Source organism: Monodon monoceros, unplaced genomic scaffold, assembly GCF_005190385.1.
Source record: "Monodon monoceros isolate NGI ecotype Baffin Bay Population unplaced genomic scaffold, NGI_Narwhal_1 Super_Scaffold_7, whole genome shotgun sequence".
NCBI classification, from domain to species: domain Eukaryota; kingdom Metazoa; phylum Chordata; class Mammalia; order Artiodactyla; family Monodontidae; genus Monodon; species Monodon monoceros.
In genome coordinates, this window is record NW_021703784.1 from 38,683,860 (window position 1) to 38,828,038 (window position 144,179).

Genomic DNA, 144,179 nt, shown 5'->3' on the forward strand with positions numbered 1-144,179 from the left:
ACAATAACCTGGTTCCTCACAGGAGCCACACACCCTTAACAGCTCCACAGGCATGGTTTCCAGGGTGCCCACCAGAGACACTGCCCACTGTTAGAAGTCACGCCATCCTGGGAAATCCAAAGCCGTCCCCATCAGGGATTTATAATTTCTCCAAGTCCAGAACCATTTTACCAATTTGGGATCATTTCTGCCATAAGCAGTGTTGCCTAGTAACACACATGGCATCTTTCCCTATCAAGTTACTAGGAGACTAGAGCGAGAGTTAACCAAAGGTCAAATTCTCATACAGAAAGGAAAATAGGGTTTGTTAACGTCACTCTCTCCTGAAGTAATCAGCAAACAAGTCAAAATACGTACGCTCTATAAACTAAGCTAAGGTCAAACAAAGAAACTCGTAAAATAGCCAATGAATATATACGCAGATCACAAAACTCTTCCAAGCTAATTTATAAATTTTTAGCATACGACATGTACATGAAACACAAAACTCTCCAAATCAAATAATCTACATGAACAAATGTGGAAAAAAATAGCATTATTTCTTTCCACATTTGACAGTACCTCTTTTTTCCTAACTTTGTTTTACAGCAAATATTTAAGAATAAAGCATTTTGGCAACTACCTATATAAAATTGTAATCTTGATGAAGTTTACATATTTCTTTCCAAGAAAAAACACAAAAATTCAGAAGGCTTAAAGGAAAAGACTTATAAATCTAACGAAATTTTAAAATTCTCCTTTTTTAAACAAAAAGAGGAAGAGGGATTTGTAACCACTTTGAAAAGCAAATTGGTAACATTAATCAAAATTTTAAATGTCCTTATCTTTTGACGCAGCAGTTACACTTGGAGGAGTTTATCCTATAGATATGCTTACATATGTACAAATTATTTTGCTGGCGTCCAACTAAAATGGTCAACAATAGAAAGTTGGGGAGCTTTAAGAAAGAGAATTACTTTCAATTTTAAATAGCATAAGATGACCCCACCAGCTATAGAAGATGGGGAAAAGGGCATTCTACACTTCCTTCTACTTCCTCTCCTGTCCTGATTCTATCAAGGCTACATTATCACAAACCTTTCTTCACAGAAGTTTAGAACGTTTACACTGGATTCTATAACCATAATCCCATAGTTGTTTGGTCTTAGTTCTAGATGTAAATAATTCAATGCTGATCAATTTTTTCTTTTCCTCTCCTTTGTGCTAAGTTTTTATTATGGAAAATTTTAAACACACACAAAAGTATAGTATAATGAAAGCCGATGACCCCGTCACCTAGCCTGAACAGTTAAAAACGTACACTAACTTTGTTTCATATATTCAACACTTCCTCTCCCACCACACCCCCAAGGCACCCCAATTATTTCATTATTTCTTTAGGTAGAGGGGGAAGAAAGCCATGATCCACTCCACCAACCTTTTCCAAGAAGTTTCAAGACTGATTTCCTTTGCATTGTATACTCTTTTCCCTTCTCTATTTGATCTTTAAATCATGTTCGTCTACTATCTTTCATTTTTATAAAAAAAGAGAATTAAAACATCCCTATTAAAATATAGTGTTATTATACTACACATTATTATAGTATATATTATTATATTCCCCGACTCCTGAGGGTGGTGATTTCGTTTCCAGTCGTGTTTTGCTCACTGAGAGACCACTGTGGCTAGTTACGTCTGCCTGAAATAAAGCAACTAAAGCTTGAAAAATAAAACATACAGACCCTGATAAACATACTCACTCTCTCAGACTGACCTGGAGGAGGGGACTCAGCTCCATCTTTCTAGTTGTTAATTTTCAAAGAGGCTGAAATGGAAGCCCAAAATGTCTTTCATGGCCACCAGCTAATTATATTAACGTGTTCCTCCCCACTGCCCACAGTTTTACTGATATAATTGACAATGTCATTGTATTCGTTTAAGGTGTACAACATACTGGTTTGATGTTTGTATATATGGCAAAATGATCACCACCATAAGTTTTTTTAGCATCCATCACCTCACACAGTTACCCATTTTCTTTTTCTTGTGATTATAACTTTTAAGATTACTCTTTTATCAACTTTCAAATATACAATAGAGTATTATTAACTATAGGTTCCATGCTGTACATTACTTCCCCAGAACTTAATTTATCTTATAACTGGAATTTTGTACCTTTTGACCACCTTCACCAACTCCCCACCACTGCAACCACCAATCTACTATCTGTATATTAACTTGTGATTTATGAATATAAATCAAGTAGACTGCTCCTCCAGGAATGCTGGGGATAAAAGTCATTAAGGGCATTAAGACACAGGGGTTGTTTTAGGCACACTATGGAAAGGATAGGCTCTAATATAAACGGCCCTCCTCACCTCAAATACCCCAGACTGGCCACAGCCTCTAGGCAAGAACTGAAGCAGATCGGAGTCTGAGGAAGCGTGGCAGCTTTCCGCTCAAAGCTGGGGTTCCTTCTTTACCACAGCTCAAATATGTGACATTTACCTAATAGAGACTATTTTAGACATTCTTACATCTTTTTTTTTTTTGTTTATTTGTTTTTTTTCTGTGTATTTTGGCCGCACCACGCGGCATGTGAGATCTTGGTTCCCCAACCAGGGATAGAATCAACGCCCCCTGCAATGGAAGCGCGGACTCCTAACCACTGGACTGCTAGGGAAGTCCTTACCTTTCATTCTTAAAAACACTCTACAGCTGACATAATTTACTGGAATGTTATGCCACCCTGGCAAATAAAAACCGAAATCTTGATATAATCACTCAGCAAACATCAATACATAAAAAGCAACTTAACATATTAAACAACTTCTTTTTGATACTTACTTGCATATTTGTTCATAGCCTTGTGATGTGATTAAGACTTTCACACTAGATTCATAAACATCATTAATATTTGACCAGTGAGCCTGTATCTGAGGATCTTCAATGCGACTTGCTAAGCTGTCAATGGTTGCAGCAGTTCTTTTAAAGGAAATAAGTTAAAATTTTTATAAAGTTACCATATAAAATAATAAGATGATAAATCACTTATCAGTTTTACGATTATTTGAAAAACAGATGACTACTTTTTGAAAATACCATCATTTGAAAAGCAAAGATTTGAAAGAAAGGTCAGATGTAGCTCTGATGTGCTCGTTCTCAGTTTCACATCACGGCACATTCTCACGCCACGTTGATTTCCTTTTAACTCCATTTGTTTTCTGCCACTCAGAAAATCTTACCAGAACACAAGTGAGAAGTATACTTCCAGGGTACTAACCTCAGCTCTGTAAAGAGTATAAATTACTCACTATACTCCAGGAAAGATAAATATGGTAAGCATAAATGAAAAATAAGACACTTCAAGTGATAAAAGATAAATATGGTTAAGTATAAATGAAAAATAAGATCCATACAGTGATAATTATGTACCAACTGCTATAATAAGTGCTTTCATGAATTATTTTAACCTTACTAACAATAGTAGACACTACTATTATTACCTCCATTTTTCAGAAGGAACAAAAGCAGTTTAGCAATGTTTAGTAACTTGCCCAAAGTTTGTAACTGTTTGGGGCACAAAACCTGGAAGTCTAACTCCAGAGCCAATAATCTTTCCTTTATATTTTATACACACTAATGAAAAGCCACTGCCTAGAACCAAAGCATCAAATATGTAAGTTAACCAAATTACTGAGATCCTCAGTTTCTAAAATTTGATTCTAGCACTTCACTGGAAAGAGAAGGAAAAGCCAGAAGGAAATGGAAGAAATGAGAATAGCCACTGAGGACAAGGGGTTTTTACACCAACAGGCTTGGGCTTTGCTCTTTTATCCTGCTTCTGCTCTAGTACTGGTTTCTTTCAATCCATTTTTAACTTTACCTTCTTTTTCTGTGATTTGTTTCCCTGGCAGTGCTTCAAAAATTTTTACAGCAGATAAATATGTATGTGAGAGTTTTGATCTCAGTATTATATCTATCAACAAACTGGGAATAAAAAAGTATCTAGCAATTGAGACTTGTTAAAAGAAATCATGGATTAGTCACACAATGGGCTATTACATAGCTATTAAAATATCTCTGAAGGCAGGGTATAAAACTTTATGATACCAGATTTATTAAAAAAAGATACACATGCCCTGACACATATACTGTTGACCCATGAACAATGGGTTTGAAATGCACCTGTCCACTTATAAGAGAATTTTTTTCACTAAATAATTACTACAATACTGCACAATCTTTGGTTGGTTGAATTCACGAATGCAAAACCTGGGAAAAGGAGGAACTGCCTATTTGGTGGCCGACTGTAAGTTCAACTCTATAGAGAGGGTGGCACCCCAACCCCCGTGTTGCTCAAGGCTCAAATGTATGTAAAAATATATGAACATGTTAATTGTATGGAATTATACAGATGGGTTGATACATTTGGAACATTATTTCTATATATAAGGGGAGAAAAGGGAATATTTTTAAAACTTTGCTGCTTCCAAGATTACAACTACTATTCAGAAATTTATAAGCGTTCTAAAGATAACTTTTTCCATGCTCTTCATGTATTTCAGGGAATATTTAACTTTATGGTTAATCAGAAATTTGCAAGATTAACAATATACTCAAAATAATAGCTTTTAAAATGGAAAGTAACAACAATAATCTAACATATAATATTCTTACTGCTTATAAGCAACTTCTGTATATACTATTCAATTTGATCCTAAGACCAGACTCCTATACCCCCAGTTGCCAGAGAAATAGAGGGCCACAGATATTAACTAACTTGCCCAAAGTTACTTAGCAAGTCATTGAGCCCTGGCTTAAACGCATCTTTTACCCTAAACGCCTTACTCCTTTCACTGTATCATGCTGTTGTCTCTAACATGTCTTCCTAATTCATTTTACTAAGTTTCCATTCTGAGACCAAAGACTAATATGCTAATAAAACCATGACTGTATTAACAGGAAAAAAACAAAAATCAAAAATAAAATGCCATTCACAAAAACAGTGTGCCCACGCCTGTTGAGTACCACCAAGGCACAATCATGAATGAAGTAAAAACAGACCTCTTCACTAAGCGCCAATAATAAAATAGAAGAGCACCCTTTAGCATTTGGAAGTGAGACATTCATTTAGGTCCAATCATGCAAGTTTTTTTTGTAAATGATGTGTATGGAAGAAAGAAAATGAGCTTTGGGGTTACATAAACGTGGGCATAAATCCTGATTTTGCTAACCTTTTAGCTGTGTAACCTTCAGCATGTTGCACAACTTCTCTAAACCCCAATCTTCTCATCAGTAGAAATGGGTTAACATGATTTGCCCCAGAGCTAAGGATTAAATAAGTCAACATATAGGAAAGTGCCTTCCAAAGTCCTAAAATGTGTGACAACCAAAAAATAGGGAAAGCTTCAAAAAAGGTTTAAATCAGTTCAGGAAGAGCATCCCATGGACGGGTTACTGAAGAAAGTTTGGTGTCCCACGGCAGGTTCCTAGTCAGTTGTCTTTGGAAACATTAGTGCCAGTGTTAGAAACAATATATTAAGTTACATGGGCAATGGCGCTAACTAAGTCTTCCCCAAACTTGACAGGACCATCTATGACCATAAACTCTTCTACCATAGCCACTTCCATCTCCCCGGAAAAAAAATTAAAGCATGCCAAAAATAATGTAACTAATAAAGATAACTAACAAAGGAAAAAGGACTGCAATTTCAAAGAAAAATAGTAACTCTGTCCTTACCTACTCCTCAGAAATATATGCTTTGCTTGTTTAATTATTTTTTCCAGGAGCCCTTCACTTGACTGTATTGAATTAATTTCATTTTTATCAAAAGCTTGAGGACCCGAAAGTCTCATTCTCTTGTGGCCGAAAGGTGCACTTGCTGGATGCGGCATCGTGATGGAACTCAAGGTCTGTTTATGAAACTGTAACAAGAACAGCCATTTTAAACAGCCAATACCCACATATTAACTACACAATGTTCGATCAAAACACGGCTCACATTTTGGAAACATGAAAGCAATGGATCTGAACCACATATAAAGGCGGTCTTGGCACACAGATAAATGTTAACATCTACTAGGCCACATTTAATGTGAGTTTGTAAAGAGAAGGGTCCCTCTCAAGCTGCTGTTTTTATTTTAAAAGTTTTAAAGTAGAAAAACAAATATTCTTTAATAAGTCCCATTGACAGAAAACATGAAATCAATAGATAATTATTCCACCACACCCTAGATTAGAGGTTCCCAAACCTGGCTATAACAGAACCATCTGAGGAACATAAAAAAATACTGATTCTTGCACCACCACAAATGACTGAACCAGATTTTGGGGTGAGGCAGAGAAGGCTGGAATATGTACTTCTATTAAAAGATTTTCAGGGGAGTCTTCTGAAATTATCCTAAACTGTGAACCAGCACTCTGGAAACAGTTCTAGATGATGTGTAAGTAGAATACATCCTGAAATAACTCAAGTAATCCTTTTCACGGGCTCTGGCAAGATATTTTCCCTGATTACCCAATCAGAATACCCTCTAGCATGCATTCCTTACACCTCTCTATAAAACTTGTGGTGTATTTCTGCCACTAGAAGCTATGCTTGGAGATAGAGACTGTATTCTGATTATCTCTGTACTCCCTGAGCCCATAGCAAGGATCTTTCACAGCACAGCTAGTGAATGTCATCGCTATATGAATAATGAGGACTCAGCAGAGGGGAGTGTGTGTACATTCACTGCTGTGGATACTCTTACCACAATGCAAGGAAAAACATTTACTTCATTACCTCTCTAATCAGTAGATGCAAATTATGCTCCAGGACATAAAGATGGTCCTCTGGACTTTGCTTCTCAGTAGCAGATTTTTGGGATTTCTTATCATTTGAAGAATGGCACAAAGAAATAGATAACTGCAAGCCTATTTATAAAAATAAGTAGGACAGATATAAATAACCTATAATATGGAAAGGCACAAACTGTTTTCATGAAGTATAATCACAGCCCATTCCCAAAAGATACATTCTGAACTTTAAGAGGAGGCTTTCGTGATCGACATTTTTACACCAAAATGACTACTCATGAATATAATAAACTACCATATATTTTAACAATTCAAATTCTGTTCACCTACAATGTGGCTGCTGACTTTGAGCTGTGGCTAAAGACAGGTGAACAGAAACTATATGTTGATTTATTTCTTCTAGATGTTAAATTAAAAACGAAACGAAACACAGAGTTAACATCTGGTCTTACTGACTAGAAGACATATCGTTCCCTGTTCCCATGAGAATCAGGATGAAATTTTTCACTCCTAATACCTATTCCCTTGACAAGATCTAAGAAGATGCTCAGAATTTATGTAAAAAACAAGTGCAGCTAATTACAAATTGATCTCTAGGTGTCTAACTGCTTTTGAATAATATTTTAAATTCAATCTCCACAAATTTAGGAATATTATGGATATTTAATTATGCATTTTCTAAACAGAAACACTAATTGGAAAACATACATGCACCCCAATGTTCACAGCAGCATTATTTACAATTGACAAGATATGGAAGCAAAGTAAGTGTCCATCAACAGATGAATGGATAAAGAAAATGTGGTGTATATACAATGGAATACTACTTAGCCATAAAAAAAGAATGAAATTTTGTCCTCTGCAACATGGGTGGAGTTTGAGAGTATTATGTTAAGTGAAATTAGCCACAGAAAGACAAACACTGTATATCACTTATATATGGAATCTAAAAAATAAAACAAACTAGTGAATCTAACAAAAAATAAACAGACACACAGATAGAGAGAACCTAGTGGTTACTAGTGGGGAGGAGGAGGCAGGAGGGGCAATGTAGGGACAGGGGATTAAGAGGTACAAACCACTATGTATAAAATAAATAAGTTACAAGGGTATATTGTACAACACAGGGAATATAGCCAATATTTTATAACAACTATCAATGGAATATAACCTTTAAAAATTGTGAATCACTATGTTGTACACCTGAAACTTATATAATATTATACATTAACTACACCTCAATAAAAAAATAAAAAATAGGGACTTCCCTGGTGGCAAAGACTCCATGGTCCCAATGCCAGGGGCCTGGGTTCGATCCCTGGTCAGGGAACTAGATCCCACATGCATTCCGCAACTAAGAGTTCGCATGCCACAGATAAGCCACAACTGAGTAGCCCGCCTGCTGCAACTAAGACCCAGCGCAAACAACCAAATAAAAAGATAAATAAAATATTTTTTAAAATAAATAATTAAAAAAAAAATTTTTTAAAAAACTAAGCATTTTCTAATTGACATCTCATTTAGACAATAAGACAGGATCCCTGAGAAATCTTCCACAAATGGTGCTGGCATAGACACCTCAAAGCAATTGTTTCTGAATAACAGCCTTGCTAGGACAAACTTTAACATATATTGTTTAAAGCCCAGGAGTGACACTACTGAGGACCCAGAACAGAGTCAGCAGTGCAGACTGTGTTGCATACTTCATTGGCTGTTATTATGGACCTCACACTACCTCTTTGCTCTAACTGTTCCTTCAGCACACCCAAATAGCTACCCACTTTGTCCTGTTCCCCAAACCACAAAGTCCTAATTATAAATCTCAAAAGGGTAGGCTGCACTTACTTGGAAAGGGCTGAGAGATTATCTGGTTTTTCACCACAATGTGAGGGATCTGTGATTTAATTTGAACAGCTTCCCGAGAAAGCTGTGCAAAAATTTCTTTACATAAGAGAACATTTTGTGCTGCTTCTAATTTCGTCTGCCAATGTGGGGAACCTGAAAGACAGGGGACATACGTATATATTAATTAACTAATTATATTAGGTATTAACTAGCTTAAATGATGATTTGGATACATATGACAAAAGTTTAGAAAACAGTGCATTGTGGCATATAAAATATTCTACTTCTTTTACACAGAGAAAACTGGTAAATAAGTTCAATCTTTAAAAAAAGATCACACAGCTATTCACAAATGGTTAATTAACAAATTATACTTACATTTCCAATTGCTCTTATTCCTAAGTACCTATTTTTCCTATCTATGGTTTATCTTCAGTTCATTTGTAAATATAAGCTTAGATAAGACCAGAAGTTAGAGGATAGAACGTAACTATACCTGGTTTGGATTTAGGCAAAGGTCGTTTGAAGAGGTTAACTGTGCCAAGATCACCTATGTCTGGAGCCTGTTTTTGAATTGAAACCTATGTGACGATAATAACATGAAAAAATGTTAGCAAATTAGCTTCTGGAATATTAATAAGAAATTACTTGAAAAATACTTTGACAAATACCTTGATATATGCAGAGCCCTCTAAATCACTAGGAATCTGGACATCAAGGGGACAGTAATCTTCAGGTATTTTCTTGTCCAGATCAATATCTGTATTCTTTATTACTTCAAATGTACCATGATGGGGAAACAGAGATCCTAAAGGCGTATTAAAAATAGTAAAATGAAAACCAGTTAACATGTTAATTTAACACAAATTATTAAGTGTATAATAATATTTCACATACACATCACTGAAGCATAAATTAAGTTCCTATGAAAAACGTGTGTTTTGGGGGAAGGGAGAGGCGTGGTAAACAAAAGGAAGTAAGGAAGCAAGAGAAAAGAGTTATTTACCTTAAAAAAATAACATGCCTTAGTCTAATGGTATCATAATAATATGAACTCTACAGGCCATCCAAACGGTTTTATTCAAATGGAGTTTTGACAAAATGAATATAATTCTAGAAAATACTTCCATAAATTTAAACTTTGGAGATTAAAAACTTCTGGAGCTCAGTCTCTGTAATACGGTTGCAATTAAAGGGTTCTGAATTCAGTAAGAGAAGGACAAAAGGAAAGTGTGTATACCACCGTTTTTTCAACCAATTCCTAGACTTTCATGTGATGTCTTTTTATGTAGTGCATAAGTTTGGGATAGTTGTTTTGGGCTGCTGAATTCCCAGAGGAGTGGGTAGATAAATGTAACTGCTGTTTTATAACAAGGGAAGATGTTCAAGATTTTCTTGCAATTAAAACCAGAATGTAATCAAATCCTTTTATAACACAGGTGACTATCCCATAGAGAGAAATTAGGTAAAGTTCTTGCACATAATTACTTGTTGGGAAGAGCTTACAGTGTTCAAAGCCAGAAAGCACTGCTTCTACAAACTACCTATTAAAATGTAAAAATGTCTTTGTCATCTCGAATTCATCTTTGTGATAGAACTTTACCTTCAGAATTCAAAATTTCCCAATTCACATCAACGTTAAGGCATGTAGGTCCTCTAGTACTTAACTACCTCAATTTACCTTCCTTTAATTTTGGGATAATGATGGCTTGCTCGGACAAATGAATCCTTTTAAAATATCACTCTACTATTGTTACCCCAGTGATCACAGCCAGGGCTCCTTGCTTTTTTATCCCTTGACATTCAAAGTTTTTACCCCACTGAGCTGTGACTCATAAACTTTTACTGTATCCTCTGAATATACTTCAACAGCTTAAAGACAGTACCATAATTACCTCGAAAAACCTGCTATTATATATCATAGCTCAACAACAAAGAATTTATACCACAGCTCAATAACAAAAAAACAAACAACCCAATCCAAAAATGGGCAGAAGACCTAAATAGACATTTCTCCAAAGAAGATATACAGACTGCCAACAAACACACGAAAGAATGCTCAACATCATTAATCATTAGAGAAATGCAAATCAAAACTACAATGAGATATCATCTCACACCAGTCAGAATGGCCATCATCAAAAAATCTAGAAACAATAAATGCTGGAGAGGGTGTGGAGAAAAGGGAACACTCTTGCACTGCTGGTGGGAATGTGAATTGGTTCAGCCACTATGGAGAACAGTATGGAGGCTCCTTAAAAAACTACAAATAGAACTACCATATGACCCAGCAATCCCACTACTGGGCATATACCCTGAGAAAACCAAAATTCAAGAAGAGTCATGTACCAAAATGTTCATTGCAGCTCTATTTACAATAGCCAGGAGATGGAAACAACCTAAGTGCCAATCATCGGATGAATGGATAAAGAAGATGTGGCACATATATACAATGGACTATTACTCAGCCATGAAAAGAAATGAAATTGAGTCATTTGTAGTGAGGTGGATAGACCTAGAGTCTGTCATACAGAGTGAAGTAAGTCAGAAAGAGAAAGACAAATACCGTATGCTAACACATATATATGGAATTTAAGAAAAAAAAATGTCATGAAGAACCTAGGGGTAAGACAGGAATAAAGACACAGACCTACTGGAGAACGGACTTGAGGATATGGGGAGGGGGAAGGGTGAGCTGTGACAGGGCGAGAGAGAGGCATGGACATATATACACTACCAAACGTAAGGTAGATAGCTAGTGGGAAGCAGCCGCATGGCACAAGGCACAAGGATATCGGCTCAGTGCTTTGTGACCGCCTGGAGGGGTGGGATGGGGAGGGTGGGAGGGAGGGAGACACGGGAGGGAAGAGATATGGGAACATGTGCATATGTATAACTGATTCACTTTGTTGTAGAGCAGAGACTAACACACCATTGTAAAGCAATTATACCCCAATAAAGATGTTAAAAAAAAACAACAAAGAATTTATACCAAAAGATGTGAATTCAAGATATTAAACTCTGATATACTTCAACAAAGTATATTCCTTAAGTTAGTGTTGCAACCTTGGCTGAATGGGAAAAGGAAGGCGAAGTGTTTTCACCTGTTTCTCCTCACCCAGGATATGAAAACAGCTTAGCAGACTTTAGGGAGAAAAACAGAATAAGGAAGAATAGAGAAGTTTCTTTTCTCCATTTATGCCCAGTTTTTGAGGGTTACTGGTAAATCTCTGATTGAGGACTCTAACCCTACCTCCTTATTTCTGATTAAAATGTCAATTATGGTTCAGGGTGTATAAGCACATAAACCCTATCTCTGAACTTTCAATTAAATGTACCTAAAATGTTTACAAATTGAATATAAACTATTTGTACACATATTTAGATAGGTTGTGATAAGGGTAATTTTAGCTTTTTCAGGCTTATGGGCACAGAAATTAAAACTTCAAAATGTAACATGTAACTGAGAAATATTATTACAGAAGACTATGTGGGAGTTCCCTGGCAGTCCAGTGGTTAGGACTCGGCACTTTCACTGCCAAGGGCCCAGGTTCAGTCCCTGATCCGGTAACTAAGATCCTGCAAGCCATGCGGTACGGCTCCCCTTCCCACCCAAAAAGGTAACATTACAACCTACCATTTATAGTTTTTGAAAAACTATATTTTAAACAATAATCTATACCTGCACTTCTGTAGCTCAGATCTCCAAGAATTTTATCTCCAACTTTTCTAAGTTTCCAGTGTTGCCTCAGTCTCAAAAGCTCAGAGTTGAAGTCTCTTTGTAGCTTATTTTCTTGGTTTTCAGTGACTGATTTAGTCAGTCTTTCTGCCCCCTTCAGTAGGATTTGTGCTGCTCCTGCAAGTGACTTCTTTTTGGATATCAACTGCAACGTCTGAGGATTCTATCAAAAACAATGCAAAAGTGTAGCTCTGTATTATTTTTTAAATGATTTTTTAAAATGATACACTTTTCTCAACAGTAAAATACCTACTCAAGGGAAAATTTAAAAATTAAAGAAAAGCATGGAGAAGGGAGAAAAGCACATATAATAATGTTTTTTTTAAAAAAATAACCGCAACCTATTTCTTTGGTCAACTCAAATAAAGATTTGTGTTAAACCAAATCACCACAGTGGACTATAAATCAGAACTTAACACTGCATCAACCTGGCCCAGCCTAGGTTAGGTTCCACTCTCTGTACTGCCATTCCTCTCCTATGTATGCCACTCTCGCCCGCCACCCACATGTACACCCTTTCGAGGCACTCAGTACACTTCAGATCAAAGTCCATAACTGGAAAACTGATGAGAAATCAAAATCTATGTATTATATATATCCACAATCACTACCAATTCATGTAGACATACTTCCAAAAAGCCAAGTTTAATAAAAGTTTTCTTGGCTGCTGCACAAGAGTCAAAATAATAGTTTCATAAAAATGTCACAATTTTTTGATCATATTACAGAACCGGATTTTGAGTTTTTGGAGAACTCAAGAGAGTTAATCTTTAAATCTTCATCTGGACTTAATTTTGCATTTAAGGAAAAGGAAACAATGGGCACACAGTCTAAAAGATGGTACTGGGACTTATGAAAACGGCACCATTATTCAATCAAATCCCACAAATACCTGTTTTGGAGGAAGTGCATCCTGAGAGACAGGATCAAGAGTCATAAATTTTTTATCCCTAACAATACTGAGAACATCATAGAGAACACACATCTCTGTCAGGGCACTTCTCAAATTGTTCCTCACTGAATCCCAAGGCCAAAGGGAAGGCTGAAATTTCACCAACCCTAAAAAGAGAAAGAAAAAAAGAGAAATACACAGGTATTAGTTATAGAAAGCTCATTTAGAGGTTGAAAAGTACTAAAAGAAGAAATAATGAATGCTATTTTAAATTGTTCCCTATTTTATCCCATTCTCTCCACCCCTTCTTGAATCTTGGTTAACATTTAAGTTAGTATTCCTACAATGTCAAAACAAGTATGATATCTAATTTCCTAAGTTAACTCTAACATTACAACATGATAGGCTTTCAAACAACCTTTAAAATTTATGCAAGCCTTCTTAATAACCTTTTTTTCTTCCAGCTTTCAAAACCGGAACAAGTAATTGCAGAGAGTTTCCAATACACAGAAAAGTACAAAAATAAAAATGACCTATAATGGCAGCATTCAGATAGTAAACACTATTAACACATCTTCCAACCTCTTAATCACTTTTAAAAATTAAATTTCATGAATACAGGCTCATTGTACAGAGTTCAAACAACAGAGTTATAGAGTAAAAAGTGAAAGTTTCCCTTTATTTCCCACCCCTAATTCTCTCCCCTCCTGACAGGCAGTCACCATTAACAGTTGGGGCGTACCTGTCCAAATGTTCTCCTATGCACTTACATACATATACTCCCATTTTTCTATTGCTTCCTTCTCCCCGCCACCCCACCAAGTTAATATGTCCTAGAGACACTTCCAGATCTACTTCATTCTTTTAACACTGTATGATATTCTGGAACATAGATGTACAGTAAGTTTACTCATTTCTGTTTAATGGTCATGGAGATTGGTTGCAACAACGTAGCAGTGGTAAACATCTTGAACACACATCTGTGTATACGTCAACTTTTTCTGTAGGTTAAATCATTAGCCATGATATTAGTGGTTCAAAAGACATACACACTGGCAGTTCCCTGGTGGCCTAATGGTTCGGATTCCGGCTTTCACTACTGTGGTCCGGGTTCAATCCCTGGTGAGGGAACTGAGATCCCACAAGCCGCGAGGTGTGGCCAAAATAAACAAAAACAAGCAAACAAACAAAAGAGATGAACATTTAAAGATTCTGATACATACTGAACTGCCGAACTGTCACCCAAAAAGGCTCTAAAAATTCACATTCCCAACACGAGATATTAACAATCTTTTTAAATTGCTACTAATCTTATGTATGAAAACAGTATCTTAATGATATTTTCATTTGCTTCTCCCTACTAGTGTGAGATCTGAAGTCTTTCCTCTGTGAGCAAACTGTTTATATCTTTGGCCCATTTTTCCAATGAATTGTCTTTTTCTTTTCAGTTTCAAGGGACTCTTTGAACATAAGGGGTATCAACCACTTGTTTGTCATATGTGTTGCATATACTTTTCCCAGTCTGTCATTTATCTTTTTACTTTGTTTATGGCATATTTTTCCATTATTATTTTAAAATTTTATGTAATTAATATACCTATTATTATACCTATCTTTTCCTTTATAATGTCTGTGTTTCCTATCTTGCTTAAGAAGAGCTCTCCTAATCCTGAAGTTATATGATTATAACTTCTTTCCAATATTTTGTTTTATTCTCTTCACTTGCATTTCAATCCTTGTGGAAATATTTCTATGTGAGGTCTGAGGTAGTATTTACCTTTTATTCCCAAACGGATCCCTAATTGTCCTAACACGACTGGCTTGAAATGCCATCTTTAAATGCCCATTTACATAGGGTTTCTTCACATAACTAATTCAAGAACTGTTAATGTTTTTTTATTCTTGACAATAAGAATACAAAAACCACACATACTTCTTCTATAATTCTCTCCTAGTTTTATTTTCCTTATAATCCATTTACTATAGAGCATCCAGAGTGATCTTTTGTAAACAAAATCATCTGTTCAAACTTTCAGCTGTCGTTCTAATAAAAACCAAGTGCTTATCCTGGCCTACTGGCTCTACATGATTTGGCCTCTGCCTACCTCTTAGATCTTATCACATACTCCAGTCAATACAAATCTCTTTTCAGTAGGTGTTACTATAATCATCCACCTTGCACAGGGAAACAAAGTAACTAGTCCAAGGTCCCATAGCTAATACGTATCACAGCCGAGATGTGAACTACAGGGCTCTGAACCAGGGTGTGCCACATTACAGACGCTCTATTAAAAACGTAAACACTTCACCAGTGGCAGTGTCCCTCAAGCGCTCCCACTCAAGGAAACCTGCAGAAGAATAAGGAGTATTAAGAGTCATGCAGTGCCCTAAATTGTCCAGGTGACGAAGAGCACAATTAATGTTTCGCGTACCTGCGTTCGAAGTACTTCCACGCACAGCACCTCACCTGGCGCAGGAGAGGCAGAGTGACATTACCTGGGCGGGTACCGGGACCCCCAGACCCGCCCAGCAGACTCGAGCAAAAGACACGGGCCTTACCTTCCTCGTCGTCCTGATCCGCGCTGGACCCGGCGCCCGCCCAGTCCTGCGCGTCGCCATCTGCCCCCGCCGCCTCCTCCTCCTCGGAGCCCGAACCCTGGCTGAAGTCGATCCGCTGGGCCAGACGCGCCAGATTCTGGGACATGGACAGCGGCTGCAGGTACGTCTCAGTGCCATCCAGGCCCACCTCCTGGACCTGCTTCTCGCAGGCAGACTCAATGCTGATCCGCACAGCGCGCACCCCAGACATGCTGGCGGCGTTGGCAGGACCCCAGCGCCAGCCGAAAACCGAGGGAGGAAGTATGTGCGCCTCTGTGGGGAGCCGGGAACCCGGGAACCCGGGAACCGCACCTTGGAGGAGCTTTTGGGAAACCAAACGCTGCTCTACAGCCGGAAACAAAGACGAGAGCGCTGAGACTTCCCCAGAATGCACTGCAGGCCCCTTCGCGCTTCCCCCTTCCCCCCTCGTTGGAGTCTCGCGGAAGGAAACCGGCGGACGCGGGAACTCTGCACTTCCGGACGAGCGCTTCCGGTGAATCCCAGTACGTCGTCCGGAGAAGCTTCCTGGTCTGTAAGAGGCGTGGCTGGCGGTGGGAGGGTGGGATTCGGGTGCAGAGAGCTTGGGGAGGCGGGTCTCTGGTGTCTACCTCTGTTTTAAGTGTTGCTTGTTGGAAAGTAATGTTGGATAGAAGGATGAAGACGACCGAAAAGAGGCAGGGAAAAGGAGGTGAATGGGCCCCTGGATCCTAGCTACGAGAGGCCCTCTGAGAATGCTGAGATTTGAGGGCTTACACCTGGGGTAGAAACATGTCTGAAGAGTTAGAAAATAAGGGCGTAGTTTGAGGAAAACAATTAATTGTGCTTATCACTACTTAAAATTATACTGCATAATTAGTTTGTTATCTAAACTCCCGTTAGTGGTAAACTCCATGACGGAGACTATCTCTGACGTGTAATATTTGCATATTTCTTTCATGCCTGAGTTAAAATAATATTTATAAGACTAAGAAACACTGATGTGGGCGTGGGTGTGGTGGGATGAATTGGGAGATTGGGATTGACGTATATATATACACTAATATGTATAAGATAGATAACTAATAAGAACCTGCTGTATAAAAAAAATAAAATTCAGAAAAAATATTTTAAAAAAAAGAAGCACCGTTGAGTCCCTGAGAAAGTATTTCATCAGTAGTAATTACACAGGGGAAGATGAATTCTTTTATGTTACAAAACTCTACTTAAGGAATTATGTATATCATTTATCATGAGTCTCTCCAAGTTTTGTGCTAAGGTATATTTAAGTTTTTCAACTCCTTTTCTAAGGTATTTAGGAAAATACAGTTGTCATGGTGTCAGTCTCTAGCTAAACAATACATGTGGGGTGTTTGTTGGGGGTGTGTGTGAATTTTCGAGGGAGGAAGCTCAACGTTGGCAAGCTCAACAGATCCTGCTGGACAGTCATGTTTGAGAACTACTGTACTTTATGTATAAGTTTGTAAAAGATTTTAATACCTTATTTCAAAATTTGATTAATATTTATCTTGGGCTCTATTTGTGCCAGTCACTGTGCTAAGTGTTTTAAACATATTTCTCCTTTAATCTTTATAAGGGCTCATACTTACGCAGTTTGGCTGGGGCGTCTGCTGTCTCAGCTGGGCTTGACCTGAGGGTCAGCTGATCTAGGCTGGGCTCAGCTGGTTGGTTCTACTTCAAGTTATAGGTCTACAGGCCATTTAGAAGACTGTGCCATGTGTGTCTCATTCTTCTTGTACTAGCAGGCTGGTCAGGGTATGTCCTTCTCATGGAGATGGTAGAGGTACAAGATGTAAACCTTGCCTGCATTACATGTCTAAAATCCACAAGTCCCATGGCCAAACCCAAAAGTCAAGGGTGGGAGAGGGGTTACACTCAGCTTTTTCAGTTGCAGAAACTGCAGAGTTATATAGAAAGGGGTGTGGATGATGGGAGGAGCAGAGCCAACCATCAGTCACATATGGAAAATAATCCAGTTGCATTCCCTTATCTCACATCCTAAATAAAAATAAATTCCAAATGGAGTAAAGATCTAAGTGTAAAAAACAGTGAAGTCGTCTGCAGACTAAGATACACATAAGGTATATACATACCTAAGTCCTGCTTAGAGGGAAGTGTTCTATAAAAAATATTTGTCAGGGGGCTTTCCAGGTGGCGCAGTGGTTGAGAGTCCGTCTGCCAATGCAGGGGACACGGATTCGTGCCCTGCTCTGGGAAGATCCCACATGCCCCGCAGCGGCTGGCCCGTTGGCCATGGCTGCTGAGCCTGTGCGTCCGGAGACTGTGCTCTGCAACGGGAGAGGCCACAACAGTGATAGGCCCGCATACCGCAAAAAAAACTTTGTCAGATTTTGAGGGTTCATGGAACTCAAATCTACGAAAGGGAAGAACTGAACCCCACACCATCTTTCAGGATTGAGGAGGCAGAGATCTGCCAGGCTCTGAATTAAAATCCTGGAAGTAACAGAGTAACAGACTCTAGGTAGAAGTGGCCTGAGTTTTATTTAAAATGCAACCGAGCCCTAACCCAGCTCCTTCTCTGATTACAATGAGCTAATCAGTCTCACACTTCATCTGCCTAGCAAAAGAAAGGTGGAAATCCTCACTGGTGAAAGATACCATCTTAGCAGTAGTAAGGGGTAGGAAAGAGTGACTGATAAAACATAAGCAAAAACAAATAATAGGAACTAATTCATGAATGATCAAAACATTGGTGATGGAAGACAAGGACTTTAACAGATTAGTATGTTAAAAAAAAAAAATAGAGGACTTTTCTGGTAGTCCAGTGGTTAAGACTCCGTGCTTCCAATGCAGGGGGCATGGGTTCAATCCCTGGTCAGGGAAGTTCTGCATGCTGCACGGCCAAAAAAAAAAGGAAAATGGACAAAATGGATGAAAAGATGGGCAGTTTCAACAGAAAAATTTCAGTCTATAAAAAAAAAAGATCAAATGTACATTCTAGACTAAAAACTAGATGCAATTAATAACCCAAGGTTTACTAAGAGATTTGACACAGCACAGAAAAGTATTAGTGAACTCAAAGATTGGACAATGGAAAAGTCCAAAACACAGAACGGAGTGTAAGATAATTTGGGATACACATTCAAAATTCTTACAGACATTAATAAGCTAATAAGGGAATACTGTGAATATCACCCCATTTCCTGCTTCCTCTGGCCACAAATACCAGTTTTTCTTAGTTTTAGTGCCCTACACCCCAGACTGTAATGTAGTTCTTCACAGCTGGGGCCACCCTCCAGATGAAGCACCAAGAGAAAAGAGAGAGAAAAATGGGACCACAAGAAACCCATTTCCTGATTCCTCTGGAATCATTTTTCCTTGGTGTTTTAGGTAACAGCTACCCTGATACCACTGGTACAGCAGTGCAGCTCTGACTGCACTGGGACTAGCCTCTGGGCAGAGCCAAGACATAAAAAAGAAACAAGAAAAAAATGGAGACTTTCACACTGTGGCCTGCTAAGGCTCCCTTTCCTGGTTCTCTGGCCAAAAAGAACTGTCTCTTGGGAGTTTTTGCTGTCCATGCCCATTGCGTAGTTCTGTGACCCAGACTGCCTCGGATAAAAGAGGAAAGAAAAATCAGGAAACTCATCATCAGTATTGTTCATTCTTCAAGTTTTGACTTCCCTCTTCAACCATTCAGTCAAAATGGTTTAATTTTCAACAGTGTTCTGGGAGTTGCTTTTTGTATTTTATCCAAGATTTTGTATTTTGGAATTGTGGAAGAAATAGCCTGTTGTGTTATTCCATCTTGGCCAGTACCGGAAATTCATGTGTTCTTTAGTAAATTTATTTTTGTGTTTGTGATATGAAGTGTCCTCTAATGTACAATACCTTACAGGGTAATACTGATAGGGCTTATCCTTTTTTACTTTAATTATTTGTTCATATGTCAGTCAGTGTCCCCAGCTGACTGGGGTAGGCCTGGTACAATGCTTGGCACATTGATGGTGTTCAGTAAATTGTCCTGGAATGAATGGTAGAACAAGCCACACGGAGGCATCACAGAGAACCTAAAAGGGAAGTTGGGCTTTTAAAACCAAAAGCAAATGAGAGTCTGCTTTTATTTTTTTTAATATTTATTTATTTATTTGGCTGCACCGGGTCTTAGTTGCAGCACATGGGATCTAGTTCCCTGACCAGGGATCAAACCTGGGCCCCCTGCGTTGGGAGTGTGGAGTCTTAACCACTGGACCACCAAGGATGTCCCCCTATCTCATATATTTTAAAATGAACTGGTAGGGCTCTATAAAAGCCCTACTGGGATTAGACTGATGTTGAATTGAATTTATAGGTTTGAGAATTGATACTTCTATGAGATTGCATCTTCCTGGATGTACATGTTTATTTTGATTTATTTGAGTTTTCAACAGTTTTATAATTTTCTCCATAAAGGTTATATATAATTTTTGTTAAATAAAAATACTGCTGTGTACTTTTGGTAACATTGTAATTGGTATCCTTTTCAGATTTCCTTTTTTTTGGTTTTGACCATGTCACTGAGGCCTGCAGTACCGTAGTTCCCCAGTTAGGGATCTAATCCCGGTCCTTGGCCCTGAGAGCACGGAGTCCTAACCACTGGACCGCCAGGGAATTCCTGCCAAATTTACATTTTTAACCTATTTTTTGTTGGTATGCAGAAATACAACTCATTATTGTATATTGATTTTACATTTAGCAATTTTTTCCCCTTGTTGAAGTATAGTTAAAATATTGTGTTAGTTTCACGTGTACAGCAAAGTGGTTCAGTTATATATATATTTTTTTCTCAGATTATTTTCCATTATAGATTACAAGATATTGAATATAGTTCCCTGTGTTTTACAGTAAATCCTTGTTTCTTATCTATTTTACGTATACTAATGTGTATCTGTTAATTCCGCACTCCTAATTTATCCCTCCCCCACCCGCTTCCCCTTTGGTAACCGTAAGTTTCTTTTCTATGTCTGTGAGTCTGTTCCTGTTTTGTATATAGATTCATTTGTATTATTTTTTAGTATGTGTGCTGCCGAAGTGAGCACATTTGTATTTTTTAGATTCCACATTTAAGTGAAATCATATATTTGTCTTTGTCTGACTTACTTAGTATGATATTCTATAGGTCTATCCATGTTGCTATAAATGGCAGTATTTCATTCTTTTTTTATGGCTGAGTAATATTTATATTTAGGAACCTCTTTGAACTCAGTCTGTTAATTTAGCTATAGTCTTTTGGGTTTTCCAAGAAGTCAGTCATGTTTTCTGCTGAAAAAATTATTTTTTCCTTCCCTTTCAGTTGTTATACCTATTCTGTCTGTCTTTTTTTCCTGGTTGAAACTCCAAGTTAATGATATTGGGCATCCTTGTCACATTCCTAAAGTGAATATGGTATTAACATAATTTTGCAAATATCTACCTAGCTAGCTAGCATTTTAAAAATTGCTTCTCACAATATGCACTAGATGTTAGCTTCATGGAGTTCAGGTGATCCTATTTTGTTTACAATGGCCTCTTTGCCATTTTTTGAAAATACCAAGTCCTCTTCTGCCTCTGAGCCTTTAAATCTGCTGGAAAGGATGTTCCTCCAAATAACTCCATAATAATGGCTCACTCTCTCAGTTTTTTCAGGCTTTTGTTCAAATGTCTCTTTATCAGAGGCTTTCCCCCATCTCTCTCTATAAAATGTGTCATATAGAGTCTGAGTCCACCTTTGATGTTTGACTGCTGACAGCTGTTAAGCCTTACCCCACTCCTTCCTCCCCTTCTGCCCCACGTTTGTGCAATAAAGCCTGGCTACTTCTTGCTTTGCCACCTGTGGGAAATTCAAACTGCATGCAGAACCATCACCCTGGCCCAACCCCCTAACCACCATAAAACCCCCAAGCCAGTCTCCTCTCTCTGTTCTCTCAGGCCATTTTTGGACTTGCTTGGGAGCTGCCCTGCTTTCCCCAGAAAGCCTTACTAGGGGAATAATAAAGTCTTTCATACACCCTTGGTATGTGTGTGACTTCATCAGTCTCAACATCTGAGCTGAATTTTGGGTGGGAGTCCACCTTTTCTCAGTGTAGATGCCCACAACAAAATAACATCCTCCTTCACAGTCCATCTTCTGCTTTATTTTTTCTTCATAGCACTAGTACCACCTGACATAATATGTATTTGCCTTCCCCTACTATATAAATGACTGAATGATAGATCCCAGCATCTAGTGAAGTATCTGTCATAATCATTCATTCAACAAATATTTGAGTGCCCACTTTGGCCAGGTTCTCTTAAAGGCAATAGTGCTATAGTGGTGATCAAAGCCCTTGCCATGGAGCTTACATTCCAGAGGGCAGGGTAGGTGTTCATTCAGTATGTATTTGTTAAATGAATCAATACTAATATTATTTTTGTCTGGAGGTAGGATATTAAAAAGAAACACAATATCATATTATGAATGTAAAATTTTTATTCATTTCTTTTGGTATAAACTAGTGAATATTTAGGAATTTATACTCACAGGACATGTTATAGTTAACATCCAAAGACAAAAAATATTTCTTGACAATTTATTATATGCTTAGTACTAAAAAGCTCCTAAATCAGTGTTGGCATTACAATATTAGAGAGTTGTTGTTTTTGGCTCATGATTATTATAAAAAAACACTGAGGAAAACTTCAGTCATTACAATTGGTAAAGGTATAATTTTACATTTCATGAAGGATAGTAGTCATATTTGGCAATAGCCTCATTTATAAATTAAAGTATACTCACTTCGAGGTTGTATTTTGATGCTGTTTCTTTTCACTTCTCACAAATAACCAACAAGGCACAAACTGCTTCCAATTGACAGTCCAAACAAAGGAGGAATCATGGCTAACCGTCTGGTTGCTAATATTTGTTAAAGGCAAATTGCAAACTTCAGAGTATGGTTCAACATCACCAAAAGGAGTAAAGTTGCTCCCTCTGACCACCTTTTTCCATGAAAAAAGTGTACTTTGACTTCTAAAATGGATTTTAAAAATTCAGTAGAAAGGTTTAGCAACTATCAACATTTCCAGCACTGATTTTTCTAATACCCAGAAACATCCACTTAGCAGTTGTAAGACTAACTTGAAAAACTGAATATACAAATGTAAATTATTGCCATTAGCTAGTAGGAATCATCACTTGATTCTTAATCCTGTTTATATTTAATTATAAACATAAGACTGATTTTTTTTTTTTTTTTTTTTTTGCGGTACGCGGGCCTCTCACTGTTGTGGCCTCTCCCGTTGCGGAGCACGGGCTCCGGACGCACAGGCTCAGTGGTCATGGCTCACGGGCCCAGCTGCTCCGCGGCATGTGGGATCTTCCCGGACCAGGGCGCGAACCCGTGTCCCCTGCATCGGCAGGCGGACTCTCAACCACTGTGCCACCAGGGAAGCCCAAGGCTGATTTTTAGAATAAAAAGAATGAAGAACATCTCCATCATGTGTCTTTGTTCCCAATAATCCCTTTCCGATAGATCTGTGAAGTAATACAGAGCACAGTGTCGACATACCTTTCAATTCAAAGGCCAAAAAAAATAGGGCTTATTAAGTAGTGAGATCATTTCTATTAGGCTTTATATTAGTATCAATTAATGAGTTAATCAGTCAAACGAGTAATCAGTTGATTTAATCTCGCCCAAATGAATGGGTCTCTGTTGGTTGATCGATGCGATAGAGAAACTCTGCAGGTAAGAAGTATCCAAGATATTCCACTATATCTGGGGTGGTGTCATAATGGTAGTGTCCACCTTCTCCATGATGACTAAAACAATGAGTGTGCTCCAACCGCAAATCAAACCCCTAGGACAACAGAGAAGCTATCTGTTAGTATTCCAATTATTTTGCATAGAACTGTTTAAGGGGATGGGAGACCTTTTTAATTTATGTTACAATAATTTTTATTTTTTTGGTAGGTAATACAGTCACATGATTCAAAATTCAGAGGGTGCAAAAGCATACATTCAGTAAAATGTATCTTTCCATCTCCTGCCCTCACTTCCTTTCCTAGAAGGCAACCAAAGTAAGCAGCTTCTTCTATATCCTTCCAAAAGGATTATTTTTAATTTATTACTTGTGTGGTAGTACTCTGCACCTACTGTGCTATATGTTGCTCTTCTTCATTTAACAGTATAGCTTTCAGATCTTTGTATATCAGAACATAAAAGAGCTGCCTAATTCTTTTATATCTATGGTATTCTATTGTATGTGCATACCACTTTCCAACTGACATTAGATTATTTACAGTTCTTCTGCTATTACAGCAATGCTGTCATGAATAACCCTTTTAACTAGTCATTTTATGCACATAAGCATATATTTAATGATAAATTCCTAGATATGTAATCACTGGATCAAAAGATATAGTCAGTATTTTGGTAGATATTTGCTTTAAATTAGTCTATATTATTTTTCTAGGGTAGAATATTAGAATATAATGAACAGTATATAAAACAGCAAATAAGATGATAGGAGACCTGAATCCTGTCCTGATTCTACTATTTAATAATGTGACTTTGGGTGTTATTTAAATGCCTGTGCCTTCAATTCTCCAAAGGTAAAATCTGCTCTGCCTAAATCATAGGTGGTCAGATACTTGCTCCCTTACCTTTCAAGACAATTCTACAGACTACTCTAGTTCTTAAATAAGAACACAAAAAGTGCCTAATTCTAAAAGAATATTCTAAAAATCAAGCATTATTGCAATGTAAAAGACAGACATAGACTTACTGGGTCTCTGGAGATAAAAACTGGCAGACAAACCAAAGGAGCCTTCATCTCATAAAAACGTAACCATTTATTCACATCTTCATCAGAGTTCAGTGGGCAGGAAGAAAATTCTGCTGGCTACAATAAAAGGACATTAAACAAGTAAACATCGAATATTATTGAGCTAAAAATTTATATATAATTTCATTCTTAAAACCTTTAAGCCTTCTTATACATTCTATTGTTATTTTTGGCACCAAGAGAAGTTATATACCCTAGTTTTCAAAAGGACCACCAATCAATGTGTACACACTAAAAGATATGAATGAATAAATAAAGGAGTCTCTCAGTTTTCCTATGAGTATATCCTCATCCCAGTCTTAAATGTCATTATTTATACTGGTAAATGAAAAAAAAGGAAGACATTGAAAGTGGGGTAGGAGCATCAAACAGAATAACATACTTAGGAATAAACTTAAGGAGGCAAAAGACCTGTACACTGAAAAGTACAAAGCATTGCTGAAAAGAATTTTAAAAGACTCCAGTAAGTGGAAAGACATCTTGTGTTCATGGATTGGACAACTTAATATTGTTAACATGTCAATACTATCAAAAGCAATCTAAAGATTCACTGCATTCCCTGTCAAAATCCCAATGACGTTTTTGCAGAAATAGAAAAATCCACCCTAAAATTCATACGGAATCTCAAGGGACCCCAAACAGCCAAAACAATCTTGAAAAAGAAGAAGGAAGTTGGAGGTCTCACACTTATTGATATCAGACTTGCTACAAAGCTACAGTAATCGAAATAGTGTGATACTAGCATAACGACAGGCATACAGATCAATGGAATAGAATAGAGATCCCAGAAGTAAACCCTTGCATATATGGTCAAATGGTTTCTGACAAGGATGCCATGACCATTCAATGGAGAAAGGGCTGTCTTTTTAACAAATAGTGCTGGGAAAACTGGATATCCACATGTAAAAAAATAAAGTTAGACCCTTACTTTATATCATATACAAAAATTAACTAAAAATGGATCAGACACCTAAATATAAGAGCTAAAACTGCAAAGACTCTTAGAAGAAAACATAGGAGGGAAGTTTCATGACATTGAATTTGACTTTTTGGATATGACATCAAAAGTACAGGTAATAAAAGGAAAAATAAACAGGTGGGACTACGTCAAACTAAAAAGCTTCTGCACAGCAAAGGAAACAGTCAACAAAATGAAAAAGGCAGCCTATGGAATGAGAGAAAATATTTACAAACCATATATCTGATAAGGGGTTAATATCCAAAATATATAAGGAATTCAATAGCAAAAAAAAAAAAGCCCAATTAAAAAATGATCAAAGGACTGAATTAGACATTTTTCCAAAGAAGACATACAAATGGCCAACAGGTATATGCAAAAGCACTCAACATCACTATTCATTAGGTAAATGTAAATCAAAGCCATGAGATATCACTCACTCTAGTGCAGATGGCTGTTCTCAAAAAGACAAGAGATGAAAAGTGTTGGTGAGGATGTGGAGAAAAGAGAACACTTGTACACCGCTAGTGGGAATGTAAACCGGCATGACCATTACGGAGGTTCCTCAAAAAATTAAAAATAAAACCACCATATGATCCAGCAATTCTGCTGGGTATATATCCAAAGGAAATGAAATCACTACCTTGAAGAGATATCTGCACTCCTATGTTCACTGTGGCATTATTCACGTTAGCCAAGATTGGGAAACAACCTAAGTGTCCATCAACAGATGAATGGATAAAGAAATTGTTATCTGTATCTTTTTAGTTGTGATATGTATATGAAATATTATTCAGGCTTAAAAGAAGGAGGAAATCCTGCCATTTGTAACAATATAGATGAACTTGGAGGACATTATACAACACTAAGTGAAATAAGCTAGTCACAGTCAAATATTGCATGATATCACTTATATGTGGAATCTAAAGAAGTCCAACTTAGAGAAACAGTATAATGGTGGTTGCCAGAGGATGAGGGGGTGGGGGAAATGGGGAAATGTTGATCAAAGGGTACAAACTTCCAGTTATAAGGTGAATAAGTTCTAGAGAGCTAATGCACATCATGGTAACTGTAGTTAATAAAGTATTGTTTACTTGAATTTTAAGAAATCCTATAATCCTTTGGTATTTACAAATAGATTTAGCTATAATTTTGTCGTGAATTGGAAAAGTAGTTTCACAAATGTTGTGTCTTTCTATGCAGAATCAGCTGGCTTGCCATTTAAAATTATCAGGATAAAAAACATCAAAACAATACATTTTCTAATGGCTTCATTGTTAAAACCAAAAGGACATTAAGTTATAACACTTTTACACTTCATTCATTTATTTGTTCACTCACCTACCAAAAATTATTTTAAAAGTCCTAGATGACCTGGCCTGTCTTCATATAGTATTCTGTCATTAATGTCTTATAAACTTATTATAGTTAGCCCATAAGATAATAATTTTCATGAGTTCTTTCCCTAAAACCACAACCATCTTAATAGCAAAGTCTATATAGGGGTTCTAGCAATGAAAATAATCAGTTTCTAAGGCTTATACTCACATCTATCTCAATCTTTAATACAAATTGAGAAGAAAGTTCTAATATATTAATATGAAAAAAGGACTCCAGCTGGACATTATCATACAAGTTGCTTTACAGTATTGTTTGTCATTTAAATTTGAAAGCAATGTTATCACAGTAAAAGGATTTGTTCAGGGTGTCTTTAAAAGTTAAATTCTCAGGTCTTCCCTGGTGGTCCACTGGGTAAGACTCCGTGCTCCCAATGCAGGAGGCCCAAGTTCAATCCCTGGTCAGGGAACTAGATCCTGTATGCATGTTGCAACTAAGAGTTCGCATGCTGCCACTAAGAAGTCCACTAAGAAGCCGGCATACCGCACTAAACGTGCCACAACTAAGACCCAATGCAACCAAAAAATAAGTAAATAAATATTTTTAAAAAAGGTTAAATTCTCAATGTATATTAAAAAAAAATCCTACGATCTTAAGCACATGCACGCGCGCGCGCGCACACACACACACACACACACACACACACACACACAGGCCTTTACCATAATATGAGTCTTCACTTTTCCCTTCTGAATCACGAAAGTACCTCCCATTCCTACAGGCTTATCTCCATAATGTTTTTCAAGAGTCTGTCTCATACAAGTCACAAAGTTAAGTTTTCCAGTTCTTCTTTTGGCTTTCACCTCAATGACCTAGAGAGGACATAAATATACATACCATTGTTCTAAGCTGCAAAATATTATGTAAATAACTACCCAAGTGAAACATTATATAATTCAGTGCCATCAAGCAAATATTCACTCGTTTGCTACGAGCACCCAGATATGAGCAGAAGTGTCTCAATCCTCTAAGTCTTAATAATATATATAGTATTATATATATATATATATATGAATTATGTATCATTTACTCTAATAATGTCGTATCCGTGCTTTCTTGGACTGAGAAAGAGAGTTATAGCTAAATTTTATAAATTTATAGCCAAATTCTACACTGAACTCTAGAGATTCTTATATGTCAAGGTGGTAAAAGACTGAGAATCCTTTGGTTTAAAGGGATTAACTTCTGATAACTGGAGGGAGGAGAAATGATTATGTTTTCTCATTTCCTTTAAAAATCTGGACTTCTGTTACCTCCACTTTATTAGGTATTTTTGCTTCACTATCTCATTTCCCAAAGTGGCTGAAGTAGTTATCTCTACAAGATCTGGGAGTTCTCACAACAGCTAAAACTGAAGTCATCTTTAAAAAAAAATAACAGCTTTATGGGGGATATAATTCACATACCATACAATCCACCTGTTTCAAGTGTACAATTCAATGGGTTTCAGTATATGTATAGAGTTGTGCGACCATCATTACAATTTTGGAACATGAAATCATCCTTTTGTTTTGTACTAACAGGAAGTAAATATGAAGTGAGGCATTAATTCTCCTCACCTCTTCTTTAACTTTTTGCTCCCATCATTTCTATCTCAATCAATGTCTGATCAGTCTGAAATGAGTAAGTTACATATATACTAACTATATAGGTAGACATTATCTACTTCAGCTGCATGGTTCATCTATTTGACTAACTCACTCCCCACAGGAACATCCTATTTTAGTTCCTTGGAAAAAAAGCTATTGCTTACTAAGTATTATTTTTTTTCTTTTTTAAATTTTTGTTTGCGTGTGTCTTTGTTGCTGCGTGCGGGCTTCCTCTAGTTGAGGAGAGCGGAGGCTGCTCTTCGTTGCGGTGCTAGGCCTTCTCGTTGCGATCGCTTCCTTGTTGCAGAGCGTGGGCGGTAGGCGTGCTGGCTTCAGTAGTTGTGGCGCATGGGCTTAGTTCCGTGGCATGTGGGATCTTCCCAGACCAGGGCTCGAACCCATGTCCTCTGCATTGGCAGGTGGGTTCTTAACCACTGCGCCACCAGGGAAGCCCAAAGTATTATTCTTAACCTTAGTTTTAAATGAGACTTTCACTCTGCCGGTAGTACTTTCTGAATCTTTCATAACTGGGTTATTTAAAGAGGTTTGGGACTCAGGTAGCTTTGGATTTTCTTAAGAAAACTACAGTAGTAGCAATAAGCATGCAAATTTTTAGCTATCTGAGAACTCTTGGAGAATACTGCATTTTTAGAACAAAATCACCTTTCCAGGTTGGCCTTCACTGGCAAAAAGATTAGCCAGTAATGCAAACCCAAAATCATGATATTTCTCACTGTATTTCTCAAGTAGGCACCCTCCATCTGCAGAGTTAACATGAGCAAAGTAACTTCCATTCACAGGAGGTTTGTGTTCACTTTCTGTTTGAACAACTGGAATAAACTGAAAGGAAAAGTAAATAAGGTAATTAGTCAAGCCTAGTATCTCTATGCAAAGAGAAGATCTTGAATAATGTAACAAAATATTTTATCCTAGACTTTAAGACATTTTATTTCAAGATCTAATAATAAAACATGAAAAATAAAATATTTAATGTCAGATTCAAAATGTTAAAGATTTACAAATACCAAAGAAACTGAAAAAAAAATTTTAGAAAATGTTTACAGTATTATAGTGTTTCTATAAGATTGTGACATTTGCATCAAAATTTCTCATTTTATTACTTACTTATTTACTTACTTACCTACCTACTTACCTACTTACTTACTTAGTTCCCTGACCAGGGATCGAACCCGGGCCCTTGGCAGTGAAAGTGCCGCGCCACGTCCTAGCCACTGGACCGCCAGAGACGTCCTTAAAATTTCTCACTTAAATTTTAAACTTTTTCTGTCTTGAACACTAGGCAAATTATATTAATGTTTCTGTAAAAGGACTTGTATGATTATTGACTAACAGTCACAGATGTAAGAGGCTGTGAGAGAATGGGCAGACTGAGCAGGTTATTCTCCTGTTCGTGAGATGTGAAGAAACAGTGATGTTTTTATGTTGGAAATGTGTTAACATACATAGTGATAGATATTACCTTTTGTAAACAATAATCATACTACTGGGGTAGGTCCCCGCAATTTGGTCTGAAAGAGGGAGTTGATTAGATCATTAAATATTTCATTCATCTTCTGATTGAAAGCTGCCCTTATACCAGCAAAGATCATAGAGAAGTTAGGAATCCTCTGATGTGTAAGGACTGAAATCTTTCACAGTCCAGAGTCCTCAGCAAATCACAGTAGGACCTTCGATGGACTCCTCAAATACTGAGTGTGTGCCATAAGAAAATCTAAATTAGAGACGAGTGCTCCATTTCAGTTGGACTAATTGGAGCATGTGCTATACTCCAAATTGTATCAAACAGTAACAAATCTGTAGAGAGGTATGACATCAACCACTTACAATTCATTCAGAAGACAAGATTTCTGATAGGGCAGTAAAAGGAAAAAGGCAAACTAAGTGTCAAATCAATAAAGTAAAATAATTATATATATGCTGACCTCAGAATTGAATCCAAGAGTCTGAAATGGGCCTGCTCCTGCTCCGAGAACAAAAGCTCCAGGAAGCTGGATTTCTTTTGCGATTTTATTTAGATCATAAACCTATACAAGAGGAAACGCATATTATTTAAATCTTACTTATATAAATTCCCAGGTTTACTTTTTATTACTACATCCATTAACATTTCCTTGTCAAATTGGTCAATGGACCTTCTAATAATAAAAATAGGAATCAACCCAATTTTCATAATCTTCATGTGAATGTGAAAAGTAAAAGAAACTTACTTTTTTTTTATTTATAAGAGGCAATAAGTAAGGCACACCTCCTACTTCTGCAATTCTAGTTTTCCCACAGATACCTAAAAAAAATAAATAAAACAAGCCATCTTAAAAATAGGCAAACATCTAAATTTAAGTATAAAATGCCAGAAGACACTAATTTATTAAGAGTATATAACTTTTCAGGTTTTACAAATAGCAGGGGTTGGAAAATGTAGTAGCTAGGATCCCTGTCCTATGCTAACTTCCTGTGTTTCTAATACTGTCATAACCAAGCATGACTTGATATAGTTAGTAGCATAAAGGCAATCGAAAGTTGATGATACACAACATTGTAAAGCAACTATACTCCAGTAAAAATTAATAATATAAAAAAAGAAAGTTGATGATAGGGCAAGGGCTAGAACTGGAGCCAATGTTTGGATTGGATGAGGTTTCTAGAATTAGTCTATAATGACTTATTCCTTTAAAAATCTTTCTTTTGGGGGAGGGAGGGTTTTAGCTAAAATTATATTTTAACTTAAAATATTTTGGTAAAATATTACTTCTTTTAAAAATCCATATTGAGAAGTCCTCTTGTTAGAGTTGTTTGTTCCAAGGTTGTTAATAAAAATGACAAGTAATTTTAGGTAACTTCAGATGCTAGGAACTTTCTACTTACAGTTTTAATTAAACGTCACAGGTACAGCTAGACACTGTTTCGGAAAAGGCACATTTTTTTGTTGTTAATGTAAGGTGGAAAATCATTACCTTTTATCTGAGAAAAAGTAGTCTTATAAATTTTATACTAACATCATTCCATAGTAAATGTAGATATAATTGCTCAATTCAGCTATGCAGAGGACACACGTACAGAATTCTGTGAGGTTCCATTTATAATTAGGGATTTTGGAAATGTTTTCCATGGGATCGGCAGAAATTACTTACTTATAAGACTCATAAATGATAGTAACATTAAAGTTTACAGAAGCCATTAGGACTATTTTAGTAGTCCAGGGAAAAGACAAGTAATGAGCTAAAAACAGATGAGGAAATTAAGAAAAAGAACAAAGAAAGAATAGGCAACTACGGTGAAGGAATGAATTGTAATTATTGACCTATAGCTAAGAAAAAGAGAAAGCTAGGTGAGATACACAGATTTTAAAGTTGTTGTATCCAAGCAGAATTAAAACCACAGGAGTAGATGGAAAAGCCAGAGAGATTGGACAGAATGAGAGGATGAGGAAAGAATTCTGGAAAGATCAAAATTTAAGAGCCTGCCAGAAAGAGAAAGGAGCCAGTAAAAATGAGGAAGAAAGAACATCATGGAGGAAGGAAAGGCACCAAGGAAGAAGAGGCAAAGAACCAAGGAGAGAGGAGAACCAAGAGGAGAAATAATATCAGGCAGCAGTGGCCAACCAGTATGAAATGTGTAGAGAGACTGTAAGCAGATAGGGTAGGAGGCCCTGGAGAAAGAGAACTAGGAATGGTTTTCTTGACATAAGAGAACTCATTTTGGCCTAAGCCATTTTGTGATCTAAGCCTGGCCACAATGCTTGCCCTTGAACAGGTCTCAGCAATTAATGATATTAAGGGAACAAAGGAATGCAGGAACAGAAAAAAGGCAGTGAAACAATAGTGCAGTGATAAAGCAGAGTCCTACTTCCTCCTCAAGGGATATAAATAATAATAAATCTTGGAGTTCTGCAGGAACTAAGGCCCCCACCCAGGTGGAAGATGGAATGATGATGTTGACCCTCCAGACTTCAGTCAACTAAAGCTTGGACTCTGTAGACCTTTGCCCCAATTCTATGATGAATTCTCCTCTGCTCAAGCCCCGTCATGAATATGCATGTACTCTTAGCTTAAAACTTCCCAGTTTTGCTGTCGGGAAGACACTGCTTTGGGAAAGATCCCCCAGTGTTCTCCTTACTTGCTGCAAGTGACAATAAGTCCTTCCTTCTCTAGTGCTTTGGTTGTGTCTATTGGCTCAACACCCACCAAGAGATGAACCTGGTTTTCGGGTAAAACGACGAAATAATACTAGTAAACACGCCAAGATCACTAGTAACAAGACCAGTTCATGTAGAAAGTACCTAAATATGTTTATGAAAAATCATATATGTAACATATGCATACATATCTGGCTTCCTTAGTATGTAATTTAAAGACTTACAAATTATTGACAAGAACCTAGAAAACTCTTTTTCAAACCAACCCTTTGGGTGAGAAAATTAAGATTAACTATTTTTCCTTGTACTCTTCTGTGTTTTCTGGTTTTTATTTTAATTATTTAATCAATTATTTATTTTGGGGTAAAATATATTACCCTTATAATCGGAAGAAACATAGCTATAAAAAAGTATTATGATAGGGACTTCCCTGGCAGTCCAGTGGTTAAGACTTTGCCTTCCAATGCAGGGGGTGCGGGTTCAATCCCTGGTGGGGAAGCTAAGAGCCCACATGCCTTGGGGCCAAAAAAACCAAAACATAAAACAAAAAAAAAAGTATTATGATAAATGCTTTTAAGGTGTGAAGAGATATTGCCATCTCATACATAAAACTTCTAGAATTTACAGGTCTACTTAAAATCAAAGACTGTTTGAACTAGAAAGACCCAAAAAGAACATTTAACCCAAGTCCCACTCCCCCCACCCCCATTTTAATGTATCTGAAGCCCAGATACATTAATTGGCTTACCCAGGGTAATGAAACCTTAAGTGGCAGAGAAAGAACTAGAGTCCAGGATTTCTACATAAAACTGCTTTTTAATAAAGATGTCAATTACATAATAAAAGAGTGAGTAAATGTGACTGTTTCTCTCCAAATTCCTCATCACAGTAGGGTATAATAAGAGAATGTTGGACTTTGGAAGCAGACAGATCTGGATTTGAATCCTGATTATGATTCACACTGAGATTACTTAGCCTCTCTTCAGCTTCAGTTTTCTCATCTATAAACTGGGGCTAGTACTTACCTTGCAGTGTTATTATAAAAATTAAGACATCAAATATAGATATCTATCATACTGTCTGACAAATTATATTTACTTAATATTGAAACTGAATGGTACAGATGAACCCGTTTGCAGGGCAGAAATAGAGACACAGATGTAGAGCACAAACGTATGGACACCAAGGAGGGAAAAGTGGTGGTGCGGGGGCAGGGGGGCGGTGGGGGACAGTGGTGGTGGTGGTGGTGGTGGTGTGATGAATTGGGAGATTAGGATTGGCATATATACACTAATATGTATAAAATGGATAACTAATAAGAACCTGCTGTATAAAAAAATAAATAAAATTAAAAAAAAAAAAAGAAACTGAGCAGGACCCTGTGGGGCTCCTGGGCACAAAAGTCTTTTGGTGTCCCCTGTTTTTTTGTTGGTAGGAAATAGGCTTCATTCAGCTTCTGTGACCTTCCCTGAGTTCCAAAGGGCAAGTTCAAACAGTTGCTAATCAGGGAAGGGAGGGGATGAAGAGACAAGGGAGGAGCAGTCAAGAAACAATAGTGTAGCCTTGGGGCAGGGTCCTGGTTCTTCCTCACCAGATATACATAAATATATCTTTGAGCTCTTCTGCAGAACTAAAACCCCCACCACATGGAAGATGTTAACTACTTGATGAAACATTCTTCATTCCAGAGAGAAGGTTACAGTTCAATAACCTAGAGAACCATAGATGGTGGGACCACCTGAGATGATCCTTAGAGAAGGAATGCAGGCCTTGCAAGCACTCTGATCCTTATGAGAAGCCCCTCCCCTTGACTGTAAGACTCCCCACAACCCCCCCACCCCTGAGTTTGGGACAGTTTTGAGGGCATTAGGCCTCTGTGGTCCCCTTTGCCTGGCAAAGCAATAAAAGTATTCTTTTCTACTTCACCCAAAACTCTCGTCTCTGAGATACAATTCGGCAGTGCTGCACAGAGGCTGAGTTTCAGCATCAATATTAATTTCCCTTCTCACTTTAAACACTGGCTGGATAATCACTTGACAAATTTGTTGACGGGATATTAGTATTTAATAGATGATTCAAATAAATACAAGGCTTTTAAGATCCCTTCTGGTCTTGAATGAATCAATGAATGAATGAATAAATAAATAAATAAAAATTACAGTAAGTTTCCATAACAGTCACTTGAATGATTAAAAACAAAACTCTCATGTGATATTCAGGATTCTAGCCTATTGAATATATATTATATAACCTGTGAAAGTTACAAAAGTACATAAAACACCATATTTTTCTACAAGGGTATAAAATGAAATTTGTCCAATATTAGAAAACACAGAAATTAAGCACAATTTAATCTAAAAGTTGGGGAAATATCCTTTGGAGATATTGCTTACCTTTTACGGGAAAGGTAAATGGCTCCTTGGTCAAATTAGGGCAATCAACTACAGAGACCTGGACATCAGCAAAGTTATCCCTTAGCCCCTTCTGCAGAACTAATAAAGACAAGGAAAAGGGTTAAACATTAGGTAGAAATTTGTCATCACATATCAAGTCTTCCCTCAACTGTTTTGTGTGTCATACTTCCAAACTAAACTTGTGTAATTTACTATTTTTTTATTTTTATTTTTTGGATGCGCTACATGGCATGTGGAATCTTAGTTCCCTGACCAGGGACGGAACCTGCGCCCCCTGCAGTGGAAGCATGGAGTCTTAACTGATGGACCGCCAGGGAAGTCCCTAAACTTGTGTAACTTAAAAGGAGGGGGATAAGGGACTTCCTTGATGGTCCAGCAGTTAAGACTCAGCACTTCCACTGCAGGGGGTGCGCCCCACATGCTGTGAAGTGCAGCCAAACAAACAAACAAAAGGAGGGGGAAATGGTCTTATTAATGAATACAATCAGAAACTGGACACATAATCACAAGATACATATATTAAGGTACATAAATACTTCCATAAATAACACTGTAAACTGTAGTGATTAGAAACCACTGAAGATAAACACTGCACTCAGGTAAGGACTACGTTTCTTTTAGGGAGAGGATTCCAAGTATTGAAATGTAAATATTTAAACTGCTAGAAAGTAAGCAATTACATGCAACACCTTCATTAATGCTTACAGAAAAAATGTTGAGCAAAAGAAGTAAGACATGGGGCTTCCCTGGTGGCGCAGTGGTTGAGAGTCCGCCTGCCGATGCAGGGGACACGGGTTCGGGCCCCGGTCTGGGAAGATCCCACATGCCACGGAGCGGCTGGGCCCGTGAGCCATGGCCGCTGAGCCTGCGCGTCCGGAGCCTGTGCTCCGCAACGGGAGAGGCCACAACAGTGAGAGGCACGCGTACAACAACAACAACAACAACAAAAAAAGTAAGACATGAAAGTATGTGTTATATGACTCATGTATTTCAAAGACAGGCAGCTAATCTAGGGTTCTAACAGGTCAGAACAATGGGCACCTCTTGGGCGGCTGGGGGAGGGGAAGGGATCCCACACACGAAGGGGGAAATTGGGGAACCACTGGGAGGGCAGAGGATCAAAAGTGAGCATGGCCAGGTTTCCCCTGCCCACTTGGACCCCCAGGAACCTGTTGAGATCCCAGGCCTGATCCTCTGCCCAGCTAGGCCCCCTCCAGCCGTGTGGATCCTGAGGGAGTGAGAGGGAGGGAAGGGGGAGCAAAAGTAAAGGCTGGACCTATGGGACCGGCACCCCTGAGGGGTGGCCAGCGGAGGGAAGGAGTTACTACGCCCAGTGGGACCCAGTCATGGTTAGGGGTCCAGCAGTGACGGGGGAGACAGTGAGGGAGGGGCACAAACGAACGGAAGGGAACAGGGCCAGTGCTTTCCCTGTCCTCTTAGGCACCAGGGAGCCTGTTGGGCTCCAGGGCCTAATCCTCTGCCCTTGGAGCCTCTCTCCTGCCATGCAGAGCCTGAGCCCCACCCCTACCATGCAGAGCCTAAGCCCCACCCCTACACCCCCACCGTAGACCCCCTCTGAGACCCCCTCCAATGTGTTGGGCCTAAACCCCACCCACACACCCTCACTCAGGGCCCTGCTTCCAAACTCCAGAACTCCACACTCCAGAGGCCCTCCTTTCGACGTGCTGCCTCTCCCCTTCTGCGCAGGTCCTAAGCAGAGGCCCCGCCCCACGCTTGAACATCACCCTGCCTAGGCCCCGCCCCACGCTCAAATGTCACACCCCCACCCGTCTAGGTCCGACCCCACCCAAAACCCCACCTCTGCCTAAGTTCCACCCCCTGCCTAAACTCTACCCCTATAGCCAAGGCTTTTTTAAATTTTTCTTTTCTTTTTTCCTCTTTTAGATTGGGGTTCTGTTTTACCTTGTAGATTCATTGTTGTTGATTCTTTTATATTTTAATTTTTTCCTAATCTTTTATTTTTCTAATTTTATTTTATTCTTTATACTTTGTTAGTGATCTCTCATTTTGGCTTGTTCCCCCCCCACCTTTATTTATTTTTCTTTTTTCTGTTATTTTACTTTGTTGCAGTTGTTTCAATTATTTTATTTTTCTAACATATTTTTTATCTTTCTAATTTTATTTTATTTTTTATTCTTTCATATTGTACTGCTCCATTTTTTCTTTCTTTCTTCCCTTTTATTTTTTTTTAACTGCGCCACAAAGCTTGCAGGATCTTGGTTCCCAGGCTGGAGGTCGGGCCCGAACTCCTTTGGTGGGAGCTCTGAGTCCAAACCGCTGGACTAACACAGAACCTCAGACCCCATGGAATATCAATTGGAGTGACACCTCTGGGAAATCTTCATATCAGCATCAAGACCCAGCTCTATCCAACTGCATGTAAACTCCAGTGCTGGACGTCTCAGGCCAAACAACCAATAAGACAGGAATACAGTACCACCCATCAAAAAAAAAAAAAAAAAAAAGAAACGACAAAAAAATTTGTTACAGACGAAGGAGCAAGACCAAATAAATGAAGATGAAATAGGCAAGCTACCTGAAAAAGAATTCAGAGTAATGATAGTAAAGATGATCCCAAATCTCAGAAACAGAATGGAGAAAATACAAGAAACATTTCACAAGGATCTAGAAGAACTAAAGAGCAAACAAACAGTGATGAACCACACAATAACTGAAATTTAAAATACTCTAGAAGGAATCAATAGCAGAATAACTGAGGCAGAAGAACAGATAAGTGAGCTGGAAGATAAAATGGCAGAAATAATTACCAGGGAGCAGAATAAAGAAAAAAAAATGAAAAGAATTGAGGACAGTCTCAGAGACCTCTGGGACAACATTAAATGCACCAACATTCTACTGATAGGGGTTCCACAAGAAGAAGAGAAAAAGGAAGGGTCTGAGAAAATATTTGAAGAGATTATCACCGAAAACTTCCCTAACATGGGAAAGGAAATAGTGAATCAAGACCAGGAAGAACAGAGGGTACCATACAGGGTAAACCCAAAGAGAAGCACGCTGAGACACATATTAATCAAACTATCAAAAATTAAATACAAAGAAAAAATATTGAAATCAGCAAGGGAAAAGCAACAGATAACATACACAGGAATCCCCATAAGGTTAACAGCTGATTTTTCAGCAGAAACTGCAAGCCAGCAGGGAGTGGCAGGACATATTTAAAGTGATGAGAGGGAAAAACTACAACCAAGATTACTCTACCCAGCAAGGATCTCATTCAGATTTGATGGAGAAATTAAAACCTTTACAGACAAGGAAAAGCTGAGAGAGTTCAGCACCACCGAACCAGCTTTACAACAAATGCTAAAGGAACTTCTCTAGGCAGGAAACACAAGAGAAGGAGAAGACCTACAAAAACAAACCCAAAACAATTCAGAAAATGGTAATAGGAACATACATATTGATAATTACCTTAAATGTAAATGGATTAAATGCTCCAACCAAAAGACATAGAGTGGCTAAATGGATACGAATACAAGACCTGTACATATGCTGTCTACAAGAGACCCACTTCAGACCTAGCGACACATACAGACTGAAAGTGAGGAGATGGAAAAAGATATTCCATACAAATGGAAATCAAAAGAAAGCTGGAGTAGCAATTCTCATATCAGACAAAATAGACTTTAAAATAAAGACTATTACAAGAAAAAAAGAAAGACACATAATGATCAAGGGATCCAACAAGAAGATATAACAATTGTAAATATTTATGCACCCAACATAGGAGCACCTCAATACGTAAGGCAAATACTAACAGCCATAAAAGGGGAAATCGCCAGTAACACAATCACAGTAGGGGACTTTAACACCCCACTTTCACCAATGGACAGATCATCCAAAATAAAAATAAATAAGGAAACACAAGCTTTAAATGACACATTAAACAAGATGGACTTAATTGATATTTATAGGACATTCCATCCAAAAACAACAGAATACACTTTCATCTCAAGTGCCCATGAAACATTCTCCAGTATACACCATATCTTGGGTCACAAATCAAGCCTTGGTAAATTTAAGAAAATTGAAATCATATCAAGTATCTTTTCAAACCACAATGCTATGAGACTAGATACCAATTACAGGAAAAAAACTGTAAAAAATACAAACATGTGGAGGCTAAACAATACACTACCAAATAACCAAGAGATCACTGAAGAAATCAAAGGGGAAATCAAAAAGTACCTAGAAACAAATGATAAAACACAATGATCCAAAACCTATCCAATGCAGCAAAAACAGTTCTAAGAGGGAAGTTTATAGGAATACAATCCTACCTCAGGAAACAAGAAAAATCTCAGATAAACAACCTAACCTTACACCTAAAGCAATAGAGAGAGAAGAACAAAAAACACCCAAAGTTAGCAGAAGGAAAGAAATTATAAAGATCAGATCAGAAATAAATGAAGGAAATGATAGCAAAGGTCAATAAAACTAAAAGCTGGTTCTTTGACAAAATAAATAAAATTGACTCATCAAGAAAAAAAGAGAGAAGACGCAAATCAACAGAATTAGAAATGAAAACGGAGAAGTAACAACTGACACTGCAGAAATACAAAGGATCATAAGAGATTACTACAAGCAACTATATGCCAATAAAATGGACAACCTGGAAGAAATGGACAAATTCTTAGAAAAGCACAACTTTCCAAATATGAACCAGGAAGAAATAGAAAATATAAACAGACCAATCACAAGCATTGAAGTTGAAACTGTGATTAAAAATCTTCCAACAAACAAAAGCCCTGGACCAGATGGCTTCACAGGCAAATTCTATCAAACATTTAGAGAAGAGCTAACACCTATCCTTCTCACTCTTCCAAAATATAGCAGAGGGAGGAACACTCCCAAACTCATTCTACAAGGCCACCATCACCCTGATACCAAAACCAAAGAAAGATGTCACAACAAAAGAAATTACAGGCCAATATCTCTAATGAACATAGATGCAAGAATCCTCAACAAAATACTAGCAAACAGAATCCAACAGCACATTAAAAGGATCATACACCATGATCACGTGGGGTTTATCCCAGGAATGCAAAGATTCTTCAATATACACAAATCAATCAATGTGATATTAACCATATTAACCATATTAACAAATTGAAGGATAAAAACCATATGACCATCTCAATATATGCAGAAAAAGCTTTTGACAAACAACACCCATTTATGCTAAACACTCTCCAGAAAGTAGGCATAGAAGGAACCTATCTCAACATAATAAAGGCCATATATGACAAAGCCACAGCCAACATCGTTCTCAATGGTGAAACCATGGTTTCTGGAAACTGAAGCCATTTCCTCTAAGATCAGGAACAAGACAAGTTTGCCCACTCTCACCAATATTATTCAACATAGTTTTGGAAGTTTTAGCTACAGCAATCAGAGAAGAAAAGAAATAAAAGGAATCCAAATCAGAAAAGAAGAAGTAAAACTGTCACTGTTTGCAGATGACATGATACTATACATAGAGAATCCTAAAGATGCTACCAGAAAACTACTAGAGCTAATCAATGAATTTGGTAAAATAGCAGGGTACAAAATTAATGCACAGAAATCTTTCATTCCTATACACTAATGATGAAAACTCTGAAATAGAAATTAAAGAAACACTCACATTTACCACTGCAACAAAAAGAATAAAATACCTAGGAATAAACCTACCTAAGGAAACAAAAGACCTGTATGCAGAAAACTATAAGACAATGATGAAAGAAATTAAAGATGATACAAACAGATGGAGAGATATACCATGTTCTTGGATTGGAAGAATCAACATTGTGAAAATGACTCTACTACCCAAAGCAATCTACAGATTCAATGCAATCCCTATCAAACTACCAATAGCATTTTTCACAGAAGTAGAACAAAAAAGTTCACAATTTGTATGGAAATATAAAGGACCCTGAATAGCCAAAGCAAGATTGAGAAAGAAAAACAGAGCTGGAGGAATCATGCTCCCTGACTTCAGACTATACTACAAAGCTACAGTAATCAAGACAATATGGTACTGGCACAAAAACAGAAATATACATCAATGGAACCGGATAGAAAGCCCAGCGATAAACCCATGTATATATGGTCACCTTATCTTTGATAAAGGAGGCAAGAGTATACAATGGAGAAAAGACAGTCTCTTCAATAAGTGGTGCTGGGAAAACTGGACAGCTACATGTAAAAGAATGAAATTAGAACACTCCCTAACACCATATACAAAAATAAATTCAAAATGGATTAGAGACCTAAATTAAGGCCAGACAGCATAAAACTCTTAGAGGAAAACTTAGGCAGAACACTGTATGACATAAATTACAGCAAGGTCCCTTTTGACCCACCTCCTAAAGAAATGGAAATAAAAACAAAAATAAACAAATGGGATCTAATGAAAGTTATAAGCTTTTGCACAGCAAACAATAAAAAAAGACGAAAAGAACACTCAGAATCGGAGAAAGTACTTGCAAACGAAGCAGCTGACGAAAGATTAATCTCCAAAATATACAAGCAGCTCATGCAGCTTAATATCAAAGAAACAAACAACCGAATCCAAAAATGGGCAGAAGACCTAAACAGACATTTCTCCAAAGATATACAGATTGCCAACAAATACATGAAAGGATGCTCAACATCACTAATCATTAGAGAAATGTATATCAAAACTACAATCAGGTATCACCTCACACCAGTCAGAATGGCCATCCTCAAAAAATCTACAAACAATAAATGCTGGAGAGGTTGTGGAGAAAAGGAAACCCTCTTGCACTATTGGTGGGAATGTAAATTGGTACAGCCACTATGGAGAACAGTATGGAGGTTCCTTAAAAAACTAAAAATAGAACTACCATATGACTCAGCAATCCTACTACTGGGCATATACAGTGACAAAACTATAATTCAAAAAGAGTCATGTACCACAATGTTCACTGCAGCACTATTTACAATAGCCAGGACATGGAGGCAACTAAGTGTCCATCAACAGATGAATGGATGAAGAAGATGTGACACATATATACAATGGAATATTACTCAGCCATAAAAAGAAATGAAATTGAGTATTTGTAGTGAGGTGGATGGACCTAGAGACTGTCATACAGAGTGAAGTAAGTCAGAAAGAGAAAAACAAATACCATATGCTAACATATATATGGAATCTAAAAAAAAAAAAAAAAAGGTTCTGAAGAACCTAGGGCAGGACAGGAATAAAGACGCAGATGTAGAGAATGGACTTGAGGACATGGGGAGGGGGAAGGGTAAGCTGGGACCAAGTAAAACAGCAGCATTGACATATATACAGGACCAGATGTGAAATAGATAGCTAGTGGGAAGCAGCTGCATGGCACAGGGAGATTAGCTCGGTGTTTTGCGAGCACCTAGAGGGGTGGGATAAGGCAGGTGGGAGGGAGACGCAAGAGGGAGGGGATATGGGGATATAAGTATAGGTATAGGTGATTCACTTTGTTATACAGCAGAAACTAACACAACACTGTAAAGCAATTATACTCCAATGAAGATGTTAAAAAAAAAGTTAATAAAGCAATACTATACAACTCTTTGGGCACCACACATATTTAAATCATGGATTACCATATTCTTCATTCTGTAAAATTCGTATCTCATCAAGAATCTTTGAATCATGAATTTAGATTTTTTTTTGAGGGGCAGAGTTTTGGACTCTCTCAGTAAAAACAGTACAGAACAAATACAGAAAAGGAAAATTAGTTCTGTATCGAAAGTGCTATTGCATAAAGCTTATCTTAGAATGTTTTTATTTAAAAATTTTTTTCCTTAGGATAATTAAAAAAACTCAGTATTGCATTTACCTCCAACAAGCTCCTCTAGACTTGGCACATGAAAAGAATACTCAGCACAAGACATCTTCTTTCTGAAACAGGAAGGGGGCAGGACACAACCTTTAAAAGAATGACATAGCTGTTGGGGGACGCAAAAATTAGTTAGAACCAACTAGGTCCAAGATGGCAGACTTCCAGTAGAACTTGAGCCTCATTATATGCTCATTGTAATGCATTAGCATCTAAATGACACACCCACAGGTGCCATGACCATAAAAGGCCAGAAGTGGGCAGTGGCCCAATTCCTGGAATTCTCTGCCCCTTCCCCCAAATAGCTGGAATAATCCTCCCACTTGTTGGCCTATGAAATTACCCAGTCCATAAAAACTAACTACCCCATATTTCGGGGCCTCTCACCTTCTGAGATGTTCCACACTCTGTGGAGGGTTTCTCCCAAGGCCATCTCACCTTTTGAGATGGACCGCATTCTGTCTATGGAGTGTGTCTCTCTAAAAAAATCCACTTCTTACCTATCACTTTGTCTCTCAATGAATTCTTTCTGTGATGAGACATAAAGAACCTGAGCTTCGTTAAGTCCTGAGTGTGTGATCTCAAAGTACAGATCTCAAAGTACTGAGTTTTGGCTGGGGTCAAGTCTCAGCCCATGGGCTCAAGTCCCAATCTGAGTTTTGAGGTTTCACGAGGATGTACAAAATAAAGCAATTGTAGGCTAATTATTGCAGTGCACCAAGCATGAACAGCTGCTGCTCTGGAAATGAAAGAGTTCAGTTATATAAAGAGGGCTAAAGGGCATTTAGGCGTCCTCACAGAAAGGCAACCATAACTTCTTGTATTTAATATTCCAAGTGAGAAATGTCCAAGTAACCTATTTTAATACTAGTACCTTAAATAGCTGACATTTAAAATAGACAAGAGGAATACCAAACCAAGAGGGCACATGATTCATTTTCTTCAGTCACGTATCTGGATTGAACATGCAGCTTTCTAATGGTTGATTTAAGGAATATAGATCCTGAAGCAAAGGTAGTTATTAAGGTTTATGAATAAGTGTTTAAATGGTTGTAGATAACAGTACAGGATGCTCAGGTACTTCTATAATAGATCATTTATTTGTGTTTTCTATTCTATATTTGACATTTAGGCTAAAAGTTAAACAAGTTTCTTAGACTATCACTTTTACAAGAGAAAATTTAAATTACTAAGAGAAATGGAAACTCCTACAAATTATTAGCTTTTGAAATTCAAATTATTTCATTTACAAATAAACATTTTCTTGGTAAACAGCTTCAATGTCCAATTATTCTGATAACCTAACCAATTATAATTTGATTTTTAAAAAATACAGTAGACATATATGCACAGAGATTAGTATCTTACCTCAAGTGTACAGGTGATGAGGTGTGCAAGCAGAGAGAGTTAAATAAAATGCAGGCAAAAAAACCCAAACAAACGAAAGTAATATGAGGTGGGCGGGGAATCCCACTGGAGGCCAATCACAACAAGGAATAAAGACAAAACTCTTAAGGCTGTTTCTAAGAACACTGTTGGAGTTCTCATTAAAATTGTTAATGAAATACCTCGTTAATGTGAATAATCTCTGATATACCATTACTTAGTAAGTGAAAGATGGTCCTTCAACATCACTTGAAGTACTCTTCCAAAAAAAATTTTTTTTTAATTTTCCAAAGATTCAGTTTTCTTAGAAACTGGATTTCTAATTTTGATGATATCAAATAACACATCCTCCACAAACATACATTTAAGACCCGACATTTCTTTAGTACTTTATCAGATAATACTTTATTACCCTTTATTTACTTAATATGCATAATTTGGTCTCCCAAAGAAAATGTAAAGTGTTGATAATGGGCCCAAAACCCTATATAATCATATTTAGATGATCTCAAATATATTTTATTTTTTTTTGGCCATGCATTGCAGCTTGAAGGATATTAGTTCCCTGACCAGGGATCAAACCCTGGCCCTCGGCAGTGAAAGCGAAGCACGGAGTCCTAACCATTGGACGGCCAGGGAATTCCCGAAAATATATTTTCGAATTGAATAAGCTATAATTGTTTAGGAATGAGCCATTTTAACTTTACTGAAATAATTTCAGATGGACAGAAAATACGTACAAATAATCTCATATATGCTTCACCTAGATTTTCTAAATGTTGACATCTTATATTTTCTTTCTTTCTTTTTCTTCTTTTTTTTTTTTTGGCTGCTCTGCGAGGCATGCAGAATCCTAGTTCCCAGACCAGGAGTGGAACCCGTGCCCCCAGCAGTGGAAGCATGGAGTGTTAACCACTGGACCACAAGGGAAGGCCCATCATCTTATATTTTCTTTATTAGAAACCAGTAAGTACTAATTAAGAACTTGTGAAAATCTCCTCAGTGAATACCATGTTTATTTAAAATGAAGATAATAAAAGCACTCTAGATATTTCTACTTACAGTAGGAATAATAAAGACTCAAGTTTAAATTAAATACAGTCCTAATGATCTCAGGTGGCCTCGGCCTGCAGGGGCTTGAAGCAAGACCTCGTTCCCCAGCGAAGTCAGGCCATGGCAGTGAGAGCACTGAATCCTAGCCCCTACACCACGAGGGCCAGTGGCTAGTGACAAGGCCCCTGGCTTGTCTTATTTGTAAAAGTTAATTTCAACAAAGAGACTGAAAGTAGTGAAACAAGCAAAGTGTTTATTAGGAGGGAAAAAAGTACATGTGAATAGACACACATGGGTGGACTAAGAGAGTTGCGTCTTCGTGGTAGTTTAAATCACTTACATGGGGCATTTCTTGCGGGTTTCCTCTGGCCAATGTCTTGCTTTGCCTGGCTCTGAGGCCGTATTTGGTATAACTCAGGGTTCTCCCCTGTATGTGCGCACATCTCTTAATGCAGAGACCTATGGAAAGGTTGACATCACCTCCTATGGGGTGGTGCCCCCTCCCTTCCCTACACCCCCAGCCTTTCTGTACCTGTATAGTTGGGAAGATCTCCTTGACCTTGAGAATGAGAAATCTGTGGTCTCTTTATCTTTATTCTGGGTGGGACTCAGCTCCTCCCAGCTCCTGGCATTATCTTATCTTGGAGTAGCTGCCCACACAGGACAGATTTCAGCTGCTCAGCCTGCGGGCCATCAACATCTCCTGCATCACTGATTTTACACCCTTTACTCTTTTAAAGGTCAGGTTTTTGTTTTCTTTCCCCACCAAAACAGAAACAAATTCCAACCCTAGGAGGCTACAGCCTGAATAACTGGTTTAGAAATGCAAGCCAAAAGCCCAGAAGGCAGCGTGGTAGTGTGTATAAGTGTGTTTCTGTGTGAGTGAGAAATAGGGAAGAGGAGGTTGGAGTTGGAGTGATGAGAGAAAAGGGTTAGAAAAGTTCTAATACAAACCCAGAGTGGCTCTAGGAGGACAGCTTTGGGCCACATGGAGGCAAACAACATTTACTCTCCAGATTCCACTGCTGGGAGTCAGTGGCCCAGAAGTAGGGTCTAGAGAAGGGAAGAATGGAAGATAGGAGGCAGAAGGTAAATGGAGCTGCAGAGGCAATGCCTAAAGGGGTGGACCAACTATGGCCGATAACTATTGACAAACTGCATTCTGTAAACCAAACAGTATGTTAGACACTTTACAGACATTCCTTCAAAACCTCACACAACGACATATTATCCTACTCATTTTACAAGAGGAAATAGGCCAGAGAGAATATATTATTTACTCCAGATCACTCAGCTATTAAGTGGCAGAAACAGAATTCAAAACCAAATCTAGCCCACTGTAAACCCAGAACTCATCACATTATACCTTGCCATTAACTGGTGAGGGAATGATACAATTCAGCTCACAAGAGCAACCTTCTAGCACTCAGTATACCTGTGGTCATCTGTTTGCTTTGTTTCTGTCCCTTAGACTGTGATCTCTTTGAAGATAGGACTGTATTTCTCATATTTGTCTTCAAGTACCTAGCATACAATGGATACCAGTTCAGCCTTAGTTTTTTTTATTGAACATTTATGATATTCCAGACTCATAAGGCTCTGGGGCACGGCTGGCTCCATGGATGTGCAACTAGTGAAGTTACACAGGACCATGTGCTCAGAATAGCACGTGGTTTATGCTCCATTGCCACCATCTTTAAATTCTTAACTTTAGGGACTTCCCTGGTGGTCCAGTGGTTAAGACTGCACGCTCCCAATGCAGGGGGCCCAGGTTCAATCCCTGGTCAGGGAACTAGATCCCGCACGCCATAACTAAGAGCCTGCATGCCACAGTGAAGACCCCGTATGCCGCAACTAAGACCTGGTGCAGACAAATAAATAAATAAAATAAATATTTAAAAAAATTCTTAACTTTATATTTGAACTTTTAAGATGGATAGGACAATGGAACATGCTTGGAATCAGAGGAGAGAGGGTCTATGTGCATGTCCACCACCACTCCTTGCTTCCCATTCACAAAAAGCGTTTAAGTCCTGTGAGCCTAGAATGCTGGTGGATGCACAGTCTAAGGGAGTTCATCGAGACTCAAATTCCCTGGATTCCATAGTGTCGGTAGAATGTGCACGCATGGAGAAGTAAAATAAATACAGGGGTGCTAGTTTTGTGCAGTATCCAGTGTTCTAGTAAGAACAAAATACATATGCCTACATAGTATGAATTGTGAAATTTCAGTAATTCTGCGTACAAGCTAAATGTTCCTATGTTTGTATTTAAAACTGGTATTGCAGAATATAGAGTGGTAAATCTCATGCTAATGAGTTAAACTCAATTTTTCTTTACTTAGAGTGACAATAAATAGCAAATTAATGCTATTAATTAATAATAGTATAGTTAGTTATTAATTAATAATAAATCAATAAAATAGAATTAATGTCATTAATAATTAATAATAGCAAATTAATGCTATTAATTAAAACATCATGACAAGTGGAAAGAGGTACTACAGAAGAAAGGAGACCGCTTATATTTTAGTACCTTTAATGGCACTTTCCCCCTGCGTTTTGAACAAGGGGCTCTGCATTTTCATTTCGTACTGAGACTCACAAATTACATAGGCAGGCATGTTATGGAACATGGCAGTGAATAAGACATGCAATCCCTGTTCTGGAGCTAACGGTACTTCATAATGCCTAGAAGACTAGACTGTCTGTGCCTGGAATTGTTCAACATTTAGAGCAAAATTGAGTAAAGAGGCTAGATTACCCTCCAGGTCTGTCCAATCCGAAAATGACACTAGCCACAGGTTAAGACTAGACGGCTTTCCTGGTTTTTTCATATGATACAAGAGGTCTGAAAGTGGACAAATCAAGCCAGCTCATTCCTTTTTGTAACTACTGTGGGGGAAAAAAACCCCAAAATACCAAAACTAAACGAGTTTAAACTTTTATCTTAACATTCATTAATCATTCAGGGAACTAAGGGAGAAAACAAACAAAAAAACTCGCCGCTGGTATCTCTTGTGATATATTAACCAACCCCTGGGAGGCTGACACTTAGCTCTGAGTGAAAGAGTAGTTAACAAAAGTGCGAAGGGGAGAGGGGACCTGGATGTACTACGGGGTAACACTGGCTTCCAGTACAAAGGTTACACATTTTGAGTCTCGGTCAAAGCATGATCGTCTTACAAGTTAACGCAGAGGAGATTTCTGAAGGCAAAAGTAGACATAATATGACAAAACACACCTGGCACCGTACACACACGCACACCCCCCCACACACTCGAGATCAGATTTTGGGAAGTCAGAGGACAGCTCAACCAAGGCAAGACCACTGGAAGCAAAGCAGGTGGAGTGCCTGTTTCCTTGCAGTTCACAGTCATTCCGTTCACCTGACCCCACAATTTATTTCTTGTAGTTTGCCGAAACATTCTTGTCTACTCCACTTACCTAATCGGTGAGGGAAGCCTACACCTGAAACCCGATCTTGCCTCAGTCAACTCCGCCTCCTCTGGATCCGGGAGATCAGACCCCGCCCGCTCGAAATCGCTCCTCCTCTCACGGAGATCAAAATGGCGCCCCGCGGGTCGCCACTTCCCACCTCTCACTTTCTTCCTGGAGTCAAATTGTTATCGCGAGACTTCGGTCTCCCTATTAGCTGGGGCACGCAGCCCGCCCATCCTTTTCTCCAGCGCGGTAGTGGAGGTTGGTGGTTCTTAACTTGTTGGAGTGAGGGGGGGTTCCGGAGGTTGCTGAATGCGGACTTCCTAGGGAGGGGTGGCGGGTATCTGGTACGCAGCTGAGGCCCATGCCGAGCCGGCGCTGGTTGGTGCAAGCTGTCTGCCCTCTCGACGGGTAGGAAAGAGGACGGGGGCTTCCGGGCCTTCTGGGCGGGGGAGGGTTTCCTCTTGTAGCTTTTCCCAGGCCCCTGCGTGGCATATCGGGGTCCAGCCGCGAAAGTCAGTACCCGAGGGCGGAGGGCTCGTGGTTTTTGTGGACTTCGGGCCTAGTGGCTTTACTGCGGCCCACAGTACACGCTTATAGTATGGGCGTGGTCCGTTGTCTGGCATGTAGATGTTAAAGTGTGGTACATACAATACACATTTTCTGAATTAATAGGGTTTAAGTGCGAGGTAACCATTGCTGACGCCGTTCTTCTTGTACGAGGTTAGGCGCTTTCTGGAGACGCTCGCCCCAAAATCGCACAAAGTGCTGAAGGGGAATTGTTAGAGCCAGTGAAGGGCACTATTGCCATGTGCTCCTCCTCGCAGAATCTCGGAATAGGAAGCCACACTTACGTAGGAATGCTTTCTAGTTTCCGAAAAAGAGGTTTTGAGTCAACTTTAATTTTGATAATACGCTCTGATTTTTTTTTTTTTTTTAATCTCGGGTATACCATCAGTGCCATTGGATCCACTTGTTCAATTTCTTTTTGGGCAGTTATTTCGTGACTTATTTCTTAAGATTTTGCATTTTAGAAAACTACGATAAAACAACATGAAATTACCAGGAGTCCGTTGGATATTTTGCGAATCTGAGATCTCTGTGACCTTATTGGTTTCCTATGTTCGAAGTATATTGTTCTTGTAGGATTTCTTTTATCGTTGCTTATTTGTCATTGCCAAGAATGCTAAAGACTAAGAACAATATACAAATAGGAAGAATGATGGCATCCCCGATAAGGGAGATGGAAAAGTAAAATTAGACATTATCTTTTTTTAAAATTTTGTCCAAACTATTGTAATGTATCTAAGGAGATTACAACAGTGCTCTTTGTCTTTTTTTTTTTTTTAATTTGTAAGCCTTTCATCGAAAAGTTTGAGAATTCAGAACTTTTGTATTAATACCCATTAACAGCAAATTCCAGACCAGGAGTTTGGATAGAGGTAGTTAAGTCCTCCTGATTATTTTCCCGGGTATACTGAGGCCATACTCCGCCTTCTGGCTTTGTATGCAAAAGATTTTCATACTAGTTCCCAACTGATGTTGAAAAATGGCTTTTTGGCTGTTGTATGGCTAAGGGTAAAATTACATTTTTTAACTGTTGTGGAAAGCTGTGTGATACTTTCGTTGGAAATTACAATACTCTTCTGGAATCTAACATTGGATAGATTAAGGAGGCAAAACTGAAAGAGAACCTGTGAATAAAATCTCTAGATTTTAGGATTGACCTGAAATGACAGTTCCTACATGAAAATATTAAAAGCCTTGTATGTGATTTTGCCTTAATTTATGTGTAATTAATTTACATAATTGTCACAACGACATCAACATTTTCATTACTCTGATACTAGCTGTTTGCATTTATTCAGGGAAACAACATCACATTTACTGAATTTTGTATGGTCAGAAATCTGTTTAAATCAAAGGACAATTGACAACAAATTTGAGAGGGGCTTGGAAAACACATACCAGGAATGGATTCTATCAACTATGCAACGGCATCTGACTCAGCTGTGGAAATTGAGAATCAAAGGTAAGTGCTTTCTTTTTTTTAAATAACAATCACCAGATTTTTCTGGAAAAGAGACTAGATGGTAATTTTACTGTATTTGAATTACCGGGAAAGCATAAATCATTGTAGATAATGAGTGGTGGTAATGGTAATTTTCTTGCATTAGAACAGAAAAGGAAAACCTGGTTTGCACAGGCTTTTGAAGTTTTAACTACTTAGAATCGTGGGACACATCGTTAACTCAGGGAAACAGGAGTATATTCTCCGGGCCAAACTGCTATCTTCCTCATTAAATCATCCTCATTTTATAAGAAGAAAATGGATATCAGTAGGGAATCTTGTTTTAAAATCAACTTGTTCCTATATTCCACATTATCAGGGATGCTGGCTTATGTATATGATGAGAGGTATCTAGTCCTAATTGTTGTTGATCTCACTGGGAAAACAAATGAGCATTTCTAGTATACTGAATACATCTTTCCGCTAGGATACTCTTGTTTTATTTAGAGGAGGTTTTGTCTTAGTTTAGCCCCTAGCAGTGAACAAGCCTGCCTTTGTGGAACTTACATAAAGGAAGATGATTTTTTGGCTAAGTGCTATGGCACATGGCATTATGGGCCACTTGTGGAGAGTGGTAAGAGCTAAGTGATTGGCTAGTACTGAGCCCATCTTTTAAAAAATTACTTTGAACATGTTTTTCTGCTTTGATTTGTAAAAGAAAAGTATATTACTGGTAATAAACAGTAATATGAGGGTACAATTAATCTTTCCCTGTTTTCTAGTGATAACTCTTCCTCTGGTAGCAGCTTATTTAAAACTCAGTGTGTTCCTATCCCACCTAAAAGGAGGCAAAGAAACCCTATTAGAAAATTCGTTCACACACCTGAAAGTACTCAAGCAAGAGATTCATCTAGTGACTCATCTATAGAGCCAAGACCATTGACTTTAAAAGCTATTTTTGAAAGATTCAAAAAAAAGAAACGTAAAAAGAGGAAATACAAGCCAACGGGAAGATCAAGGGGAAGACCAAAAGGAAGGAGAAACACTAGAAGCTCACAAATAAATAAGAAACAATTTAAAGACAAAGGACCTGGCTTCCCATTTTTAGAATCAGAAAATGGAAGAAAACCATTACCTTGGAGAAAAATTTTAACCTTTGAGGTGAGTCTGTATATATGCTGATGCACATAGCTTAAAATGTTTGAAATGAGTTGTTGGTCGCTTTTAGAATTTAGATGTACCTGGATCATACAGTCTTCAACTTTTATAATACTTCTCTATACTGCTGCTTAAATGCCATCCCCCTCCTTCAGCTCAAAGTTCACTTGGACTTCTGGGTGGAATCTTGCACTGGTAACACTGGGTGAATGTACCTGTATATGAAGTGCTCTAAGGCTGATTTTATACCTTGATCTTATCCTGTCAGGGCTGTAAACACCATTCCTAAAACTCAAATGCCCAGTTGTTTTATAGTAACCGAAGTGAAACCCACACCTACCTTTCATGTTCAGTGGCTTTAGGATTTCATTTTGTTCAGATATTTCAATTTCTGACAGAATTACCAGACAAATAACGCCAGTACTTAGCAGTAGACTCTGAAATATTTGAGATAAGTGATTGCATAATTTGTAGTCACTTGTTCTAGAATCTGATTTATTGGAAAGGATTAATACTCATTAACCTCTTTATGTTTTAAGGTGATTAAAATAGTTCTCTGCATTAAAAAATGTCTTAAGTAATGCCCAAACGATACAAGATTTATGCTTGTTTTTCTTGGTACTAACTTTGATAACTTGCTAGGTAGAACAGTGAATTGATACACGTGATCTCCATATAGCAGAGTAGTTAAATCAAGATCACTAAGGACCTTGTTATGGGGATCCTTGTCATTTAGGAACATAGGCATTTGCTGAGTGGAAGAAATTCTTTTTAAGTCCTTGACTTAAAATATGGTGTTTTTGGTACATAGCAAGCAGTGGCAAGAGGATTTTTTAACTACCTTGAAAAACTGAAGTATGAATACCATCTCAAGGAATCCTTGAAACAAATGAATGTTGGTGAAGATTTAGAAAAAGAAGACTTTGATAGTCGTAGATACAGATACTTGGATGATGATGGATCTATCTCTCCTATTGAAGAGTCAGCGTAAGTTCTATCATGGATTGGAATAATTTTGGACATAGGTTTTATAAGATTAAGTGCTTTTAAATTTTAATGTTGCTCCATATGCTATCAATTTGTTTAGACTTTGATTTAATAGTGATGTGAACACAGATAAAATATTAATAGACTTAACTGGTATTGCTGTTTCAGTTGTATGTCATGACAGTATACTACTCATTGGGTTATAAAAGATTTGTCATCTGAGTGATACTTTTTTTTTAACTATTGGAGTATAATTGCTTTACAATGGTATGTTAGTTTCTGCTTTATAACAAAGTTGAATCAGTTATATATATACATTGAGTGATATGCTTTTAATATTGCAGAGCAGAGGAGGAGATTGCAACAAATCTTGAACATGATGAATGTGATATTAAATTGGTGGTAAGTGACAATTTTATCCCACTTCATTTTGGGAGGACAGCTGTTGACAAAGGGAGAATTTTATCCTGTTGTGTTACTATCTGTATTTAAGTTTTGAAAGGTTCAATGCCCTTGGTGCAGGAAATGCAAGAATAAAAATAAGAATTTTATGGATAATTGCTGAGAACATGAATTATCAATACTATATGAGTAAAAACAATACTATTGTAAGTTTTCATGTGTGGTGTTGCTACTAGGATATCAGATGAGAAAAGCAGCAGAAGTTAATTTGGATTTTTAACATCCAGATGTAGTATCCAGGTTATTTTAAGTAACCTAGAGTTTAGTTATATGTAATTACTAACGCGGTAAAGTTTCAGTTATTGCTTAGTATTGTTATTTCTTATGCAGGAGGATAATTATTTCATAATAAGTTCTGAAATACCAAAGAAGAATGTATATTTGGAACAAGAGGAATATACTGAAGAAGCTGCATTGCCTAAAAAGAGAGCATCAAAATCCAAAAAACACTGGACAGAGGACAGAATGGCCTGAAAATAGATAGGATTATGACTACCAGACAAGGTAAACAGAATAGAGAAAAAGGAACTTTATAGAAAGAAAAGATGATGAATGTGAATACATACGCCAGCCTTATGATAAAAAAGAACCTTGTAAGAAAATAAAAAGAATAAATTTATAAAACTCCTGAAGTAGTAATTATAAGAAAAATAATTAAAACAGTGAGATTATGTAGAAAAAACATTGAGGCTGTTACAGCAGATATATCACTTCCCCAAAAAATAAACGACATCCTACTGTTTTTGCATATGGTGGTGTATTTCTGGGTAAGAGAACTTAAAGGTGCCATTTGAGCTTTGAATCAAAGAAATAAGATTGTAATCCTGAAAAAATCTTAGTTGCAATAACCACTAATGATTGACAGCAATAACCACTAATGATATTCTCCTTAGAGTACCTGGCAACTCCATTTTTATTTTTTTCAGAGAAATTTAGTGTGAAATGCCTATTAATGTAATAAGAACTTAATATTTTCCTTTCCTATCTATAATCATTTTCATCACCACTGTATGTTCCAGATTATGCCACTTTATATACTTCATTTTACCATAGCACTTGTGTTTGTTTTTGTTTAATTTGTGGACAAAGACTTCTAGACAGGTGCACAAATAAATCCTCTTTTGCAACCCAGAGCTCATTGTTCAGTATGAGTTTTGATACAGATAAGAAGGAACATGATACCTAAGAGAGTCAAGTGATGGGGGTGTATTGATAAAGATTGCTTCCAGGACTATAGAGCTGATAATTTCCCTCATATCTTAAGCTTTTAAATTATCAGCTGTATTGATTTAGTACTCTAATTTTAACGTTGACATGAAACAAAGATGGCTTCTTTTTTTAGGCTTTTATCTTGATCAGAGTGTCTGGATAATTTAAAAAGGTATGTCTTATGCTTTAGGTGAGTTTGGGTACAATTTGTGTAAATGTGATAAATTGTCAGAATTTAAAACCTCCATAGGTTTCATTATTGAAAGGCATTTTTGCCAATTTTAAATTTCTGTTCATAATGTAATTTCAGAAAATGAATCTCAGGAGTGACATGCTTTATAGTGACATTGTGCCAGTTTCACTTCGCTTGAATGAAAGGGTCCCAGAACTATAAATTAGGCAGTTATAGTCAGAATCTTGGATATTCCTGCTTCAAGCATACACAACATATTTTTAATCTCCCCGCACCCCTATACAATATATATATTTTTTATTTGTACGTGGGCCTCTCACTGTTGTGGCCTCTCTCCCGTTGCAGAGCACAGGCTCCGGACGCGCAGGCTCAGCGGCCATGGTTCACGGGCCCAGCTGCTGGGCGGCATGTGGGATCTTCCCGGACCGGGGCACGAACCCATGTCCCCTGCATCGGCAGGCGGACTCTCAACCACTGCGCCACCAGGGAAGCCCTATACAATATTTTTTAAAAGTTTATTGAAGTATAGTTGATCTACAATATTAGTTTCTGCTGTGCAACAGAGACTCAGTTATACATACATTTCTATTATGATTTATCACAGGATATTGAATATAGTTCCCTGTGCTATGTAGTTAAGACCTTGTTTATCTGTACTTATGTATGTAAGTAGTTTGCATCTGCTAATCCCAGACTCCCAGTCCATCCTTCCCCCACATCCCCCTCCTTGGCAACCACAAGTCTGTTCTCTATGCCTGAGGCTGTTTGTTTCATAGATGTGTTCATTTGTGTGGTTTTAGATTCCACAAAGAAGTGATATCCTATGGTATTTGCATTTCTATTTTTGATTTACTTTGCTTAGTATGATAATCTCTAGGTCCATCCATGTTGCTGCAGATGGCACTATTTCATGCTTTTTTATGGCTGAGTACTAATCCATTGTGTGTGTGTGTACCACATCTTTATCCGAGTAATAATCCACTGTGTGTGTGTACGTGTACGTACGTACCACATCTTTATCCATCTCTTGATGGACATTTAGGTTGCTTCCATGTCCTGGTTACTGTAAACAGCATTGCAATGCATGTATCCTCTCAAACCATGTTTTTCTCTGGATATATGCCCAGGAGTGGGATTGCTAGATCATATGGTAGCTCTATTTTCAGTTTGAGGAACTGCCGTACTGTTCTCCTTACTGGCTGTACCAGTTTACATTCCCACCAACAGTGTAAGGGGGTGTTCCTTTTTCTCCAACACCCTCTCCAGCATGTATTTGTAGACTTTTTGATGATGGCCATTCTTACTGGTGTGAGGTAGTACTTCATTATATTTACATTTCTAATAATCAGTAATGATGAGCATTTTTTCATGTGCCTATGTGTATGCTTTCTTTGGAGAAATGTCTGTTTAGGTCTTCTGCCAATTTTTTGATTGGGTGGTTTTTTTGTTATTGAATTGTACTATCCATTATTTTTATTTTTATTTTTTTAAATTTTCTGGCCATGGTGCTACTCTTTATATACTTAATTATTACATGTGGACTGAACATGTTTACTAAACACGTCGTATGTTTTCAAGTTCTTCCTTCCCTTCAAATTTTGGTTTACCAAAATTTATGTTCTGCTATTAATTCACCCTCACGTGATGTGAAGAATCCCCAAATAACTTTTTTCTTGAAAAACTCATGGCCTAAATGAGATGAAATGTTGCTCCTAAAGATTATTTTATTTAATGTTATACATGTTAATATGCTGAATGATTTAATAATTATAATTTTGATTTAATCTGACCTTTGTTATTTAGATTTGCAAAAGGGATATATTTTTCATACACTTTGTTTGGCCAGTGCATTCTTTTATTTTTGGCTGCACCGAGTGGATTGCAGATCTTAGTTCCCAGACCAGGGATCGAACCCGTGCCACCTGCAGTGGAAGCATTGGAGTCCTAACCGCTGTACGCCAGGGAAGTCCCTACAGTGTTTGTAATGAATGCATAATCTAAAATGAGGTAGAAGATTTAAAAGTATAATGCTAGAAATGACTACACAGGACACAAACTTTCATGAATCTGAATGGTATAAAGTTTAATTAAATACACCCAATTTGTCTTCAACGATTCCCCAATGGTCAGAACATCAGCCACATTAACATTTTTCTGTATTTTTATAATTGATATCAACTAATGAGAAAATGCTTTATATAGTTCTTAAAATAAGGCAAAAATTCAGTTAAAGTAAAAATTTTGCAGTAATCTGGGAATTGCATAGGCAAAATACATTGCAGTAATGAAGTTCTTAAAATCAAGCTTAAATTTATATGTGGAACTCTTCCTTTGTTTGGTTCATGTATAATAGCTAATAAGTACTTTGCATATTTTTACCTGTTAATATAATGCTATCTTTTCTAAGCATTGTAAAAATACCTACCATGTGACGAATTCATAGGATGATTTCCTTAAATTTCTTAAAACATCCTTTGTGGTGTCTGTTACTGCACAGTTTTGAACTCATCTAAGAGACTGGAGCTCTTTCAAATAACTGTTCTCTTGTGGACTTGTTTATATTTTTTAAAAAGCAAGCAGTGGTTGAGGTCTATCCCGATGGGGCTTTTTCTGTAAACCTACATCGTTGGAAACGCCTCATAGATTAACTGTGTGGTTTCCTTTACTCATAGAACTACCTGTTAGATCTGTGGGAAAGAACTACAAGACAGAGCTGCCAAGTAAACTATGAAAAACCTAACGAACTTTTTATCTTAGGTATTGGCATATCCCAATGATCTGTACTGTTCTAGGGCGTGATGGCTTAGGTAAGTTTTAATCAGTGACAGTGTAATTTGTGTGGGGGTAGTGGGGGGACCATTCCAGTTCAGATGATGAATTTAACCGTTCAACTGCTGAATGATACAGACATGAACTAAAACTTAATTCTGATAGAGCTGAGTATGCTTAATATCTAAATATTTTAAGTTATATATTGAGGTTTTAATTTTTAATCACATGAGTAGGGTATCCATCTTTTATTTGATATTTTATTTGCAGGAGTGAATATGATTTGAACCTAATACATTTTTAGAGGTAAGTGGAATATTTAATTTCTATTCAAATTAAGGATTCAGAAGTTCTGAAAAGAATGTAAATTTTGAGTATAGCATTCCATTACTGTTGTGACTGCTAGTTAATTAGGTATAAAACAATTATCAGGATTTTGGCCAAAAATACTGCTGTAATATTTGTGTTTACAGAATTGGAAAAAAATGGAGAGACAGCACTGACACGTAAATATGTATAATCGGATAGTTTCCTATGTAAGTTCTATAGGTATAGAGAGGGTAAAGGTAGCAATGGCTAGGTTTATAGTTTAAAATGGAGTTACTGTAGTTGTCACATTGGAATAACAAACATGTTATAAGAACTTAAATTTTTAGAGATGTGTGAAGATATTTCTCAGATAGTAACATTACAAACTTGAGGTTGAGGGTTTTTTCTGGTTCAGTCACAATTGCACTGCATGGTATCTGCATTCAGCAGTTTGTTCCTGCTGAGTGTTCAAAGGACAGTGCAATATAAATTCAGTATTTGGCATCGTTGGTTTTCTTGGCTTTGTGCATGTTAGACCTGGTATTTCTACTGATACAGTATTCCTATAGTTTTTCATACTGTTCAGTTTGACAGTCTTCAGTAGTAACTAATACTATTTTTCTAGGGTGTCAAATTCAGAACCAGGCAGATCCATCTCCTGACCCTAAACATGTAAGGATTTCTATTTCTGTTGCTTCTAGTAGCTTTCCTTTCATTGATAGCATTGTTAGCATAACAGCAAAACTTCTACACAAGTGCAGAAGCCTTTTGCACAGTGTATATATAAGCTTGAGAGAAATGTTTATAAAGCCTCATACAGTTGAAAATGGGCACTGTTGTTCATGGTGCCCGTAAATTGTTAATGTGGCTACATTGAGAACACAGGTTTTGCTTCCATCACTGTAATTTCATTGCGGTGGTGACAATGAGACCTGCAACATTTTTTTTTTTGGCTAGGCTCATGAGTAAAAATTGGATATAACAAGGCTTTTCAGTATTAGAAAAGATGAAGGGATAAATAGCAACATACTTGCTATATTTAATTTCTAGGGTCCTAAAGTAAATCACTTGAGGAAATTGGATCCGAAAGATTACAGGTATGATTTTAATTTCATTTTTTCCCTTGTATTTAATGAAAAAGACTATGACGTTAAAAAGGCCATTAGTTGTTTTACTATTTACCAGTAACGTATGATGTCATGATGATGGGCAAAATGTTCAACTGCTCTGAATGGGCTGAATGAAAATAGCCTTTCTGAACATCCATCTTACATAAAGCTATGTTTTAAAACATGAAAGCTCTAAGATAAAAGTTGCCTGAAACATGCATGTTTGGAAACAATCAGCTAAATTTAGGTGTGAATGAAAATGGAACCTAATCAGTCCCAGTTGCCATTTACAATCTTTTTCTGTAGGTGGGGAATTTTGAAGTGTGTCCATATTTCATTGGAGATCAAAGAAGCCTAACTAAAAGAATTGTGGTAATTATTTTTATTTTACCACACCAAATTATTTGTCAGGCTTTAATGGTCATTACCAAGGCTTTTAGAATGCAGTTTCTCATTTGCTGTGGACATGACCATAAAAAAAGTTTCCCACTAGGTTTTATTTCTGCTACTTTGTAGCATTCAGCCTGTTGGGAACATTTTATTATTTACTTGTATTTCCATTGCCTAGGTCAGCACTGTTCCAGTATAAATAGAACACAAGCCATTTTTTTCTAATTAGATTTTACAATACTGATACATGGGTAGTGACTATATATTGAACAAGTGTGTGCCTAGATTGCTGGAGTTATTTAATCCTGGGCTTTTAGTTTATTACATTACAGGTTGCCTGGTTACTAAAGGAGGGGAGGCTGGCTTCCATGAGCACCTCTGAAAATGGACCCTTATCTTTATATTTGTTATACAGGGCTGACTCACATGATAACTTCTTTTTGAAAGGTATGTACACATTAAAGAAAATAATTTTATAGGTAATTTTATAGGTCATTTCAAAGAGGGCTGATGGGACCACATCCAGGAGCTCTTTACGCTGTGACCAAAGACTGAGTTCTCCACTGGATATAATAGTAACTTGATAGTGCTATGTTTTCCAGATGGAGATACAAGCTACTCATAACCATGATTAGTGATGTGGGAAAATAAAAATAAATTTAAATATCTTCCAACTTTAACCAATGTCTACTCTCTTCTTTAGGGCTATTTTATCTTGAAGATTTATGAGTTTGGAGGAACTAAGGTGATTGGCAGTGGAAAGAATCAGAACGTGTGAAATTCCTTAAAAATTTATTGACTTAAATAACTGTGTTACACATAATAAAAAAAACCCTTTTTGTGTGGGAAGTCAGCATATATTTTTGGCTCGAAGTTTCTCTAATGTTTTCTGTGGAGGGAATAATAACGTTTATCAGTTGTAGTTCTGATGTGCCTTAGACATGAAAAATTGGGGGGGGGGGGGGGGCAGTGGCTGCTCACCTTATGAAATTCTTTTGCCCTTGCTCTGTTTTGGGCATATGCGTCTTGCTTTGCTTTCTCTTCCTTTTGCTTTTTCACTTCAGGTAACTGATGGTATAATCTGCAAGAAATTTATATGGAATTAAAGACAGACACTTAAGCTATGTGAATTCATATATCTTCATATCCACATATATACCTTAGAGCCCTTTGGTGCATATGGGCTTGTGCAGTCTTTCTGTCTTCAGGAAGAGACACTCTAACCTTGTTCACACCCTTTAGGTGACTGACAAATGAACCTGAGCAGAGAACAAGTCATTTAATATATATGTAATGCCAGATTCTCTTTGAAAACTGATGTGGAGAGTATACCTGTGGGTTTCTCTTTTACTATTTTGGTTTGAGAACTTCCAGAGACACGAATTTTATTCCTTATTTCTTTCTGTCTCTGTGAGGATCTCTCCATAAATGCTTTTTTTCTTTTCATAAATGCTTCTTGTAAGCTCCCTGGAGTAGCTGTAAACTTTGAAAGGGTTTCTGTTTAAAAAAAAAAAAATTGAGGCTATATGTCAGCAATATACAAATGTGTGGGGTTTCTGCTCGAGTAGCGGGAACCCCACTGGCCCCTGGGCTCACTAATCTGATGCTCAGGGCATACATACCTGCACACACAGCTGGTTTCTCCACAGGATGTTCTGATGCAGCTGGACGATCTGAGTTTTGTGTTTCTGATAGAAGAGGCAGAAATTCACTCACCTAATTGTGAGAAAGTCACAGACTTTACCACTTTACCTCTTCACTGTACAGATTCAGCAAAGGTTCTAAACTTTACCCATTCTAAACCCTAGGTCTTTTGGAACTGCCTTTCTAGAAAGTTCAGTTGTCAGCTTGTCCACTGTGAGCACATTCATACACGATTCTAATGTAAGAAATGCCAATGTAGAAAGCTAAGTAAAACTATCCTTTTCTATTCCCTAATCCTCAACTATGGGTTGCTGTATAAAATGAGCGCTATGAAATTTACCTGAAAACAGCTCTTTGCCTCATTTTCTCTCTCTTCTTCTAGAGTTAAATTTGCAAAATCCATTTCAGCAATACTGATATCACTGTTGCTTATCAACGTAAGTTCTGGTTCTTCCATTATACCATGGCCACATTCTGTCTCCTGTACAGTAAAATTAAAAGGGAAACAGTATTCAAAAATCATAGCCTCAGAAACAGTCAGAATGTGAAAAATATGTACATTATGGAAGAAGAACAGGTTCTTCAACGAAAGATAATGGAGAAGACAAACTACTCCGTGGGTTACAGAGCCAAGTGCCTGCTGACTGGGGGCTGTGCAGAACTGCAGTGTGTGTACCCCCCCTACCTGAATGGCTGTTGGGCTGCAGCTGATTGCTGTATTGCTTCTGTTTTATGGTTTAGTTCTTTGGCTGCGAGGCGTGTGGGATCCTAGCTCCCTGACCAGAGATGGAACTCACACCCCCTGCACTGGAAGGCGAAGTCTCAACCACTGGACCACCAGGGAAGTCCCTAGACCACACCTTATTAAGGAAAAACCCTTTCAATACTGAACAAGAATTTACAAAAAAAAAAAAAAAATCCAAAAGCTGCCAAGTAAGCCACCTTATTTTTTGCTTATCTGTGGAGGGACAAATAGTACTAGAAGGTAAACTGAAACCAAGTAGATTAATCCAGTGCAGCACACAATGAAGTTCAACACTTATGTGCTGAAGCATAGGCTGAGCCGCCATTTTTCAGGAAAGCTGGAGAAAAGAAATGCGAACTGGGAAGATCTGTAAAATTCAGAGGAAGGTCAAATTTTAAAAATTTGCTTTCTCATTTCATTGGAGATTTCCAATGATTATGAGATTGACTATATCTCATATAGTAGCTCTGTTGCATCTCTTGCAATTTTGTTTAAAAAGTTTGAAAATGAAACCAAAAGTCACACAACACAGATTTCACTTACCCAGATTGGAATAGAGTTCTGTAATGAAAACGATCCAGAACTTACAAAGAGCTCTGACTGTGCTTGTTGAGTTTGGTTTCCTATGATTGTTGGAGTTTCTGCAGTAGTTGAATCCTCAAGACATTTTTCATTCTGAACAGTGACTGAATATGGTGTCTGAATTGAAGTTCTTACGCATAATTGTGGATTTATATTTAAAATGCCACAGGTTTCTTTATCATCAGTGAGCCCTTGCCCTTGTGACACTGTACCAACTCCTCTTTCCGATAGTTCTTCAAAGCCCAGTCTTTCTTTTATTGAGCACTCACTAGAGGCAGAACCACATGGAGTGCTATGCTGTAGATTTAACTGATGAAATACATTAGCCTCACCAGATGAACTGAAGACTGAACTTTGCAAATTTCCTTCAGAGAGCTGGAAATGAACACTTTTTTGCTTGTTCTGTAATATTTCATTCTGTTCAGAGGAAGAGTATTGATTTTCCACCCCTTGGGAAGAATCTCTTGCTTCAATACTGCTAAAAATACTTGGTAAGTCAGCATGCTGGCTTCCTTCTTGTGAAGAAAATTCTGGCAGAAGTTGTTGAAAACATTGTTCAGACCCTATAAGAAATCAGTTGATCATAATTATATGTTGTAAAAACTTCGATAGAGATACAGTCTCTCATAGTTGCTGAGAACATTGCAAATAATAAAGTCAGGTTACTTAAAATTTTAGGAATGAAAACTGATAGACGTGAATAGAAAGTTAAAGGATGTCACAGCGATTTTCGAATAACTACTGCTCACACCATGTATTTTCTCCTATAATAGTTAACAAAGGAACTATGACTATTAAACACGAGGGCTTTCCCCCCCATAACAGAATACTGACTTTATAACAGAAAGACTTAAACATGCATGTGCATCTCATATATGTTGTGATGTGTGCATATATATAAAATTTGTATAAAAAGTTTTAGAAAGATACTTAAACTGATAACTGTAAGTGTTGAGGTAGGGAAGTTGAGCAAGAGGCAGCACTTTTTATTTTATCAAAATAAAATGCAAACACCATATATTACTTCTGTTATTTAAATAAATATACAGAGAAACTGGTGAGGAGTGGAGACAAACCAAGAGCTACTAGGTACAATTTCCAAGGAAAATTGGTATAAATAAACATGAAAAACTACTGAGCTTTATTTAACTTTTTTGAACTTCTACATACCTTCAGTAACATTTTCTGTAGCAAAACTCTGAGCTTCCTCACGAGCCCAGCTAGGGTCAGGCTGCTGGTTCACGCTGGTGTTAAGAGAAGAATGCAGGCTGGTCCTCAGTGCTGTAAAAGAAGCTGTACTTTTGGGTGACAGACTAGAACGGAGGCTTTCACAGGAGGAATGCGACCTCTGATGGAAGACAACCGGGAAAGGCTGAAATATTAGTATTTACTATGTTGAATCAATCTTTTATGTTTCTTTGATATTATTCTTCCTTAATTACCACTTTACTACCACATAAACCACTTGCTTATTCAAACCCAATTCTTTCACTTTAGTAAATATGAAACAGACTTTTTGTTTAGAAAACAAATTGTGAATTAACAAGACAGTTCAGAATATGTTCAGAATGTATCATTTTCTGATAAGCAGGAACTATGCAGAGCTGCCTGGAAATAGAAAGACCCAGGTTTGAATCTTAGCTCCTTTATTGTATAGGAAGAGACTTTAAATTTTGCAGAATTCTGTTTACCTGACTGTTTAAGACTGAATTCCATTAAAGTAACCCCACCCGAAACCCTGAAGACAAGTTTTTTTTTTTTTTTTTTGCGGGCCTCTCACTGTTGTGGCCTCTCCCGTGGTGGATGGAGCACAGGCTCCGGACACGCAGGCTCAGCGGCCATGGCTCACGGGCCCAGCCACTCCGCGGCACGTGGGATCCTCCGGGACCGGGGCGCGAACCCGTGTCCCCTGCATCGGCAGGTGGACTCTCAACCACTGTGCCAGCAGGGAAGCCCGACAAGTTTTTATGGGTCATCATAGCTGGAGATAAAACTATTGGGACAAAATTCTAACGCACCTGTTTTCAATCTTGGTTCCGCATTATAATCACTGTATCTGACCATTCCTAGGGATTCTAATTGGTCTGAGGTACAGTCTGGGCACTGGTATCTAAAAGCTTACCAGATGATTTTAATTGGCAGCCAAGGCTAAGAAGCATTGTTCTGTTCTAACAGAAGAAAAGACAGTTTTTGGAAATTCACTGCAAAGAAGCATCTACTTTATTATACCTGGTAAAAGTCTTTGCTGTCTTGAGAAATCCCAGAGAAAGATGACGAATCAAAATCTGGATGTGGTTCTAAGGGTTTAAACAGCTGACGATGCAAATTTGGAAAACTGTGCTCCAGTTCTGGAAAGTCGAAGTCAACTGTTGGAATTTTAAGGAAAAAGGACACTTATTTTAAAAATGAAGCCTAGAAAAGTAGTACTAAGAACATACTCATAAAGGTTATTTTAAGATAACTCCAATTCAACAAAATTACTTGCATTTTTTTCATTACCAGCAGGTGCTTTCAAATTAAGTCCTGCCGTTATCTCTCATGTACAAAAGGGGCAGGTGGTGGCAGTGGTTTGACCAGAACCTTTGACAAATGCAAGTTTCCATTTCTACTAGCCTCAAGGTCTTTATGGGGTTAGTTAGGAGTAAGATGCCATCATGGTCACTGCTTTGTTACAGTAAGCTTTGTTATTCTCAATTAGTTCATTTCAGGATCAATGATTTGAAAAAAAGAAGAAAAGCTCACTGTACCGAGTGTTGCCACAGGCCAGACACTGCACTTTATGTGCATTATCCCAAACACCCCTCCTTCCACTGGAGACAAAAGAGTAAGCTGCCTGTGGTTTCACAGTTAGGAAACGGTCAAGAGGTCTGATTTCTGAGTTCTTGTGCTCAGTATTGGCAATACTGAGCTACTGTAGTTAACTTTGCAAAGGTGAAGGAAGATCTGCTCATCTCTTCTACACTGTCTCAGTCAGTCTGTTTCCAAAGCCCCTCTCTCACTAAGTGCCCTCCTCAGCGTTTTCCATGTTATAACTGCTATAGCAAGCCATCAAAACACAAAGCTCAATCACTGCTTTCAACTAAAAAGGATGAAAGGTTAAAAGTTAAAAACACTTAGTTTACATGAAAGTATTTGTTCACAAATAATTTTACCCCGCAAGTCTGTTTTTTCAGTCATCAAAATTGCTTCATTTATGTACTTGTCTATCATCTGCTGAATGTGTGTCTGACCAGATGTCAATGTTTCCAATGCAGGTAAAAGAGGTTTAAGGGCGTCCTGAGGGTCCTGTCTTTGATAAATAACTTGTGTTGAAGGAACTACAGAACTTAAAACATTTGTTTCCTCTTCTTTACTGGTGGGAGATTCTTGTTCCCTCTGGTCCACAAGCTCTGAAAACGACTCTGAAAATTGGGTTTAATGAAAATATTTAGTGTCTGGGTACTTCCTTTGAGACAGATTTTAGCAGAGAGGCATAGCAATACACATCGACAAGGAATCAGTGCAGCCAAGAAATGTGCTCCGTAGATTCCCACCAACATTAGCAGACCCTCCTCAACGTGCTACTGGAGATCGGCAGAGTGTCTCTGCGTCTGCAGCCCCGTGACTTCAATCACGATTAGAATGTCACACTGTCCAATATTCTAAAGGCATGATTACTTTTGAGATTTAAAGAACAATCCCTCTCAGCACCTTGTGAAAAGCAATGTTGGCTCTCACCGCTGTATTGCAGTGCAACTGGTGCTTCTCTTTCAATTTATTTATAAACATTCTGATATTCTTACCTGTAAGACTCAAATCTGTGTTTTCATAACTTAAAAAGCTCCCAGTAGAAACAGTTATTGAAGATAATGGCTCACGATAAATTTCTTGTGTTTCAGCCTAAAAATTAAGGAGAACATTAGGCCACAATGTAGGAAGTAATATCTAGAAAAAACCCAAATCACCAACATTAGCAGTTATTTATTCTGAGCTCAGATCAAGTGTAGAAACCTTCATAGTTATAAAGGTCTGTAGTAAAACCTTTTCATCATTGCTCAGAACTGATCAGCCTTTCACACACACACCCCCAGCCCACTCTCACTCCCACATCAATAAGTCCTCAGTTATCCACTGTCACCTTTACACACACACACACACACAAACACCCCTTATTGTTTTAAATTATTCTTTTGCTTCTCAGAACTATAGAGATCATGCATCAGGTAGACTAAGAGGTCTTCTGATGCTCAGATTTGGCTGTTTTCATCACTGATCCACTCCAGTAAGAGCAGATCTCAGAGAACATGGACTTTAATATTCCACAACTTCTGTAAACTAAAAAGACAATATGAAGCCAAGCAACTCTAACAATGCAGTACACATCAAGACATGACTAACCTTATCATCTGGCTTCACATTTGGACCCAGGTACGTATGGTCTTCTTCCTCCGCAGCGTAACTTAATACTGCATGACTCTCAACCACAGCCTCACTGACCTTGACTAAAATGAGGAAGGAGGGGGAAGGTCTGGATTATGACAAATCAAATTTTTAGCACCAGAGGGCATAATTTCCTGCTTTCCTACAATTTTCTTTCATATTTTGCTTTGTAGAGTTGCCTTATCTTAGACCAAAAAGAAAAAAAAAGAACTCATGTTATTATTCATTAAAAGCATTTAGGACTTTCCTGGTGGCGCAGTGGTTAAGAATCCACCTGCCAATGCAGGGGACATGGGTTCGAGCCCTGGTCCGGGAAGATCCCACATGCCTCAGAGCAACTAAGCCCATGTGCCACAACTACTGAGCCTGCGCTCTAGAGCCCATGAACCACAACTACTGAAGTCCGTGCGCCTAGAGCCCGTGCTCTGCAACAAGAGAAACCACCGTGATGAGAAGCCCGCACACTGCAACGAAGAGTAGCCCCCACTCGCCGCAACTAGAGAAAGCCCGCGCGCAGCAATGAAGACCCAATGCAGCCAAAAATAAACAAATTAACTAACTAAAAAAAAATTTATAGTTAGCACAATATAATTTTTCATGGAAAACTGTAGTTGTCATTATTATTCTATGAATAAAACCCTTTAGAAAAGAGCCAGGATAATGGGAAACGCTTTTGTCATTAATTTTAACTGAAGAAGGAAGAATATTCAATTATAAGTACAGTGTGATCTCAAAGGTGAGACAAATGCACATAAAAAAGACAAAAACACCAAGTGCAACCAGTGGTTGCTTGAGAATGGTAGGACAAGGAGGAACTCTGCTTCTTTATAACTTGCAGTGCTAAAATCACAATGAGCATACACTGCTTTTATTATGAATTATCATTCCTAATTACACTTGACATATTAAAAATACATAAAAATTACACTTTCTGTCTCACTATTAGTAATCTGGGTATTCTGAGTTAGTTTTTCTCTTACTCCCAATAGTCAACATTTGTGAGAAAGCCGGCCAAGGCATATGGTCATCTGTGGCTCTGAAATAGAATAAAATTAAAACGGCTCTGCCAAATATAAACTAAAATTTCTGTCTCATTATCCCCATGATATTATTAAAAGAGATCATGAACATTAAAAGTATGTTTCTTAGATGTTTGTGTAAGAAATATTTTCTAAGAGGTAACCCAGGACACATACACATGCACACATATGTATCTGTATATGTGTGTAGATACATTTATTTATTCATAAAATGATATCTATATTATGGATAATAAAGTAAAAACAGCAAATATCAAATATTATATTTAAATATAATTTGTTTTTAAATACAATTTTTTACCCTCTCCTAGTTCAATTAAAAATATATTACTGCGATACAACTGATTTAACCATTAAACTGTTTTTTTTTTTTTTTTTGCGGTATGCGGGCCTCTCACTGTTGTGGCCTCTCCCATTGTGGAGCACAGGCTCTGGATGCGCAGGCTCAGCGGCCATGGCTCACGGGCCCAGCCGCTCTGCGGCATGTGGGATCTTCCCAGACCGGGGCACGAACCCGTGTCCCCTGCATCGGCAGGTGGACTCTCAACCACTGCGCCACCAGGGAAGCCCTCAACTGTTATTTGGTTGCTTCTTTACACACTAAAATTTTAAGTGAAGAAAGTAAGAGATGGTGAAACTTTATAGTGAGTTTTTATTTTTTCTTAAGCAGCTCATTTCAAAAGCTAGTTGTGAGATGAGAAATTACGGGTTTACCATTTCGTAATCACAGTCCTATAACTGTTATTATCTGTAACAAACCAAAGAAGATTCCCCCAGAGGAGGGTGACCAGGAGGTGACCAGTAGCACTTGGGTAGTGATAAGAATTGAAAAATAAAAATAAGGGAAAGAAGCAAGGTCAGAGTTAAATAAACTTCAGTGAAACTGCAGTTTTGTGAAGGTGTTAAATGAGGGGAGAAAAGTCTGAACATGTCTGAACATAGACAAAACCATGAATACCGTCCAAACCACTAAAACGACCTATCGAAGGGCTTCCCTGGTGGCGCAGTGGTTGAGAGTCCGCCTGCCGATGCAGGGGACACGGGTTCGTGCCCCGGTCCGGGAAGATACCACATGCTGCGGAGCGGCTGGGCCCGTGAGCCATGGCCGCTGAGCCTGCGCGTCCGGAGCCTGTGCTCCGCAACTGGAGAGGCCACAACAGTGAGAGGCCCGTGTACCGGAAAAAAAAAAAAAAAAAAGACCTATCATCTCCTTATCCTGGCTAACATGAGTGACTGCTGCTTAATCAAGTACAGCTTTACTTAGCCTAACTCCATTATTCCTACCTCCTAGGGAAGAAGTTTGTAGGTATCCAATAACAGGATCACCCTGGCTTCCTGATAATATCCAATACTAACAAGCAAAGCCCTATTTCAAAATACTTAAACCCTCCTCAAAATCACCTAATAAAGCCCAAATCTTACAGTAAGTCCCTTCTAATACCCTCTCACTAATTCATTGGCCTCATGGTTCCCCACGGTGTGCATTCTCCCTCACTACAAGTCAAAGCACCCAGCTTTCTTCAATTACATGTGTGTTCTTGGTAGTCTTTGGCTAGAGGACATTGACAGGTAGAATAAAACGGAATGCAAGTATTCACTGGCTAAATCTAAAAAAATGGTAATGGTTTTTATTTTAAAATGTCAAAAACTACAATTCATTGGAAATTATATTTTGTAGTTATTTCAATCTCCAATTAAAAAAGGAGAAGCTAAAGTCAATTTTTCTATAAACCCTCAAAAAGAAAATAGGTCTTGCTCATCTCTCACTGTATTAAACTCTAGATACAACTAAGGTAACAATTATCCAAGTATATTTGACAGCTAAAATAAAAAGAAATCTGGTTAGAAAAGGCAACTACTTAAAAGGTGCTTTAGAACTAATGAAGCAGTACTGGAACTATGCTTTGCAGGGTCAATATTATACATATAAAATAGCTTGTTATAAATATGCAAATTCAAAAGCGAGAAAATTAACATCAGTTGTCTCTGGGTGGCAGAATTAAGTGATTTAAAGTTTTTTCCTTGTAATTTGTTCCTTAATACTTTCCAAATATTTAATACTAAACATAAAACAGCTCGTTTAGAATGCCACAGATAGAATTTTTAAAAGATAATACTCAGTAGTATTTAATTAAATGTGGATTGTTACAAATAGGCTTAAACACAAAATGTGTAGAGTTTGCCAACTGTAAAAACCTCATACCCTTACATACCTCCTACTAACATTTACTTATTTAGTGAAACAATTTAAAAGTGTAATTAATTATTCTCTAAATAAACTTCACTTCCCTCATTCAACTTTTTGTGTACAGAAATAATATAGGCTTCTTATGGAAAAAAAATTTCACAGTATATAAACATGAAATAGAAGTGTGAAACCCAACCTCCAACAAAGATTAACCCATACCTAAACTTTGGTGATTCTTATTCCAGACAGTTTTCAAATGCATGAACACAGACTTTTCTCCCCTCATTTTTAACACCTTCACAAAACTGCAGTTTCACTGAAGTTATTTACCATTTTTCGTTACAAATAACACTACAATAACTATCTTTTGTCCACATATTCTTATGCACAGCAATTCCAGTTTCAACTTCTTTCTCTCTCACCTGCTTTATCAGAGTCATCACCACAGATGCTCTCTTGGGCAACTGGGTGAAGATGGCCAAATGGATCACAGTCCAGGGGGCTCCCAAGAAAACTCTGTTCTCGGCTTACTGAGACCCTCAGTGGGTCTCTGTCTTGGTAAAAGTCTGGTTTACCTGGGAGGGAAAAAAAATTGACTCACTGGATTTCCACTTACATTTCTAGTTAAAACTAAAATGGCAATTTAGATTATGGGTAAAAACCTAAACTCTTAAAGACTTAATCAGTGTAGCAAGAAAATAGTAACTGCTTGACTTTCACACAGCCTTTAATTATTTCACTTCAATTTTACTAAGTTTTTAACGAAACTCCTACTTCCTAATGATAGAAAATGCTTCAGTACTGACTAATCACAGGAAAAATGCCTGGAAAAATTATTAACCATTAAGTTTTATAAGGAATAATATGCATTCATAACATAAAAGTTCAAAAACAGCTACAGCTAATCTGTGGTATTAGAGATCAAGATAGGGGTTTACCCTGGGGAGAAGAGGAGGAAGAGTAATTGCAAGAGTACGAGGGAAGAGTTTATGGAGTTCTCTAACATTCCAGTTCCTGACCTGGATGGTGTTTACCTGAGGGTGATTATCAAAGTAATAATCACTGAAATAAACACTTGTGACTGAAATAAACACTCATGAAACAAACAAAGGAGTGGGAGACACTCAGAAGTAGAAGCTAATTTACTGTGCAGAACCCCAGAAAAACTTGGGAATTAAAGGCAAGAGGTATTACAAAAGGAAGGTGTGAATCAGGGAACTGAAAACAGGAGAATGTTTAAAAACATGTACATGGAAAAGATCCCTCCCATCACCTGAGATTCCTATCTCTCAACATCATCCCCAGAGAAGACTAAAGGTTTATCCTCTAGAGAAACTGAATCCTATACACTCTGCAATCAAATTTATAGCAGACTCTCAAACTGGTAAAGTGTCAAAGGATTACCTTTCTAAGGGGAAAGGTGCAGTAGTTGACAGGATTTGAACCTGTGTGGGGAAACCCAAATGGATTTCTAGTCTATCGTCTTAACCACTTGGCCACAACTACATGAATCCAATACACTCTGAATTTAGGGGGATCAGGCACTGAAAGGGGCAAGGGTGGAGGGAAGAAAAAGAATGCCATAAGGAAATCAGAGGTATTAAAAGAAAGTTTGCACCCTCGACTCAGATCCCCCCAGGTCTGGCTCCATAAGAGCAACAACCAGGCTTGTATCAAACTTGGAGGATCTTTCTTTGAAGAAACTAAACTGTAAATTGCTCAGGGAAAAGAACCACAGATACTAAGCTGAGGGTCCTCAAGGAAAAGCCACGTTTTCCAGTGAAATCCAGAAGTAAATAAGGTCCCCACCTATAGAACTTCCAATTAGCCATTCAGTGTTCCGCTCAAATATGCAAGATATTAGAGAAAAGCCTCTAAAATTTCAGACAGAAAAAAAAAAGGAAGAACCCAGACAAACAGAGAAAATACAGCACCCCAAACAAACAAAAACCTATAAATATTCAAAGTAGGCAGTATTTTGCATCCATGAAACAAGACCAGGATGCTACAAAAAGAAAATACCAGAAAGGAGGGCAAGCTTTTAGAAGCTATACTTTGAGAGCCAAATAAAACTTCCTAAGAAATGTTAGAAGAAAAAGCTGAGAAAATTCTCCCAGAAAGTAAAGCCTAAAGAAATAAGACTATAGGGAACAAATAAGACTACAGGGACTTCCCTAGTGGTCCAGTGGGTAGGACTCCATGCTCCCAATGCAGGGGGTCTGGGTTAGATCTCTGATCAGGGAACTAGATCCTGCATGCATGCCACAACTAAGAGTTCGCATGCTGCAACTAAGGAGTCCACATGCCACAACTAAAAAAAAAAGATTAAGACCCGGCGAAGCCAAAAAAAAAAAAAAGTAGAATACAGAGAAGAAAATTGGAATATTATAGCTCAGTGTTTCTCAATATTAACTTTATTATCACCCACCTAAGGAGCCCTTTCAAGACTTTTTTCCTAATTGCCTCCTAACTCCATGAAACTTAGTAACTATATATACTGTATATCTTTTCTTTTTTAATACTGTATATCTTTTTATGTACATTTGTGCTTTGGTACATAAAGAGTAAGACTTTTTCATCTCCCTGAGAAGCAATTTTCATCCCTTTTGGGGACAATAACAACCTTAAGAATGTATCATCCAATATCGCACTAAAAGATGTTCTCACAAACAGAGAAAATGATGTGATCTCAAATTATTTTAGCAGTGTTTAATATTTGGCTTAATTTTTGCTAAAATCCATTGCCAACTACAGAAGTAAATACAAGAAGAAACATCTAGGAGACTTGAAAAGTGACTGTGTCTGGTGAGTAGCATCAAGGGGTGGGGGGGGGGTATAGGGGCAGAAAGAAATGCTGTTTCATGTTGTAACCTTTTAGCACTATTTGCCTATAATATTTTGACTAAAAGTATTACCCAAAGAAGTGTGATGAAGGCTATGATGAAAGCTCCCAAAGAGCACATGAGAGGGATGCCTGATAGCTCATGGAAAGTTTATGCCACACAAGTGGCACTTACCTCACCCCTGAAGGGAGGGAGTGAGACCATGAAGGGCCTTGTGGGTGAAGCTAGGGACTTAAGACTTCATTTAGACTTATTCCTCCAGTCAAAGGGAAACGAATGAAGAATTTAAACACGGAGCAATAGAGGCAGATTACTCTGAGTACACTATGGGAAAACGAATGAGAGGAATGCTAGACTGGAAACAGGGAGACATGGGGAGTTGTAGCAGCCCTTCAAGAAAGAAATGACAGCCTGAATTAAAGGAGTGGTAGTGGGAATAGAAACAAATGGACAGATTCCAGAGTTGATCAAATAGAACTGAGAAGAACTGGTACTCTGTAGGGTGTCGCAGAGGTATAGAAAAGGAAACAGTCAAGACTTACATCTGTGTTCTTTTCATTGAAAAAAGGCTGAAGGATAAGGAGGTGGAGGTGAGGGAATATATAGCGTTCCCTTTTAGATAGGCTATTTTTGCAGTCTCAAACACAACTCATTAAATTATAGGAATCAATGGTCAGAATTTCCCAATGCTCATTCTGAGTTAGGGAAAGCACCAATCAATTCCTGAACAGTTGTGCTTACCAAATAGTGCAAAATGAAGAAAAGCTTCCAAAGCCTAGTAATAAATAGAATCATTACTTTGTTATAATTTCCATAAGACATAAGGAGAAAGTAAAAAGGGGAATGATTCTTAAGAGTTATTCTGAATCTCTACCTTCTTGAACTATTTTAGCCCGAAACAAAGGTACAATATTTTACGGCTTTAAGACCAAAATAGCTAATATTAACATTACATTTCTAAGTACCTTTCTACTGACAAAGTTATTTTCCCCCTTAAGAAAGAATTTGCTTTGGGCTTCCCTGGTGGCACAGTGGTTGGGAGTCCACCTGCCAATGTGGGGGATGCAGGTTCGTGCCCCGGTCCGGGAGGATCCCGCATGCCGTGGAGCGGCTGGGCCTGTGGGCCATGACCGCTGGGCCTGCGCGTCCGGAGCCTGTGCTCCGCAATGGAAGAGGCCACGGCGGTGAGAGGCCCGCATACCGCAAAAAAAAAAAAAAGAATTTGCTTTGATAGATTTGATCAAGAGAATTATCTGGTTGAGTCTGAAATCTAGAAATAATTATAAAATGAAAATAGGGCTATTTACTAAGGATCGCAGGGAGGAATTTTTCTAGATAATTGAATCTAGGAAGAAGTACAGTGAAGAAATATACGTGTTACAACTGCTCTTAAAGCCAGGGTCTTAAGCACCATGATTATCCTGTGAAAGATATAGGAAAAGAGCAGTGAAGGTACTGAAGTGAAAGAGCAGCAAGGCAGAAGAGAAAAAACTGGGTTATATCCTAGAGAAACTGGTTTAGAAAGGAAGCAGAGGGAAGCAAAAGTGTCAGAATAATGGATAGCAAAGAATTTTTGTCTACTATCAATTGCTTTTCCTCATACATAAAGAAACTAGTTACCTAATGACATATTTCTTTAAGTCCACATTTTAAATAGTTTGTAGAAACCATTTTTTCCCCTTCATGAGTACTCACAGTCTAAGTTTCCTCAACAACAAAATATTTAGCATCCTGAAAAAACTGTAGAAAACTGGCAAATATTAAAAAATCATATGTTATCAAACCATCTGTTTACCTAGTATAGAAGTTCTGCCACTTGCTGGTGATTCTACCTCTTGTATGGCACTAAGTTCATGTTGGTTCAAGTCCAATCCACCTTTAACTTTTGCTACAGGTGGTTTTGAGGATTTCCCACCCAGTTCTTTGTCCTGATGCTCCCCTATCAAGTCAAAGACAAAGTTAGGCACAATACAAATCTGTTAACGAAACAAACTTCTTCAACCGGCAAGTTGCAGGAGGTTAAAATAAAGAATCATCATCAGGATAATCAGTACAATAAAATGCAATTATCTTACCACTTTGCTGGGCATTACTATCTTCTGAAAGGAGCTGATTATCATCACAGTTTCTCCTGCCTGCAGTACCAATGTTTTCCTGATTGTCTTTGGCTAGAACTTGGAGATGAACAAGGCATTCTCTGAGCTTCTTAGCTTCAAAATCATTTTCAACTGTGGGCTTACTTGTCTGAAAAAGTAGACAGACGAGGGTGGGGATGACACAAAATGAAGATCATGTGAAGAAGTCATTAGATTTATATCTCCCTTCTTCAGTTAGAACATCAACCACATGAACAGCTCCATCAACCACATTATTACAATTTTATCTATAGATAAAAAATGAGAAGTACTTCTAATATTGAAAGGGTAATAATTCCATTGAAAAGTACAACCAGTCACAGCCTCGGACCTTACAAACAGCCTCCACTGCACCTTTCAATAAGAGATTATACTTGAGTATCCCTCTCTGCTTTTCTTTTCCCATTCCTTTTCCTTAAAATGACCAGTAAATCCCCAGAACTCAAGTTCTCATGAACACAACTCAAGCTTCTCCTGAGCATCAAAGGATTGTAGAATTCTGTTTAGGCTAACTCATACATTTAGGAAGTGGCCTTTTAAAATAAAATGGACACATTCATATATAGGAGAATATACTGTCTCCCATATAGAGAAGCCATGAATAGTCATCTGAGTGACCACATCAGAGTCCTCTCAACAATTCAGGCACAAGCAGCCAGTCCGGCGGTCCATCAGCCTAAAACCGCACCACTTTTATAACAGATGTTAATATTGTCACTTATGGAAAAAGATGGTACTGATTTTGATTCTACACAAATGTCAACAAAGTGCTATACAGAAAGCACAAAGTCTGCCATTTGCCTAAGACAAATTCTGCTAACTAGTTATTTTACAATTTAATCATCATGTGGTAAGCTCAAAATCCTTCATAACAAAACTTCAAAAGGCAACCTACATTTTCCATGATGTTTGGTTGTATCAAACCAGTGGCTGAAATTAGCTGGGCTTCAAATAACTATCAACTTCATAAACGCCATGCAAGGTGGATCAATTTTTACCTTTTAATTTCCACGTTGTTTAAGGTAGAAAATTAAAGCACAGTTAAGGTCAAACCACTTATTCTCAGTAACTAAGAACTTATTTTGACCTAGGATTGAAACAAATATTTAGCTTGGCCGAGCTGGGTTATTGTCGATGTTTAATTCTTAGATATTCAAGATTAATACATACCTGACTGTCTTTAAAGAAATCCTTCAAGGTCTCCTGATGTTTCTGAATGTGCTGCTGCAATGCTGTTTGTCTCTGTACAAGCAATTCTTCTTGGGCTTTTTGGCCATAATGCAGAACTTCTTTTTGTAGCTCCATCTGCTTCTGAAGTCCCAAATTATCTTGCTGAGCTAAGAGAGGTTGTGAAAAACTCAAAAATCTATCTTGAAGTCTTGGGCTCATAGAAGCACTTGAAGGAGCTGCATGTTCATTCTTGGCTGAATACAGTTCACAAACGTTTTTAGATTTTACTTCAGCAAAAGGTAGTGGAATAAATGAATGCTCTCTTTCCTTGGGTAGAAACATAGAGGGAACAGGCTGCTCAGAAGAGTCCCCTTCAATCAGCTCTGCTTGCTTGTTTAAATGCAGTTCTTCCTGAGCTTTTTCATTAAAACGCAGCACTTCTCTCTGTAAGCCCGACTGTGCCGACACATGATCTTGCTGAGGCAGAAAAGCCTGGGATAAACTCAAAAGCCTATCCTGAGACCTTGGAACCTCAGGATGACTTGAGGAAACAGTATTGTCACTTCTGGTTGGAAGAGATTTTTGGATTCTTTCAGAGTCAGCAACAGGCAGTGCTATGTGGGATAAGGATGAAGAGGTGCTGGTCTGCTCAGGTGAGACCCTTTTCTCCAATTTACTTAGTCTCTGCAAAAGCAATTCTTCTCGGACTTCCTGTCTAGAATGAGTGGCTTTCCTCTGTATGTCTAACTGCTCTTGAAGTGCCTTCAAATCACCATGGAGAGGTTGGATAAAATGCTCAGATGACTTTTCCTCAAATTTATATTGTCTGGGCAAAACCAACTCTTTCTGGGTTTTCTCACTACATGGAAGGGGACCTGTCTGTGTATACACGTGTTCCTGTTGAAATGTAATCGGATAATCTTGTTGAGGTAAAACAGGCTGTGGTAAACCCAAAAGCCTATCAGGCAACCTTGGTATCTCAGAATGACGTGGGGAAACTATATTATCACCCTTAGTTGAACAAGGTTCTTGGATTCTATCAGCTTCACTAAGAGGTAATGGAGCAAAAGGACGCTGTACAACTAGGGGCAGGAAGGAAGAGGTGCCAACCTGCTCGGGAGATATTCTTCCCTTCCACTCACACTGTTTATGCAGAAGTAATTCTTGCTGAGCTTCCTGTCTAGACTGAATGATGGCTTCCCTCTGTGTAGCTAACTGTTCTTGAAGTGCCTTCAAATTATCTTGCTGAGGCTGGATAAGCTGTGATACCTTCAAAAGTCTATCCTGCAATTCTGGGATCTGAAAATGGCTTGAAGGAATTCTACTCTCTCTCTCTGCTGAAAGAGGTTCCCGGGTTGTAAGAGATTCAGCAGAAGGCAATGAAGGGAAAGAAAGCTGTTCTAACTGGGGTGTGAAGGAGGGGCCAGTTTGTTCAGAAGATACATTCCCTTGGGTCTTCTGGCTAAACTGAAGGGCCTCCTCTTCTGTGTCTAACCATTCTTGGTGTCCTTCCAAATTATCTTGTAGAGGTTGTATATGTCGAGAAAACGCCAGAAGTCTTTCTTGAAATCTTGGGATCTTCCAATGGCTTAAGGGAACTGTACTGTCACTCCTGAATGACATATAGTCCTGGAATTTTTCAGGTTCAGCTCCCTGAGACAGAGATAAAGAGGTGCCAGCCTGTTCAGAAGGAATTTTTTTTTCTAATTCACTTTGTTTGTGTACAAATTCCTGAGTTTCTTGTTTAGCACCAAGTATTACCCTCTGAATGTGCGACTGACCTTCGAGTGTTGTTAGATTTTCCCGCTGTGGCAGGCTATGCTGTGGAAAACTAAGAGGCTCATCCTGAAATGCTGGCATTACCAAATGACTTGAGGGAGTAACACTCTCCTTCTCAGAGAAATAAAAGTTCTGAATTCTTCTAGGCTCAGTTTTAGAAGAAGCTTGTGAAGCAACTGAACGTTGAGTGACCACTGGCAGGAATGAAGAACTCATCTGCACAGACTTAGAGTCTTCCAAATCCCTTTGTCTACGTAAAAGTAATTCTGCCTGGGCTTCATGTCTGGCCTGAAGAGCATCCCTCTGTGTAGTCAGCTGTTCTTGGAGCAACTTCAAACTATCATGCAAAGGGTGGAACTGCTGTAGGAAACTTGAAGACCCATCCTGAAATTTTGGGATTTCAGATTGGATTGAGAGAATTTCCTTCTCACTCTTAGATGAATACTGGTCCTGGATTTTTCCAGATTGAGTACCAGCAGAAGGTAGTGAAGTAAATGTATGCTGAGCTCCTTGAGATGGGACAGAAGGGGGCTCAGTCTGTTCACCCCATACTCTTCCATCCAATTCACTCTGTTTATGTACACATAATACTTCCTGGGCTTCCCGTCTAGCCTGAAAGCTGTCCCTCTGAATATTTAACTGTTCTTGGAGAAATTTAAAATTAAGCCTATCCTGAAGTTGTGGGACCCCAGGATGGCCTGAGGAAACTGTAGTCTCTTTCTTGGTTGGAGAAGATTCCTGGATTCTCCCTGACTCAGCTTTGGCAGAAGGCAGTGAAGCAAACGAATCCAGAGGTACCAATGGAAGGAATACAGAAAGGCCAGTTTGCCCTTCCAATTCTTTCTGTTTGCACAAAAGCAATTGTTCCTGAGCTTCCTGTCTTAACCGAAGAACTTCTTTCTGTAGGTCTAACTGTTTTTGGAGAGCCTTCAAATTACTTTGCTGGGCTATGATATTCTCTGAGAATGGCAAAGACTTATCCTGCGTTTGGCCAACTACAGAATGGCTTACAGAAACTACACTTTTGCTCCCAGTTGAAAAGCATTCCTGGATTTTTCCAGACTCAACTTTAGTAGGCAGAGAACTAAAAGAATGCTCAGCTACCAATGGTAGGAATGAAGAAGGTTCAATTAACTTAGACGATATACTTTCATTGTTCTCTAAGAACATTTGCTGGGAGTCTAAAGTTTGAAAAGTTGTTGCCCCAGATGTTTCAGCTCTTTCTCTAGCATCCTGTACTATCAGTGGCTTATCATGTGACAAAGCCCTTGAAAGTGTATGAGAGTCTTTAGGGACCAATTTATAGTCTCTCTGTTGTGTTTCAGTCTGTAAGAGTTGCTTTGGCTGTTCCTGTGATTCCAAAGCTTGCTCGGCTAAAACATCTGAAGTAACTAATGCTTTGGTTGTTTCTACCTGTCTTTGTGGAAAGCGATGTTGTCTTGGAACCTGAAAATCTTGCTCTAATTTGGAGATCTGTACGGGTTGCATAGGTTGTTTGTTAGGACTCAACTTGGGTCTCTGACCTTGGTCCTCATGTTCTGATATAACAGCGGGTCTTTCAGATTTCTGTGGTGGTACTGATGTAACAGAACCAGGTATCAATGGTGCAGCTGACATGGATAGGTACTTTCCTTTTAACATAGTCTGATAGTCGAGTAATCGTTTCCTGGCTGTTTCAACAGACTGTTTGTGAAGCCTACCCAAAACAAACAAGCATTATTCTTTTTGATTAAAAAAAATGCCCCACATTCTTAAGTGTTTATACATTAAATTCAATCTAGGGGTGGCCATAATCAAGGCAGAAATGGAACAATGTTATTAACATTGCTCTTTGAGAAATCTACATGCCATAGTTCTAAAGGGAATCCTGATAAGACCTTTATGTAAACCAGATAATAAATCCTGAAAATGTAGCCACACACTATCACATATAAATTGTACCCTCGATAATACCTGTTTTGCTGTAATAGCTGTTGTTGATAGTTATAAATCATCTGTCTGTGATTATCTTCATCAGAACTTATGGTGCATGATGCTGGTGCAGTGCCAACCTAATAAAAGACCAAGATACTAACTAAAAGGCAAATCCAGAAATAAGTACTAAAGTACTTTACATAAACTGATGTTCTATAATTGTAAACTTCCATATAGCTTTATTTTTCATAAAAAAGACTGGCATTTCCATTGTTAAGAAATGAAGTAATCTACCACTCTCCTTTAGTGTCAAGCCCAAGAGCTCAACATACACATTACATACAAGTCATGGTCACATATATTAGCACCCTCTAGAAACTGAAAGATGGAAGTCATTAGGTTTGTATAAAGTTATTTTTACATATACATTATTTTTTTAAAAAATTATCAAATACAAATTAGAAATGCACTTTACTTTTCTGAATGCTAAGATTGCCCACACTTCTTTATCCCCCAACAATCTATATAGGGATTAGATTTCCTGCATCGTACCCCAGTCTGTTGAGTTTTTTTTCTTTTTTCTTCTTCCAGCTGAGCTCTGAAGCAATCAGTTTCTAACGTTAATTTCTGTCGTTCAATTTGTTCAAGTAATTCCAACTGTTTTTGCTTTTGTTCTTCTATTTCCATTATCTAAATAACAAAAATACTATTGATTTATTAACAACAAACTCATGCCAAAGAAAAGTTTATATGCATTACAATGAAAAGAAACAGGTCTCATCACCAAGAGCACCAATTATCCAAGAAGAAAGTGGTGATGTTTTACCTGTTATTGCCACTGCCAGAGGGAGGACGGATGCAAGAGACAGGAAAAGGGGAAAGGAGGAAAAGGAAGAGAAGTAAAAATAAACATATTAACTATTTCTATTTCCTGGGAGCACAGGGAAACCTTGATCACCACTGAAGCATCACCTCCAGAGAAGCAGCAAATTCTGTGTTCACATCTTTAATTTTACCTTGTTCTCAGTAAGAATAATGCCTAAGAAATTAAATATCGAGAATGCTCACAACACTTTGATTTCATACTCATAAAAGGGTGCAGTTATCTACAAGCTAAATAAAAGTACAGTGAGCAACATTCAGTCCTTACTGTCAGGCATTAAAGAGATGGAAAACAATGGCAGAGTGATGACAAATAAACTCAAAATTATACCAACACATACACTAAATCCAAGAACTAAAAACATGTGTCAAAGTAACTGTAAGATTCCTGAGGACAGGGACTGGTCTGTCTGGTTGCCTGTTAAATCCAACACCTAGTAGTCCTTGAAACATATATAAGAAACATAGACTGAATAAATAGAAAAGGGAATGTATGTGAAGTTTTATTAAGAGAAATACGTCTACTAGAGATAATGAAGAATGATCTTGTTTTCAAAATTAAAAATGTCTCAATATGATATTACCTATTCTTAATCAGCCAGTAGTGGCTATAGCTTAGTTCCTATCTTCATCTTCCTTTCCTTCACTCATAGGAGCCACGGAATTTAAACCATTTACAGTTTTGTAGTAACTCTAGAACTGCACTATCAATATAGTAGTCACTAGCTACATGTGACTATTAAAATTTACATCAACCCAAAACAAATAAAATTTAAAATTCAGTTTCTCAGTTGCACTACTCATACTTCAAGTATTCAACAGCCCATGTAGGTAGCAGCTACCATACTGAACATAGATATGGAACATTTCCATTACTGTAGAAAATCTATTGGACAATACTGCTTTAGAATATTGATTAGAAAGCATTTATCTGAGACTTTTGAAATACTGGCTCATAGAATTGTCATCCCTCAGCTGCATTTTTATAAAAACTATGACTATAAACTGACTGGCTTAGTAACTATTAGCCTCTTTCGAGGTAATCTGTGTTAAGAAAATCTTTCATTAAAGTAGAAGGGACAAATATTACAGTTACGGAAGTGGAATTTAAAATTTTTCTTTGAAATACAGTTTTTCAAAAAAACTTTTGGGATTACAAAGCCCAGATCAATGTTTAATATTATGACAGGGACTCATTTATTCAACAAATATTTATTGAGTACCTACTATGTATAAAGCATTGTACAAGAAACTATGTAGGATAAATTGACTTTTTAAAAAAGACATTCTCGGACTTCCCTGGTGGTCCAGTGGCTAAGACTCCATGCTTCCACTACAGGCGGCACGGGTCGATCCCTGGTCAGGGAAGTTCCACATGCCCATGCTGAGGCAAAAAAAAAAAAAAAAAAAAAAAAGACAGTCTCCGCCTTTAAAATACTGATAAATTTTATAGGGAAGATAAGATACATACCAGAGTATAAAATACAAAGCAGAATGCAATAAGGGTCAAATGAGTAGTACAAGTAAAGATGAAGTACCTTCTATCAAATGAATGTGTAAGACAAGGCAGAAGAAATGGTATCAAAAGTAGCCAGATGTTAAGACAAATTTCACCAGTCAAATAAAACTATAGTACATAGGGGAAGAAAGAAACCTTTAAAAATAAAAATTTCAGGGACTTCCCTGGTGGTCCAGTGGTTAAGACTCCGCACTCCCAATGCAGGGGGCCTGAGTTCGATCCCTGGTTAGGGAACTAAGATCCCACTTACCTCAACAAAGCCTGAACACTGCAACTACTGAGCCTGCGCACTCTAGGACCTGCTCACCACAACTAGAGAAGCCCATGCGCCGCAACAAGGACCCAGTGCAGCCAAAATAAAAAAATAAAAATAAAATAAAAATTTCAAATTACCTGTTTCCGCCTTGCTGCCATTCTAATTCTGGCTGCTTCTTCCTGAGGATGAAGTAGAACTGAACTCTGAGCTACTGCTGTGATAGGCTGAGTCTCTTTCATTTCTAAGAGAATCCCCAAAGCAATAATTAGTTTCAATAATTTAGAATTTGATACCACTGTAATGTCTTTTGTTCATTACATGTAATTTTATTAGGAAAAAGATGTGAAGAATCAAGCAAGTTTAATTTGAGAATATGATAAAAGAAATACCTTGTTCCTTTTCAGCGTCTGTATTGAATGAAAGTGGTTTATCTTCACTAGTAAGTGGTCCAGAGTCAACTGTTAGCGTGTCACTTTCAACATCTGTAATAGATACATCATCATGAACATATTTTCACTGTCAAACTTAAATCTGACAAATGTAACAAAAATCTACATTCAGATTAACATTGGTCCACCTGAATGTCTTATTTAGTTAAGATCCAGCCACCTTCCAGAGACCACATATTTTATCCAATAAATTCTAGCCTAATACAAAAAGACCTAAGACTAAAATTATAAACAAAAAAGAAAAAACGAAGAACTGACTTAAAAGGTAGGCTGACAGAGTTTCAAACACAATGGGAAAGCATAAAAAGAGCAGAGTGAGCAAGGCACCAACGTGTAAAAAGAGAAGAAATTTAAGTGTATCTTTGACATACTGAGGTATTAGGATTTTTATTATTTATGAATCCAGAGCAGAGAAGGAAGTTAAAGCAGTATACTTTGATCACATCAGGGTAGCCAGAAACTGAACGGAGCATTCAGTCACCTCATTCGTTCAGCACCTACTTATGTGCTGTATGCACATTTACCATGGTCAACAAGAAAAGGCCTCAAAGGAGGTAGGTGGGGGACAGAACATTATACAATTATCCTAGAAAAAATTGTAAAATTAGAAACGGTGCTAAGTACTATATAAGAAAAAAGGGGGGTTACACAATAGAGTATTTCAGAGGAATCTGAATTAGACTAGGAACTCAGATGAGATTTCTCTTAGGAAATGGCATTTAAGTGGACAGTTGAAAGGTAAGGAGGAATCAAGCAGGTAAAGATTGTGGGGATGTACAGGAGACCTTTCCAGACAGATCAGCAGGTATTAAGACCCTGTGAGGAGTGAAAAACTTGGCTCAGACAAGGGGAAGAATGAAGCCAGATGAGGCTTGAGAAAGCCTACTCACACAGGGCCTTTTCCAAAATAACTTGGCTATGGATTAAAGATGAAAGTGTTCCTTTGTATTAAATGCCAACACCATGCTCTCTCTCCTTCTTCTCACTCCCTTTTACTGCCTTTGCTGCTTGCCCCTTCTCTAGCCATCTTCTAAATGACACAGTCCCTTCAGATGGTCTTATAAGCCCTTTTCTCACTGAATTCTTTCCCCTAAAGAATTCTTCCATGCCCAAGTGCTTGAATATCATACGTATATCTGACTTCCAAACTTACCTCTCTTTGCTTTAGGCTAGTCAATTAATTCAACAAATATTAACTGAGCACCTTTTATGTATAAGGCACTAGTCTAGGCTCTGGGGATACAGCAATGAACAAAATCAAGCCCTATATTCCAGGACTGGAGGGTGAGGAAGGTGGAGAGGGGTAGGTGTCAAGGCAAGAAGCAAATAAGCAAGAAAGTAAATTTATGGTCCAACAGATGATAAGAGCTATGGAGTAGAGGTGATAGGGAGTGAAGATTATGGGGGTGGGGGAAGGCATAGAAGTTTGTTGTTTTACATAGAGTGGTTTGAGAAGGCGTTATTGAGAAAGCAGTATCTGAGCAAATATCTGAAGGCAGTGAGACACTGAACCATAAAAATATCCAAGAGCATTCCTCCCTCCCCCAACCAAGACCAGCACTTGCAAAGACCATATGATTCGTATCTGCTGTGTTGGAAAAATAGCCAGGAAGCCAGTGTCTATGGTGCAGTGATGGGGGAGAAAATGAAGTCAGAGAGAGAAGTAGTGGGGAGGGGTATGTGCGCAGATCGTGTAAAGCTTTGATGCCACTATAAGCAAAATGGTTTTCCTGAGGGAAATGGGTAGTTGTTGGAGGGCTTCTCCCAGAGGAATGATAAGTTGATGTGTTTTAACAGGATGTCTCTGGAAACAGATTATTGCAGGAAGGTGCAAAAGCTGTGGACAGAAGACCAGTTAGGAGGCCACCAGTTAATACAGGCAAGAATCTACACTAGAGAATGAACATCACTTAAACTAGGATAGTAGGTGGTGAGTAACAGTTGGACTCTGGATATATTTTCAGGGTAGGACCGACAGGATTTGATGATGGTTTGGATGTAGGATATAGAAAAGCACAACCAGAATGGCAAGGTTTTTGGCTTGAGCAAGAGAATTTTTTGCCACTTACTGAAATATGTAAGATGATATATATATATATAATTCTACTACACTTAAAGTGCTCTGGAAGGAGATTCACTAAGGTTTCTAACATTTATTGCCTTTAAGTGGCAGCACTATGGGCTTTAAAATATTTTCTTCCTTTTGACCTCTATTCTTCGGTTTTTCAGAAATGAGCATATTTTTGAACAACTTAGAAAGGGTTTATGTGCTATAAAATGAGATGACTGGAGAGAACTACCTTGTTTCTGCCCAGAGGATAATGGTCTGTCTTCACTCACAGCTGCTCCTGATTCAGCTGTCAGGGCTTTACTTTCAGTTTCACTAACAGTTGTAATCATTTCGCTTTCATCCTCAGACATGGATTTAATTGTCCAGAGAGACTTTTGGTTTCGGATCTTATTTAATAATTTTTTAAAAAGAATTTTTGAAGGAATCTGGTGGGTCTTCATTGCCAAGGGAACTAAAAGAAAAGAAAAAAAATTTATTCAGCATCTGTTACAAACCAGGTAAATTATTCTATCTTTATACTTAGTTACTATAACAACCACTGGTTAAAACAAAACTTTATTTTCCTCAATATTTAAAATTTAACACAATTTTATAACCAGGAATAATTATTTCAACTTAAATTTAAATAAGGACACCAAAATTCAACTATAGTTCACCCTTGAACAACATGCACTTGAACCGCACAGGTCCACTTATTTGAGGAGTTTTTTCAATAAATACATACTACAGGACTGCATGATCCAGGGTTGGTTGAATCTGCAGATGTGGAACATTGGATACAGAGGGCCGACTCTAAGTTATATGTAGAGTTTTCGACTGCATGGAGGGTCGGCGCCCCTAACCCCTTGCTGTTCATGGGTCAACTGTATTTTTCAACAGTAGGCAGCAACATAAATTTCAAGCATAAAAATGTATGAGGAAGATGTTTATTCTGCTTGCTAAATGAGGACAGAATGCATATCTCTTAATCTGTAAGACTAGCATTCAAAATATGTGCTGTAAGGTTCCCAAGAAAATAAAAGATTCTACAGAGGCCAGAAATGAAGTTTCAAGAGGAATTCACGGCAATTGAGCCCTAAACCCATCTTCTGAAGTTTATGCCAAACCACAGGAAGCTTACACTTTGTTTGGACAGCAGTGTGGGCACAGGAGACAGGCATAAAGCTTAGAGCCCTCACCCAAGGAGTCTAAGGGGAGACCCACATAAAATTGGAACCCCAAGGACTACCTATCCACAGTATAGGGTGAAGATGAAACGAAAGCCAGAGTGGTTTTGAACAAAGGTGATACTCATAGGTATGGGGAGAAAAGAAGTCAAAAGGAAGAGGACTTGGTCTCTAAGAAGACGTGGAGTAAGAGACACCTTTATCTTTTTAGAGGTACCTCTCATGTCTCTGGCTTGGATTACTGCAGACTGTGATATCATCACTAACGTGAGGAAGGCAGGAAGACAAGGTTTCAGTAGGCAAGAGAAGATGATAAATTTATTGTCAGACACCAAGTTCTAAGTACCTGTGCAACAGCCAAGCGAAAAAGTTCAGAATGGTGGAGATAGAGATGAAGTTTAGAAGAGAGACCAAAGTTTGTGCTGATCATCATTATACATGAAGTGCCTAGCAGTAATTAATATGGTAGGATTTCTGGTGATTTGATCAAAGTCTTAAGAAAAACAAATGCTGACCTTTCAAATGAATTCAAAATTGATCATCTAACTTAAATAACCTAGAAATCTTTAGACTATATGTACATATAAATAAAATAACATTCCTCCTATGTATATGAAAAGGATCTTTAGTGATGGAAATCTGAAGTTTCCTCGTCCCATCACTCCCATGAGTATTAGTTACTGTTTGCACTTAGAACAGACCAGACTTTCCTAAGTGTTGGCAAATGATTAGCATTTTTTTCCTATGAAATACTGCAATATTCAGCTCAGAAGTTTTTACCGTCTGCTTCACTAGAATGTACTGTTTCAGCTTCTGTCACTGGAATGTTTTCAGTCTCCCCTGAAATTTCTTGTTCCATTGAAAGGTCCAGTTCTTCATCTTGGATCTGATCAGTCACAGTGGGCAGAGGCTCTGGTTCAAGATGCAAAATCAGGTTTCCTTTCACCTCTCAATAAAGAAAAACAGAGACATGTTTCCATTCCAAAATGACTAAGAACTTGAGCATAAAATTTTAAAGACCATCATAGTTTAAAGTCTAAAATATGAGAGCCTCTTTCAAACTGAGAACTCATTTCAAAATAAAAACTGCTTCAAGACAAATGTATTTTCCCACCAAAACGTTTCAAAGCATTGTTGAAAGTTTACTGAAAATATCTTACTCCTGTCTGCATTGTACATGTCCTCAAAGGCAAATTCTAGCTCTCTCTGCCAATCATCTTTCATTTCACTGCGTTTGTATGGAAGTTCAACTAGTTGTGGTGGCATCCGTGCTACCATCTGTCTCCTGCGTGCCAGGTCCTCTTGTTGTAGCTGTTTGAGTTCTTTCATTAGTTTCTCCTGATTCTTCAACAATAAAGAGAATTAATTAACAACTGAGTAACACACTTTGGACAGTGGATAGTAACGTGAATAGTGAGGGAAAAGTGGAGAAATCATGAAGACAGGGACTTTAGTACCCTCCCCTCCTCTACCATTTATTCAAACACAAAGACACTAATTAAGAGTCGGCCCTCCATACCCGCGGTTCCTCTACATCCCAGATTCAACCAACCATGGACCATGCAATAGCACAGTATTTACTATGGAAAAATATGTGGGTATAAGTGGACCCATACAAGGCCAGGGTCAACCGTATGATGTTAGTAAGTACTATGAGAAGACGGCTCTGGTTAGGCCACAGGGCTTCAAAGTATCTGCCAGGCACAGGTCTTCTTCCTCAGGACAGTTATGAAGCTACATTCTAACTAAGCTGCCACCGCTCCTGCAGTGTACTTTGTTTCAGCTCTCCACACAGCCAGCAGCAGCGGCCAGTCTCAGGTGAGCACCAAGACCCAGCCAGGGTTACTGTGGCTTAACAGATATTTCTTGTTACTCCACACTCTTATGAGTCCTCAAGATTAAAGGGGATTTGTACGTATCTCTTTTAAGTTTAAAGAGTCTGGCAAATATGAAAATATAAGCACAATGTTTTAGTGAAGTCATCTAACTTAATTTTGGTGGTGGAGGATAAGGAGGGGGGGATAAGGGAAAACCTCTCACCCCCGGGATGAGGATTTAGCCAGATATAAGTGGGTGAAGGAGGAGGAGTACAAGTAAGAAATAACAACTCCAGCACGGAATTATGCAGATGAAGGCATGGGCAGTCAGGGAGAGTACAATGTTCATTATAGTTAGGGTATGGAGGGCAGGGATGGTTAAGGACAAAAGATAAAGTTGGAGAGGCACGTAGAGGCCAAACACACTATAGCAGGAAGATCCCAGGGCACAGTAGGGTCTGCAGCAAAAAGGTTCAAACAGGGGAAAGGAAATGCTCTGTATGTATTGCAGACAATTCTTGTGTAAGAGATACAGTCTAGAAAAAGGTAGAGAGCCTGTATAACAACGTTTTTGTTAAGTGATTACACACTACTTATTTGTAAATATTTTGTCATTTGGAGATGAGTTTTTTTTGCCCGACCTTGAAAAGAATCAAATTATGAACAAATTCATTTTTTATATTAAGATTCAAACCATATCATTAAATTAACTTCAAAGTTATTTGAATAAGCATACTATTTCTGGCTCACTGAAAGTGTGGCATAGTACTCTACTTGAATTATTTATAGCAACTACTATGACCACTGACACTGTGAGCTTATGAAATTCTAGGCACAATTCTAAGGGCTTTACTAAACTCGTTTAACCCTCATAAAACACATGATGAAACAGAACTCGGAGAGGTTAGGTAACATGCCTGTGATCAAACAGCTAAGCAGTGAAGAAGGGAGGAAAATCCAGGAAGACTGACCACGGAGTCCACTTTCTTAACCACTAAACACTTCTGATTTATGGAAGAATGTGCTCTGTTTACCAACTGCTTTATTCATGTTTTTTTTTTCCTATAGGTTTAAATCTTAGATGAAAATTATGGGTTATAATTCAGACATTCAGTTATTTTACATTCAGTAAGTAAATGAACGTCTGAATTACTACCCATAATTTTCATCTTTTAGTTTTTATGAACTAGGGGTAAGTTATGATAATCATAACTTACCCTTAGTTTATAAGAACTAAAAATTTAAGGGAGAAGGTCATAATTCAGTTCAAACCATACAAAATAATTTTAAGGCATTTAATTCCCATAGAAGTACTTAAAAACTCATTCTTCAGATGAATGTTTAAAACATCTAAATGCATTAGTCAAATTCAGACTTCTAAAAAGATGAATCATTTTTATGCTTTTTCAAGAATAAACACTGAACAATAAGCAAGACAGATGTAAAGCTGTGACTACAAAGCCAGTTTGCACAATACGTATTTTACAGCTCTGCAACAAAGTCAAAGCTCCTTGACAGCAAGGATCATGACTCTACCTTTGAATCAATATTCTGCAAAGCCAACAAGTGCTTTGCTCAATAGATATTTAATGAATCGAATCTTAAAATTTGCAGAGCACAAATGCAATTCAAATAATTAAATTAGAAAAGTGATTAATTTCTTCTTGGGCTATTTTTAGACTGATTAAAATACTAAACTTTTAATACATTCATCAGTAAAAATTTTAGAAGAGAAATGAGAACAGCTTCACCCAACGCGAATTTGAAACAGGAGGTAAAAGCAAGTTGGGCAGCTTGAAATGACACGAATCAGAGAGAATATTTTCCCATTCTTCACAACTCTGTCCTCTGAGCCTGTTCACTATCAGTTAAGTTTTACAGTACCATCGCCAAGGCCATCAGTAGTGGTCACAGCCAGAATTTAATTCTTACTTGAGCCAAATGGATCTTTTTCATTGCTTGGAAACCCCGTGCATGTGCCTTCTCACACTGCTCCATTCTCTCTTCTGCTGCTTGTTTCTGTAGTTCTTCCAATCTTTTAGCCTCTTCTTTAGCAGCCAAATGAGGATCTGGCTAGCAGTCAATCAGTAACATTTTAGATAATTAAATAAAGTGTGAAACAAAGTGATAACTAAAGAACAAAACAACCTTAAAATCATGTTTTTCTACTTATATCGAATTAAATGATAACAAGTTATAGTTTTAAATGCCTACAATTATCAACAGCATGTACCTATGAAAAAAGTCAAATTGTTAGTGTAAAGTTTTACAAGTTGTTCATTCTAAAGCAGAGTAAACTATACTCATCCAAATATATTCTTCCACCATTTTTTAAAGAAATTCTATTAAAACAACAGTGTTGAAAGGTAAACACCTGCAAAGCTAGTAGTTAAGAAACCACAAACACTGAAGGTCATGTAAGCCATTTGGGGAAGCACTAAGATTTGTCTTTGGTTTTTAGCCAAAATGTACAGCTTGGCTTCAGCCTCAGGAAAGCCAAATCACCAAAACACCTACTTTAATATAATTTCTGGCTTCCTAGAACTTGTGCATAATCAATGATTATGTGGTTGCACAGTGAGCCATCATCTCATTGATGTAACAATAATATCAAACGTGGGAGGAGACACAACATGTATTACACATAAACATTCACTTTGTAAAAAATCTTATATATTTTATATGTTGACAATTAGTCAAGTGAAACAATAATGACCATGAAAGCTGTTAACTATATATCTAAAATTATTTATAACTCTCAAACAGTGAGATAAATAGGTAAAGAGACAGTTAACGTATTCAGAAAGGGTAGGAACTTCCCTGGTGGTCCAGTGGTTAAGACTCCACATTTCCACTGCAGGGGGTGTGAGTGGAAACTAGGATCCCCACATGCCGCTTGGTGCGGCCAAAAAAAAAAGAGTGCACTGGCCAAACAAGTGTATGAAAAATACCTTTGGAGCTAATAAATATTTACGCAAATCTAAATAAACACAGGTCAGATTGCATTAACGCATAACATTAAATAAAATAATCTTTAGGAGCAACATTTCATTTCATTTAGGCCATGAGGTTTTCAAAAAAAAGTTATTTGGGAATTCTTCACATCATGTGGGGGTGAATTAAAAGCAGAATGTCAATTTTGGTAAACCAAAATTTAAAGGGAAGGAAAAACTTCAAAACATACAATGTGTATAATAAACATGTTCAGTGCAGATATAATGAGGTACATAAAGAATATCAAGTAAATAAAGGGTTACAGAAAAATTAGGTACCCCAAACAAGTTTTAATCTGACTGCCCAATGTCAAAACAAGATTTTACAAGGATGTTTTAGAAAGACAATCCCTTAAAAATTTGTGTCAATACAATTAAAACTTTAAACAAAAATCTGGTTGAAATAATAGATTCCATTTTTAGCAGTTGAACTCAAAAGATATGTGAAATTTGCAAAAACCGTGAATCCCAAGCAAAAAATTCTTTCTAGAAAACATGTTTCTGAAAATCTTTCCCGTGAACTGTAATCTGCAGTGCACAAAACAACAAGTGATTACTAAATATGCAACTTCTGCATCTTCTACGTCAGACTTATCTTAAGTATGACGGTAAATTGAATTTAAGTGTTTCTGCTTGTCTGCTGACATTTCTGGGCCTCACAACAAATAATACAATGGATCTGATTGGAAAAATATTTCTAGGATGAAAAATCCATTTTAACAAGTGCTGTGTTAACTGTTGCTGACAAAGGAACAAACAGGATGAGGAGCACGAGCAATTCAGAAATTTCAAGCATACGAAGTTTTGTTTAACTGTGTGCATAGAATGTAAATGTAGCATAAAACAAAATTTAGAGAATAACTGGCTCTATGTAGGAATACAGCAGGTCAAATTCATCACTCTTCTTCAAAGACAAATTTTATAACATACAAGAAATTTTAGAACCACTTTATCAAGATATTCAAACAAAAAATGATAGCAACTCTTACATGCTAAAAGGCTGACTGAACAAAAAGGAACTAGCTTATTTAGAGAAAGCAGCTGAAGGAATAACTAAAATGTATGCCAAGAGTGCAAGTATTTTTTATATAATACCCGCTGTAAAAATCCTATTATTCTACTCCAAGAAAAATTCTAAATTATTGTGCATGTGAAATAAGCTTAGATGCAGATGAAAATGCAGAGATTTGTTATGTGGAAAACCAAGTACACTGCTCCACTGTCCCATTTTAAACCCAAGGTTTAAGGACAGATTTTTCCTAAGTGATGGTGTGAGGAAGCAAATAAAAGAAAATACCAGAATACTTCAGCTTGTGTGACTGTTTTTATAAAACTGCATTATAACTACTGATATAATCTTCAAGTCCAGAAATTGAAGAGAAGGTACACCTTTTAGTTACTGTAAAACAGGAAAGTTTAATAACCTACTGTGATACCATCAGCGGCACCCTATATTAGAGCTAGAAGAAAAATGTCTTTCTTCATCAATCTTAGTATTAAACATCTATTTAATACTGTAAAAACATATGTAAAAACAATGTTTTAGTGAAGTGGACAAACATACAGGACAAAAGCAAGTTAGCAATAGATGGAAGTTATTATTTCTGTATTATAAAATACTGACCTTGTAATAATATTTTAAACAAGTTTCAAGATTTTCTCTTATTTCCTAGAAGTTAATTCTATGATGCACAGAAAGACAGACAAGATGAAAAGGCAGAGGGCTATGTACCACATGAAGGAACAAGATAAAACCCCAGAAAAACAACTAAATGAAGTGGAGATACGCAACCTTCCAGAAAAACAACTCAGTATAATGATAGTGAAGATGATCCAGGACCTTGGAAAAAGAATGTAGGCAAAGATCAAGAAGATGCAAGAAACATTTAACAAAGAAGAATTAAAGGACAAACAAACAGAGATGAACAATGCAATAATGAAAAGAAAAATACACTAGAAGGAAAAAATAGCAGAATAACTGAGGCAGAAGAACAGATAAGTGACCTGGAAGACAGAATGGTGGAATTCACTGCTGTGGAACAGAAAAAAGAATGAAAAGAAATGGAGACAGCCTAAGGGACCTCTGGGACAACATTAAACGCAACAACATTCGCATTACAGGGGTCCCTGAAGGAGAAGAGAGAGAGAGACAGGACCCAAGAAAATATTTGAAGAGTTTTTTTTCAAAAACGTCCATAACATGGGAAAGGAAATAGCCACCCAAGTCCAGGAAGTGCAGAGAGTCCCATACAGGATAAACCCAAGGAGAAACACACCAAGACACACAGTAATCAAATTGGCAAAAATTAAAGACAAAGAAAAATTACTGAAAGCAACATGTGAAAAATAACATACAAGCGAACTCCCATAAGGTTAACAGCTGATTTTTCAGCAGAAACTCTACAAACCAGAAGGGAGTGGCATGACATATTTAAAGTGATGAAAGGGAAGAACCTACAACCAAGATTACTCTACCCAGCAAGGATCTCATTCAGATTTGATGAAGAAATCAAAAGCATTACAGACAAGCAAAACGTAAGAGAATTCAGCACCACCAAACTAGCTCTAAAACAAATGCTAAAGGAACTTCTCTACGTGGGAAACACAAGAGAAGAAAAGGACCTACAAAAATAAACCAACTAAGAAAATGGTCATAGGAACATACATATCGATAATTACCTTAAATGTGAATGGATTAAATGCTCCAACCAAAAGACACAGGCTTGCTGAATGGATACAAAAACCAGACTCATATATATGTTGTCTACAAGAGACCCACTTCAAACCTAGAGACACATATAGACTGAAAGTGAGGGGATGGAAAAAGATATTCCATGCAAATGGAAATCAAAAGAAAGCTGGAGTAGCAATACACATATCAGATAAAATAGACTTTAAAATAGAGAATGTTATAAGAGAAAAGGAAGGACACTACATAATGATAAAGAGATCAATCTAAGAAGAAGATATAACAACTATAAATATATATGCACCCAACATAGGAGCACCTCAATACATAAGGCAACTGCTAACAGCTATAAAAGAGGAAATTGACAGTAACACAATAATAGTGGGGGACTTTAACACCTCAATTACACCAATGGACAGATCCTCCAAAATGAAAATAAATAAGGAAACAGAAGCTTTAAATGACACAATAGACCAGATAGATTTAATTGATATATATAGGACATTCCATCTAAAAACAGCAGACTACACTTTCTTCTCATGTGCGCATGGAACATCCTCCAGGATAGATCACATCTTGGGTCACAAATCAAGCCTCAGTATATTTAAGAAAATTACAATCTTATCAAGCATCTTTTCTGACTACAATGCTATGAGATTAGAAATCAATTACAGTGAAAAAAACTTAAAAAACACAAACACATGGAGGCTAAACAATACGTTACTAAATAAGCAAGAGATCACTGAAGAAATCAAAGAGGAAATCAAAAAATACCTAGAGACAAATAACAATGGAAACACGACGATCCAAAACCTATGGGATGCAGCAAAAGCAGTTCTAAGAGGGAAGTTTATAGCAATACAATCCTGCCTCAAGAAACAACAAACATCTCAAATAAACAATCTAACCTTACACCTAAAGTAACTAGAGAATGAGGAACAAACAAAACCCAAAGTCAGTAGAAGGAATGAAATCATAAAGATGAGAGCAGAAATAAATGAAAAAGAAACAAAGAAAACAATAGCAGAGATCAATAAAACTAAAATCTGGTTCTTTGAGAGGATAAACAAATTTGATAAACCATTAGCCAGACTCATTAAGAAAAAGGGGGACAGGACTCAAATCAATAAAATGAGAAATGAAAAAGGAGAAGTTACAACAGACACCGCAGAAATGCAAAGCATCGTAAGAGACTACTACAAGCAACTCTATGCCAATATAATGGACAACCAGGAAGAAATGGACAAACTCTTGGAAAGGTATAAACTTCCAACACTGAACCAGGAAGAAATAAGAAATATGAACAGACCAATCACAAGTAATGAAATTGAAGCTGTGATTAAAAATCTTCCAACAAACAAAAGTCCAGGACCACATGGCTTCACAGGTGAATTCTACCAAACATTTAGAGAATAGAGAACAGCTAACACCCATCTTTCTCAAACTCTTCCAAAAACTTGCAGAGGAAGGGACACTCCCAAACTCATTCTATGAGGCCACCATCACCCTGATACCAAAACTGGACAAAGATACTACAAGAAAAGAAAATTACAGACCAATATCACTCATGAATATAGACGCAAAAACCCTCAACAAAATACTAGCAAACAGAATCCAACAACACATTAAAAGGATCATACACCATGATTAAGTGGGATTTATCCCAGGGATGCAAGGATTCTTCAATATATGCAAATTAATCAATGTGATATACCATATTAACAAATTGAAGGATGAAAACCATATGATCATCTCAACAGATGCAGAAAAAGCATTTGACAAAATTCAACACCCATTTATGATAAAAACTCTCCAGAAAGTGGGCATAGAGGGAACCTACCTCAACATAATAAAGGCCATATACGACAAACCCCACAAACATCATTCTCAATGGTGAAAAACTGAAAGCATTTCCTCTAAGATCAGGAACAAGACAAGGATGTCCACTCTTGACACTATTATTCAACATAGTTTTGGAAGTCCTAGCCACGGCAATCAGAGAAGAAAAAGAAATAAAAGGAATACAAATTGGAAAAGAAGTAAAACTGTCACTGTTTGCAGATGACAGGACACTATACACAGAGAATCCTAAAGATGCCACCAGAAAACTACTAGAGCTAATCAATGAATTTGGTAAAGTTGCAGGATACAAAATTAATGCACAGAAATCTTTTGCATTCCTATATACTAATGATGAAAAATCTGAAAGAGAAATTAAGGAAACACTCCCATTTACCACTGCAACAAAATGAAAAAAATACCTAGGAATAAACCTACCTAGGGAGACAAAAGACCTGCATGCAGAAAACTGTAAGACACTGAAGAAAGAAATTAAAGATGATACAAACAGATGGAGAGACATACCATGTTCCTGGATTGGAAGAATCAATATTGCGAAAATGACTATACTACCCAAAGCAATCTACAGATTCAATGCAATCCCTATCAAATTACCAATGGCATTTTTTACAGAACTAGAACAAAAAATCTTAAAATTTGTATGGAGACACAAAAGATCCCAAATAGCCAAAGTGGTCTTGATGAAAAAAAACAGAGCTGGAGGAATCAGACTCCCTGACTCAGACTATACTATAAAGCTACCGTAATGAAGACAATATGGTACTGGCACAAAAACAGAGATATAGATCAATGGAACAGGATACAAAGCCCAGAGATAAACTCATGCCAACTATGGTCAACTAATCTATGACAAAGGAGGCAAGGATATACAATGGAGAAAAGACAGTCTCTTCAGTAAGTTGTGCTGGGAAAACTGGACAACTACATGTAAAAGAATGAAATTAGAATACTCCCTAACACCATATGCAAAAATAAGCTGAAAATGGATGAGAGACCTAAATGTAAGACTGGACACTATAAAACTCTTAGAGGAAAACATAGGAAGAACACTCTTTGACATAAATCACAGCAAGATCTTTTCTGATACACCTCCTAGAATAATGGAAATAAAAAGAAAAATAAAGAAATAGGCCCTAATGAAACTTATAAGCTTTTGCACAGCAAAGGAAACTACAAAGAAGAAGAAAAAATAACCCTCAGAGTGGGAGATAATATTTGCAAATGAATCAATGGACAAAGGATTAATCTCCAAAATATATAAACAGCTCATGCAGCTCAATATTAAAAAAACAAACAACCCAATCCAAAAATGTGCAGAAGACCTAAATAGGCATTTTTCCAAAGACATACAGATGGCCAAGAAGCAGATGAAAAGCTGCTCAACATCACTATTAGAGAAATGCAAATCAAAACTACAATGAGGTATTACCTCACACCAGTTAGAATGGCCATCATCAGAAAATCTACAAACAACAAATGTTGGAGAGGGCGTGGAGAAAAAGGAACCCTCTTGCACTGTTGGTGGGAATGTAAATTGATACAGCCACTATGGAGAACAGTATGGAGGTTCCTTAAAAAACTAAAAATAGAATTACCATATGACCCAGCAATCCCACTACTGGGCATATACCCAGAAAAAAAACGTAATTCAAAAAGACACATGCACCCCAATGTTCACTGCAGCACTATTTACAATAGCCAGATCATGGAAGCAACCTAAATGCCCATCAGCAGACGAACGGATAAAGAAGATGTGGTACATATATACAATGGAATATTACTCAGCCATAAAAAGGAACGAAACTGGGTCATCTGTAGAGACGTGGATGGATCTAGAGACTGTCATACAAAGTGAAGTAAGTCAGAAAGAGAAAAACAAATATCGTATATTAATGCATATATGTGGAGCCTAGAAAAATGGTACAGATGAACCGGTTTGCAGGTCAGAAATTGAGACACAGATGTAGAGAACAAACGTATGGACACCACAGGGGTAAAGTGGCGGGCGGGTGGGGGTGGTGGGATGAACTGGGAGATTGGGATTGACATATATATGCTAATACGTATAAAATGGATAACTAATAAGAACCTGCTGTATAAAAACATAAATAAAATTCAAGAATTAAAAAAAAGAGAGAAGTTAATTCTATGATAATACTCATCTCATATCTTGAGTGAATACTGACCTGCTATTACAGAATTTGTTGAATTCTAACCTCCACATGAATGCTATACTATGAAAGTTTATTTTCCTAGTAGACAGATATATCTAATACGAAAAAAGTGAAAACCCACTGTTACAAAGAAATAGCAATTATAATAAGGAGTGATAATCATTTGTCACTCTGAAGACTGACAATAATTTTTAAACCACAACATTTCATACAGACAAGGGTATGATAAAATGGCCATTTTCATATGTTGCTGATGCTATTTAAAAGGCGATTTAATGATCTGTATTATTATATGTTATCAAATGTTATATAGTTTGGAACCTATAATTTCTCTCTAGGAATCTATTCTAAACATACAGTCAGAGCTGTAGACAAAATGTGCAAGATGATTATGTTTGCATTTATGAAGCAAAAACAAAACACACAATAGAATGGTTAAATAAATTCTATAATGAAATATTAAGTAGCTATTAAAAATCATGTTTTGAAAAGTATGTATATATGTTTATACATAAACACTATAACAAATCCATTAATGTATTAACTGCATTACTTTTTGGTGATGGAATCATGGGTGTTTTTCCTAGTTTGTGCCTATGTGTATAGTTTCAAATTTTCACAGATTATGTATTATTTTTATGTCAAAAAAAGTTTTATGGTAAAAAATATATTTTAAAATATAACTGTTTAAGTAGCCAACTCTCTTCTTTCATGTTAAATCAGCATACATAATAAACATGACATCATAAGTCAAAGCATATTTAAAAGTTTTTTTTTATCACTATTACCCTAATATGGTTGGTAGAGCTTTTCAAATTTTGACATCTGAGAACAATAAATGTAGAACAAAGGTGTAACTCAATTCAATGAACAGAGAAATAATAAAGTGAGGGTCATAAAAAACAGTCAATCACCTGTTTTGTGTCCACCTCTCTATTAACAAAAGTATAAAGATGATGGTAGGTAGAACTATTGGTTTTCACATTAGAAGTTTTCTTTACTTCAATGTTCTGAAAAATGAAACAGAAAATAGACTGTTAGGTTAAAAGTATTAATTTTCATTTAAAGCAGGATCCAATGAAAAATTAATTTTGTATTTTAATCAGTTATTCTTTTTTTTCATGAGATCATGCACTGTATTTCCATTAAGCTGGAATTTAGGCTTAAAAGCCAGATTATATTTCTTTTGTTTTTTAAAATAAATTTATTTTATTTATTTTTATTTTTGGCTGCACTGGGTCTTTGCTGCTGCGTGCGGGCTTTCTCTAATTGCGGCAAGCAGGGGCTAGTCTTCGTTGCAGTGCGCAGGTTTCTCATTGTGGTGGCTTCTCTTTTTGGGAGCGTGGGCTCTAGGCATGTGGGCTTCAGTAGTTGTGGCACATGGGCTCAGTAGCTGTGGCTCGCGGGCTCTAAAGCGCAAGCTCAGTAGTTGTGGTGCACGGGCTTAGTTGCTCCATGGCATGTGGGATCTTCCCGGACCAGGGCTTGAACCTGTGTCTCCTGCATTGGCAGGTGGATGCTTAACCACTGCACCACCAGGGAAGCCCCAGATTATATTTCAACAAGAATACTGAATAGGTGATGCTGTACAGTTTACTACATTATATTAGGAGGCACATAATGGCAAGGTGCTCTGCTATTATTGATTATAAGTTTGATCATTTGGTTATGGTGGTTCATAATCAATGATAAGAGAAAGTTCTCTCTTCTTTTGTCTAACAGAAGTAGGCCAATGAATAAATGTAGAAGGGTGATAGATACCTATTTGGTGCCAAAGTATCATTTCCCAGATTACTTGGCAATTGAAAAGAGAAAAATATACCTTTATAATGGAGATCTCTTGTAGTCACATAACCACATCAGACAAATACAGAATATAAGAAACTAGTCTAGTCTATTCAAAAATTCTGAAATAAAATGTTGGCTAGGGTTGGGGGAGATAATGTTTCACATTGAGAGAGACCAAGAGACAAAGCAAGCAGAAGCAACAGGTAAACCTTGACTGGATCCTGGTACATTTTCTTAGTGTGATGTTGTGGTTGCATAAGAGAATGTCCTTATTCTAGCAGAGGCATGCTGAAGTATACAGGGTGAAATGCAATCTCTACAATCTATATTCAAATGTATATATTTATTCATTCAAATGTATACACAACCATTTGAAATCTACACACAATGCAAAGAGCTGTTCCTTTGTACTCTCCTTTTAACTTCTCTGTATTTTGAAAATTTTCATAATAAAAAGTTGGGGGAAAAAAGTACAACCACACTTTTACATATAATGCATATTTGCCAAATCACTCACACAGACAATGTTTTGCTTGCTTTAAATTTTGACCTTGGCTTGTTAGGAACATTAGGAATTATGACAAAAGTAATCAAAAAAACATGGATAAAATACTGCCTGCCTTTTAACAAGGTACTGAGGGAGTGGCTAAAATTTGCCTTTTCCATTTGGATCTTGTTGGATCAAATGTCACATGGCAGATGGCTCAACATAAAAGCAGGAAGGCTGACAAAACCAGAGGCTTAAGACAAGAATATCTGGTACTTAGGCTGATCATACATACATAAAATACACTTGTCTATACAACTAAATTAGATATCCCTGTATGTGTATTTTTTTTTTACTTCTACTTTTTTTAATAAAAATAACTATGTAATTTTGATAATCATCCAAACTAGCCATTTTAATAACCATAACAAGATAATCTGAACGAGAGGCAAGACCTTTCAAAATTAATTTCTGCTTAATAAGTTAAATGTTTTTTAAAAAAAATAAGCTCCAAATCACAAAATCAAACATTTTACTCCCATAAAGAAACAGGCCTCTCTTATCACTTTACATAATCTTGTGTAAATTTATTAATTTATCTGAACCTAATTTCTTTATCTATAAAATGGTAACTATTTACAATAGTCAAATCTTGAATGTAGGAAAGTCTTTAGGGCAAATAATCCTTTTCTTTCCCAATAAAATAAAAAACATTACAGTTTTTCAAACAACAAAAGAAATTTTTGAGACAACTGGGAAAAACTGAACACAGACTGGGTATTAGATTATATTGAGAACAATATTATATTAGTATTGTGCTTTTTAAAAAGTCCTTTAACATCAGAGATACATACTAAAGTATTCATAGGTAAAATGATATCTAGGATTATTTTTAAATATTCCAGATATGTGTTACCTGTACAGTTAAAAATTAATACAAATGGTATTTTGACCTACACTGAATTCTAATAGTAAAGAAGAATTATTATAACCTAGCTCGAATACTCAAAGCAATTCACCTCAAAAAGAGTCGGAGGAGGAGGTGGCAGACTTGTAATTTTGGCAGATCTCTCTTTTTCCGCAAGCAGTGCTTCTTTTCGAGCTTTTATATGCCTTAAAAAACACAAGATGTCATAAATTAATCTTTCAGATAATATTACAGTACAACTCTTAGGGTTAAGAATATAAAAGCCATTACAATCTCAAGAAATCCTCCAGTCTGATCCCACAGGCTCAATATGCTGTTTAATAAAGAGTCTATACACAATGAACAGGTAAAAAGATGTTTACCAAGTGAAAGAGGTATATCTAAAGATATAAAGCTCCACAATGGGGAGTGACCCAACAAACACCTAATGTTCTTTAGTTGAGAATAATTTAGAGTAAAAAAACTAGAAATTATCGATAAAGATGGGCCACTGTATAAAATGACCACTGCTGACTAGTAACATGCTCTTTCATTTTTACAACATGCAAAAATCTCATCAATGACTTGCAGAGTCTACAACCTCTTTTAATGTTCATAATTGCACTGATTTTTTTCTTTTTATATCGGAGGTAGACAGATTTTGGTTGACTTGCATTCTAAGCAAGTAATACATTTCTCCAGAAACTTAGTAATTGCCACTACAGTCAGACTAGAAGAGAAAGCTCATTTGTTAGTATGTCCATCTAAGCAACCACTCCCCCACTGCATTATTTTAAACCAAGTTTAACAAACACAATGGATATACTGACTTTTAAAAAGTATCCAATGTACCCTTTACTTCCAGCCACATCAGTTTCAGTGGAGAATATGGTAAAAATCACTATTACTTTACCAGGTTTTTTGTTTCATTAACATTTCTTTTCGATTTTTCTGTACTTTCAGGGCCTCTTTATGCCTCATTTCTGCTTTTTTTTTTCTTTCTGCTGCCCGGTGTGCCAGAGCATTTAAATCAGGCTCCTAAAAACAAATATTACTTAAAATGTCATGTTAAACAGGATTAAAATGTCAAATATATGATAATATGGGTGGTACCCAGTAAGGGCAAAAATCATGACGGTGTATTCAAATGAAACACTGCACTAAAGCACAAAATTAATGATGGCATAAATAAAGCTACAAAAATCTGATGTCAGAACTTATGGCTATTACTAAAAAACACAAACTAAAACCAGGGACCGAGAATATTTTGATTGCCACATTCTTTAAAGAGTTCTCTTATTCCCTAAAAGTTTGGTAACAAAGACGTGCCTTCTTTGGAACGCAGCTTTGTTTATTTTGTGTGACTACCTCTGGGACCACAATCTAGCATTTTCCAACCATAAAGCACAATAAACAACAAAATAAGGTCAGAGAGCAGTCTTAAATGCTGAGTTAAGTTCTACTTTGCCTTTGTGAAAGTCATCAAAGAATTTTTACTGTCTGTGAATGAACTCAAGTGTATACACACTCCACTACCCGTTTTGGAGGTATGAGGAATAATGAATGATAATGAAAATAAAACCAGAAATCTGAATTCACTCCACTGAATCTGTCCAAAATCCTTGAAATGAATAACAACTTCTAATTCTGAAGGTTATTATTTTATTTACACAGACAGTTAAGGACTGGAAGAGAATAATGTTTGTTTTTTTTTAATTGAAGTATAGTTGATTTACAATGTTGTGTTAGTTTCAGGTATACAGTACAGTGATTCAGTTATATACATATATATATTCTTGTTCAGATTCTTTTCCTTTATAGGTTATTACAAAATACTGAGTATAGTTTCCTGTGCCATCCACTAGGTCATTGTTGGTTATCTATTTTATATATAGTACTGTGTATATATTAATCCCAACTTCCTAATTTATCCCCCCCACCTTCCCTCTTTGGTAACCATAAATTTGTTAGAGAATAATGTTAACTTAAACATCATTGGAAATAGATTATTCTTGACATGACTCTTACTAAGAAATGAACCTAGCAGAATTCTTAAATTATATTAAATTTACAAAAAAGTTCAGGCTGCCCACAGCAAATTCTATACATGAAAACATTTTTATAAGTGTCTAACAACTGTAATCTGCTTTTAACAAGTATCACTACCACAGGAAGGTAGTCAAATAAGTGCTCACTTACATTTTCTTTGGCTTGTTGATGCCCCTCTCCCATATTTCTTAAACTTGCCAAATACAGTTTTTCCAAGTTCTTTATTTTCTGAGTTTGTGATTCCTCCCATTCTGTCCTTAGTTCTTCTGCCAAACGAGTGAGTTGCTGATTTCTCCTCTGTTTTATATCTTCTCTTATTTGTAAAGCGATATCTCTTTCTTGTTCTCGAACCTGAAGGATGAGTATTTAACACATTTTATGAAAAGAGGCTTCCTTCAACTTTTTTGAAAAGCTATTTGGAAACAGGAACTTAAATGTTAGGTATTAGCTACATCAATTCTCCTGAATATTCATATTATATTAGATAAGGCCTATTTAAAGCAGAAAATCCAAGTGATGGAGGAAAAATTAAAATCTCAAGACTACTTCTAAAGTTCCATGATTAGCAATTATGTTCCCTCCCCAGAGATCTAATCGGACTGCCATTATCATTCTAATAACATACAAGAGGCTAAATTGGTAAGCATGATTCAATAAAATTTATAGCCCAGACAAGTACAGAAAGATCTAGATGAGAATTCCGTATCTGTGATACATCATCCCCAATTCTAGACAGAATGGCACCTAAAATGTTTCACAAAGACTTAACTACGTAACTCTAAAAAGACTTCTAGAGACGAAGAATAGACAACTTCTGAATAAATTTATTTCAGTAGCTAATTATCTTTGAAGAAGTAAGTCTTCTTCAAAGTCATTCAAATATTCTTGCTCGAATCTTCATCAGTTACATATGATTTTTAAAATGAACTATTTTCAGCAATGGGGTTGGGATGTTGGCCTATGTTTTTGTATTGATTCATAGGTTTTTTTGTTTGGGTTTTTTTTGTTTTTTGGGTTTTTTTTTTTTGCCTTTATGTCAGATGATGTATTCTGCAAATTTATTGGGGGAAGATCTTGGGAAATAAGTATTGCATATATACGTTTTATATATATATATATATACACACACACATACATATATATAAAGAAAAAAGAAAAGAAAAATATTGCTAAATATTTAATAATCTCAAAAAATGAACTATTTCCTAATAATTACTGAGTCAGTCCTTATCCTCAAACTCTTCTTCAATTTATTTACTGTTTCATCATACTTTTCAAATGTTCCAAAACTAGTTAATACGCAAGAACCAGGGCTCTTGTACAGCCAGAAAAGACTGTTAAATGCGACATTTTATTTAAAACACTCTAATGTAAAAAATACTGATAATTTGGGGAAGACAAAGAATTTGACACTATGTTCCAAATAAATCTTACCTGTAGCAATCTTAGTTTTCGTCTTCTTTCATAATCTTCCTTTAAAATGAAGGCTTCCTCATTAGGACTCAATCTCAGCTTGCCGGCGGCATTCACCACCTTTCTCTTCATTTTCATGTAGTAGTTTAAATATGAAGGTTCTGATTTTTAAAAAATATATATCTATTAAAGTAGGGCAGCAAAGATTAGAATAATTTTTAAAATTCATATTAATACTTTTTACCATTTAAAGGGCTGTGTACTTGCAAATAAAATAATTTGGGTAAACTAGGTCCAACTTATTTACAAATAGCAATTTGTTTGTTGGCTGCATCAGGTCTTAGTTGCAGCACATGGGATATTTCATTGCAGTGTGAGGGCTCTTTGTTGTGCCGTGCGGGCTTATCTCTAGTTGTAGTGCACAGGCTCCAGAGAGTGAGGGCTCAGCAGGTGTCGTGCAAGGGCTCTGTAGTTGTGGCGCGCAGGCTCAGTAATTGCAGCACGTGGGCTTGTTGCACCGCAGCATGTGGGATCTTAGTTCCCCGACCAGGGATCGAACCTGGGCCCCCCTGCAATGGAAGTGCAGAGTCCTAACCACTGGACCACCAGGGAATTCCCTTTCCGAAGCTTAAGCACCACTTCTCCTTAAAGCTGCCCTCCAGTGATTCTTGTTCCACCCACCTACCACTCATTCCTGACTTGCCCACCTGTAATGAATATTACCTTCACATTCATATGGGGACTAACCTTATGCTCTCTTGGTATCACTTTCCTCTTGTTTTTCATCAATTACAGCTTGCCCTTTCTAGTTAGATTCCTAACAATTAAAGGACCGAGGCTCTAGTTTTTTTTTAGTCTTAATATTCAAATTGAAATAATAACAATGAATAACAACTACCAGGCATTATTTCACACACTATGGATAGATACTGCTTTCACTCAGGTGTAAAAACAGCAGCCAGAAGAAGCTGGTGTTATCTAATAGCAACTAATACTTTCTCAATGAATTCTCCACCAAAACGTAAGCTCAATGAGGGCAGGAATGATCTTATTTATGGTTTTATGTGCATAGCCTAAAAACAGTGCCTTGCATGTAAGCAGGTCCTTCAGTGTGTTGACTGAATGAATGAATGACTCATTCAATGAGTTAATTCATGTAAAGCGCTACATACATATATGTGGTCACTGTTACAATCTGATGCCAAAAAAGGAGTAATCTTTTCCAGTGCATCCCACTCAGCTGATACTCACAAGGCTTTGGTAATGTACTCACAAAACTTTGGAAAAGTGCCAATTGTTCTCTTTATTTTAGACAAGAAGAAACAAAGGCCTCTTAAGTTAAAGGACTTGACCCAAGTGACAATATCTACTGGCAGAACCAAGGGAAGAATCCCGTTTTCTTACTCCATATGGCTCCTAACTTTCTGAAATGCTAAAATATATAGAGTGAGGAAAATTCTGTTTAAGCCAGTATATTTTGCGAGTGGGGACTGAAAAACACGTAAGAACTAAACAAAGAAGAAAAAATTGAGCAAGATTAAATTGTCTTCACAATGCATCTTTATTCATTTGTCTGAAGGTCTCTGAAAAATCACTCATATTCAAACTATTAAAACTAATTTCTGGTAAGTCCCACAGACATAGTACCAAAGGAGAAAAAAGCAAAAAAAGACATATTATAAAATTCCATTTACATGAAATTCAAAAACAAGGAAGACCAATCCATGATGAAAGAGGTTAAAATAGGGGTCAGTCATCTTTCTGAGACTACTGAGAAGGAGGGGGCACAAAGGAGCCTGCTGGAGTACTAGAAATATTCCATATTTTAATCCGTATGATGATTTTACACAAATGTAACAAGTGTATACATATGTAAGGATTCCTCAAACAGTACACTTAGGTTTGTGTATTTAATTCTAAGTTAAACCTCAACAAAAAAGAAAAAAACTTAACTTTTCAGTGTTTTGAGTATCCATCCATTTCATTTCCTAGAGGATTACAGGAAAACATAATACTTGTTATTTTTACCTCCTAACATGTGACAGAATAACTGTTTTCTTTTGTATACCATTTTCTTAATTTTTGAACTTATTTGGAAATAATCTGACTTAGAATTCCCAGCTTCTCTAAATGTCAACCGTAGTACAATGACCAAAACCAGGAAATTAACACTAGCACAATACTTTTAACTAATCTACAGACAGTATTCAAATTTCGTCAATTATCCCACTAAGGTCCATTTTCTGGACCAGGACCCAAGCCAAGGGAAACATATCCTTTGACTGTTGTGTTACTCTGGGTCCTGCAAGATGCCAAGACAGGATGAAACCCACAAAGATTTTATTAGGGGAAATTCTGTGTGAGGGAAAATGGGGAGGGAGCTGGTAAAAGATGGGAGCATTTCAGACTTCCATGAAAGTCAGACACTGAGTGAAGGAGGAAAGGAAAGTTGGATAGATGCCTCTTAGACTGCCATGCAGTCTAAGGAAGGTTCAGCAAGACTTCTGGGGAGTCCTTAAGCCAGAATCCCTTTTGTCTTAGGAACGGGCCTGCCTTCACATCCACACCAGGCTCAGTCATTAACTAGGAGCAGTCCATAGAAGGCATCCATGCAAACAGATTTCAGAACACCGGGGCTGAGGGTCTATGAATTACGTTCTAATGGCTGCCAAGATTGTTTTGCCTCCTTCAACTCCTCTAATCTGAGACCTTCCTCAGTCTGTTTTTTTTTCCCCTCAAGATCTTGACATTTTTAAAAGATGCCAGCTGTTTTGCAGACTGTCCCTCAATGTGGATGTGTTTAATCCCTTCTTGTGTTTGGACTAAGGTTATGCATTTTTGCCAAGACCACTGCAGAAGTCACTAGGCACCCTTCTCAGTGCATCACACCAGGAGGTAAGTGATGTTAACATGATGCAAATTTTGATCACTTGATTAAGGAGGTGTCTAACGGGTTTATCCACTGTACATACTACTTTTCCTCTTTAAGTATTTGGTGGAGATAGTTGAGGCTATATAAATATCATGTTCCTCACCATACTTCTACCAACTGAGTTTAGTATCCATTGATGACTGCCTGAAACAATTACTAAGGCATTTGTCAAAAGGTATTCTCTATTTCCATTATTCCTTCTACACTTACCAACTGGAATCCTACTGTAAGAAAGAGTTTCCCCCATTCCCTCACTTCAGTATTTATTCATATCAATATGGATTTTCAAATTGTATGTATTCTGACAAATAATAAAGGTGCTGCTACTTATCTTGCAAGACTTTGTCCTGAGGATTAAATGGCAGCTGGCACATCGTAATCACATATACCAGACTTAGAAGATCTGGGTTCAAGGCCCAACACTACCACTTTAAAGAAGAAAGACCCTTAAGTCACTTTGGTCTCGTTTCCTTAAACTATATAAGGGGAATCACAATATCGTGTCCAACAGGTTGTTCTGATGACTATGTGACTTAACGAATATAAACTGCCAAATATTTTCTAAATATTAAAGATTCAAAATTCCCCACTGTTGTAAAAGCTCGGGTTTGTGGCAGGACTTAATATCTAAGAAATTAAAGGTGAGAGACACCGAGAAAGAGTACGCTCTCCGCATGAAACAATTCCAGGCAGTGCTCTTAAACGGCTACCAGGATTGAGGCCACTCCGCAGGTGACCGGGGGGCAGGGTGGGCAGGACGCAGCCAGAAGCGTTCACAGTAGCGACCGCGAAGGCCCTCCCGGCCGCCCTGACTTGGAAGCTCAGGGACCCCGCGAGACCCGATCCCGGGAGGACGCGCAAAGCCACCCGCGCCGAAGGCCCCGGAGTGACCTCTCGCACGAAGCAGGCGGGTCTGGGTCGGGACGCGCGTGCCCGCTGCGCCGGCGCTCCTCCCGGCCGCCTGCTCGACCCCAGCCCGACCCCAGCCGGGGCCCGCGGCCCGCCGAGGCCGGAGAACCGCGGGCCGTGCTGCGTGCGCGGCACCCCTTTCATCCGAAGCACACTCCCGGTTCGCGGCCTCGAGGAGTCGTGCACGCCTGCGGCCGCGGGGGACCCGGCGCGGCCGTCACTCACCCGGGAAACGGGACCCCGGACTCAGGAACCGCGGCTCAGACAGAGAAGGTCTCGGCAGCCGCCACACACCAGCCTCCCGACAGCCGTTTGTGCGCCTGCGTGGCGGCCATCGCCGAGCTCCCGTCACTTCCGTCATTCAAACCGCCCGCCAATGGCGCGGCGGAACCGCGGGAACCCGCCTCGTCCCGCCTCCTCCGGGGGCCGCCGGGACTGCCGCGCCGGAAAGCCCGCTCCCTGCGCACGCGCACGCGCAGGCCCTCCGTCGGCCCGGTAATTTCTCACACCGGGGGCGGCTCATGGGTTTTACCTCACCTCTCACAACGTGCTCATTTTGCAGATCGCGAACAGAGGTCCGGAAAGGGGAACACGTTTACCCAGAGCCATGAGGGTGACGTTAGTCTTTAGTGCCATCATGAAGATTCCTTGGGATATGCATCCTTTTGTGTACTGGCTGTGCAATTCATGTGGTACTATTACGGTGCAGTTATTTATTTATTTTTTTAAATTTTATTGAACTATGGTTGATTTACAATGTGTTAATTTCTTCTGTACAGCAAAGTGACTCAGTTATTCACATATATTCTTTGTCGTATTCTTTTCCGTTATGCTTTGTCGCAGGATATTGAATATAGTTCCCTGTGCTATACAGTAGGACCTGTTGTTTATCCATCCTATATATAATAGTTTGTCTCTGCTAATCCCAGATTTCCATTCATTCCCTCCCCTACCCTGCCCCCCCCAACCACTAGTCTGTTCTCTATGTCTGTGAGTCTGTTTTTGTTTAGTAGGTACGTTGATTTTGCAGTTATTTTCTGATAGCTTTCAACTCGTGCAACAGTGAACCGTATCATGATACTCTGTGCCTCCAGAGGTCTGCCACACCTAGAACATGTCAAGGATTTACCTGCTGTAAATAACGGAGAGTCAGAAAGGGGGATGAGCGCGGGTTCATATTTATTGAGCACCTATTCTGTGCCAAGTACAGTGTGCTAGGTGCAGGGGAGACAAGGGTGAATGGATTATGACCCCATCCTAGATTTTATAGTCTAGAGGGTGAAACATGCCAGGATTCAAAGAATTGGAAAATGGGGAGTGGGGGAGAGGGAAGTTGCTGATATGATCAGATCTGGCTTCATTGTGGAGAAGAAGTCAGAGAAGTTAAGACTGAAGCTAAGGCAGGGAAGCCAATTAGGATTCTGCTGCAGGAAGTGAAAAATGATCACAATAAGAATGGATAAGTGGATAGATTTAAGAGGCAAATAGGAGGTCAGACATCGGGAGTTGATGGTTATCTGGTTATGGAAGGCAAAAAAAGAGGGAGAAATCAATGGTGATGCCCAAGTTCCATATTTAGCAACTGAGTGGATGGGGATAACATTCTCCTAGAACACACAGGAAGAGGATCAGGTTTGGGAAGGGAAAATGAGTTAAGTTTTGAACATTTTAAATTTGAGCCATTTCTGGGATATCTTGAAAAAAGAATGAATTCCAGAAATATTTAGGTGGCAAAATAAGCAGTACTTGACAAACAATTGCTTGTGAGTTTAAAGGAAAAGGGACAGTGAAATTAACTTCACGGTCATTGGCTTGAGGAGCACTATTATGGTGCTGCCAGTAACCAAGGGAGGAGTCAGAAGTGGGAGTCAGTTTAGTGGGCAAGGTGATGAGCTCAGCTCTGGACATGTTGGGCTTCATATGCCTGTGGAATGACGTGCAGCAAGAAGAGGAATACAATGGTAGACAGCCCACAGAACTGGGCTAGCGTATAGACTCAGGTTTCATTTCCATATGAGTTATAACCAAAGCTATAAAAGTGGATGAGATCATTTAGGGAGAATTTGCAGAATGAGAAGAGCAATGAACTAAGGACCAAACTCTGAGGAACACCAAGACTTAAAGGAATTGGAGAAAGGAACTGTCAAGTACACAAAGAAGAAATAGTGTGGGGACTTCCGTTGTGGCACAGTGGATAAGACTCTGCTCTCCCAATGTAGGGGGCCCAGGTTCGATCCCTGGTCAGGGAACTAGATCCCACAAGCATGTTGCAACTAAGAGTTCATATGCCACAACTAAGGACTCCATGTGCTGCAACTAAGGAACCTCCCTGCCACAACTAAGACCCAGTGCAACCAAATAAATAAATTTTTTTAAAATATCAAGAAAGAAGAGAAACCATTATGTTAAAAAAAAGAGGAAGAAGATGAAGAAGAAATAGTGTGATCCAACTTGGTTTTACAGACAAGGAAGCTGAGTTACAGAGAAATTCAGTGACCTGGCCAAGAGCACATGTAAGGGAAGGGTACAACCAAGACTAGAGTTCATGTATTTATCCCAAATACTGGGGTTCTTCCTCCCTGCTTCCCTATCCGTTTCCTGTCACATTTATCTTAATGAATAGCTGTATTTATTCTAAACATACCTCTTCAACATCCTCAACACAGATTCATAGATACTCTCCCACACCCAACAAAAGGTGTGCCCATTATTTCATGCCTTGGGCTAGTTTTAGTGCCCACCATGTTTTCCAGGAGCACCCTGCACATTCCCCATCATGGCACTTATCAATTCTTATTGAAATGACCTGTTTATTAGGCACTCTGTTGATTAGACTCTGAATTCTTCAAGAACCAGGAGTGCATTTTGTTCAGTTGCCTGCCACATAGAGCTTCTCAAATGTTGGTTAAATGAATGAATAAATGAATGAATTATATGCATCACTTCCTCTACCTCCATCCTGGGCAGAAATCTTACAATTGAAGGTTTTGAATTATGACTTGTTATGGTTTTAATAGGAGGCACTGAGGAATCAAAGAAAGCCCAGTGGGCCTAGAGTCAGAGTTTTGGTTTAGCATCATAACTCTGAGACTTTCCAGCTGTAGGACACTAAGCCAATGAGCCTTAGTTTCTAGTTTGATTCTCTACTGTTGCCAACCAAGCCAACCCAGAATGTCCAGAATGGCTCACTCATTATGACTAGCAGTTGATCCTGATTGTCATTTGAAAGCTTAGCTGCAACTGTTGACTGAAGTGCCTTCATGTGCCCTTTCCGTGTGGATTGGACTTCTTACTAGCTGAGTTTCCAGAGGGTGTCCAAAGAATAAGTATTTCCAGGGCAAGAAAGTGAAAACTGCAAGTCCTTTTAAAGGCAAGGCTGAGAAATAGTTATAGTAAGTTCTGCCACAGTGTACTGATTAAATTTCATAGGGCCAGCCCAAATTCAAGTGAAGGGGAAAAAAAAGCCATCTCTCAATGAAGTGACAAAAAAATCTGCGGCCATCTTTAATTCACCACCGTTTCCTTAGTAGTACTTGACCAGCCCTCTTCACAGGCTGGTTGTGAGACTCAAAGGCATGAATCAAAGAGAGCACTTATAGGGTTTCCCGGGTTTCCCTGGTGGCGCAGTGGTTGAGAGTCCGCCTGCCGATGCAGGGGACACGGGTTCGTGCCCCGGTCCGGGAAGATCCCACATGCCGCAGAGCGGCTGGTCCTGTGAGCCACGGCCCCTGAGCCTGCGCGTCCGGAGCCTGTGCTCCGCAACGGGAGAAGCCACAACAGTGAGAGGCCCGCGTACAGCAAAAAAGAAAAAAAAAAAGAGCACTTACAAACTCCAAAACCATGTTAGATACATTAGCAGCTATTTTATATATAGGAAACTTCCTCTTCTGTTCTCATACAGACCCAGCCCTCCAGGCCACAGGGGCAGGCATGTGACCCAGACTGGGCAAATCACAGTTCTCTATCTCCCTTGCCATTGAGATTGACCCAAGGATAGGAACATAATCTAAATTGGGTCAATCAGAGTCTTTCACAGGAATTTTCTTACTGGAGTCAGCAGGATGAATATTTAACTCTCTGAGCTCATGTTATGATATGAAGCTGGAGATTCCCCAGCAAGATTTCCCACCATGTGGTCACCCACAAGCTGGTCTGAAAGAATAAGTTTGACACTCAGCCAGGAACAAAGAGAGAGAGAATCCTGACAGTTGTCAAGTGCCTGGATCCAGCCATCCCTGATGTGAGCTCTTTCTAAAGCTTACTGGTAGGAGCCATTAAGTTCTCCCTGACCTTTTACTTAAGCTGCTTTGAATGGGAGTTTCTCTTATTTTTGCAAATTGAAAGAGGCTGTAGGTTTACATTTAAATTCTCACAGGCAAACGACATCTGGGCATCTTGGGAAATAGCATAGAATCAAAGTTAAGATATTGGACCTACAGTCCAACTGCCTGGGCTTAAATTTCTGGCTTAGCAACTCTGTGACCTTGAGTTAGTTCCTCAACCTCCTGAGAAGTCAGTTTTCTCATCTTTAAAAGGGATGTAGTAAAAGTACTCAAAAGGTTATGAGGTTTAAAACTCCTAAGACAATGCTTAGCACAAAGCATGCCATAAATGTTATCTTTTGTGGCTTTTATTTTAATACATTCATCTCAGACTGCAGGAGGCAAAACCAAAACCAAACCAAACTAAACAAAAAAACCTTTGAAATGTGTTTATTAGTGTTTGGGGTTTAATTTTTTTCATATATATATATATATATATATATATATATATATATATTACAGTCACATTATCCAACTTAGGTTGTTTCCATATCTTTGCTGTTGTAAGTAATGTTGCAATGAACATGGGTGCAGATATCTTTTCACATTCCTGTTTTTGTTTCCTAGGTTATTACAAGATATTGAATATAGTCGGGGTTTAATTTTTAATTAGGTCCTTTTGTATTTTATTGGCTTAGGGATAGGTATATAGGTTTAGCTTCTAGTGTTGTTACCCCACTAGGAATGAACATTAATAAGCAATGATCAAGAGGAAGAGTTTCCCCTAGGCAGTAACAACATTAGTGTGACTGGTCGCTATGCAGTGCTGCCCCTTAAAAAGCAATGGAAGCCGTTCAGGATTGGAGCAGTTTAAGATGTTTCTCTGATGGTAACAGTTTCACTGTTTATTTTTCTTTCTTTTTTTTTTTTTTTCCAAATACTGTTTACTTCACTGAAACCTGGAGACAGGGAAAAGGTACGTGAAAGTCTGGGCCACCAAGCCTAGGAGTGCACGTTGACAACAGCGACATACAGGGCCAGGGTGCTGAGGGCCAGCAGCTCCGTCACCACCGCTCGGTCCAGAAGTGCCGTCCAGCTGCCCAGGGAACACAGATGGACGAAGGTCTCCATGACGAAGGCCTTGTAGACGCTAAGGAACATCAGTAGGAGGACTGCTGGCCGGAAAGTGTGGTACAGGTCGTAGCGTGTTATCATCCACACCTGGGCAGATGCGACGATGTAATGGACCAGGCTGATGTTGGAGTCAATGCTCATCTGGATGTATTTCCAGTCAAACTCAATGCCCCGAGCTCCAACCCAGAGAGGGATGCAGCGGGACATAATGAGCTCGACGGTGGCCCAACCCAGGGCAGCAACCATGATCTTGTATTCCCCCTTGCCGGCATTCCGGGACATGACAAGGTTTAGGCCTATCAGGTCTGCCACATCCACGCTGGCCTTCATGAACTCCCCAATGAAGTCATAGATGCCGCCTTCCCAGGTGGGAAAGAAAGTGGCCAGGAACAGCATCTTGCACAGCTGCACGAAGAGGTAGGTGACCCCGGCCTGGACGCACTTCCAGAAGGCATTGTACTCGGACAGGCCGCTGCACTTGTAGGTGATGAAGTAGGGGAAGTAGGCCAGGGCAAAGCAGTTACCGAAGTGGAACAGCGTCATGGCGCCGGCCGCCCGGCTCGCCGGAGCGCGCCCCTCTGCCTCGGCGTCCTGGCGCGTGAGCCTGGGCCTGGCGCCCACCGGCCAGTTCCAGTGTTTTCTGAGTTCCTTTCATCTTTATCCACATTCAATATGGGAGATTTGCATTAAAGTTGGGGTGGGGGGGCCCTCAATAATTCTCGTGTATAAAGTCCAGAAGAAAGGGAATCACTGCAAGAAGAGAAGTAATCAAACTTCCATCTGACCATCTGCCAACTAGCCTTTCTCTCTCTCTGGCATAAACACCACAAGAGCTTAACAAGTGATAGTATCTCAGGATAATTTACAGCCAGTAACAGAAGTGAGATTAAGAGTGCTCAGCAGGAGAGGAAAGATGGGCTGGGAAAGGCTTTTAAAAGCTATAAATATTTTTAAAAAAATGTGTGTGGGTAGATCCGGAGGTGGGAGGAATTGAGCCATTTATTTAGGGAGAGTGAGAATTGAGAGGAAAGAATAGGGAAATTAATTTTGTTTCATCTTTTAAATCTTTTTCAGCTAATATGATTTTTATTAATATTACTAATATTTATTAAGCCATGAGGGTGTAAACCATGAGTTACATACTTAAAAAAAAAGACAGGGAAGTCTGAATGAAAAGCGGGAAAAAAGGAAATTGTTTACAACCCAGACATGTACACAGCAGTTGAGGAGGATTAGGTGGGCTGGGGAAGAGCTTTGCAGCTGGAGTCAGAAGATGTAGGTTTGGACATCTGCTTGACCAACAGTTAACCTCTCTGAGGCTCCGTCTTTATCTATAAAATGGGGATGAAAATACCCAACATTTATTGGGCACTCCATGTGCCAGGGACGCTAATACCTTTCCTATCTTATAGAACAGTTGTAAAGACTACATTTTAAAAAGTTAAGTTATAAAAACCAACTAGGAAAGGTTGTAAATATCCTACATAAAAATATATACATAACTATAAAAGATCATACTACAATTTGACCACCTGTGCAGACTCCGGACAGGCAATGTCCACTTTACAGTTTGTTTGTTACTGCCATTTGACCTGCTTTAACTGATCCAGCCTTTATACAACAAGAATCAGCATTATTTGGTCATAGTGCTCTTCATCCAAAATTATTTCCATTTCCCTATGAATATAACAATAATCTACACCCTTGCCACGCAAAGTGTGATCCAAGGACCAGAAGCATTGGCATCACCTGGGAGCTTGTCAGAAATGCAGACTCTCAGGCTCCATCCCAGGTATGCTGAGGCAGAATCTGCATTTTTACTAGATTTGCAGGCAGTTTATACACACATTAAAGTTTGAGAAACACTGCTTGACACAAAGCCCCATGTGAGGCAAATTTAGGACAGAGTAATTTATTGCCAAATAGGAATAGAAAAGGGGAAATAAATGAATCATAATATGAATAAGTAACAGAGGCAGACCAGGACACTATCTAAAATGGGGGAAGAGAGCCAAAGAAGAAAAAAGGAACAAAAATGATTACAAAAACAACCCAAAAGCAATTAAGAATATGGCAATACATAGATATCTATCAATAATTACTTTAAATGTAAATGGACCAAATGCTACAATCAAAAGATGTAGACTGGCTGAATGGATACAAAACCAGACCCAAATATATGCTGCCTACAAGAGACTCACTTCAGATCTAAAGACACACACAGGCTAAAAGTGAGGGAATGGGAAAAATATACTAACCCCTAGATCAGGGGTTCCCAACCCCTGGGCCACGGACTCGTACTGGTCCATGGCCTGTTAGGAACTGGGCTGCACAGCAGGAGGTAAGTGGTGGGCGAGTGAGGGAAGTTACATCTGCCGCTCCCCATTGCTCACATTACCACCTAAACCAGACCCCACCCCGTCCGTGGAAATATTGTCTTCCACGAAACTGGTCCCTGGTGCCAAAAAGGTTGGGGACAACTGCCCTACATTTTACTAATACAGACCATGGCCACTTTGTGGTATAGGTTTATGGTGTGGTTGAAAGAGTATACTGGATTTGGAGTTCTTATTCCAGCTCTGCCACTTACGAATTTAGAATATCAGTCACTCTGAGACTCAATTGCCTTACCTATAAAATGGGGATTATAATATCTATAATTTACATGAAGCATTGAGCACAGAACTGAGAAACCATTGTTCCTTTCATCTCCCTTGATGGAGCATGTCCAGGAGGGTAATAATAGGATGGGTTGGTGTTATCTTTATGATGGATTAGCTCTCACCCAGAAACTTGGGAATGTATCTACATAGTGGGCATCTTAATAAGATGGTAATTGGGAATTCCCTGGTAGTCCAATGGTTAGGACTTGGCGCTTTCACTGCTATGGCCTGAGTTCAATCACTGGTCAGGGAACTAAGATCCCGCAAGTTGCATGGCATGCTTCCCCCCAAAGATGGTAATTATCCACTTATAAGCATTTTGGCTATGTTGTATTCATTCATTCATTGACTATTCATTGAGCAACTACTAAGTGCCAACCAAGTACTTTGACTGAGGATACAGTGATGAACCAGATATTGAGGATATAACAAATGCACAGGACAGATATGATCCTACCCTTGAAAAGGCAGTGCAGACATGTGAACAGCCTCTCACAATACCTCATATTAAGTGCAACAGCCTGCACATTCCTTGCTCGCTTTTATTCCCAGCTAGTGCCCTGTTTGAGTCTAAAGTGTGGTTGCCACGTAAGTGGTGAGCTAGTGAGGTGGCCATCAGAAGTCTGTGGGCTTCCTGAGGGCTTAAATTAGCAGAAAGAAGGAAGAAATGACTATTGAGGAGACGATTGATGTGTCTGCTACCCCAGAGATCCAACACATATGGTAAACCCGTTACACTTTCCAGAAAGGAGGAACCCCAGCTATAAATCTTTGGCACCAGGAAGAAGACAGGTGGGGATCTAAGATAGTCTAGCAATTTTAAAGGGAACAGAGTATTGATAATATAATGCATATGGTGTCACTGTGTGTTGATGGAGTAAAATATTTATTTAAATGCTTGTAATATGTTGAAACAGGCATATTGAGGAGAATTCTGCACTTCTATAATACAGCCAAGCACAGCTGAGAGAATTAATTTATGCTTGTTGCAATCTCTGTATGGTTAGACTTGTATTTTTCCTCAGCATTCCAGAAAGTGATGACATGGGACAATCTTTCAGCCAGACAGACCTTTATAAGCATTCCTGCCCTGCCTAAAACTTACAGTGGTTCTCTTTACATAATACATCAACCCTAATGTCTCTCTCTTTTTTTAATTTAATTTTATTTATTTTTTTATACAGCAGGTTCTTATTAGTTATCCATTTTATACATATTAGTGTATATATGTCAATCCCAATCTCCCAATTCATCCCACCACCACCCTGGCTCGCCCACTGCTTTCCCCCCTTGGTGTCCATACGTTTGTTCTCTACATCTGTGTCTCAATTTCTGACCTGCAAACCGGTTCATCTGTACCATTTTTCTAGGTTCCATATATATGCGTTAATATACGATATTTGTTTTTCTCTTTCTGACTTACTTCACTCTGTATGACAGTCTCTACATCCATCCACGTCTCTACAAATGATCCAATTTTGTTCCTTTTTATGGCTGAGTAATATTCCATTGTATATATGTACCACATCTTCTTTATCCATTCGTCTGTCAATGGGCATTTAATTTGCTTCCATGACCTGGCTCTTGTAAATAGTGCTGTAATGAACAGTGGGGTGCATGTATCTTTTTGAATTATGGTTTTCTCAGGGTATATATGCAGTAGTGGGATTGCTGGGTCATATGGTAATTCTATTTTTAGTTTTTTAAGGAACCTCCATACTGTTCTCCATAGTGGCTGTATCAATTTACATTCCCACCAACAGTGCAACAGGGTTCCCCTTTCTCCACACCCTCTCCAGCATTTGTTGTTTGTAGATTTTCTGATGATGCCCATTCTAACTGGTGTGAGGTGATACCTTATTGTAGTTTTGATTTTCATTTCTCTAATAATTAGTGATGTTGAGCTGCTTTTCATGAGCTTCTTGGGCATCTGAATGTCTTCTTTGGAGAAATGTCTATTTAGGCCTTATGCCCATTTTTGGATTGGGTTGCTTGTTTTTTTTAAATTGAGCTGCATGTGCTGTTTATATATTTTGGAGATTAATCCTTTGTCCGTTGATTCACTTGCAAATATTATCTCCCATTCTGAGGGTTATTTTTTCGTCTTGTTTGTAGTTTCCTTTGCTGTGCAAAAGCTTATAAGTTTCATTAGGGCCTATTTCTTTATTTTTGTTTTTATTTCCATTACTCTAGGAGGTGTATCAGAAAAGATCTTGCTGTGATTTATGTCAAAGAGTGTTCTTCCTATGTTTTCCTCTAAGAGTTTTATAGTGTCCAGTCTTACATTTAGGTCTTTCATCCATTTTCAGCTTATTTTTGCATATGGTGTTAGGGAGTGTTCTAATTTCATTCTTTTACATGTAGCTGTCCAATTTTCCCAGCACGACTTACTGAAGAGACTGTCTTTTCTCCATTGTATATCCTTGCCTCCTTTGTCATAGATTAGTTGACCATAGGGGCATGTGTTTGTCTCTGGGCTTTTTATCCTGTTCCATTGACCTATATTTCTGTTTTTCTGCCAGTACCATACTCTCTTGGTTACTGTAGCTTTGTAGTATAGTCTGAAGTCATGGAGTCTGATTCCTCCAGCTCTGTTTTTTTCCCTCAAGACTGCTTTGGCTATTCGGGGTCTTTTGTGTCTCCATACAAATTTTAAGATTTTTTGTTCTAGTTCTGTAAAAAATGTCATTGGTAATATGATAGGGATTGCATTGAATCTGTAGATTGCTTTGGGTAGTACTGTCATTTTCACAATATTGATTCTTCCAATCCAAGAACATGGCATGTCTCTCCATCTGTTTATATCATGTCTAATTTATTTCATCAGTGTCTTATAGTTTTCTGCATACAGGTCTTTTGTCTCCTTAGGTAGGTTTATTCCTAGGTATTTTATTCTTTTGTTGCAATGGTAAATGGGAGTGTTTCCTTAATTTCTCTTTCAGATTTTTCATCATTAGTGTATATGAATGCAGAGATCTCTGTGCATTATTTTGTGTCCTGCAACTTTACCAAATCCATTGATTAACTCTGGTAGTTTTCTGGTAGCATCTTTAGGATTCTCTATGTATAGTATCATGTCATCTGCAAACAGTGACAGTTTTACTTCTTCTTTTCCCATCTGTATTCCTTTTATTTCTTTTTCTTCTCTGATTGCCATGGATAGGACTTCCAAAGCTATGTTGAGTAACAGTGGCGAGAGTGGACATCCGTGTCTTGTTCCTGATCTTAGAGGAAATGCTTTCAGTTTTTCACCATTGGGAGTGATGTTTGCCATGCGTTTGTCATATATGGCCTTCGTTATGTTGAGGTAGGTTCCCTCTATGCCCACTTTCTGGAGAGTCTTTATCATAAATGGGTGTTGAATTTTGTCAAAAGCTTTTTCTGCATCTATTGAGATGATCATATGGTTTTTATTCTTCAATTTGTTAATATGATGTATCACATTGATTGATGTATATTGAAGAATCCTTGCATCCCTGGGATAAATCCCTCTTGAACATGGTGTATGATCCCTTTAATGTGTTGTTGGATTTTGTTTGCTAGTATTTTGTTCAGGGTTTTTGCATCTATATTCATGAGTGATATTGGTCTGTAATTTTCTTTTCTTGTAGTATCTTTGTCCGGTTTTGGTATCAGGGTGATGGTGGCCTCATAGAATGAGTTTGGGAGTATCCCTTGCTCTGAAAGTTTTTGGAAGAGTTTGAGAAGTATGGGTGTTAGCTCTTCTCTAAATGTTTGATATAATTCACCTATGAAGCCATCTGGTCGTGGACTTTTGTTTGTTGGAAGATTTTTAATCACAGTTTCAATTTCATTACTTGTGATTGGTCTGTTCATATTTTCTGTTTCTTCCTGGTTCAGTCTTGGAAGGTTATATTTTTCTAAGAATTTGTTCATTTCTTCCTTGTTGTCCATTTTATTGGCATAGAGTTGCTTGTAGTCGTCTCTTAGTATGCTTTGTATTTCTGTAGTGTCTTTTTTAACTTGTCCTTTTTCATTTCTAATTTTATTGATTTGAGTCCTCTCCCTCTTTTTCTTGATGAGTCTGGCTAATAGTTTATCAATTTTGTTTATCTTCTCCAAGAACCAGGTTTTAGTTTTATTGATCTTTGCTATTGTTTTCTTTGTTTCTATTGCATTTATTTCTGCTCTGATCTTTATGATTTCTTTCTTTCTACTAACTTTGGGTTTTGTTTGTTCTTCATTCTCTAGTTCCTTTAGGTGTAAGGTTAGATTGTTTATTTGAGATTTTTCTTGTTTCTTGAGGTAGGCTTGTATTGCTATAAACTTCCCTCTTAGAACTGCTTTTGCTGCATCCCCACATTTTGGATCATCATGTTTTCATTGTTGTCTGTTTCTAGGTATTTTTTGATTTCCTCTTTGATTTCTTCAGTGATCTCTTGCTTATTTAGTAAAGCAGTGTTTAGCTCTATGTGTTTGTGTTTTTTTTATGTTTTTTTCCCCCTGTAATTGATTTCTAATCTCATAGCATTGTGGTCAGAAAAGATGCTTGATATGATTTCAATTTTCTTAAATTTACTGAGGCTTGATTTGTGACCCAAGGTGTCATCTATCCTGGAGAATGTTCCATGCGCACTTGAGAAGAAAGTGTAATCTGCTGTTTTTTGATGGAATGTCCTATAAATATCAATTAAATCTGTCTGGTCTATTGTGTCATTTAAAGCTTGTGTTTCCTTATTAATTTTCTGTTTGGATGATTTGTCCATTGGTGTAACTGAGGTGTTAAAGTCCCCCACTATTATTGTGTTACTGTCTATTTCCTCTTTTATAGCTGTTAGCAGTTGCCTTATATATTGAGGTGCTCCTATGTTGGATGCATATATATTTATAATTGCTATATCTTCTTCTTGGATTGATCCCTTGATCATTATGTAGTGTCCTTCCTTGTCTCTTGTAACATTCTTTATTTTAAAGTCTATTTTATGTGATATGAGTATTGCTACTCCAGCTTTCTTTTGATTTCCATTTGCATGGAATATCTTTTTCCATCCCCTCACTTTCAGTCTGCACGTGTACCTAACTCTGAAGTGGGTCTCTTGTAGACAGCATATATATGGTCTTGTTTTTGTATCCATTCAGCAAGCCTGTATCTTTTGGTTGTAGCATTTGATCCATTCATGTTTAAGGTAATTATCGATGTGTATATTCCTATTACCATTTTCTTAATTATTTTGTGTTTGTTTTTGTAGGTCCTTTTCTTCTCTTGTGTTTCCCACTTAGAGAAGTTTCTTTAGCATTTGTTGTAGAGCTGGTTTGATGGTGCTGAATTCTCTTAGCTTTTGCTTGTCTGTAAAGCTTTTGATTTCTCCATCAAATCTGATTAAGATCCTTGCCGGGTAGAGTAATCTTGGTTGTAGGTCCTTCCCTTTCATCACTTTAAATATATCATGCCACTGCCTTCTGGCTTGCAGAGTGTCTTCTGAGAAATCAGCTGTTAACCTTATGGGAGTTCCCTTGTATATTATTTGTCATTTTTCACTTGTTGCTTTCAATAATTTTTATTTGTCTTTAATTTTTGTCAGTTTGATTACTATGTGTCTCGGCATGTTTTTCCTTGTGTTTATCCTGCCTGGGACTCTCTGTGCTTCCTGGACTTGGGTGGCTATTTCCTGTCCCATGTTAGGGAAGTTTTTAACTATAATCTCTGCAAATATTTTCTCTGGTCCTTTCTCTCTCTCTTTCCACTCTGGGACCCCAATCATGCGAATGTTGTTGCATTTAATGTTGTCCCAGAGGTCTCTTAGGCTGTCTTCATTTCCTTTCATTCTTTTATCTGTATTCTGTGCCACAGCAGTGAATTGCACCATTCTGTCTTCCAGGTCACTTATCCGTTCTTCAACTTCAATTATTCTGCTATTGATTCCTTCTAGTGTAGTTTTCATTTCAGTTATTGTACTGTTCATCTCTGTTTGTTTGTTCTTTAATTCTGCTAGGTCTTTGTTAAAAATTTCTTGCATCTTCTCGATCTTTGCCTCCATTCTTTTTCCGAGGTCCTGGATCATCTTCACTATCATTATTCTGAATTCTTTTTCTGGAAGGTTGCCTATCTCCAGTTCATTTAGTTGTTTTTCTGGGGTTTTATCTTGTTCCTTCATCTGGTACATAGCCCTGCCTTTTCATCTTGTTTATCTTTCAGTGAATGTGGTTTTTGTTCCACAGGCTGCAGGATTGTAGTTATTCTTGCTTCTGCTGTCTGCCCTCTGGTGGATGAGGCTATCTAAGAGGCTTGTGCAAGTTTCCTGATGGGAGGGACTGGTGGTGGGTAGAGCTGAGTGTTGCTCTGGTGGGCAGAGCTCAGTAAAGCTTTAATCAGCTTGGTTGCTGATGGGTGGGTCTGGGTTCCCTCCCTGTTCATTGTTTGGCCGGAGGCAACCCAACACTGGAGCCTACCTGGGCTCTTTGGTAGGGCTAATGGCGGACTCTGGGAGGGCTCATGTCAAGGAGCACTTCGCAGAACTTCTGCTACCAGTGTCCTTGTCCTCACAGTGAGACACAGCCACCCCCTGCCTCTGTAGGAGACCCTCCAACACTAGGAGGTAGGTCTGGTTCAGTCTCCTGTGGGGTCACTGCTCCTTCCTCTGGGTCCCGATGTGCACACTACTTTGTGTGTGCCCTCCAAGAGTGGAGTCTCTGTTTTCCCCTGTCCTGTCGAAGTCCTGTGATCAAATCCCCCTACCCTTCAAAGTCTGATTCTCTAGGCATTCCTCCTCCCATTGCTGGACCCCCTGGTTGGGAAGCCTGACGTGGGGCTCAGAACCTTCACTCCAGTGGGTGGACTTCTGTGGTATAAGTGTTCTCCAGTTTATGAGTCACCCACCCAGCAGTTATGGGATTTGATTTTATTGTGATTGTGCCCCTCCTACCGTCTCATTGTGGCTTCTCCTTTATCTTTGGATGTGGAGTATCTTTTTTGCTGAGTTCCAATGTCTTCCTGTTGATGATTGTTCAGCAGTTAGTTGTTATTCCGGTGCTCTCACAAGAGAGAGTGATAGCACGTCCTTTTACTCCACCATCTTGAACCAATCTCCCTCTAGTGTCTCTTAATAGCTTTCCAGAACCTCCAAAATATGGCACTAAAAAGAGCAGAGCTCAGGGTTTGAGTTTGTCACTAATAGCTTTGAGCCTTAGTTCCTTTATTTGTAAAAAAGGAATCATAATATCCACCATGCCAAACTCACAGGAATGTGTTAGAGTCAACGAAACTGATGCATCTGACAGCACTTTGCAAAACACCAACGCAATGTTACTAAGCAAATGTGATTATTATTATGATGGGGCTCTTATCCATCCAAACTTATTTCATGACACCCTTCACACTGCTCTTCAGCTGGACAACGATGTGCTGTGACAACTCCCGTCTCTGATTTGGGGCTCATACCAGTCCCCAGCACAGTGGGGAAGAGAGCCCACCCTGAGGCCAGACTGGCTGCGATCTGGATGATAACAGTACTTGCCCTCAAGGCTGCAGTGAGGATTAAATGGGTTCCTGGGGGTAAAGCCCCTAGAACGTGCTTGGCATGTCACATCACTCCTGGCAGTGTTGTAGCAAGTGCTTTTCATACCATACCATGTCTTCCAGTTCTCGTTCATGTCCTGCCTCATCCATGAAGTCTTCTCCTGCCTATAAAATGTTATACGTAGAGCTATTTCACATGGGTTAACTATTTGTTTATTATTTCATGAGATGATTGTCCTACCTCGTTAGATGCATTAATTCAACATTTAATGAACACCTGTAATGACCAGGTTCCTTATTAGACCATGAGAATAAAGAGATACAAGACGCAGAGCCCTCTCTGTAGGGATGATGATCATTTCCCCGTCTGTGGTCAGATGACCAAACAGACAATTCAGCTATAGACTGAATGTTTGTGTCTCCCCCAAATTCATATATTAAGTCCTAACGTCTATTGTGGTGGTGTTTGGAGGTGGAGCCTTTGGGAGGTGATTAGGTCATGAGTGTGGGTTCCACATTTGGGCTCCTGTTGACTCTTCTCCTTTAGAAAAATCCGCTGTCTTATTTCTGTGAGTTAAATCTCTTATCTCCAATAGCCCTTCTCAGGTTTCAAGTTTCTGTGCTCTTTTTTCCCCCTTTTCTTTCCCTCCCCTTCCATCTTTGCTCCTAAGACTTCACTATTAGAACTCCACAACTGAAATTTCCCTCAAACCTTCCAGTAGGGATCTAGTCATCCTGTGCTCTCTCTCCGCAGCTCTTACTACAGAGCCTAATGACTTTATAATCCATTCCCTGATGTCCTAAAGCCCAGCTCAGATGAGGGGTGTCTGTTTTAAGTACATGCCCCTCTTTCACCTTCAACACCAGTCCCAATATACCGTGTTCAGAGAGACTTAAAATAACAAAACTGTTACATGATCTATGGCTTAGCAAGCATTTCACTGAGAGCAGAATTATCACCATCATGCCTGTGCTACAGATGGGAAAACTCATGCTCAGAGAGACTAAATAGTGTGCCTGGTATTACACATCTTGTCTTCTGCTCTTTACATTTGGAATAGCCAGCAGACCCCTTTATAGCTCACTTTTTGGCTGACTTCCCATGGAATTTCCTGACCTCATCCCACTGAGTCTCATTCCTCAGGCTGGCTACATTCAAGCTAAAGGATTCTCAGGCAGACCACTCCTCCTAGGCACAGGCATAGGCACAGGTGTGTGTTTTCAGAAGGACGGTCAAAACCTTAATACAAGTAAGTGAGCAATGGGCTAGTTTTAGGCACTTTCCTCTCTTTACATGGTGGTGGCAGAACCAGTAGTGGGAGGTGAGGCGAGCACCTCAGATGCTGTCCTTTATGCCTTTATGGGCATTTTCTATTTCAACTCCAGTTGGGGGAAAAATGGTGGAAATTATTATGTTTACCACTAGAGGGCAGATTAGTCAAATTTTAGAATGTCTGCTGGCCGTTGAGAAGCCGTGGGAATGTGTTTTGTTTCACATCCCCTCCACCCTCTGCCCTGCCCCACCATTAGACAAGAGAAGAGAGACAAGGGTCACCAGAAATAGGAAAAAGCAAAGGCAGTGCCACTGCTGTTGATAAGAGCGGGTCCTCCTCATCTTCTCTACGTGTGTACAACATGCTAGACCTGCCCTAGGGAAGCAAACAGGGAGTACATCCGGGTAATAACAGCTTAGTATTTAGGGCCTGTTATATGCGAGGCACCTTACTAGGCATTTTACCTACAATATCTTCTCTGATCCTCACAACAGCCTTCTGAGGCAAATTTTTTAAATCATTACTTTACAGGTGAAGAGACATGCTTGTTAAAGTTAAATATATTGCTCAAAAACAAGTGACGGATGTGGGGTTTGAGTTGATTTTTATGAAGGAGGGGGTTGATAGGAAAGGGGGAGTCTTGAAAGGGCCTGAAATTAAGTGGTAAATTACAATTCAAAGCCTCCAAGAGGGCTTCTGGGCTGGACACTGTCTTATGGTAGCCACTCTAAGTGGAGAAAATACCTTTAAGCAAATTTTGTATATTCACTGTAAAAAAACCCCAAAATCAACACAGAGTATCTGAAGAAGAAAGTAAAAACTATCTTCAAATCTTATCATCTAGGTAAAGCGTGTTTAACCATTTTTAGTCAGGCTCCTACGATACTGTTTTTATTTTGCTTTGTTTTTTTATGAATGTTTTGTTTTTTATGGATCCATGTCGCTACATGGATACATTACCATGTAGGTAAATACAGAATCTTCACTATCAATTTTAATGATTGTATTTTAATCTATTGTACTTAGATCCCTAAAATCCCTTATCCAGTTTCTGTTGATAAACTTTTCATTAATTTCTGGTTTCTTTTTTTGCCATTAGAACAAATAAAATTCTTTGTATCTGCTTCTATCTAAATCATCCCCCTCTTTTGTTAACTAGATCCCATCTCATCTCCCTAAATCCCTTTGCTATTTTTTCCTTTCTGCTATACCATTTCTTTAGCAAACAGATATCAGATAATAGCTCCCATCTTAAAAAAAAAAAACTTCCCTGATGTCACTCCAGCTGTAGCCCATTTTCTTTGTTTCTCCAGACACCTAAAATTCTTGAAAAGTTGCTTAGACTTGCCAGTCTCACTTTCTCCACTTCTGCTTTCTCTCCAATCAGATTTTTACCCACGGTCCTCTACAGACAGTTCTTGTCAAGGTCACTGTGACTGTCACGATGTCAAACTCAATGGTCATCCTCCATCTTCATCTTTCTTGCAGCCTTTGACATATTGGCCATTCCTTTCTCTTTTTGGAATTCTTCACTTGCCTTCCAGGAAACCACTTTCTTGGGTTTTCTCCTGTTTCATTGGCCACAGTCCCCTTTGCTTGTTTCTCCTTGTCTTCCTGACCTCCAAATTTTGGAGCATCCCAGTATTCAGATCTCAAACCTCTTCTCTTCTCTATCTACACTCATGGTGTAGATCTGGTCTCAGGACAAAGAACTATCTATATGCCCAGACTTCTCCCTGAACTCCAGATTCATATCCAAGCGCCTTCCTGACAGCTCTACTTTGATGTCTAACAGACATCTCAAACGTGGCAAGTTGAAAGCCGCGATTTGTCTGACCTCACCTCACCCTCTTCCTACAGACTTCCTCACTTCAATAAATATCATACTTCTTAGCCCCAAGTCTCAGTCATCCTTGGCTTCTTTATTTCTCTTACAACTCACATCTGCTCTGTCAGGAAATCCTGTTGGCTCTACCTTCAAAACATGTCTAGAACTCAACCACTTTCAACCACATCACTGTCCCCCTTCCCCATCAGATCTCATGTAGATGATTGTAATCTCACCCTAAGTGGTCTTCCTGCTCACACTGTTGCCCACTTCCAGCCTACTCTCCACCCAGCAGTCAGAGAGTCTTTACCAACTCAAGTCATCGACCATCACTGCTCTGCTCAAAGCCCTCCAATTCTGCCTGTTTCATTGATGGTCAAACCCAGTGGCTTTATCATAGATTGACAAGGCCCTGTGTGGTCTCAGAGCACCGCGCCCTGGGCTTTTACCACTTAACCCCACCCCTCATTCTGCTCAGTCTCACTGTTCTCCTCCCTGACCCCACTTTTGCACCTGCTCATCCCTTTGCCTGGAATCATCTTTCCGCAGGTATCCCTAGGCCCTGCTTCCCTACTTCCTTCAAGTCCCTGCTCAGTGTCTTTATCAGAGAGGCTTTCCTAATCACCTTGCTAAGAACAGCACATTCCATTTTCTATTGCCCTTACCCCCCTGCTTTATTTTTCTTACCATTATCACCACACAGACACACACACAGACACACACACAGACACACACACACACACACACACACACACTATATTTGTCTTTTGTGTCCCATGACTATAATGTATGCTCTTGTGAAGGCAGGCATTTTACTTGTTTTGTTCTTGGCAGTACCTCTAACTCCTAATCTAATGCCTGACACCTATAAGGGCTCAATACATATCTGTTGAATGAATGAATATGCATCTTCTAGTGCAATGATTTCCTTCGGGTAGATTTCTAGGAGTGGGATTACTGACTCCCAGGTTATGAATTTTAAAGACATATTTGACCAATTTATATTCCTGTCAGCAGAGTACATGACAGTGCCATTGACTCAATGCTCACCAAAAAGGGTTTTGTCAATACTTTTCATCTTTAGTAATCTTACAGGCAAAAAATTTTCTTTTCATTTGCATTTTGGGATTATTTGCATGTTTTTATGTATAGATTTATTGACTGTTTGTACATGCATTATTTGTGCAAATTCCTAGATTGTGTTCTTTGTCTACTTCTCTATTATGGTTATTTCCCTTATTGATTTGTTCTTTGTGTATTAACTCTTTGTTTAAATTGCCAATATCTTTTTTCCAGTTTCTCATCTGTCTTTCAACCTTGTTTTTGGTGTTTTTGCCAAAAAGAAGTTAACAATATATTATGCAGTCAAATTTATTCATTTTCCCCTGGTGATTGTTTATTTCTCCAATAAGAATATAGTTATATGAATGAATACTAGAATATTGAGCTTGCTCAGGCTTTCTTGGAACTGTTTACTAAGTATATTCTTTTCTTGTGGATAAATTTCCTGCTAAAGTATTATATTATGGGTCCGGGTAGAAGGAAGTGGTATAGTACTACCTAACCCATCAAATGTATAGTCCCAGGAATCTGGGGGTGGTGGTGTAGGAATGTTATATACCAAGGCAAAATGCCATGAACCCAATTCTCTGGGAAGTTCACGGGAGGGCGAGCTGACTACAGCTGCTAAACACCTATCCATAGAGTAGGTGCCAGAGAGGGAACATTGTATAGCTCCTGGAAACTGTGCGCTCACATTGTTCTGCTCCAGGGAGAGACACACAAAGGAACAGAGCTACAGAGTTCCGGAGAATCAGAAAGGTTTACCTTGACAGGTTTCCCTGCTTTCAGAACTATATAATCACCAGCTATTTCCCTTCCCTTGTCAGCGGTATTGGCTGACATATACCTCACCACAAAGTGGTATATTTATGCACAGAGGCAGATGTCTTCCCATCCACCCCGACACCATGTGCATCAGGCACTGAAGATGTCCCCAGGTCTAGAAACAACACCGTCTGGTCCCAATATATATGATGAGTTCACTCAAATTAATATGCGTGAGAATAGCACTTCCCATCCATTGTGCCACGGATGTGTTGAGGTGTCCTAAGATATTTATTCCTCCCTGGCCCTCTGGGCTGCTGGTAGAGGGCCTGGGGGGCCTGAATCTCCAACTCTTATGCCTCAAATTACTGTCCATAGACAAGCACCATCTTTTGGGAGCTTGTTAGAAATGCAGAATTTTAGTCCGCATCTCAGAATCTGCATTTTCACAAGATGCCCAGGTGATTGCTCATTGAAGTTTCATAAGCAGTGCCCATAACATTGGACTCTGGTCTTGAACAACCCCATCCTGTTGTAAGCATTGTTATTTGTTTTTTGATTGTGAAAACCTTTGGAGAGCACTGATTATTATAAACAGAGCTAGAAAGAATGGCAAATAATGTTGCTGCTGCTGCTGTTGTGTTTTTTAATGGAAAAGTGTGGACACTACTTAGCACCTGATTTTGTTGGCTTTGTCCCCATATCTAATTGTTCATGTACAATACAAGCCCTGCTCCTTTCCAGTGAGACTGTAGGATCCTAAATGACAAGGGTTATTTCACCCTTATTTTCCCTACAATTTTTTTTTAGTGCCATAAAGCAGTGTTTTGCAAACTTTGCATAGGAATCACTGAGTGGATGGTGGCGGGAGTGGGGGTGTCGTTAAAAGGCAGATTCTTATTCAGTGGCTCTGAGATTCTACATTTCAAGCAAGCTCTCAGATGGTGCTGATACTGCTGGTCCATGGACCACACTTTGAGTATCAAGGTTTTAGAGTGTTCATTTGACTCTCATAAGAAGCTTATAAGGTAAGTGGGCTAGATGTTATCCCCATTTTATAGATGAGGCTTTTGAGAAGCAGGGAGTTACAGTACCATGCCTGTGATCCCACAGCTAGTAAGTGATGGAGTTGGGTCCCCTGCGGTGTTTGCCTCTTGAAACCCTTCTTCCTTTGTGCAATAAGATACAGAACAGCAGTTGAGACTGGCCCCATAATGAATGGTTAGAGCAGTCTAGGGGCTAAGACCAGAGTATTCTCTCACTCTCTCTTTTCCTTTTTTGATGACCATGACTTAGGCAGTACACTTTAGTCCATTCAGGATGCTATAACAAAATACCATAGACTAGGAGGCTTGTAAACAATAGACATTTACTTCTCACAGTTCTGGAGGCTGAGAAGTCCAAGATCAAGGTGCCAGCAGACTTGGTATCCAGTGAGGCCCCTCTTCTGCTTCACAAATGGCTGTCTTTCTGCTGTGTCCTCACATTGTGAAAAGGGCAAAGGAGCTCTTTGGGGGCCTCTTCTTATAAGGGCACTAATCCCATTCATGAGGGCTCCACCCTCATGACTCAATTACCTCCCAAAGGTTCCACTTCCAAATAACTTGGGGATTAGGATTTCAACATATGAATTTTGGGGAGATACAAACATTTATTCACTAGCAATGGTAAGTAAGAGTTTCGTACTAGGGGGCCATTTTGACATTTCTTAGTGGCTACAAAATAAATTTCATCCAAGATACTAATTACTTTATATCCAATGGCTCTCAATCCTACCTCACTTGTGGAACTTTAAAAACATAAATTCCTGAGCTTCACTATAAAGACACTAAAGTCAGAATCTTCGGACATGGGAGCTCAGTCCATCTACATTTTTGAAGCACCATAGGTGATTATAATGAATGATTGGGATTTTAAAAAACGATTACTCTATCTTTCCATCCTTGTCAAGTCAGTTTTTTTTTTTTTTTTTTTTTTGCGGTACGTGGGCCTCTCACTGCTGTGGCCTCTCCTGTTGCGGAGCACAGGCTCCGGACACGCAGGCTCAGTGGCCGTGGCTCACGGGCCCAACCGCTCCGCGGCACAAACCCGTGTCCCCTGCATCGGCAGGCAGACTCTCAACCACTGTGCCACCAGGGAAGCCCTCAAGTCAGTTTTTTTTTTTTTTATTGAGATGTAATTGACATACAGCACTGTGTGAGTTAAAGCACTGTATAAAGTGTACAGCATAATGATTTGACTTACATACATCACGAAATAATTATCACAATAAATTTAGTGAATATTCATCACCTCATATAGATACAAAATTAAAGAAATAGAAGAAAATATATATTCTCCCTTGTAAGGAGAACTCTTAGGATTTGCTCTCTTGACAACTTTCATATATAACATACAGCAGTGTTAATTATATTTATCACGTTGTACATTATATCACTAGTACTTATTTATATTATAACTGGAAATTTGTACCTTTTGACTGCCTCCATCCAATTTCCCCTCCCCCTGCACCCCATCTCTGGTAACCACAAATCTGATCTATTTTTCTATGAGTTTGTTTGTTTTTTTATTAGGGTATAGTTGCTTTACAATGTTATCTTAGTTTCTGCTGTAAAATGAAGTGAATCAGCCATATGTATACATATATCTCCTCCCTCTTGGACCTCCCTCCCACCCACCCCCCATCCATCAAGGTCACCACAGAGCACTGAGCTGAGCTCCCTGCACTATACAGCAGGTTCCCACTAGTTATCTGTTTTAAACATGGCAGTGCACACACGTCCATCCCAAACTCCCAATTCACCCCCATCCCTGTGCCCACACATCCATTCCCTACATCTGTGTCTCTATTTCTGCCCTGCAAATAGGTTCATTTGCACCATTTTTCTAGATTCCACATACATGTGTTAATATACGGTATTTGTTTTTCTCTTTCTGACTTACTTCACTCTGTATGACAGACTCTAAGTCCGTCCACGTCTTAACAAATGACACAATTTCATTCTTTTTTTATGGCTGAGTATTATTCCATTGTATATATGTACCACACCTTTTTTTTTTAACATCTTTATTGGAGTATAATTGCTTTACAATGGTGTGTTAGTTTCTGTTTTATAACAAAGTGAATCAGCTATGCATATACATATATCCCCATATCTCTTCCCTCTAGTTGGTCACAAAGCACCGAGCTGATCTCCCTGTGCTATGCGGCTGCTTCCCACTAGCTATCTATTTTACATTTGGTAGTGTGTATATGTTCATACCACTCTCTCACTTCGTCCCAGCTTACCCTTCCCCCTCCCTGTGTCCTCAAGTCCATTCTCTACGTCTGCGTCTTTATTCCTTTCCTACCCCTAGGTTCTTCAGAACTTTTTTTTTATTTTTAGATTCTATATATATGTGTTAGCATATGGTATTTGTTTTTCTCTTTCTGACTTACTTCACTCTGTATGACACCCTCTAGGTCTGTCCACCTAACTACAAATAACTCAATTTCATTTTTTTTTATGGCTGAGTAATATTACATTGTATATATGTGTCACATCTTTATCCATTCATCTGTCGATGGACACTTAGGTTGCTTCCAAGTCCTGGCTATTGTAAATAGTGCTGCAATGAACATTGTGGTACATGTCTCTTTTTGAATTATGGTTTTCTCAGGGTATATGCCCACTAGTGGGATTGCTGGGTCATATGGTAGTTCTACTTTTCGTGTTTTTTTTTTTTTTTTTTTGCGGTACACCGGCCTCTCACTGTTGTGGCCTCTCCTGTTGTGGAGCACAGGCTCTGGATGCACAGGCTCAGCGACCATGGCTCATGGGCCTAGCCACTCCGTGGCATGTGGGATCCTCCCGGAATGGGGTACATTTAGTTTTTTAAGGAAACTCCTTATTGTTCTCCATAGTAGCTGTATCAATTTTACATTTCCACCAACAGTACAAGAGGGTTCCCTTTTTTCCACATGCTCTCCAGCATTTATTGTTTGTAGATTTTTTGATGATGGCCATTCTGACCAGTGTGAGGTGATACCTCATTGTAGTTTTGATCTGCATTTCTCTAATTAGTGATGTTGAGCATCTTTTCATGTGTTTGTTGGCCATCTGTATGTCTTCTTCGGAGAAATGTCTATTTAGGTCTTCTGCCCATTTTTTGATTGGGTTGTTTGTTCTTTTGATATTGAGCTTCATGAGCTGTTTGTATATTTTGGAGATTAATCCCTTGTCAGTTGCTTCATTTGCAAATATTTTCTCCCATTCTGAGGGTTATCTTTTTGTCTTATTTATGGTTTTCTTTGCTGTGCAAAAGCTTTTAAGTTTCATTAGGTCCCATATGTTTATTTTAATTTTCAGTACTCTAGGAGGTGGATTAAAAATGATCTTGCTGGGCTTCCCTGGTGGCGCAGTGGTTGAGAGTCCACCTGCCAATGCAGGGGACACAGGTTTGTGCCCCAGTCCGGGAAGATCCCACATGCTGCGGAGCGGCTGGGCCCGTGAGCCATGGCCGCTGAGCCTGTGTGTCTGGAGCCTGTGCTCCGCAACTGGAGAGGCCACAACAGTGAGAGGCCCCGCGTACTGCAAAAGAAAAAAAAAAATCTTGCTGTTATTTATGTCAAAGAGTGTTCCTCCTATGTTTTCCTCTAAGAGTTTTATAGTGTCCGGTCTTACATTTAGGTCTTTAATCCATTTTGAGTTTATTTTTGTGTATGGTGTTAGGGAGTGTTCTAATTTAATTCTTTTACATGTAGCTGTCCAGTTTTCTCAGCACCACTTACTGAAGAGGTTGTCTTTTCTCCATTGTATATTCTCACCTCCTTTGTCATAGATTAGGTGACCATAGGTGCGTGGGTTTATCTCTGGGCTTTCTATCCTGTTCCACTGATCTATATTTCTGATTTTGTGTGAGTACCATACTGTCTTAATTTCTGTAGCTTTTTAGTATAGTTTGAAGTCAGGGGGCCTGATTCCTCCAGCTCCATTTTCCTTTCTCAAGATTGCTTTGGCTATTCGGGTCTTTTGTGTTTCCATACAAATTGTAAAAATTTTGTTCTAATTCTGTGGAAAATGCCACTGGTAATTTGATAGGGATTGCATTGAATCTGTAGATTGCTTTGGGCAGTATAGTCATTTTCACAATATTGTGAAAATCCAAGAACATGGTATATCTCTCCAACTGTTTGTGTTGTCTTTGACTTCTTTCATCAGTGCCTTATAGTTTTCTGAGTACATGTCTTTTACCTCCTTAGGTAGGTTTATTCCTAGGTATTTTATTCTTTTCATTGCAATGGTAAATGGGATTGTTTCCTTAATTTCTCTTTTTGATCTTTCATTGTTAGTGTATAGGAATGCAAGAGATTTCTGTGCATTAATTTTGTATCCTGCAACTTTACCACATTCATTGATTAGCTCTAGTAGTTTTCTGGTGGCATCTTTTGAATTTTCTATGTATGGTATCATGTCATCTGCAAACAGTGACAGTTTTACTTCTTCTCTTCCGAGTTAGATTCCTTTTATTTCTTTTTCTTCACTGATTGCCATGGCTAAGACTTCCAAAACTATGTTGAATAATAGTGGCAAGAGTGGATATCCAGATGAATGGATAAAGAAGATGTGGCACATATATACAATGGAATATTATTCAGCCATAAAAAAAATGAAATTGAGTTATTTGTAGTGAAGTGGATGGACCTAGAGACTGTCATACAGAGTGAAGTAAGTCAGAAAGAGAAAAACAAATAATGTATGCTAACACATATATATGGAATCTAAAAATAAAAAATGGTTCTGATGAACTTAGGGGCAGGACAGGAATAACGATACAGATGTAGAGAATGGACTTGAGGACACGGGGAGGGGGAAGGGTAAGCTGGGGCGAAGTGAGAGAGTGCCATGGACATATATACACTACCAAATGTAAAATAGATAGCTAGTGAGAAGCAGCTACATAGCACAGGGAGATCAGGTCAGTGCTTTGTGACCACCTAGAGGGGTGGGATAGGGAGGGTGGGAGGGAGACATGCAAGAGGGAGGAGATATGGGGATATATGTATATGTATAGCTGATTCACTTTGTTATACAGCAGAAACTAACACACCATTGTAAAGCAATTGTACTCCAATAAAGATGTTAAAAAAAAATGAAAATGAAACAGGAAAGTAAAATCCAAATAAATAAATAAATAAAATTAATTAAAAAAAATAAAAAATATCCTAGAAAAAATAACAATAAAAATGAATCAGCAACAAAAACAGAACCACAACAGCAAAAAACAAAAGTATAAAGTAAAATAAAAACAATAAAAAAAATTAAAATTAAAAGAAGTTCCCTGGTGCTCCTCTATCAGTGTTCTTGCCCTCACAGTGAGCTACAGCAGACACCTGCCTCCCCAGTAGGTCTCCGAGGCCTCTAGGTAGTTCTCTAGACCCCCTGTGCCAGCTCCACCCTTGTGTGTGTTCTCTCACCAGCGTCTGTTCCTGGAGCTGGTCCGGAGCACACGTGTCCATGCAGGCCAGCTGGGGCCCAGGCCAGTGCCTGCAGGGGCCAGCGCAGCAGGAGGAGGCCTTGGAGTGGGCCAGTGCTTGGCTGCACGGATCCACTTGGCCAGAGGAGGCCCTGTCAGGGGTGGCACTCATGCTGCCAGGACTAGTGGGGAGGCTTTGGCGGGTTCAGGGCTTGGGCCCAGTGACCCATTTGGCGGGAAGAGGGTCTGGTTGGGGGGTCGGCTCAGGCCCGGGGACCCACGAGGCCAGAAGAAGCCCGACGGGGGTGAGAGGGTTCAGGCCCAGGACCCCAGCAGGCTTGCTGGGACCTGAACAGTTGGGGGAGGCTCTGGCTACGTTTCCCTCTGATCCCCAGCCCTTGAAGGTCTCTCTCTGTCCCCGCTGATCCCCTGCCACCCACCGCCAGTGGGCCACTCCAAGCCTGGGAACCTCTCCCCTCCCCCAGCCTCCCCTAAGTGGCGCTGGTCCCATCCTGCCTCCACTCTTCTTCCCTCCTTCCTTCCCTCCCACATCCTAACTGGTTGAGTGGGGGTTCCTCCCGTCTCCCTAGGCACCCGAGGACCCCTTCCAGCTCCCAGTAGGTGCCTCAGCTGTGAGGAGACATGAACCCCACACCCTCCTACTCTGCCAACTTCTGTTTGTTTTTGAAGTATAATTGACCTACAATGATGTGTTAGCTCCTGTTACACAGCATAGTGATTCAGTATTTGTATACATTTCAAAATGATCGCCATGGTAAGTCTAGTTACAATCTGTCACTATTCACAGATATTATACAGTTATTGACTATATTTCCCATACTGTACACTTAATACCTGTGGCTCATTTATTTTGCAACTGGAAATTTGTACCTCTTAATCTCCCTCACCTATTTCTTTCCTTCCCCTTCACCCCTCCCCTCTGGCAACCACCTGTTTGTTCTCTGTATTTATGACTCTGTTTCTGTTTTGTTATGTTTGTTCATTTGTCTTGTTTTTGAGAATCCATATATAAATGAAATCATACAGTATTTGTCTTTCTCTGTCTGACTTATTTTACTTAGCATAATACTCTCTAGGCTCATCCATGTTGTTGCAAATGGCAAGATTTCATTCCTTTTATGGTTAATATTCCATTATATATATATATATATATATATATATATATATATATATATACCACATCTTCTTTATCCACTCAACTATTGATGGGCACTTAGGTTGCTTCCATATCTTGGCTATTGTAAATAATTCTGCAATGACCATAGGGGTACATATATCTTTCTGAATTAGTATTTTCGTTCTATTTGGGTAGATACCCAGGAGTTGAATTGTTGGATCGTATGGTAGTTCTATTTTTAATTTTTTGAGGAACTTCCATACCGTTTTCCATAGTACCTGCACCAATTTCTATTCTTGCCAACAGTGCACCAGGGCTCCCTTTTCTCCTCACCCTCCTCAACGCTCGTTATTTGTTGTCTTTTTGATAATAGCCATTCTGACAGGTGTGAAGTGAAGTGATATCTCTTTGGGATTTTGATTTGCATTTCCCTAATGATTAGCAGTGTTGAGCATCTTTTCATGTGTCTCTTGGCCATCTGTATGTCTTCTTTGGAAAAATGCCTATTCAGATCCTCTGCCCATTTTTTTAATTGGGTGTTTTCTTTTTAATGTTGAGTTGTATGGTCCAGCTGGTTTTTTTTAGTGGAATAGATAACATTTATTCAGAATTTGCTAAGTGTGGACAGGGGAACAACAGCATTGACTTTGCCAGGGATCTTGCTAGAAAAAGAATCTCAGGCTCCAACCCATATCCACTGAATCAGAATTTCCATTTTACCAGGATCTCCAGGTGATTTCTATGCACATGGAGCTTGAGAAACAGTCTTTACATGCATAATCTCATTTCCTGTTATCTGTCCAACACACTGTGGGTTAGTTTTTCACATGTGTGGGTATTGAGGTCTAGGGAAGTAATTTGCCTAAGGTCACACAGCTAGTAAGAATTCAGACTAGATCTCATCTGACTCTAGAACCCATGCTCTTAATGGGTATACTAGTGATTCTCACAGTTTCATATGTGGAAGATTTTTCCTGAGGAGCTTATTAAAAATACTGTTTCTTGTGCTTCCTTCCTGAAATTCGGATCCAACCCATCTAGGGCAAGGCCTAGAAATCAGCATTTTTTTTTTTTTTTTTTGCGGTAGGCGGGCCTCTCACCGTTGTGGCCTTTCCCGTTGCGGAGCACAGGCTCCGGACGCACAGGCCCAGCGGCCATGGCTCACGGGCCCAGCCGCTCCACGGCATGTGGGATCTTCCCGGCCAGGGGCACGAACCCGCGTCCCCTGCATCGGCAGCGGACTCTCAACCACTGCGCTACCAGGGAAGCCCCAGAAATCAGCATTTTAACCCACCCATCCTGGGGATTTTGAGGCAAGTGGTTACAATTTGCAAAGTACTAGCACTTTACTATACTTTCTGAATGTACTGTTGGGGGAGAAAACTACCCTATATTTCCAAAGCACTTCCAGATGAGGGCTTGGTTGATAGTAATAAAGACTTTCCCCACCTTGATGGACCCAGATCCCCTGGCAGCCTCTGGAAACCATTCCAAGCTTTGGGAGAGAGCATGGAGGAGATCCACCACAGCTGAATAAGGGTTGATTGAGTACCAGACAGACACTACGGCCAGGTAAAGGAAAGATCCAGGATCCATTTAAGAACAAAACCAAAAGCTTGTTATTTTTCACAGTCTACAAAATTGAACGCAGGCAGGGATGTTGGTTACCTTTTAAAATTTTTATTATGATTTCATGTATAATTTAGATCACTGGATGGCTGTAACTCCTGCTAATAAATTGTGTACACCCTGAACACAATAAAAATCAACCAGCACAGCAGAATCAGTCTGTTCATTGTTGAACCCCTTGGGGCATGGCAGAGTTAAAGAACGATGAGCAATAGCTAGCCACAAAGGGGCAGGAGCTCTCCTCTCCTGTTTTATTTCAGCAGAGTTCATTTTTGAATATATGTATGTTTTTGACATACACTCTCCTTCCAAAGAGCTCAGGGTGTAACACATACACACAAGCATACTCACATTCCCTTTATTTGATGATTGCTACAAGTGAACCTAAGATTGATGTATGAACAGAAGGGGAACTAAGGGGAAGGAACTGGAAAGAATAAATAGTAGTTAATTATTTGTAACACTCCTCATTTAAAATTTTTTTTTAATTTAATTTTTATTTTATATTGGAGTGTAGTTGATTTAAAATGTTGTGTTAGTTTCAGGTGTATAGCAAAGTGATTCAGTTATACATGTTCATATATCCATGCTTTTTCAGATTCTTTTCCCATATAGGTTATTACAGGATATCGAGTAGAGTTCCCTGTGCTTTACAGTAGGTCCTTGTTGGTTATCTTTTTTATATATAGTACTGTGTATATATTAGTCCCAAAGTCCTAATTTATCCCTCCCCCGCACCATTCCCCTTTGGTAACCATAAGTTTGTTTTCGAAGTCTGTGTCTGTTTTGTAAATAAGTTCATTTGTATCATTTTTTTAGATTCCACATATAAGTGATGTCATATGATATTTGTCTTTGGTTGACTCCCCATTTTGAATCCGTTCATTCATTATTTTATTTAATAGCCTGTACTGAACATTTATCACACACCGGGCCATTTATGGTAGATACTTGATTCTATCATGGCTTCTACCCTCAAGGTACCACAGTCTCCTGGAGGAGTGGGGGGAGAATAGGAGGAAAAACAGAAATACACAGTTTTATCACATTAACTTAATGAAGGAAATGCCTCCCCCCAAATATATCTCCCTGGAATATATCTGTTATCAATAAGGAAGAAATCCAGGCCTTGGGAAATGTGATTAACAGAGAGTAAGCCGTGATTTGGGGAAGGGCTACTTACTCATGTCAGACACTCCTCTCAGCACTGCCATCTCTGCATAGTTATCTCCGATGCATAGACAAGGAGGGGAAGCTCCGGGATGGTAAGAATATTCCGCAGGTTACACTGGGGGAACGTGGCATAATCAGGACCTGTGTTTGTCAGACCCCAGAGCAGAGCTTTTTTGAACTTACCACCTTATTTCCATAGTTGAGAATGTGATAAAGAGAAGAAAGGAAAATCCACATGTGAAGAAAATTTAACTTAGAAAGTAACACCTCTAATTATTACTGCTGAGGTTTTAGAAATTCAGTTCTGTGGTATCGGATAGAGGTTAGTGATTTTCAGGATGAGTAGATGGCCTGGTCAAGGCCAGATGGGTGATTTCCTCTTACAAGGCCTGAAAGAGACCCTGTAATGAGATTCCACCTCAGCCTTCTCAGATGCTAATGCTTAGTTTACCCAAAGGGGACCCTGGTATCATATAGGATGCTAGATTTTGGTATGAGATTTTGTTAAGAGCCTTAAACCCAGAAACACAGATGAAATCAAGGGACTCAGATTACCCACTTCTATCCAGGTGTTGAGTTGTCATAGAATACCTGAGTATGTGGCTTCTCCCTGGCTGGTGTGTCTATCCTCCCACTCTGAACATCATGGTAAGTTGGGGCTGGAGTTAAGTTTAACAGTCTGTCTGTCTGTCTGTCTGAAGTTGCTAGAAGTGGTAGGAATCCAAGGATGTGTGAATCAGTTATGCTGCAGTAACAAATAAGACTCCCAAATCTCAATGTTTATGATAATAAGGGTATATTTCTCACTCTTAAGTCCCACAGAGGCTCAGCTGCTACTCTGTTCCGTATCTCCATACTGAAACCAAGCTGATGGAGTAGCCTCTTCTGGGAACATTTCCTGTCATTGAGACAGAGGGAAAGAAAGATGGGAAACCATGTTCTTAGTGTCACTTCTGCCCACTTTTCATTGGCCAAGTGAGCGCATAGCTACTCTGGAGTTCAGCAGTGCAGGCTTTTATAATCCTTTCACAGGGAGGAGGATCAGAACATTTGGTGTTGAGTAAATCAATCTACTACGATGAGTCAAGGGTTCTGAGGAATGAATTTGGGATCTAAATTCAGAAGTCAAGTACAATGGATGAAAGCGGAGGCTGAATTGGAAAGGAAGATCAGTGAGGCTAGAATCTACCAGAACTGAAGGAATGCAGGGATTCAGAGCAAGGGTGGGCTCAAGGGTGGACACCCTGGGTGGTTTTCATCCACTGACCTGTGACAGGCTGGGACACAGATGAACTGGATGATTTAAAGGTTCATGAATGTTCAGACTTGGGGAACAGAACTCATTAGGGTCCATCAGAGTGGTGTGAGTTATCCATTTTGTTTGACTGGATCAGAGTTGCCTTCACATTATCTTGTCTTCAGCTCAGTAGAGTCTGATCACCCTGGAGAAACTGAGGCAGCAGGCTGCTACACCAGTGATGGGTTCTAGAACACGTCCCATGTTTACAGCCTTAGAAGATCCTTTTTAGGACGCTTGAATGCTTTTCTCTTAAACGAAGTAACTTGTACAAAACTCTTCCAACTCACTTTAAAGGACTTTCGATAACAAGTTGGTGAAGTTAGGAAAGCCTTGCAGATAGCAACTTGTCTGGGATAAATAATGATTTACAATGAGCAATAGTCAATATTGTTAAGTTAGCTTGGTTTGTTTTCCCATTACCTGGAGCAATAGAAAGGTATACTCTGCTACAAAGAAGAAAAGGCAAAGAGATAGTCAGATCAGGCAAAGGAATCCAATTCTTGTCCTTTTAGACCTTGAGAAAAAGTAGAAAGTGAATTTGGTTCAGCACTTTATTTCCTTTTTAAAAATTCATTCATTCATTCATTATTTCTGTTATACATGTATTTATTCTTTTTCAAATTCTTTTCCCATTTAGGTTGTTACATAATATTGAGCAGAGTTCCCTGTGCTCTACAGTCAGCACTTTCTACCATTCCTTTATTTAGTGTTCATCTCACTGGTCTGGGGCTTTTACCTCTCCCCCAACACGCCGTCCCGCCCGCCCCCCCGCCCCCCCAGCAGTGCCCTCTTGCATCTTCCTGCAGCACCCTACCCAGTTCTGCCACTCAAGTTAGAGTCTCAGTCTCCAAAATTCTCTTTTCTCCACTATCAAAATTTCCATTCAATTCCCTTGGTTGGGGACTTTGCTTAACAGCAATACCCGATGAATCTGTAGATAGACTAATTCAGACAAAAGTGTGAGAGACTGGTAACCAGTCAATATGTTAACCTTTTCTAGGAATATTTGCATTTCACAGCTTTCCCAGGACAATGCTTTGACTAAGCACATACTGCCATAATAGTGAAATATGAAGCAGTGTGGCTTGCCAATGGGGGAGCTCTTTTGTTAGGGGGACTTTTCTGGATTATTCCCAGTCCCTTCTAAACAACCTGTATTTATCATACCCTCCAGTATTTGCTGGCACCCAGCTTGACACACCATTCAAGCAGCTGGGAAGCTGATGGCTTCTGCAGAGTACTGGGCTACTTTCAGCCAGATAGTGTGAATTTCAAGTGCCTATGCTGGCATGGCCAGGAAGAAGCTAGTAATTATAACACCATACATATCATCAGGCTTCACGACGAGAAAATCATGAGCTCCTAAGCACTTTCATATGGATTAACAGAGTTAATCCTTAAAAAGTCCATGATGGGGGCAGGCCAGGCTTGTTACCCCCATTTTATGGATGCGGGAACTGAGATTCAGAGACGTTAAGTGACTTATCTAAGTCACACAGCTAGTTAGTCTCCGCATACATATTCCAGTGCATTTCCTTCATGTAGTGCTGCTGCTTCATCCTCTGGAACTGCCTGGACTGTGGGCACTTGGGGTTTGGACCAGGCAGGGCAAAAGTAGAAGTTGGTAGCGGGCAATGTCATCAGTCAAAGCCCCGGATATTCAGCCCCACCCCCGCCAGGCCAGTGCTTTGCAGCTGGGCATCACCTCAGCAATGGGGGTGGGGTGGGGGAACAGGGCCAGGGCCTTGTTTTCTATATTGGTATTCTGCATCTGTATGGGTATTGATTTCCTTCTCAAAGGGTTCCATCTGCCTTTTATCTAATTATGTCACTAATCTTCATCCCAGCCCTTTGATTTTTATCCCTGTTCCGTAGAGGTGCAGGTTTCCAGGGTTACCAGAAATCCATAGATTGAAGCCTTTCTCTGGCTTTCTTGTCAAAGTCCTTATCAGTGGAAATCTTACTTTCCTCCACCTTTGTCTCCTGGATGGTGTGTCTCTCACAACTTTCCTGTTTTATTTCTTCTTGCAGTTAATTTGTTAAGAATAATCCTTGAGAAGCTTCTTGGTGCAGAAGAGGATGTAGAATAAATTACAGACCCTGTGTCCTCAGTGACAGTTAAAGGAAACCCAAGAACCTCTACAGCAATGTCAATGTCTTGGGGGGTGCGGGTAGCGCTCTTCTCTTGGAATCAGCAGAGCGTGGATGGGCCTCTGATGATAATTAGCTGTGTGGCCCTGATCTAGTCCTGTAATTGCTCCCATCTGAGTCTCGGCTGCTTCATTCCTGAGACGGGGACATAATAACGGCTGTTTTGATTTGGGAGGATTCGATGAGATGATTTGTCAGATGGGGCTTCTCAGACTTTAATGTGCACAGGAATCACCTGTGGGAAATGCAGATTAAGTGCAGATTCTAAATCATTAAGTCTGAAGTGGGGCCTGAGAATCTGATTTCTACCAGACTCTCCAATGATGGGACCAAGGTTGAGAACCACCGTCTAAAGAAATGTTGCAACAGCACGTGGCCACAGCCACCCACGAGTGTCTGAACGCTGAAGGGAGAGGGAATCAGAGCAGCATTTGTAAAGCTTCCCCAATTCATATTTAAGACCTGCTACAAAGTAGTGTTTAAATGCAACATTTATTTTTTTATATTTTCTTATTACAGAAATAATGAGTGGTATTTGTGGACACAAGGCTAACTCACATCCTAACACTTTGGCTGACATTCACACTGATTTACAGTGCCAGGGGCTAAAGGTTTGATAATATCCCAGCATCCTACTGCACAAACAGCTAAATTAAACTCAATACCCAAGACCTGTGTGATTAGAATAATGAACTATTTCAATCTACCTCAAAGACCTGTCAGTGGGGGGGAGTATCGTAGGAGCAGGAAGAAGACAAATTTGGAAAGCAGAAACTATTTCAAAAATAAGTCCTACTAACTGTTTACATATCAGATAAATTGTTGTTTGGGATGGTGAGAAATTTGCTGTTTCAATTTGCCTTAAAGTTTGATGGATTTTTGCCCTAGAGGAAAACTTTCTCTTTTCTCATTTGGAGAAACTGGGCAAAATCTTGTTATAGTCAACACCATATTCCTTTGTATTCCCATGTCCAAATTCTCCATCCCACCCACAAGCACTGGACAATCTTGGGAAGGGTTGTAGACCAACAATGCTGCCAACCCCAGACTTTGTCATCTTCAGAATGATAAGCTAAGATTGCACAGTGCTTTACGGTTTAGAAAGCAATTTCACTTATATTATCTTATTTGATCCTTATGACTCTCCTTTAAGCCAGATAATATTATCTCCATTATCAGTTTTGGAGAATTTATATGATGTGTCCAGGATCATACTGAAAGTGGCAGAGCTCGAAGGCAAAACCATCTTTTGACCAGTTATTTATTGCTCTTTCCACAAAAATATATCTGACCTTATTCTAGAAAGGTATCTTTTCAATCCTGGACTCACACTAGAAGCTTTTAAAAAATACTGATGCCCAGGTCCTATCCCAGATCAATTAAATCAGAATCTTTGGGATGGAGACAAAATTCATCTGCATTAAAAAAAAATTCTGAGAGTGATTCTAACATGCCTCCAAAAGTGAGAAATCACTTCTCGGGAAGACGTTGTGAGAACTGCTAGAGGAAATTTTTTTTTTTTGTCAAAAGGAAGGTATCTGTT

The 144,179-nt window shown here is 38.6% G+C and overlaps 4 protein-coding genes, 1 long non-coding RNA gene, 12 other non-coding genes and 1 pseudogene across 23 annotated transcripts in view; 10 read left to right on the plus strand and 8 right to left on the minus strand.

Annotated features, from left to right (window-relative positions):
* MED17 (mediator complex subunit 17) overlaps positions 1 to 16,204 on the minus strand; it is a 20,276-nt gene extending 4,072 nt beyond the window's left edge. Inside the window, exons 1-9 of the mRNA XM_029208128.1 lie at positions 15,817 to 16,204; positions 13,258 to 13,424; positions 12,309 to 12,528; positions 9,298 to 9,434; positions 9,123 to 9,207; positions 8,627 to 8,779; positions 6,768 to 6,898; positions 5,723 to 5,907; positions 2,827 to 2,964 (exon numbers count right to left, since the gene is read on the minus strand). Coding sequence (XP_029063961.1) covers positions 2,827 to 2,964; positions 5,723 to 5,907; positions 6,768 to 6,898; positions 8,627 to 8,779; positions 9,123 to 9,207; positions 9,298 to 9,434; positions 12,309 to 12,528; positions 13,258 to 13,424; positions 15,817 to 16,066 — 1,466 coding nt within the window. The 5' untranslated portion in view covers positions 16,067 to 16,204. The remainder of the gene's footprint in view (positions 1 to 2,826; positions 2,965 to 5,722; positions 5,908 to 6,767; positions 6,899 to 8,626; positions 8,780 to 9,122; positions 9,208 to 9,297; positions 9,435 to 12,308; positions 12,529 to 13,257; positions 13,425 to 15,816) is intronic.
* Positions 16,205 to 22,627: 6,423 nt separating this feature from the next.
* CUNH11orf54 (chromosome unknown C11orf54 homolog) lies at positions 22,628 to 49,163 on the minus strand. Of its 2 annotated transcripts, XM_029209632.1 has the most exons (9): positions 48,914 to 49,163; positions 43,029 to 43,090; positions 35,143 to 35,241; positions 30,825 to 30,898; positions 30,540 to 30,641; positions 29,260 to 29,436; positions 27,670 to 27,819; positions 24,592 to 24,708; positions 22,628 to 23,664 (listed from the first exon to the last, which is right to left on the minus strand). In XM_029209632.1, exons 2-9 carry the CDS (start codon positions 43,081 to 43,083, stop codon positions 23,491 to 23,493), a joined length of 948 nt encoding a protein of 315 aa, XP_029065465.1. In that variant the 5' UTR covers positions 43,084 to 43,090; positions 48,914 to 49,163; the 3' UTR covers positions 22,628 to 23,490. The 2 variants fall into 2 exon arrangements, with proteins under 2 accessions (XP_029065465.1, XP_029065466.1); XM_029209633.1 differs by lacking the exon at positions 48,914 to 49,163 and having other exon boundaries at positions 43,029 to 43,224.
* On the plus strand, positions 49,158 to 54,296 carry TAF1D (TATA-box binding protein associated factor, RNA polymerase I subunit D). Its single transcript, XM_029209634.1, is given in 7 exon segments — positions 49,158 to 49,318; positions 50,776 to 50,939; positions 51,701 to 52,079; positions 52,888 to 53,063; positions 53,408 to 53,465; positions 53,856 to 53,969; positions 53,972 to 54,296. Coding segments are annotated over 6 exon segments (876 nt in total). The 5' UTR covers positions 49,158 to 49,318; positions 50,776 to 50,880; the 3' UTR covers positions 54,062 to 54,296.
* Positions 54,297 to 54,576: 280 nt separating this feature from the next.
* On the plus strand, positions 54,577 to 54,703 carry LOC114887845. The gene has a single exon (XR_003791609.1). It is a non-coding gene; the product is annotated as a small nucleolar RNA SNORA40 (small nucleolar RNA).
* A 1,579-nt stretch (positions 54,704 to 56,282) lies between these two features.
* On the plus strand, positions 56,283 to 60,353 carry LOC114887781. The gene is made up of 6 exons (XR_003791582.1): positions 56,283 to 57,734; positions 57,967 to 58,002; positions 58,631 to 58,677; positions 59,056 to 59,102; positions 59,920 to 59,951; positions 60,208 to 60,353. It is a non-coding gene; the product is annotated as an uncharacterized LOC114887781 (long non-coding RNA).
* LOC114887839 lies at positions 57,510 to 57,640 on the plus strand. The gene has a single exon (XR_003791603.1). It is a non-coding gene; the product is annotated as a small nucleolar RNA SNORA18 (small nucleolar RNA).
* On the plus strand, positions 57,792 to 57,863 carry LOC114887852. Its single transcript, XR_003791616.1, has one exon. It is a non-coding gene; the product is annotated as a small nucleolar RNA SNORD5 (small nucleolar RNA).
* Positions 58,428 to 58,565, plus strand: LOC114887830. The gene has a single exon (XR_003791594.1). It is a non-coding gene; the product is annotated as a small nucleolar RNA SNORA8 (small nucleolar RNA).
* Positions 58,814 to 58,948, plus strand: LOC114887834. Its single transcript, XR_003791598.1, has one exon. It is a non-coding gene; the product is annotated as a small nucleolar RNA SNORA1 (small nucleolar RNA).
* On the plus strand, positions 59,198 to 59,270 carry LOC114887828. The gene has a single exon (XR_003791593.1). It is a non-coding gene; the product is annotated as a small nucleolar RNA Z40 (small nucleolar RNA).
* LOC114887838 lies at positions 59,533 to 59,653 on the plus strand. Its single transcript, XR_003791602.1, has one exon. It is a non-coding gene; the product is annotated as a small nucleolar RNA SNORA32 (small nucleolar RNA).
* On the plus strand, positions 59,994 to 60,120 carry LOC114887833. The gene has a single exon (XR_003791597.1). It is a non-coding gene; the product is annotated as a small nucleolar RNA SNORA25 (small nucleolar RNA).
* On the minus strand, positions 60,280 to 108,649 carry CEP295 (centrosomal protein 295). Of its 6 annotated transcripts, XM_029209636.1 has the most exons (31): positions 108,550 to 108,639; positions 106,437 to 106,471; positions 104,505 to 104,644; positions 103,221 to 103,421; positions 101,935 to 102,059; positions 101,134 to 101,227; positions 98,754 to 98,849; positions 90,056 to 90,196; positions 87,467 to 87,650; positions 87,087 to 87,254; positions 85,370 to 85,591; positions 83,010 to 83,102; positions 82,758 to 82,861; positions 80,516 to 80,653; positions 80,003 to 80,100; positions 76,271 to 79,745; positions 75,041 to 75,209; positions 74,761 to 74,904; positions 70,545 to 70,697; positions 66,853 to 66,956; positions 66,258 to 66,354; positions 65,628 to 65,876; positions 64,705 to 64,841; positions 63,646 to 63,847; positions 62,437 to 63,038; positions 61,489 to 61,629; positions 61,127 to 61,220; positions 60,837 to 61,001; positions 60,664 to 60,763; positions 60,486 to 60,585; positions 60,280 to 60,393 (listed from the first exon to the last, which is right to left on the minus strand). In XM_029209636.1, the coding sequence occupies exons 3-31, from the start codon at positions 104,619 to 104,621 to the stop codon at positions 60,355 to 60,357; spliced, it is 7,752 nt and encodes a 2,583-aa protein (XP_029065469.1). In that variant the 5' UTR covers positions 104,622 to 104,644; positions 106,437 to 106,471; positions 108,550 to 108,639; the 3' UTR covers positions 60,280 to 60,354. The 6 variants fall into 6 exon arrangements, 4 of the variants coding, with proteins under 4 accessions (XP_029065469.1, XP_029065472.1, XP_029065468.1 ...); XM_029209639.1 differs by lacking the exon at positions 106,437 to 106,471 and having other exon boundaries at positions 63,646 to 63,823; positions 108,550 to 108,649; XM_029209635.1 differs by lacking the exon at positions 106,437 to 106,471 and having other exon boundaries at positions 108,550 to 108,649.
* Positions 66,442 to 66,511, minus strand: LOC114887842. Its single transcript, XR_003791606.1, has one exon. It is a non-coding gene; the product is annotated as a small nucleolar RNA U2-30 (small nucleolar RNA).
* On the minus strand, positions 66,650 to 66,729 carry LOC114887843. The gene has a single exon (XR_003791607.1). It is a non-coding gene; the product is annotated as a small nucleolar RNA U2-19 (small nucleolar RNA).
* On the minus strand, positions 71,547 to 71,628 carry TRNAS-AGA. Its single transcript has one exon. It is a non-coding gene; the product is annotated as a tRNA-Ser (tRNA).
* On the minus strand, positions 105,022 to 105,095 carry TRNAG-UCC. The gene has a single exon. It is a non-coding gene; the product is annotated as a tRNA-Gly (tRNA).
* Positions 108,650 to 113,534: 4,885 nt separating the features above from the next.
* On the minus strand, positions 113,535 to 114,263 carry LOC114887500 (annotated as a pseudogene).
* Between the last annotated feature and the right edge of the window lie 29,916 nt (positions 114,264 to 144,179).

Excerpts from the sequence above, each read along its gene's own strand:
- CUNH11orf54 (XM_029209632.1), bottom strand. The coding sequence starts at position 43,083 with ATGTCTTGTGCTGAGTATTCTTTTCATGTGCCAAGTCTAGAGGAGCTT. Across the intron at positions 30,642-30,824 it reads CTCTTATAAATAAAAAAAAA|GTTTATGATCTAAATAAAAT; the intron begins GTAAGTTTCTTT and ends CCTCTTGTATAG. Across the intron at positions 24,709-27,669 it reads AAGTGAAGACTCATATTATG|CCAGCAGAATTTTCTTCCTG; the intron begins GTAAAGGCCTGT and ends CTTTTATTGTAG.
- CEP295 (XM_029209635.1), bottom strand. The coding sequence starts at position 104,621 with ATGAAAATGAAGAGAAAGGTGGTGAATGCCGCCGGCAAGCTGAGATTG. Across the intron at positions 102,060-103,220 it reads ATCAACAAGCCAAAGAAAAT|GAGCCTGATTTAAATGCTCT; the intron begins GTAAGTGAGCAC and ends ATTTGTTTTTAG. Across the intron at positions 80,101-80,515 it reads AAAAAACTCAACAGACTGGG|GTTGGCACTGCACCAGCATC; the intron begins GTACGATGCAGG and ends GTCTTTTATTAG.